General features: G+C 37.4%; 10 protein-coding genes and 3 pseudogenes across 12 annotated transcripts in view; 11 read left to right on the forward strand and 2 right to left on the reverse strand.

Moving 5' to 3' along the window:
- Positions 1-16,397, forward strand: part of LOC114499916 (olfactory receptor 4A5-like) — a 203,310-nt gene extending 186,913 nt beyond the window's left edge. For both annotated transcript variants that reach the window (XM_036029426.1, XM_028516441.2), the window contains one exon: positions 14,905-16,397. In XM_036029426.1, coding sequence (XP_035885319.1) covers positions 14,955-15,902 — 948 coding nt within the window. In that variant the 5' untranslated portion in view covers positions 14,905-14,954 and the 3' untranslated portion in view covers positions 15,903-16,397. The remainder of the gene's footprint in view (positions 1-14,904) is intronic.
- LOC114500217 (olfactory receptor 4C15-like) lies at positions 2,946-3,908 on the forward strand. Its single transcript, XM_028516852.1, has one exon. It carries the CDS (start codon positions 2,973-2,975, stop codon positions 3,906-3,908), a length of 936 nt encoding a protein of 311 aa, XP_028372653.1. The 5' UTR covers positions 2,946-2,972.
- A 13,406-nt stretch (positions 16,398-29,803) lies between the features above and the next one.
- On the forward strand, positions 29,804-32,137 carry LOC114500090 (olfactory receptor 4C15-like). Its single transcript, XM_028516679.2, has one exon. The coding sequence runs from the start codon at positions 30,589-30,591 to the stop codon at positions 31,633-31,635; it is 1,047 nt and encodes a 348-aa protein (XP_028372480.2). The 5' UTR covers positions 29,804-30,588; the 3' UTR covers positions 31,636-32,137.
- Positions 32,138-32,380: 243 nt separating this feature from the next.
- Positions 32,381-34,746, forward strand: LOC114499016 (annotated as a pseudogene).
- Positions 34,747-43,260: 8,514 nt separating this feature from the next.
- LOC114499017 (olfactory receptor 4C16-like) lies at positions 43,261-45,659 on the forward strand. Its single transcript, XM_028514979.2, has 2 exons — positions 43,261-43,578; positions 44,575-45,659. Exon 2 carries the CDS (start codon positions 44,618-44,620, stop codon positions 45,548-45,550), a length of 933 nt encoding a protein of 310 aa, XP_028370780.1. The 5' UTR covers positions 43,261-43,578; positions 44,575-44,617; the 3' UTR covers positions 45,551-45,659.
- A 12,020-nt stretch (positions 45,660-57,679) lies between these two features.
- On the forward strand, positions 57,680-58,878 carry LOC114500028 (olfactory receptor 4C15-like). The gene has a single exon (XM_028516607.2). The coding sequence runs from the start codon at positions 57,848-57,850 to the stop codon at positions 58,820-58,822; it is 975 nt and encodes a 324-aa protein (XP_028372408.1). The 5' UTR covers positions 57,680-57,847; the 3' UTR covers positions 58,823-58,878.
- A 1,531-nt stretch (positions 58,879-60,409) lies between these two features.
- Positions 60,410-62,049, forward strand: LOC114499018 (annotated as a pseudogene).
- A 6,896-nt stretch (positions 62,050-68,945) lies between these two features.
- On the forward strand, positions 68,946-72,318 carry LOC114499019 (olfactory receptor 4C16-like). Of its 2 annotated transcripts, none has more exons than XR_004903990.1 (2): positions 68,946-69,726; positions 70,052-70,155. XR_004903990.1 is itself a non-coding variant. In XM_028514981.2 (2 exons), the coding sequence occupies exon 2, from the start codon at positions 71,188-71,190 to the stop codon at positions 72,118-72,120; it is 933 nt and encodes a 310-aa protein (XP_028370782.1). In that variant the 5' UTR covers positions 68,961-69,726; positions 71,145-71,187; the 3' UTR covers positions 72,121-72,318. The 2 variants fall into 2 exon arrangements, 1 of the variants encoding a protein (XP_028370782.1); XM_028514981.2 differs by lacking the exon at positions 70,052-70,155 and adding an exon at positions 71,145-72,318 and having other exon boundaries at positions 68,961-69,726.
- A 7,261-nt stretch (positions 72,319-79,579) lies between these two features.
- On the reverse strand, positions 79,580-86,037 carry LOC114500497 (olfactory receptor 4S2). The gene is made up of 2 exons (XM_028517207.2): positions 85,833-86,037; positions 79,580-80,629 (listed from the first exon to the last, which is right to left on the reverse strand). The coding sequence occupies exon 2, from the start codon at positions 80,589-80,591 to the stop codon at positions 79,656-79,658; it is 936 nt and encodes a 311-aa protein (XP_028373008.1). The 5' UTR covers positions 80,592-80,629; positions 85,833-86,037; the 3' UTR covers positions 79,580-79,655.
- Positions 86,038-90,681: 4,644 nt separating this feature from the next.
- Positions 90,682-92,119, reverse strand: LOC114499020 (annotated as a pseudogene).
- Positions 92,120-96,438: 4,319 nt separating this feature from the next.
- LOC114499021 (olfactory receptor 4P4) lies at positions 96,439-98,031 on the forward strand. Its single transcript, XM_028514982.2, has one exon. It carries the CDS (start codon positions 96,442-96,444, stop codon positions 97,453-97,455), a length of 1,014 nt encoding a protein of 337 aa, XP_028370783.2. The 5' UTR covers positions 96,439-96,441; the 3' UTR covers positions 97,456-98,031.
- Positions 98,032-115,259: 17,228 nt separating this feature from the next.
- Positions 115,260-120,189, forward strand: LOC114499022 (olfactory receptor 5D13-like). Its single transcript, XM_028514983.2, has 2 exons — positions 115,260-115,471; positions 118,648-120,189. The coding sequence occupies exons 1-2, from the start codon at positions 115,443-115,445 to the stop codon at positions 119,591-119,593; spliced, it is 975 nt and encodes a 324-aa protein (XP_028370784.2). The 5' UTR covers positions 115,260-115,442; the 3' UTR covers positions 119,594-120,189.
- A 4,943-nt stretch (positions 120,190-125,132) lies between these two features.
- On the forward strand, positions 125,133-128,780 carry LOC114499023 (olfactory receptor 5D13-like). Its single transcript, XM_028514984.1, has 2 exons — positions 125,133-125,197; positions 127,835-128,780. The coding sequence occupies exons 1-2, from the start codon at positions 125,133-125,135 to the stop codon at positions 128,778-128,780; spliced, it is 1,011 nt and encodes a 336-aa protein (XP_028370785.1).
- The last annotated feature ends 5,563 nt before the right edge of the window (positions 128,781-134,343 follow it).

The following is a 134,343-nucleotide window of genomic DNA, read 5'->3' on the forward strand; positions in this document are numbered from 1 at the left end:
GCATGAGTGTTCTGTCTTTTATTTTTCTTTTTTGCTCTGTCCCCTCACCTCTCCCACTTAGCAGCCCTCAGCCTCAACAGCTGTCAGCATGTTCTCCCTATCTATGAGTCTGTCTCTGTTTTGTTTGTTCATTTATTTTGTTCATTAGATTCCACATTTGAGTGAGATCATATGGTATTTGTCTTTGTCTGACTGGATTACTTCACTCAGCATAATGCTCTTCAGGTCCATCCATATTGTCACAGAGGGTAAGATTTTCTTCTTTTTTACAGCCCAGTAGTATTCTATTGTGTAAATATACCTTTAGGGAGGCTGAGGATGTGGGGAAAAGGGAACCCTGGTGCACTGTTGGTGGGAATGCAGATTGGCAAAACCACTGTGGAAAACACTATGGAGTTACCTCATCAAATTAATAATGTAATTGTTTTATGACCCAGTAATTGTATTTCTTTGAATTTATCTAAAAAAAAAACCCCACAACACTGATTTGAAAGAATATATGCCCACTATGTTCATTGCTGACAAGCTGATAACTGCTGGATCATACACTGGTATTCTTTACTTTTAACAAATGGTACTTGACTGATTCAGTGACCTTCCAAGGTTTGCTTTGTACTCTTGTTTCTTGGTGACAATTTGTAGCTGAATATGGTGTTCATCGTGCAGCTTTTTTATTTATTTTTTATTTATTTTTTTTAAGATTTTATTTATTTATTTTTAGAGAGGGGAGGGAGGGAGGGAGGGAGGGAGGGAGAGGGAGAGGGAGAGAGAGAGAGAAACATCAATGTGCGGTTGCTGGGGGTTATGGCCTGCAACCCAGGAATGTACCCTGGCTGGGAATCGAACCTGGGACACTTCGGTTCCCAGCCCGCGCTCAATCCACTGAGCTACGCCAGCCAGGGCTCATCGTGCAGCTTTTTTAAAGTACGTCTAGTGCCTTGGGAATGTAGTGGAAATGGTTATTTCAAAGTAAGCATGAAGACATATATTATGACAAACAATCATATCTTTATTGTAAATTCTCTTTGTTAGCTCTTAATGGTATTGACAAAGATCAGGTTATTTTTAATTCTCACATTAAGCCTCATTAGTATTTTATTTCCTGATTTAACAAGTTATATGTATATGTACACACATATTTCAGACATATATTTCTCTTATTTGTACAGGAGAGGACACAGCCATTCTCAAAAACTGATGTCTAGGTATGGAAAATAGTCAATAGTTGGAGTACTTCTCTGGACAGCTCATGGGTAAGGTGGCGGTCTTGCTGAGTGAGAGAATAGTGACTAAAATTGGCACTGATCATAGCAAGTTTTGCATTTTCTCAATTTGACACTCACCATAATCCTGTGAGATGAGCTCATAGGTTATATGTGAACATACCTAGTTTGCAGTAAAGTCATATAAATGACAAGTTGTACATTATCAGATTGGGCCACATAGTATAAGTAATTAGTAAATATTTTAAAAAATCTCAAGACTCTAGCTATACTCAGCATACTCTTTCCATTCCTTACCTACATGGTTGTTGCCAATTTGTATCTGTAGTAATTGGACTATTACTTTCTGAATGTACATCCCTTGCTCTGTGTCATCAAGGGGCCTCCTTGAAGCATAAGCAAAAGAATTAGAAGACTTTGATTTCCACAGGCATATGAAGACAGTAGCAGGGCCAGGTCTGCTCCTTTCTGTCTTCATCCATTAGGAATACTTAAGTGTTGGAGCTGGGATTCTGTGTTTAAATTCCAGACCCAGCATATTATTTGATGTTGTCTCCTTAATCATGGATTGTCTTCTAGGAAAATAGGGATAATAACATATAACATGGACTGTTTCCTAGGACTATATGTTGAACAGCTGCTTTCTTTACATTAGTTAACTTGGTCATGCTGACAATACCCTTTAGTAGGTATTATTGTTTTTCATAAACAACTGTTCTTTTTTTAAATGATGAATGAAGAAAGAACTCAACTCATCATGTGCATACTTGTTAAGTGTTAGTGTAGAGCTAGGCACTTTCCCATAGAGCTTTCTTTTCTAGAGGGAATGAATTAATACATCTTTTTTTGTTTTGTTTTTTAATGAATTTATTGTGGTGACATTGGTAACAAAATTATATAGACATCAAGTGTCCAATTCTATAATACATCACCTGTATATTGTAATGTGTGTTCACCATCAAAAGTTGAGCCTCCTTCTATCACCAGTTATTCGCCCTTTAACCTCTTCTACATACCCCCTGTGTCCACCTCTCCTTCCCTCTGGTAATCACCATACTATTGTCTGTCCATGAATTGTTTTTCTTAATCTTTTCACCTTTTCATCCAGTCCCCTAACCCACCTCCCCTGTGATAGCTGTCAGTCTGCTTTCGGTATTCATCTTAAAGGCCCAATTCAGCTCAGAATTAAAAACAATTGGATAAGTAGTGATGATTTTCAAATGACTCTTAAACTAGGGGATATTTCTTCTTCTCTTTGTAGATAAGGTCATCTCCTGGTCAGTGATGGCATGTGAGTCACCCTATTCCCACTCCATACTAATGTTGGGAATGACCAATAAATTACACGTTCTCTGGCTCAGTGTGGAAATGGCTTCAGAATTCTCTTCAACAATTCACTCCAGGAAACTATAGCTAAGTGATCTGCTTTGGCAGTGGAGATTAAAAGTATGTCACTTCCCTACTATATACGAATACTTCTATAAATAAGCTCTGTCCACTTTAAAGTATTGAATAATTTATCTCCTCCTTATATCTGCCTGACCTCCCACCAGAACCTTCAGCAAATTCCTAGTTTTCGTGTCTCATTTACAACAGAAGCATGTAATCAGTCTTTCACATGGATGCACTAACTGGTGGATGACAGTGGTACAATGGTATTATAAACTGGTCCCAGGTGAATTTTTCTTTTTCTCATTATTGCAGATTTTATATGCTACTCTAGTAGCATTTAGCTTTTCCTTAGAAATCATGGAAAACCAAAGCTTTGTAACTGAGTTCATCCTCTTGGGGCTTTCACAGAATCCAAATGTTCAGAAAATAGTATTTGTTATATTTTTGTTCAGCTACATGGCAACTCTCGGGGGCAACTTGCTAATTGTGGTGACCATCAGCAGCAGCCCAGCACTCCTGGGCTCCCCCATGTACTTCTTCTTGGCTTTCTTGTCCTTCCTGGATGTCTGCTACTCCACTGTCATCTCCCCGAAGATGATTGTGGACTCTCTCTCTGAGAGGAAGACCATCTCCTTTGAGGGCTGCATGACTCAGCTCTTTGCTGGACACTTCTTTGCTGGAGTGGAGGTGATTGTCCTCACAGTCATGGCCTATGACCGCTATGTGGCCATCTGCAAGCCCTTGCATTACTCTTCTATCATGAACTGGAGGCTCTGTGGCACTCTGATGGGGGTGGCCTGGACAGGGGGCTTCCTGCATTCCATAATACAAATTCTCTTTGCTTTACAGCTACCCTTCTGTGGCCCCAATGTCATTGATAATTTTATATGTGACTTGTACCTGCTAGTACAGCTGGCCTGCACTGACACTCATGTGTTTTGCCTTTTGGTGGTGGCCAACAGTGGGTTTATGTGCATAATAATCTTCTCCTTGTTGCTTGTCTCCTATGGTATCATCCTGTGCTCTCTGAGAACTCACAGTACTGAAGGGCGGTTGAAGGCTTTCTCCACATGTGGATCTCACATTGCTGTTGTGGTTTTGTTTTTTGTTCCCTGCATATACACATATACCCGACCTCCATCCACTTTCTCCTTTGACAAAATAGTGACAATAGTTTACACCATCCTAACCCCCTTGCTCAATCCTTTGATTTACACTATCAGGAACAAAGAAGTGAAAGATGCCATGAGGAATGTGTGGAACAGAGTAATGGTAGTTCCTACTGAAAGGTGAGACTGACTCAATGGAATCTACACTCAGTGTGTGTTCCAAGACATGATGGAGATGCTGAATGTTTCTGCAATGAAGAGTTAGAGTGGTCCAGGGTCCCTAAGTCTTCCCTGGCTTCAGTACTCTCAAAACTATCTCTGCTCCTCGAGGTGCTATTGAACTGTAGACAGCATTGAGGCCAGATTGGCAGAAGATTAAGTCTTGGGGGACCCATCACTTGAAGAGATTTAGGATGAGAATAGGAAGGGCTCTACTTTCTCCACACCTGAGTTTCAAGACCGTTGGGAACCCTTGCCCATGACCCAGAACTGTACCCACTTTCTGGTTTTGGGGCAGTGGTATTGCACTATGTCATAGAGGCAGAAGTTGGCTTCTTCAATGAAATCTTGCATCAAAGTATCTTCCCTAATATTTTCTTTTGCTTCTTCCCCTCTTTGTGTTTCTGTATGCTGCCCTCTGACTCTTCTTTCTTTGGGTCAGCTCACTCTCCTCTCTCCTGTACTCACTTCACCCATTCTCTACTCTTGCCTCTTCAGCAGTCTTATTAATTTAGGTATTTATTTTCTGCTTTGATGTTTGCTTCACCATGCAGCATACAGAACTTGATTCTGGAGTTAGACCAGAAAATTAAGGTATCATTTCATGTCTTTCTTGGAGGGCTCAGGTTGTTTTCTCTTTCCTAGGATCTACATGATCCTAGAAAATCTACATGAAGTCTACATGAAATGGGTTTGAAGTTTTATGTGACACAGATGGTGAATGTTAGAGACAGAGGCTATTTAGCAGTACCCCACTCTAATTTTAACTTAGCTATACTTCGGAAAACTTCCTTCTCTCCTTCGTTCCTTCATTCCTTCCTCCCTTTCCTCCTCCCATCCTTCCTTTATTATTTGTTTTATGTTCTTCAAGTACTGGTGTCTCCATTCCCCCCCACTACTCCCCCTCATCCCAACCACCCCACTCCCCACCCTTGATCTTACCCTTCTTTGGTTTTGTCCACATGTCCTTTGTACATGTTCCTGACAACCCTTCCCCCTTTTCACCCCACATTATTCCTTCCCACCTCCCCTCTGGTTTCTGTCAGTTTGTTCTTAATCAATGTCTCTGGCTATATTTTGCTTGTTTGTTTGTGTTGTTGGTTAGATTCCCCAGTAAATGAATGGATTAAAAAACGATGATACATTTACATGATGGAATACTATGTAGGAGAATAAAAGAAAGAGTCTTACCCTTTGTGACAGCATGGATGGAACCGGAGAGTATTATGCTAAGTGAAATAATCCAGGCAGTGAAAGAGAAATGCCATATGATTTTACCTCTAAGAGGAAAAACTTTCTGTATCTCAGGTCAAATTTTCCACATTGAAAGGACCAGGAAAATGGGCACACTTACCTTACAAAAAATGTGTAGGTCAAATGAAATAATGAAAGTGAAAAGTGATTGAATAGTAAGGTTATACAACAAGAATAATATGTAATCTAAGATTGTGTCATTTGATTTAATATACAGTTAATAATGCACAGCTATACAGGTGAATAAATGATAGAGGCCTCCATCCACCTTGGAAAAATGTTGAGAGTTGTAGTATCAATTATATCTGAAGTGGTTTAAAATTTCAGGAGGTAAAAGTAAGAATTAAAGATGGGAAAATTGCATTCTCCACTACTGTGATGTTCCCCCAGGCCAGAGAGTTAGGAAAGTTCAGGAGTGTTAGGAAACATTAATGAGTTCAATGATAAAACCTCCAAAAGTGTTGGTCTGATCTAACGTGTACATTTTGTCAGGAGCTAAGTTCGTGTCTTATGTACCCAAAACTTCTCTTTGCTTATTGAAAATAAAATGAAGTAGAATTATATGACCTGGCTTTCATGGTTGTCCAACATCTGTCCATAATTTGATCTCTTACAACATTTTGATTAATGACAGCAGTTTTTAGGGAGATCATGTGTATGTTTACCTGAACCAAAGCATGTTTATCCCTTGTGATATTTTGCTCACTAGTGTCCCCTAATTCCTCCTGTCTTCAGAGTCAGAAGCTCCCTCCATTTGGTGTTTACTTTCTGTAGGAACCAATATATTGAAATAAGTAGTAATCAATTAATTATTTCTTTTATAGTCATCAGAAATTATTGAAACTGCCAATCAGAGCTTGTAATTATTATAACATCTCCAGTTTACCACACTCAACTAATACTATTTTAATTGGACTGCAAGCAAACAAAGTTTTAATTAGATGTGTAACTTCATTAGAGGTACATGGGAAATTTTATTTACTAGTATTTAAATATTTTACTTAGGCCAAGTCAGTATCAGTTTACTGAATATTGAGTTTCAGAGAGCCTTGTTGGGAATTTTAACACATAAAGCCATAACTTCACTTCTTTCTTTGAACTTTGATTGACCAATCAATTCATTCTCCAGGAATATTTCTATTTTTTGAACCAATATTCATTTTAGGAGTACTGCATTCAGTTGGGTGTAATTCTTATGTAGTTAATGTTCTTATCTAAAGGTATGTTATTTTACCAACATTATTGTAAAGAGGTTGAGGACTTCTTTGATTTATTTTTCTGACCAACAATAAAAATAAATGAATAAAGAAATGATTTTAAAGGATTTCTTCTGTTATCTTGACTGCAGGTATATATTGGTTCTTAGTACATATACTAAGATGAAAGATTAAAAAATATTATTTTGTTTTATTTTCACAGAGAGGAGAAGGGAGGGAGAAAGACAGGGAGAGAAACATCGATGTGTGGTTGCCTTTTGCATAACCCCTACTGGGGACCTGGCCCAAAACCCAGGCATATGTTCTGACTGGGAATTCAACTAGAAATCCCTTGGTTCACAGGTCAGCAGTCAATCCACTGAGCCACACCAGCCAGGGTGATTTGAAAGTGCAGTTGATTCATTGAAGGACTGATGATTAATTAGAAAGAAGACAAGTATCTCAAAACTCATACTGACATAAATTCTGGGTAATTTGACATTAACAGTAGAAGGCATAGAAATATTATGAGAGAGAATAAAGATGATAACTCACAAACTGAAGCAACAGATTAAACTAGAAAGGGGAAACATTGATAAATTTAACTGTATAAAATGAAAAAAAGCTAGAGTTTAAAACAAAGATATTACAAAACAAAATGACAAAAGATATACATAATTCAAATAGGTGAAATGTAAGAAGAAAAAGTATACAAAAATACTGTCCCAAATTAGTAATAAATATCTATCATAATTCTAACCAAATAAACCAGACAATACTCCAGTTTAAAATTTTATTAGAAATCTCTGCTGTATTGCTGTAATTTTAGAAATGATGGAACATGATCCAGGTTTTGACATAAAAAGGGATATATATATAACCCTGAAAAATCTGGAACAATATGCAAGGAATTAACAGTTACTTTTGGAGTGTGGGGTTGGAAAATTATGAATTTTTGAAGGGTACTTTTTTTCACCTTGTAATCTATGTAAACTTTGATGGAGATTTTATTATAAATATATTCTTTCTGTAATAAAAGTATTTCTATTAAATAATGAAAAAATCCAAGTGGAAGGCTCTTTGACAATAGTTAATAATTTTGAAAATATTCTTATTTTATGTTCTTTAATCACCTGGAAATGTTTTTTATGATACTTCAGTCACTAATGGAAGTTTCTAATGATCAAGCCATTTGTACTAGATAAGAAATTACCCTTTGACATTTCTCATGGTCTGAAAAGCCCTCTGTCTTTCTCTCTTTGATCAATAACTAAGGAAAAATGGATTGCTGAGAATCAGGCCACTTTAATATACTTGGAGTATTTAAATAGTATTCTCTCTGAACATAGGTAATATGCTAATTTTCTGACTTTTTGAAGCCTTTTTAAACTTTCTTTCTTTTTGTATTGTTGTTTAAGTACAGTTGTGTCCATTCTCCCCCAATTAATTTCCCCCAACCCAGAAATCTCCACCTCCCACCACTGATCCCACCAAACCATGGAAATTTGTTTTGATGAAATTATTAAAAATAAGCAAAAGACTATACATAAGAAGACATATTCAAAAGTATGTTGTTAGGGTAAAACTTTGAAAGCAATTTAAAGTAAATGTTTGAATTTATAGTATGAAATTTTGATATGTCAATTTATAACCAACTTGTCCCTTAATCTGTCTCAGCTGCTCCCCCCATGATTGTACCCTAGACCTGGTCATTACCTATGATTCAAATCCTTTCAAAATCTCTCAGTTTCATATCCATGAATTTTTGACTACACGTCAATCATTTCCAGCTGATGTCTACTGCTGCTCCATTCTAACAATTGTTTGACCCAATATGACATACAAAACATTGTCCCTGACAACCTTTTACATGACATCAGGCATGCTCCTGCCTGAGGAGCTTCACACAGGTTGTTTTCTGTGTCTTCATTATCTGTCCTCTGGAATATGCATGGCTTACCTCCTCATAGTCTTTGGTTTATTGTTAAAATATGTTTTCTCAATAATGAGTTTTCTGACTAACTCATAGATGAGCAACTCTCACCTACTAACATTCTGTATGTCCTATTCTTCCATCTCTGCTTAATTTTTCTCCTTAGGGAGTATCATCCCTTAACATGCCAAATAGTTTTGAATTCATTTTTTGTGTATATACTAGAATACCATTCATATGAAGGTAGGGATTTGTGTCTTTTTAGAAAAGATTTACCATTAGACCCACAATGCCTAAAATAGCATCTGGCCCATAGTGTGTGGTTAATAACTACTCATTGAATAATAATAAAATATGTAAGTGAACTTCTGCTCCTGGGTGAGGTTAAATAACTTGTGGCCAAAAATGCTCTTGTCATGAACACCTAGAAAGCCAGATACAATAGACAGATCACCTGTATGTGCTGCTGGAGACAACCTAAGTGAAAGGCATAGGCTCCAGAGAGAAGATGTTCAAAAAGTCGAATTGTGTGACTGCTTTTCCCCTGGGAGCATTAGTTGAATCTGGGCATTGGTAGGACATGGGAATCTGGGCTTCACAGGTGAAGGGTGCTGAGGGAGGGCAGAGGCAACAGCAAGTCTTTTGGAGGAAATTTGGAGAGCTTCGATCATGCAGTATGTTTCCCCCCAGAAGATTTCTGTAATCCTAGGGTTTGCTGTGGGTTGAATTGCATCCTCCCAAAAGATGTTGAAGTCCTAACCTTAGTGGCTGTGAATGTTACCATCATATTAAGGTAAGTCATTGGGGAGGGCCTAATCCAATATGACTTGTGTCTTCATAAAAAGGGGAAATTTGGTTAGGGACACACAAGCCCATATGCCACGTGAAGATGGAAGCAGAGACAGGGGTGATGCATCTACAAGCCTTGGAACTACAAAGATTGCTATGAAGCCACTAGGAGCTTGGGTGAGGCTAGGAACAGACTGTCCTCATATCCCCAGGAGGAAGTGTATAATAAAGCCAAATGAAAAGGTGAAATACAGCCATTTGTGACTACATGAATGGGCCTTGAGAATACCAGGCTAAGTGAAATAAGTCAGAGAGAAGAAGTTAAGAATCATATGATTTCACTCATATGTGGGATACACAATGCAATATGTAGGTGATGTATCATAGAAATGGACTCTTGTCACTTACATAATTTTATTATCCAATGTTACCTCAATATATTTAAGTAAGAAAATAGAAAGTTAGCAACTACAAGCATTCTGCTAAAGAAAAACTTTGGTTAATAAAAAATAAAAATAAAACCAAGTAATGAAGAGTAGACACAAAATATATGAATATGAAGAGAAGACAAAAAATTAAAATCTTATTCTCGAGACAGAAGAATAAAGTTGATAAACTCCTACCACGTGGATACATTATGTGTGTGTATCCATTTGCCAAAACCCATTTGCTATACACTTAAAATTGGTGTATCTCATTGTATATAAGTGATACTTTGTTTAATTACAAATTTACTGACTTCACATTATTTTAGAAATTATAGAAACATTAATTAGTAGCTTTCATTGTAATTATGTTGTGTTTTATCAATATTATTGTGATTTGGAATAATGATTATATCTAATGATCACATTTTCTAGAACAGGAAACTAGGAGAAAAAGCTTGCCTTAGGCCATAGAAAGAAAAGGATGGAGCTCGAATTCAATGGTATCCCATCTGTCTGAACCTTCACCTGGGCTCTGAGCTTTGTCTGCCATTAGAAAAGATTTCACTTAAAAGACAGAGCCTTTGGTAAATTTTAGAAGTCTAGGCCTAAGTATGACTTAGAAAACATGATTTTCCCTCAGAGTAGGGTACTGGGTGGAGCACATGGTAACTGAAAGGGAAGGTGTCCCTTAGGGCAGACTGGGAGGGGAGGAGGACTCTGAGGGCAGACTCTGCCTATTGACAGCCTTGTTTGGGGTAAATTGGCCCCATGGTTTGCTGTGATCCTGTATTAACTGCTAAGTAGCAGGCTGAAAAAATTGTTCAGGCTTGGGTGGGTTGGGTGGAGTGCTTGTCTCTCCTGAAGCTGGCATTTCTGAACTTTTATGATATTGCTATAAATATCTGATGAAGGAAACCAGAATTCTTTAATTTGCGTGCCCTGCAGGGGAATGTTTGGTGTAACAGGACTGGCCTTAGAGAAGTTTTTACCACAGAATAGTCGGGATACTAGTGGGGACATTTTCTTTTTACTCTAGAAAATTCTAAGAAACTTTCTGCTGGTATTCCAGACCCTTTTGGTGAGTCTTGTGGACACATTGTGGACAGGTTGATCATCCACAGAGTTTCTCCCCTCCCCATAGATCCTGCAACAGACAGCCAAGTGGATCCCTGTACATTGTGCAGTTTACATGTTGCACACACATGTGAAGGAAAATCAGAGCTACCAGAGTGAGAACTGTGAGCTCCCTTTTGGATATTGCCTCCTTATTTCAATGACAAAGGTCTTCAAGCCACACTGAACTGTTTTCTTTTTCTTGCCTCCCACTCAGGATTGGCTTCAGAAAGTTGGCTTTATCCGGGTCTGTCTCCTGAAAGCCTTGAGGTTCCAGGACAATATTCGCACAGTGCTGAGAGATTCTGATGCATCAGAGCCCCCAGCTGCCACAGGCCTCTGCTTTATGGAGTGCTGTCTGAGGTCTGATTCTTACTGGAAAAGGGGGTACACTGAAGGGAACTGTGGCACAGTATCATATACCTGCAGAACTTAGGGCCAGGAAAAGAATGGAGGTGGATATTAATAATATACAAATCAGTATGTATCAATACTGATGATCAATAATGTGATTCTATAATACTATGATGGTGATTGTTCTACTATTAATGATACCAACATCCTGCTGTACAAGACCCACCATGAGTCCTTCTTCCAGAGAAAAATCACATCTTCTTTCTTGGGATGGAGGATAGGACAATATGGGACATGGAAAAGATGGAAATGAAATTGTCTACTGAAACCCTAGGACTAAGTAATTGTGCTGTATCCCCAACATTGTTTGTGCTCACCTTGCACTGTGGGTTTCCCCTTGAATGAGCCCTTGATTCCTCTTCCTTCTTTTTCTCATATGTACATTTTCCTCCTTTGGCTTCGATTCCTGTCACCACTCTCTAACCTCTCTATCGTATCTTCCTCACTATTAGTTTCTGAATATACATATAAAATGCTGATTTTTTTTTGCCGCATCCTGAAGTTTGTGTCCTTGGGTCATCAGGATACGTACCACACACAGCAGTGATCTCTCCTCTACCTGTTTAAGGTTTGTGGGTTTGAACTGCTCTGCCTGGTGGTTGAAGTCTGTTGCTTTGCATAACAGGGTGGGGTAGACTGTTAGCAAATTGCCATGGAGCCCCAAGGCTCGAGTTCTGACCCTGGCTCCTCTCTCACTACTGTCTGCTAACCTCTGCCTCTCAGCTCAGCGTGAAGTACACAAAATAAGACAACATGAACTTGCCTTGTGGGATATGGTGATATCCAATGAACAAAAGATATGAACAAAAACATGAGGGAAGGGCTGCAATGAAGAATGCATGATTCCACACATACACACTTTAACATTGGAAAGCCATTAGCAAGAAAGTGATTTGTCTGGTAAAACCCTGAAGACTTTGCTGAGGAGATGGCATTTCAACTGGGTACTCTGTATTCAGGTAGCTATGGGGAGGGAGGTTGTATCTGAAGAAGGTCATCTAGCTGCTGTGAGATATGGGAAATTCTGAGGTCAGATGCTCTGGGCAGTGTCAGGCTTGGCTGGAACATGCACAAACAGAAGCACCAAGAAGAACTAGTAGAGAAGAGGGTGTTGGCGAGAGTTAGAGGGCTCTGACAGCCACAGTATTTCAGTCACTGCATTTGAAAACCATAGTAACCATTTCATTATATTTAGGATTCATTGTATTTTCAAAACTTTTTCTTTTCAAGAGATGACAAAGAAGTAAAAGGAGGGAGAGGACAGAAGGAGTGAGAAGAGCACATATCTGAAATTGTGTCTTTTCTTTCTGTTTAGAAATACGAAGGCCCATGTGAGGATTCATTTCAGAATTCTAGGATTGGCCGTTTGTAATACTGACATTTATGGAACATGCCTGGCTGTCTTGTATGTATGAGCTAATCATTCCCACATTAAAAACTCACATAGACATCTCACTCAAAGTGTTATTTTCTTCTAAATGGTGTGAGATATTATTTATTGAGTATTGGATGGTATGTGAAAAGAATTACATTCTCTGTGTTGTGAATATAAAAATAACTCTGTTTTAGGGCAGTGAAAATACTCTGTAGGTTTTTATAATGATGGAGCTGTATCCTTACACATTTATCCCAACTCATAACATCTATCACCATGTGTGAGCCATAACGGAAACTATGGATTTGGGGTAATTATGATGTGTCACTGCAGGTTCATCATTATCGCAGGTGCACCAGTCTGGTGGACGATGTGGATAGTGGTGTGTGGGGTGTCATGCATGTGTGGAGGCAGAGACTGTATGGATAATCTCTGTAGCTTCCTTTCAGTTTTTCTGTGAACCTAAAACTTCACTGAAATATAAAGTCTTAACAACGATATTGACATTAGATGGTTCTACTGAAGGTGAGAGGAGATTTTAATTTTGCTGTGCCCCACAGAAGGTGATTGAAAGGGAGTGCCTGATCCTTCTTTCAGAAAGAAAGTGACATGTCAGAGCCACTGTCCCATCACATTTCAGGTGCCTGCAAGCAGTCTGCATTTTGCTGGGGTCACTTGTATACTTCCTACTGACTTTCTAAGTGCAAGGAATAGAAAGGCAGATGTCTTCAGAGGAACTCGGACATCTTGAAGGAGGTAGGCACTTCATTACAGATCAGCTCAAATTGTAGTTGGACTAAATTTAGAAACAAATGATGATTAACTTTTGTTAAATAAATCCGAGTGGTAGTGTTCTCTTAGGTGCTGGATAAATCTTAATAAAATCTATTCTCATGTTTTGTATGCCTCCAAAATTTGCATTTCACCAATACCAATGTATTCAAACCTCATAACCTGGGCTTCTTGGCTTTTAGCTGGGAAGAAACTTACTTTTCCAAGATTTCTTCCTGTAGCTTGAGAACCTGGCTGTAATAGCAGTTTCTTATTGATCTTTTTGTATTTGCTGACAAAAAAAATTGCTTTATGCATATTAATAGGCATATGCCAAATGCAAAAGGTTTGGTCCAATGCAGTGAGTTTCTGAACAACAGATAGATCTGGGAGGGTCTTGGGCATCTGCAGATTTACAAAGATTCATAGGGAATTAAAGGCAGTAGGAGATAATAGGATGGGGCAGAAATAAAACATTTTAGAGTTTAGTCACTGATCTCAAGTTGACTCTTCTTCTATCTGCAGGTCAAACCTTGGTCAACTGCATCTTATCTATAGCCACCAGCATGGCAATGAATAACAGTGTGATTGAATTCATTTTGTTTGGGTTGACACAGGTTACAGCAAAGGAGAAAGCAATATTTGTGGTCTTCTTGATCTTTTATCTTGTCACACTGACTGGGAACTTTCTCATTGCAGTGACTATCAAAACAAGCAAGAACTTCAGGAGTCCTTTTGTAACCTGGGTACCAAACCTCCATTTCTGAGCACTCTTGGTACCTTGGAAGAATTAGAAATATAATCGTGTCTCATTGTCTTCTAGCTCTGTTTTCAGTGACTACATTGTCTTTCCTCAATACCTCAGCCTCACCAAGATTTTTGAAAAAAAAATAATACCCACTGGTAACATAAGAGTTCATGATAGTCACGAGTCAGTGAAGTTCAGAAATATTTGGTGAATATCTAGTGTCTCTGGTTTAAGAGTTGTAGGATAGACAAAGATTATATGGAGAGAATTGCAACTTCTTAAAAAGCTGATAGTAAAAAAAGGACAGAAAACTTGCTGACAGCCACAGAATCCAACTAAGTAGTTGCTTCAGGGAACAATGTATTAATTATGTCATTGTTGGATATAGTCCTGTCTGTGGAAATTTCATGAGAGATCCATGAAGACTGAACATCCTTTGAGGCATAAAGGACTGCATACCTGTAGCAAATCATCATAGTATTGAGTTATTCCAAAAGAGACATTATTTTTGGTGGTACATAAATTTTATTTTAATGGTTCTCACCACAAATATTACAAACTCAGAGGACTGACTTCATGACAATTTATTGAGAGAGTTTTTTTGCCACCACCAGAAAGTGTCATTGCTGACCTGTGTGTCCAGGACTGACAGTTTAAATAGGGCTCTATTAAAGACACAACTTGATTTGGGGCCTTTGATACTTTTCTCTGTCACCAATCCACTAAGTCTTAGAGGGAGAACCTCTGACTTGTGGTCTAAAAAATTCATCTGAGGACAAACAGAATTGTCAAGGGAAGGTGCAATAGGCTATTAGAAAGAAGAAATCATAGACCTTCACCAAATGTTTACTGTGTGTAACCCTCTGTATACGATACAAAAATGAAGATGTGCTCCAAAATTTAATGGATGTATTCATATTTGTTTATGGTTTCGTTACAGGTCCCTTCTTCTGACCTCTCATTCCAGAAACTGGCTTTAGAGAAGACTAAATGGGACATAGTAACAATGTGACAGAATTTGTCCTGCTGGGCCTCACTCAGGATCCTGGGGGCCAAAAAGCATTATTTGTCATATTTTTGCTCATTTATATTGTGACAATGGGGGGCAACCTGCTCATTGTGGTGACTGTTCTTGCCAGCCCCTCCCTGGACTCCCCCATGTACTTCTTCCTCATCTATCTGTCACTCATGGATGCAGTGTATTCCACTGTCATTTCACCCAAATTGATCATAGACTTACTTTGTGGTCAAAAGACAATTTCCTTCTCAGCTTGCATGGGACAGCTGTTTCTGGAACACCTTTTTGGAGGTGCTGAGGTGTTCCTTCTGGTGGCCATGGCCTATGATCGCTACATGGCCATCTGTAAGCCACTGCACTACATAACCATCATGAATAGACAGGTTTGCATCCTGCTGTTGGTGGTGTCCTGGGCTGGAGGTTTTGTGCATTCTGTGGTCCAGATTCTCTTTGTGTACAACCTTCCCTTTTGTGGCCCCAAGGTCATTGACCACTTTGTCTGTGACATGTACCCACTATTAGAACTTGCCTGCACTGACACCTACATCTTAGGCCTCACTGTGGTTGCCAATGGTGGAGCAATCTGTGTGGTCATCTTTATTTGTCTACTAATATCCTATGGCGTCATCCTAAGTTCCCTCAGAACTCACAGTCTGGAAGGCAGGCGCAAAGCCCTGTCTACCTGTGGTTCCCACATCACGGTGGTTGTTCTCTTTTTTGTTCCCTGCATTTTTATGTATGTGAGACCTGTTTCTAACTTCCCCGTTGATAAATTCATAACTGTGGCTTTTACTGTTATCACTCCCATGTTGAATCCTTTAATATACACTTTGAGAAATTCAGAAATGACAAATGCTATGAAAAAACTCTGGTATAAGAAGTTAGCTATAAATAGAATGAGACTGTGTCACTCATATTGAATGCACTTGGTACTAATTCTGAAGCAACAAACAGGCAGTGCATTCTAACAATGGGTGACTTAGTCAACTCAATGCATTCTCTTGGGATGCTTTTCTTTTTTTGTACAAAGGTATCGAAAAGTAGAACAAATTATCCTTTGAGGTTAAACTCAATCTAATACAGGAATTCTGAATGTTGAATAAAAAGGCACAGGTATTTTTCCTATTTTTAGGAAAAATAAACTAAGTTCCCCTTGTAACTTTTTTATGGTGCAGTTACAGTTGTCCTGATTTTTTCCCCATTGCTCTCCCCTGCCCCATACCACCCACCCCCACCTCCCACAGTCAATGCCTGCCACATATTCCATGCCCATGTGTCTCTTATTCTTATTTCTTGGCTTGCCTCTTCAGCTTTTCCCCGCTAACCCCATCTTCCTCCCCTGTGGTCACTGTTAACTTGTTCTCTATGGTTTATATTGAAATGAGGATTTAGAAGAGTTTTTTCCTTTGAATTGTGAAAAACAAGCTACTTTTAAAAATTTGCTTCTATCTTAAAGAATGAGAAAGCAATTTTGCTAATATTTAGAACAGATTTCTAAGTTTAAAACAGTGGTTTTTATTTACTTCTTTATTTTATTGTTATTCAAAGACAGTTGTCTCCATTTTCACCCCACCACACTTCCCTGCCCCACCCATCTCCACCTTCCACCCTTGAACTTACCCACTTTGGCTTTGTCCCTGTGTCCTTCATACATACTCTTTGATGGCCCTTCTCCTATTGCCCCCAGCATCCTTCTCTCCCATCCCCTCTGGTTATTGTCAGTTTGTTCTTTATTTCAAAATTTTAATGTTTGCTGTTGTGTGCATACAACAGGATTTTGCAGCTGCCTTGAATTAAGCATTTTGTCTTCAAGATTACTTCTGTTTCTCATTTTGATGTCTATGCATTTGAAGTTCAGGATGTTTAAATGGGAGATGATACCATATTAGACTGAATGCACAATCATGGAACAGTTCTGTTAGGCGGGATGTTGGATATATTCAGAGGTTGGGATCAACCCGAGTGGGATGGTCGACTATGAAAACAGATTGTAGCTGTTGGTGAGAGTACGGAATACCATACTAATCCAAGTGGTAAACATATTTTCATGCTTTTCCTCCTCAGTTATTATTTGCCTTTTTGCTATTCTTCAAAGAGTAGATGAAGCTTATTTTGTTTTCATGACACTGAAGTTTGGGTAAAGAGATGCATTATTTTGCACAGCAGTGTGTTCCCTAAAAGTTGAATTCAACTTCAATACTTCAAATTGTAGACCTAATAATGATGTGCTTTTATATAAACCAAATTGTGGTTTTCAATCTTACCTTAAAATTTTTTTTTTCTCATCATGTGGCCCCTCCAGAACATCACGAACTAGAAAGAAGATGGAATTGTTTTCACTGTATTGTAGCAACATCATCTATGTTTTCTAAGAGTTTTTACGCTAATTAAAAACTTTGAACATGTTTTATTTTAAAATTTTATTATTAGTTTTTCATTCATACCAATAATATATGCAATGTATTCCCAGATTACTATCAATATTGAAAGTGCCTATGTGTATGATTCCTCTCCCTCTTTCCAGAGGTAATCCTAATGTTGATTTTTTTATTAATCATAGTTAAAAATAGTTTAACTGTACATGTATGTATCCTTAAGTTATAGAGTATACAGTTACATATTCCTTATCTTTATTAAAATTATGTTACATAGTACATAGTTTTCTGAAATTTTGATCCACTCATTTTGTTTTGTTCAATTATTCTATCTATCTGTGAGCCAATACTACTATGTGTACATTACTGTGGTATTTCAGAATTATTGCGGTATAAAAAAAATCACTCCCAAATTTATTGGCTTCAAACACCAACAATCACTTTATTATTTCAGATGGTTTCAGTGGGTCAAGTACTTGAGCAGCTCAGCTGGGTATGTGTGGCTTAGCATCTCTCAAACTGTCAGAAATTGGCTGAGGCAAAATTCATCCAGAGTTTCTTTAACCCTATATCTGATCCTGGGGCTCGAAAGTCTTGGATCCTGGGGACTGGAATAGCTGGCACTACTCGAGATCCTAAGGGTGTAGTCCTAATCCAATAGAGCTGGCATCTTTATAAGGAACAGCAGAGCTCTTTCTCCCCATGTGCACAGAGGAAAGGCCATGTCAGGGCAGAGTGAGAAACTGGCCATCTGCAAGCCAGGAGGAGAGGCCTCACCAGAAACCAGCTCTGCTGGTACCTTGATCTTGAACTTTCAAAATCCAGAACTGTGAGAAAATAAGTGTCTCATGAACAAGCTACCCAGGCTATGGTATTCTGTGATGTGAACCTAAACAGACGAGTGTGATGTTGCTAAAAATGCATCTAGATTGGTTATTGAATCACCAGAATTCAATTCAAATAACAGCTCCTCTTCCAGCCACCAGATGGGAATAGTTGAAATCCAGAGCTTTTTGAATGAAGGAGCCCTCAGGTATCCTGGATTAAGAACTCAGTGATGTCATGACAAATAGTTGCTGTGAATCTGTATCCTAATCTTTTCTCTGAGTGACCTGAGACCCTTTAGCAAGGTATTGTGCTCTGAGCAAAGGTAAATACTCAAATCTTTCTGGAGATTACTGGAAATAGGTTCTAAGCTAAAACTCATTCTTGGGTGGCAGGACACCAGTGTAGTTCACTGGTCAGAAAGCAGATTGAAGGTGAAACAGTACGGGGCAGAGCTGTTACAGTGTGTCACTTCTGCACATGTAGTTAGATGAAATGTACTCTACAGGAGCATACATTTCCATAGTGGGTCTCTGATCACTGGAGTAAAGTTATCATGGTGCAAAGGACTGATGGAAATATTTGATGCTAATCTTTCATTCCAAGACAGTAAGCAAAAAGCTGCACCACATCCTTGGTCTACCAAAGAGATTGGACAAATGGAAGGTGTGAATCTCATTATATTCCCATTTAATTTACAGGCTTGGTTTGGGAATAAAATGGAGAGACAGGCTACATCTGTTTGAAAAATGAGAGCATAAAGAAATTTTGTATCATTAAACTTTACATTTGCCATTTTTCTCCATGTGAGAAAATCCTAATGGACAAAATAGAAGAATAGATTTGGTTATGATCTCTCAGCACCTATATTTCCTAAGGCAGGTCTCACTTGGAAAATAAGGAGGCTCATTGAAGTAATTACATCAATGAATTAGGCAAACAAAACAATATCTTTTATTTGAATTGCTCTGTCATAAGTGAGAATATCAGCTATTCCATGTAGGAAAAGGTAAACAGGTCAGGATTTAGGACATGTAATTTCTTCTTCTTTTTAAAATTTTTTGTTGATGATTGTGTTTTTATTTATTTTATTTTTATCATATTGTTCAATTACAATTGTCCTCATTTTGCCCCATTAATTTTCCTGGCCCTACCCACTCCCCACCTCCCACATTCAATCCTTCCCCTCCCATTGACTTTGTTCATAGGTCCTTTACACATATTCCTTGACTTGACCCTTCCCCTCCTGTTCCCATCATTCCCCTCTCCCCACTTCTGGTCACTGTTGGTTTGTTCTTCATTTCCATGTCTGGTTCTATTTTGCTCTCTTGTTTGTTGTGTTGATTAGGTTCCCCTTTTAGGTGAGATCAAGTGATACTTGTCTTTCACTGCCTGGCTTATTTTACTTAGCATAACACTCTCCAGTTCCACCCATGGTGTTGTGAAGGGTGGGGGCTCCTCCTTCCTTTCTGCTGCATAGTACTCCACTGTGTCATTCCTAAATCTGTAACCATTTGAATGTGCAATCTTGAAAATGTTTCTTCCCTTCCCTGGGTCTCAGTTTCTCTACATGCAAAATAAAAAGAATGAATTAGATAATCTCTAATTACCCATTCAATTATTTTTTCACTTTTATTGAGTTTCTCAGGATGACACTGGTTAACAAAATTATTCAGGTTTCAGGTGCACAATTCTGCAACTCATCATCTGTACACTGTGCTGTGTGCTCACCACCCCAAGTCTCTTTCCATACTATTTATCCCTCCTTACACTCCTCTACCTCCTTTTCTCCCTTTAACCCATTCAATTCTCAGTGCTTAAGATTTTATTGTTTATTTTTTAAGATCAAATTCTGGACTCCATGTACTTGAATTACCAGAGAACTCCTATTATATTATAATATGAAATACAGCATTATTATTCTGCATGAAGTGAAACAAGGCCCAACACTTCCAGAGACTTCAGGTTTTGGACAGCTCTTAAATTCATTAGAGACAACTGAAAAGGAAACTGGCCTCTAGTTCTATCATTTACTAGTTACATCATGCTGGACAAAGTGAAACTAACCACTCTAAGTCTCAACTTTTCTATATCCATGGGAAATAATGCTCTCATGGGGTTCTTTTCAGATTGAGTATGAAAGTGGATTGCAAATAATAAGCATTAAATATATGATACAATATGACTAATAGTGAATTTAGGGCAGGTTAGAAATGGACAAGGATACTAATGTTATTAACTGATTTAACAAAGTAAATGAATAAGTAGATTCACAATTCTAAATTCTCTTGAGAAGAGAGTTGGGAAATTCTCAGAGAGAAAAGTTGACATATTTCAAATCCCCAAGTGTCTTTGAATCTCTTTTTTACACCCCATGGGTTGGGATGAGAAAGTCTTCTTAAAGCCTTTGTTGAAAGGCTTATCTTGGCAACCAAGGTAAGCCTTTATGTGTCAGGTAATGCCGGGCCAAGGTTAAGATCAAGACTTAAGGCCAGACAGACTTGACTGTACCTACATGTCTGCTTGTCACTAACTCTGTGTCCTTGCTCCTCATTAACTCTGTGTCCAGAATACAAGGCCCAACCTATCCATGCTTCAACTTTTCTATCTGTAAAGAAAGAAGGAACTTTCAAACACATGTAAATTTGAACCCTATATAATTTTAAAAAATATTGAATGAGATAATTTATATAATGCTTTGCACAGTGCCCTAGAATACATGAAGTAGTCAACACTAATTTTTGATTATTACTTGTGATAATGACTAACCTCTACAGAGAACTTTATTCAGAATTTATCAAGTCATTCACATCTCTTAATAGGAAAATAGGCTTAACTTCCTTACTCCTTAAACTTCTCAGAGATTGTCATAATTCTAAGAGCGCAAAAATGAAAACCAAGATGAGAAAAGTGCTATTGGAACATTCAGAAGGGTATTAAAATTTTTCTGAAAGTAATATATTTTTAAAAGTTAGAATAATGTATGACCATCATAAAAAATAAAAAGTACAGATAAGTAAAAAGTGAAACATATGTTGTTTCAGCATTACCATAAACCTATAAAATTATAATGCTTTGCTCTACTTACTTTTTTGTTTGTTCATGTGTAATTTTACACTACTCTGCATATATTTTTCTAAAAAACATCACATTGTGGCCTCTCTACATGCTTTGAGTGCATCTCTCTGACACTGTTAAAATTTTCTCTCTTTTTCTTTAGAATGTTAGCTGTACATATAGTAGACAAGGGGGTGTTTGGGAGCAGGTCCATGTTTCTGCATCCTTCTTTGTAGAAGCCACTCCACACCAATCAGGGCCTTCATAAATTGTAATCAATTGGTGTGGGAACCAAGGAGTGTTTGGACAGTAAAGCAAATGAATGAATGGGGGAATGACTAAATAAAGCATTCTGAGAAATAAGGAAGTGATTTTCACAAAAGGAACAAATGGATTTTACCTGGTTGTGATAATACTGCAACTATATTTTTATCATAAATTCTCTATTAATTTTCCAAAATGTTTAAGAGATAATCATTGCAAGGGAAAGCCAGAGGCCAAAATACTGATGTCTGCAAGAGAGAAAACATTGGATTTTTAGAAAAACTACATTGCCTGATTTCATTTCTGGTGATACAGCATATCAATATATCCTTATTTTTCAGCCTAGGGGATGGAAGAGGTGGCTGCTTAGAGTTTGTGCAGTACAGCCACTCTAGAGTCTGTCTGATTTCCTGCATCCTTCATGAGCACAGACTATAGTCTTTACATTCCCTGGCCTTTTTGATAGCTTTGTCTCACCTAGAGGCTACTAAGGTAATTCTCACCAGCCTTCTTCAGAAGGGACTGAAGCAATATTTTCTGGAACCCATAGAGAAGAAATATTATCTGCTCTTCAAGTATATACTATTAAGAATTAAAGGATAAGTCTCGTGGGAAAATCTAGCAACATGAGAAGAAGGTGGTGAGTAGTTGACAAGTAGAGATCTTTTTTGTGTGTGTGGGAGAGGGATGTGCGGAGCAATAAAGTGGAAGTAAATTTGCTCAAAGGGAAAATATCATTGAATGACAACACTTGTAAGCATATCTATTTCTTTATCTCACAATATTATATTTAACATTTATGTTAAAATTGTAAGCCTGTGCAACAAACACTGTCTCTATTTGCCTAATGTCAAAACTAATAATTCTGATGTGTGTGGAGTGTGTTGTGTGTGTGTATCAAATAGGTCACAAATAGTCACCTTGGTAAGAAGAAAAAAATTTGTGCTGCATGGTTAAAATGAAAACATATTCTCATTCTTTTAAATAATTCATTGATTTGGGTGGCATAGGTACAGCCTCATAGAAATAACACAATTTTAACAGTCATGGTCAAGTGTCATCCATTTCACAGTCAGTGATGATAATCTGCACTAAACATCTGCTTTGTATCTACCTCGTGGCATTTACTGAGCTGGTAGTGTCTTCACAATCACAGTCATTTTTTTGAGCCAACTTATCTTCATTTTACAGCAAATAGTCAAGGTTTCAGACCTTGAATACATTTGAAGGAATTACATTTGCTCTTTGAGTCAATGTAAGGCAAAATCACAGCATACTGACTTAGATCAAACAGCTTCTTTAAGACTGTTAGTTATTTCACCTGTTGAATAAGGAGAATAATAGTATCTGAGTGAATGTTAATAAAAACATTAAATGTGTCTGGTGCTTGATAAGCACTCAAACAAATGTTGGCTTCTAGACTAGAAATTGTCTCAGTAAAGATAACTCAGTGTTCAGGTGATGTGGTCCAAACACTTTGGAGTAATTCAGGTCCACCAGAAAATTCAATTGAATCTGCCTTCATAATACATTAACAATATTTAAAAACCATGATCACCATGAGTGTTGGACTGATTTAAAACCAAACTATTATAATAAAAATTTTAAAGTCATAGAGTTAGTTACCCACCTAAATGTTTAGTTTATACAATACCAAACATACAAACTCCATATTAGGTTCATTTGTTATCAAATATCCAAATTCATAAATGGCCAACATTTTTTCCCCTTTTGCCATGATGGTTTATCTTCATGTAGACTTAAGGAGGGGATTAAACATTAAAGATGAATGGTATAAAAATTCTCAGAGTTCATTTCAGTTATATGAAATAATTGGCTTGTTGGCAAGATGTGCTAATGATGGTGAAATACCCCTGAGGCCTAATTAGCCACAGCTAGAAAGGTCATGGAATTTGCCTACAAAGGATATGCAGTAGCACTCTTGCAAGGCCTGGGAGAAGGGCCTTATCCAGAGGTGCCATTTTTGGGTCAATGAAAACACAGTAGCTGACCTAGTTGTCATTTTTAAACTTGCATCTTTTCTCCTTTCTTGGTGCACTGACAGCTGCCCTAGGCCCTGATCATGGAGCTATGTCAGAGCCTATGTCAGAGACAATTTCATAGGTGAGATTCCTAACCTTGCCCCCCAAAACTAAATCACATAATTATAGAACCCCAGGTTTAAGTGCATCTTAGAAATCATATAGTCACCCCTGCCTCCACCTATATTAGGTTTGAATCTCTTTTTCAGTATGTCAAGAATCAGGAAAGATATAATCAATTCAATATGAGAAATGTAGAAGTAAAAATATTTTGAGGTCTTTTTTACTGATAAATATTTAAGTTAGAGTCACATTATATATTCATATTTTTTTACACTGAAGTTTACAACCTCAGAATTTTTGTATGACATTGCACAATTTTAAAAATAATCTCTGTTAAAACCCACAGATTATTCAAGGAGATGTGAAATATTTTACCTCATCATGTCTTAGTGTAGGACATTCCATGCTGTTTCTGATTTTCCATAGCTCTTAATAATTATGTTGAACATATTTGCACGTAATGATTTTTCCTTTTTAAACATTCTTCTTTAGAGTTTACTTCTACAAAGAATATAGTAGAGTTAAAGAAAAAAGACAAGGTAACTTTTATTTTTTCATTGCTATTTCTAAACCATTTTTCTTATATCTTATTTTCATTACGTTCACTATGGTTTTTTTCTGCTCTGTTGGGGGAGTCCACCTCAGAATAAATAAGGGAATTCAATGAAGTTGCTGCACTTAGTTTTCACATGTGTATAACATTTTCATTTGGGGTGATTAAAAATACAGCTCTTTATCCATGTACCTTTAAAAGGAAAATAAATATGTATTTTTTCAGAATATATTTATCTTTTCTCCCCTGTTTCTTTTGGAAAATTTTTGTCCCCATCTTTCCTCATTCTGTTGGTGATGGTACATCTTCCTGCAAGCAGGCATGATGGGTGAAGGATGTGCTGGGAGCGTGGGAGAGGAAGGCACGAGAATGCCTATAGCAGAAACCTGCAGGAGTGGGGAGACTCATTCATACCATGGATGGATGAGCTGCTGCTGTTTGGTAATAACATGTTGGGGAGCGGTTACAAAAGGCATTTAACAAGGACACTTTTTATGATTTGTTTGGATAAACATACATTAATATATGCATAGTAATTTTCCAATAAATATTTGTTGAATGAGTGAGTGTGTATTAGGTACTTAAAGTAAGTACTTGACATATGTGATTGTATTTATATGTATGATACATTTTTTGTCTTACATAGCAGACAACTTCTATTCTCTATATTAAATTTCTATGTTTTTAAAACTTTGAAAATAAGGGCTGCCTTTGCTTGATAAGTCCTCATGTATTGAGCACCTACCTACCCAAGGGCTGTTTTTAATCCCAGTCTTCAGGCAGCAGGGAACATTCTCTTGTTTGTCTGCCAGAGATGGTCTTCCTCTCTCTCAGATGTAAAGGTAACACAGAAAAGATATTCACATTCTTACCCAGCCACTGAGTGAACTTTTGTTTATAGAGAATAGAGATGGCTATCATCAGCATTTTTAAGGAACTCACACATGATGAGATGTGTAATTCACAGTTTTTTCTTTTTAGAGAAAATGTGAAGTTGTGATGCTGTACTTAAAAGTAGGGTGTCATGGTCCAGGTATGAGGTTTAATGCAACATATGAGTCTATCATTTAACTGTGCACACTCAGACTAGTTATATAACCTTTCTGGCTCTCAGAATCTTTATATTTGATGGAGGTTATATCACCAAGTTCAGAGGGCTAAGAAACCAATAATACAAGTGGAGTCAATAGGAGAGTTCTTGACATATAGTACTGTCCATGCTCAATAAATAGCAGCTGTCAGAATGCAAACTGTTTTTGGAAGCTTAGGAGGTCCTATTAACTCAAATCTAATGAAATCAGACCTGTCTTCAGTTTCTCACATTTAGGTTAAATCCAAATACCTTAAAAATGCAACTAGTGCATATTTCTGTCTTGGCTTTGTAACAGGATTTAATTTATTCTTTCTAGTTGTATTCTCAATTATTCATATGAGGTTGAAAGTCCTGGTGTAGTTTTGAATATTCCCATCCTGGTGTTTTCATTTAAAAAGTGGCATTTTCAGAGGATGCATAAAGAATCATGTTGTAGGAGCATCATAATTCAACTGCTGTTTGCCTTTCACAATTATCGATACAATATTGCACTAATATTCCCAATACTAAATCTCCAGCAAAGGCACAGAGCCATTCACTAAGGGTAGGAAAGGGTGTCTCACTTAAGTCACAGAGCAGAATCTTCCAATTTATGTTTACTTAATTTCCCCTAGTGCATTTGATGTCATAAGTAGCCTCAGATTTCTGCATCAGAACTCTTCAGGAATAGTTCAGGAATATGGCTGAACTTAAAATGCTTTAGTGCTAGTGGTTGTGGCTTTGCCTCTTTCTTAAAGTGAACTGAATCACTAGGGCAATAGGAAAAAAAATATATTTCAGGCATCTGTCAGGAAGGACATAGGAGAACACAGAGAAAGCTTATTTTTTTTAAATTCCAGAATCAGTAAGGGTGTACAAGTTGAGACATTTAGGGACATCAGCAGATTATTACGGAGAGGAGAGAGAGGGCTCTGAAATCTGAAGAAAACATTTCCCAGATAGTCAAAAAAGAACAGGATTAGCTAGATAGAGAATAAATTTTTTATTGCTAAAGTAAAGAATACACTGGATTTGGGGAACTTAAGTAAGACAATGGTTTCAATAAGGCTTTAATCTATTCTTTTAATTTTTAATAATTATATTTACTTAGAAAATTACATGCAAATATAACTGATATGCACATACAGGTACGTATAAATGCATCTAAAATTCACTACTTGAAATATAATTACAAAGTACTACTTATGAGAACCTTACTACTAATTTTTCATGTACTTTCAAGTATTATATGTACTTTGCAGTTGAAACAGGAATTTCTATTGTTTTTAGAACAACGGATGCTAGCATCAGTTTGCTGACAAAATACATGAGAAAGAAATAGTGGGCACTGGGGAGAATGGGGGGGGCACATTCCCAAGGCCACAGCCCCATGAGGTGGACTAAAGCCCACAGTCCATGGCTGGGAGGGGCCCTGCACAATCTGGTGCAGCTCCAGTATATTAAAATACATGGCTATGAAGAAAGGAAGGACCTTGGAATCTTCTAGGGAAAATATGAACAGAATCAGCTGCTTCCTACAGGAGTATATGAACTTCAAATTGATTTCAAAGTGAGTATAGAGATTGGGAAGGGTTGGGCCAATGATATGGCTATTTATGGAAGATTTCCACTAGTTTATGATTTTTAGTGTAAGATTCTATGTATGTTAGCATGTTAGTTCTACTTGTGCAAATTAACTATACTGGAGATAATAACATTATACTCAAAAACCATCTCCTTTGTTTTTAACTGTTTAGATCGAGGATGATATGGTGTTGTGGGTTTTAAACTTGATTTGTTTTTTTGTTTTCGTGACAACACGCAACCCACTGAGCTACACTAGTCAGGGCTTAAGCTTGACCCTTAATGTTAAATGTACATAACAAAAGTAAGTCTACCATATGTTCTCTTCTAAATTTTAAAATTATATTAAAATGTCTGTGCAAAGAAGCAGAATTATTACAATTTTAATTTTCTCATTTGACATATTGTAAACATGCCTCACAATTTATGTCCTTGTATTATTTAGTATTCATAGCATCTTAATTTGTAGTACTCTGATTTGCAGAAACATCTTCCCATTATTGAACATTTTATATATTTCTAAAGTTTTACTGTTATAAAAGACATTTATCATCTACAATTAAAGAACTTACACTACCTCATTTCACCTTTAGAAAATTTTTTAAGATTGGGTTCTAATAAATGGAATAGAAACAAGGTAACAATCCTGGAAGTATTTGTTAAAACATTTGCAGAAGGATTACATGATATCAAGTAATTTGATTGCAATTTTAGAATTCATATAATTTTCCCCCTTTTTATTGAATTGATAGGGGTGACACTGGTTAACAAATTTATACAATTTTCAGGCACACAATTCAACAACACATCACCTGTACACTGTACTGTGTTCAGCACCCCGAGTCTAGTTTCTGCCTGTTGCCATTTATCCCCCTATATCCTCTTCCACCACACCCCCCCTTTCCTCTCCCTGAAAATCACCACATTGTTGTCTGTGGCCATAAATGTTCTGTCTTTTCTTTTTCTTTTTTGCTCAGTCCCCTCACTTCTCCCGCCTAGCAGCCCTCACCCTCAATAGCAGTCAGCCTGTTCTTTCTATCTATGAGTCTGTCTCTATTTTGTTTGTTCATTCATTTTGTTCATTAGATTCCACATATGACTGAGATCATATGGTAATTGTCTTTCTCTGACTGGCTTACTTCACTCAGCATAATGCTCTTCAGGTCCATCCATACTGTCGCAGAGGGTAAGATTTTCTTCTTTTTTACAGCCCAGTAGTATTCTGTTGTGTAAATGTACCTTTAGTGAGGGTGAGGATGTGGAGAAAAGGGAACCCTGATGCACTGTTGGTGGGAATGCAGATTGGCGCAACCACTGTGGAAAACACTATGGAGTTACCTCAAAAAATTAATACTGTAATTGTCTTATGACCCAGTGATTCTGTTTCTGGGAATTTATCTGATAAAAACTGAAACACTAATTTGAAAGAATATATGCCCAATGTGTTCATTGCTGACAAGCTGTTATCTGCTGGATCATACATTGGTATCCTTTACTTTTTAACAAATGGTCATTGACTGATCCAGAGACCTTCCAGGATTTGCTTTGTACTCTTGTTTTTTGGGTGACAATTTGTAGCTCAATATGGTGTTCACAGTGCATCTTTGTATAAGAATGTCTAGTACCTTGGAAATGTAGTGGAAATGGTTATTTTAAAGTAAGCATGAAGACATATATTAACAAACAATCGTATCTTCATTGTAAATTGTGTTTTTTTAGCTTTGAATGGTTTTCCCAAAGACCAGCTTATATTTATTTGTCAAGGAAGTCTCGTTATTATTTTATTTACTGATTTAACACACAGATTGTAGGTATATGCACACACACATTTGAGAAATAAGTTTCTGTTTTATGTACAGATGTGGACACAACCATTCTTGAAAACTGATGTCTATCTATGGAAAATAGTCAATAGTTGGAGTAACTTATCTGGAAGACTTATGGATGAGGTAGCTGCCTTGCTAAGTGAGAGAATAGTGATGAAAATTGGTGAGGGCACTTGTCATAAGCAAGTTTTGCATTTTGCCAATTTGACACTCACCATAATCCTATGGGATGAACTTGTAGGTTATACATGAACATACTTAGTTTACAATAAAGTCATATAAATGTCAAGTTGTACAATATCAGGTTAGGCCACATAGTATAAATAATTAGTAAATAATTTAAAAAGTCTGAAGACTCTAGCTATACTCAACATATTGTTTCTATTCCTCACCTATGTGGTTGTTCCCATTTTGTAGTAATTGGACTATTACTTTCTGAATGTACATCACTTGCTCTGTGTCATCAAGGGGCCTCCTTCAGGAATGAACAAAAGAATCAGAAGACTTTGATTTCCACAGGTGTATGAAGACAGCAGAAAGGCCAGCTTTGCTCCTTTCTGTCTTGATCCATTAGGAATACTTAAGTGTTGGAGCTGGCATTCTGTGTTTAAATTCCAGACCCAGCATGTTAGTTGACGTTTTCTCTCTAAGCATGGTTTGTCTTTCAGGAAAATAGGGATATAACATAAATTGTTTCCTAGGACTATTTCTTAAACAGCTACTTTCTTTACATTAGTTAACTTGGTCATGCTGACAATAAGCTTAAGTAGGTATTTTCTTTCTAAACAGCTGTTCTTATTTTTTTTAAATATGTAGTTGGGAAAATGGGAGTATATTTTTTTAAGATTTTATTTTTATTTTTGGAGAGGGAAGGGATGGAGACAGAGAGAGAGACACATCAATGTGCGGTTGTCAGGGGTCATGGCCTGCAACTCAGGCATGTACCCTGACTGGGAATTGAACCTGCGACACTTTGGTTCACAGCCCACGCTCAGTCCACTGAGCTCTGCCAGCCAGGCACAACCCTTCTTATTTTAAATGATGAATGAAGAAAGAACCCAACTCAGCATGTGCATACTTGTTACATGTTAGTGTAGAGCTAGGCACATTTCCATAGAGTTTTTCCTTTTTATATAGAATAAATTAATTCATCTTTTATTTTTTTAATGAATTTATTGGGGTGACAGTGGTTAACAAAATTATATAGACATCAAGTGTACAATTCTATAATACATCACCTGTATATTGTGTTGTGTGTTCATCATCAAAAGTCAAGCCTCCTTCTTATCACCATTTATTCACCCTTTAACCTCTTCTACATAACCCCTGTGCCCACCTATCCTCCCCTCTGGTAATCACTATACTATTGTCTGTCCATGAGTTGTTTTTCTTAAGCCTTTCACCTTTTCATCCAGTCCCCTAACCCACCTCCCCTGTGATAGCTGTCAGTCTGCTTTCTGTATTCATCTTAAAGGCCCAATTCAGTTCAGAGTTAAAAACAATTGGATAAGTAGTGATGATTTTCAAATGACTCTTAAACTAGGGGTTATTTCCTCTTCTCTTTGTAGATAAGGTCATTTCCTGGTGATGACATGTGAGTCACCCCATTCCCTTTCCATACCAATGGCAGGAATGACCAATAAATTACAAGTTCTTTGTCTTCAATGTGGATGTGACTTCAGAACCCTCCTCAGCAATTCACTCCAGGAAACCATTGCTAAGTGATCTGCTTTGGCAGTGGAGATTAAAAATATGTCTTTTCCCTACTGTATATGAATACTTTTCCTATACATAAGCTCTGGCCAATTTAAAGTATTGAAGGATTTATCTCCTCCTGACTTCTGCCTGACCTCCTACTACAACTTTCAGCAAATTTCTAATTTTCTGTTTTCATTTACAACAGAAGCATGTAATCAGCTTTTCACATGGATGCACCAACTGGTCAATGACTTTGTTAAATGGTATCACAAACTGGTCCAAGGTGAATTTTTCTTTGTATCATTATTGCAGATTTTGTATGCTTAGTCTGGCAGCATTTAGCTTTTCCTTGGTAATCATGCAAAACCAAAGCTTTGTAACTGAGTTCGTCCTCTTGGGGCTTTCACAGAATCCAAACGTTCAGAAAATAGTATTTGTTATATTTTTGTTCAGCTACATGGCAACTCTTGGGGGCAACTTACTAATTGTGGTGACCATCAGCAGCAGCCCAACACTCCTCAGCTACCCCATGTACTTCTTCTTGGCTTTCTTATCCTTCTTGGATGCCTGCTTCTCCACCACCATTGCCCCGAAGATGATTGTGGACACTCTCTCTGAGAGGAAGACCATCTCCTTTGAGGGCTGCATGATCCAGCTGTTTGCTGGACACTTCTTTTCTGGAGCGGAGGTGATTGTCCTCACAGTCATGGCCTATGACCGCTATGTGGCCATCTGCAAGCCCTTGCATTACTCTTCTATCATGAACTGGAGGCTCTGTGGCACTCTGATGGGGGTGGCCTGGACAGGGGGCTTCCTGCATTCCACAATACAAATTCTCTTTGCATTGCAGCTGCCCTTCTGTGGCCCCAATGTCATTGATCATTTTGTGTGTGATTTGTACCCTTTACTAGAGCTGGCCTGCACTGACACTCATGTGTTTGGCCTTTTGGTGGTGGCCAACAGTGGGTTTATGTGCATCCTAATCTTCTCCTTGTTGCTTGTCTCCTATGGCATCATCTTGTGCTCTCTGAGAACCCACAGTACTGAAGTGCAGTTGAAGGCTCTCTCCACTTGTGGATCTCACATTACTGTTGTGGTTTTGTTCTTTGTCCCTTGCATATTCACGTATGCCCGACCTCCATCCACTTTCTCCTTTGACAAAATGGTGACAATAGTTTACACCATCCTAGCCCCTTTGCTTAATCCTTTGATTTACACCATCAGGAATAAGGAAGTGAAAAATGCCATGAGGAATGTGTGGAACAGAGTAATGGTAGTTTGTAATGAAAGATGAGACTGACTTGATGGAATCTACACCCAGTGTGTGTTCTAAGACATGATGGAGTTGCTCAGCATAGTTTCTACAATAAAGAGTTAGAGTGGTCCAGGATCCCTAAGTCTTTCCTTGCTTCAGCACTCTCAATAGCATCTCTGCTCCCCGAGAGGCCAGTAACTGTAGATGGCATTGAGGCCATATTCGCAGAAATTTCTGTCTTGGGGGACCTATCCCTTGAAGAGATTTAGAATGAAAACAGAATCGGGCTGTTCTTTCTCCATACCTGGGTTTTCAAGAATCCTTGCCCATGATTCATAACTGCACTCTCTTTCTGGTTTTGGGGCAGTGATATTACAGTAGGTCATAGAGACAGAAACGAAGTTCTGTGATGAAATCTTGCATGAAAATATCCTCCCTGATATTTTCTTTTGCTCCCTCCCATCTGTCTTTCTGTATGTTACTCTCTTACTCATTTTGCCTTGGTTCTGTTCACTCCCAATCTCTCCTCTCTCCCGTACTCACTTCACTCCTTCTCTACTCTTGCCTCTTCAACACTCACTCATTTAGATATCTATTTTCTGCTTCGATATTTTCTTTCTGACGCAGCATACAGAACTTGATTCTGGAGTTAGACCAGATAATTAAGTTATCAATTCATGTCTTTCTTGGAGAGCTCAGGATTTCTTTTTTCTAGGATCTACATGATCCTAGAAGGTATACATGAAATCTACATGAAATAAGTTTGAAGTTTTATGTGACATGGATGGTGAATGTTAGAGACAGAGGGTATTTAGCAGTACCCCACTCTAATGTTAACTTAGCTGTACTTCAAAAAACTTCCTTCTCTCCTTTGTTCATTCCTTCCTTCCTCCCGTCATTCCTCCCATCCTTCCTTTATTTTTTTATTGTTGTTTAAGTACAGTTGTCTCCATTTCTCCCCCAACTACTCCCCCTCATCCCAGCCACCCTGCTCCCTACCCTTGATCATACCCCTCTTTGGTTTTTTCCATGAGTCCTTTGTACATGTTCCTGACAACCCTATCCCCCTTATGCCCATTAACTCCTCCCCCCTCCCCGCTGGTTACTGTGAGTTTGTTCTTAATTTCAATGTCTCTGATTATATTTTGCTTGCTTGTTTGTTTTGTTGGTTCCTCAGTAAATGAGTGGATGGAAAAACTATGATACCTTACATGATGGAATACTATGCAGCAGAAGGAAAGAAAGAGTCCTACCCTTTGCAACAGCATGGATGGAACCAGAGAGCATTATGCTAGTGAAATAAGCCAAGTGATGAAAGAGAAATGTCATATAATCTCACCTATAAGTGGAAAAATTTTCTGTATCTCAGGTCAAAGTTTCCACATTGAAAGGACCAAGAAAATAAGCACATTTACCTTATAAAAGAATGTGCAGGTCAAATGAAATAATGTTAGTGAAAATTGTTTGAGTAATAAGATTATACAACAAGAATAATATATAATCTAGGATTGTGTAATTTAATTAAATATATAGTTAATAACACACAGCAATACAGATGGAAAGGTGATAGAGGCATTTGTCCATGTTGGAAAAAAGAGGAGACTTGTAGTATCAAATATATTTGAACTGGTTTAAAATTTCAAGAGGTAAAAGTAAGAATTAAAGAAGGGAAAATTACATTCTCCACTACTGTGATGTCCCCCCAGATCAGGGAGTTAGGAAAGTGCAGGAGTGTTAGGCAACATGAATGAGTTAGTTCAGTGATAAAATCTCTGAAACTGTTGGTCTGATCTAATGTGTACATCTTTTCAGTAGCTAAGTTCATGTCTTATGTCCCCAAAACTTCTCTTTGTTTATTGAAAATAAAATAAAGGAGAATTATATGACCTGGCTTTCATGGTTGTACAACATCTGTCCATAATTTTATCTCTTACAAGTTTTTGATTAACAACAGCAGTTTTTAGGGAGATTATCTCTATATTTGATCTTTATTATTGATCAAGGCAGTATTTGTGGTCTTTTTGATTCTTTACCTTACAGCACTGTCAGTGAACTTTCTCATTGTAGTGACTATTAAAACAAACCAGACCCTTGGGAGTTCTATGTACTTCTTTCTGTTCTATCTGTCCTTTGCTGATGCCTGCCTCTGTACAACCACAGCCCTCAGATTGATTGTGAATGTCCTTTTTCAGAAGAAGGCCATTTCCTACAGTGAGTGCATGACTCAGGCCTTCACAGTCCATTTCTTTGGGCACATGGAGATCTTTGTGCTCATCCTCATGACCTTTGATTGCTGCGTTGCCATTTGCAAGCCCTTGCAATACTGAATCATCATGAGCCAGCCAGTCTCTGGTGTGTTGGTGATTCTGGCCTGGGTGGGATCTTGTATCCACTCTTCAGCACAGATTTCCCTGGCTTTGCAATTGCTCTTTTGTGGGTCAACCCCGATGTGGTTCACCACAATTTTTGTGACTTGCAGCCCTTGTTGAAACTTGCCTGCATGGACACATATGTGATCAATTTGCTAGTTGTCTCTAATAGTGGGGCCATTTGCATGGTGAGTTTTATAATTCTGCTTATCTCCTATGTTGTCATCTTGTACTCTCTGAGAAACCCCAGCATAGAAGGAAGGTGAAAAGCCCTTTCCACATGCACATCCCACTTCATTGTTGTTGTCATATTTTTCTGTCCATGTGTATTCATATATACAGGCCCACCAACCACGTTTCCAGTAGACAAGATGGTGGCTGTATTTTACACAATTGGGACACCCTTGCTCAACCCTCTGACCTATACACTGAGGAATGCCGAGGTGAAAAATGCCATGACAAATTTATGGTGTAACAAAGTATGACTTCAGTTAATAAATACTATACAGGGACTCCAATATACTTCCTTAATATCTTATTTTTGTTTCATGGACAGGAAAGGTAAAATATTCTTTGGGGGAAATAAACAAGAAATCTGAGAGGATTGCATTAGAATATGGTATTACTTAAAGTCCATAATCATTTTGAACAACCTAGGATGACCCTTGCTTAAATTCTATCAACATTTGGTCAAACTCATTAGGTAATTTAGCTTCCTATGCAAATTTTCCTTTGGAAAAAAAAGTACTGACAAATGACAGAATAAGTGCATGTGCTTGCATGTGTGTATAAGTACCATTCCCCCCCCCCCCCCACATTTCGTTTTTATGAATATAGTCATCAGAGCTAATCCCTAGGGCCTGGACACTTACAGACTCAAGGGTGCCATATAGATAAGCTGATGATTAGAAAAGATGTTCTGAGAAATTACTCCTCTGGAAATCTGTGCCTGAGCCTCCTTCACTGGGGGTGTCTACACTGATGAACCCTCCAACTCCAATAAAAACTGGAAACAGAAGTGAAAACCTACACTGTCCCTGGAAAACCTCTCAAAATTAATTCTGTGCATGGTGAGGGAGGGAGGAGTGTGATATTTGGACAAGACAGTGCTGTCAGTGAGTCAATTGCTCTTTGGGGTCTTTCCACTGCTCCTCACAAAGGAAAGCAAGAGGCAGTAGAGGGTTTGGCAGCAGAAATTAGTGAAGGTCAGGAAAGAAGGGAGGACAGAGAACCATGCATGATGAAGAGAGAGAAAGGGAGAAAGGAAAGCAGAAATCTTGTGCAATTGGGAGAGAAGGTGCTTTATCTTTCTTATTTCCTGAGCATTACTTTGGGGTGTATGAAAATTTGCAGGCAAATAATTTTCCTTGGCTCTTATGTTTATTTGGGTATCAGGAAAGAAGTTTTGTTTTTGTTGTTTGTTTCTATAGTATCTCAAAAGTCAAAATTCAGATTTTTGGAGAAGAATCTGGTATTAAAAGTGAAGCCTAGTACTTCTCAAATTTGGTCTTTTAGTTTTACAAGAAAATATTTTAAAATGTGTTTTTTCATATGGAAGACAACCTAACCCATGTGTATAATTCACACCCCTCGCCAACTCCACTTCAACTTCATAATCTCATAATCAAGTACTGTCATGCCATTTCAGTACCGAAGTTTATAATTACCATCAAATTAGCACCAGAAAGTATTACTCCTAGTCATATGGACTATTGAGAAAGGGAAGACAAAATGTTATGTTGCACCAAAGAGTCCCAATAGTTCTTGTTCAGGTAAGTCGTGGCATAATAAATATTTTAGTCCCAATGGGACATTTGTCAAAGCTCTCAATGCCATATTCAGAAATACCTATTTAGTTTCATACATCTTTCAAATGAACAATTTTCCTAATTTCTTACAGTCTGTTTTGAGAGCATTTGCATCTGGCATTATGAAGATTATACTTAAGTGCAGTTCATTCTCAAGTAAGCAAGACACTCAAAATAAAACCTAAATTCCTATCTCTTGTTATTCCTTCAAATTTATTATAGTGTGAGAAAAATGTTTATTTGTGACTAAATGATAACTCAGAAAGCTTCAGGAATTTCCTTTACCATTATTAAGTAATAGAGAACCCTGGTCTTATACTTTAGATAAGGGCTTGATTAGAAAAGATAAGAGAAACATAATGGAATAAATAGACTGGAATCACAGGATGAAGCACAGCTTGGTTAAAAACATATACAACACATTAATATTTCCTGAAGAGAAGAAAATCTACAATATCTTCTATGATGAGGTGAAACTCAGAGCTGTGACTAATTTGTTATTTGACTCAAGCAACACCCTGTGGGAAGATCGCATAAAGGCCAAAATAATAAAAGGGTTGGAGAGCTACAGAAATGACCGTGAACCAGGATGCCCCAACCTGGGGAGGGATGAGATTGTGTAGCTGTTCCTCTACTTGATTTAGAAATTGTAGAAGAATAGAATGAATGGGAGGAAAGACAGCAAAAAATACTAAAAGAAATATCAGCCAATTTCCCCCCATTAATTAATTAACTAATTAATTACAAATTTTATTAATTTATTTTTAGAGGGTAAGGGAGGAAGAAGAACTGGGAGAGAAATATCAATGTGTCGTTACCTCTCACGTGGTCCCCACTGGGGACCCAGCCTGCAACCCAGGTATGTGCCCTGACTGGGAATGGAAACAGTGGCCCTTTGGTTTGCCCCCCATGCTCAATCCACTAAGCTACAACAGCCAGGGCAAGTTTCCCCCAAGTTTAATAAAAGCTGTAAATGCATAAACCCAAGAATCTAACAAATCCCAAGCATAAAAATCATGGAGGAAATTATAATAAATTGGTCAAAAGCAGCATCAAATTGTTAAGAGGAGCTAAAGAGAAGAGGCACTGTGCATAGAGAAATAAAGATAAAAATTACAGCAGATTTCTCACCAGAAACAGTGTAAACTAGGAGACAGTTGAGTGACATCTTTAAAATACTTAAGTTTACATCCATACAGCTGGTTGGTTTTGTCACTTTTCACAACTGGGATGGAAGCAGAAGTGCCCAAATAACTGATAAAAAGCATTTGCTTCTGTCCCAAGAACCCATAGACCCCCAGATTAGAGTTTGCCAATGCCAATTCCAAAGTGACAAAGAGCAAACTCATGATGACTTGAAATGCAGCCAAAGTCCATTCCAATCTGACAGTACATTTCATCATGGATCCTAGACCTCAGGGGGAGCTTTAATGCCATTTTTCCGGATCTTCTCTGCAACCTGATTCCCAATATCACCCAGGATGAGTTAACTTTCCATACCTCACTGATATGACAGTGACCTTCCTACATACTCAGTGTGCTAGCACCTTTCTCTGATGCCACTCAGCAAGAATAGAAATCTTGGCAGTTGTTAGTTCTTCCGTCTTACCCCGTAGCTGCAAACACTAGGTTATTTCTGCTGTAGCATGGTCTGCTGGGAAGTAATCAAAAAGAGAATTTTGAAAATCTTTGTGGGTAATGGAAGTGGTACCTAGAGCATCCACCATACTCAGGTGGTTTCAGGAAGAGCTTATTTTCCTTCTGTTCAAAGGCTGTATATTTTTTAACTTGGTCCAGTATCCTGTACTTAACTTTGTTTTCTCTTCTCACCCTTCCTGCCCTATCCTGGAAACTTTCTTCAACATCTTACTGGAAGAATTCACCAAAACCCCTTCCAATGGCCATTATTTTCTACAACTGTCCAAAACAAACAAAAAGTGAAATATTAAAATTTGAAAACACACCTTAAGACAAATACTATATGATCTCACCTAGAAGTGGAACCTAATTAATAAAACAAAGAAGCAAGCAAAATATTACCAGAGACATTGAAATTAAGAACAAGTAGACAGTAAACAGAGGGGAGATGGGAGGGGATAATGAGAGAAAAGGGTGAAGGGTTTTCAGGAACAATTATAAAGGACAAATGGACAAACCCAAGGGGTGGTGAAATCAGTGGAGTGAGGTGGGGATGGCTGGGGTGAGGGGGAGAGGTGGGGAGAAAATGCAGACCACTGTACTTGAAAAACAATAAAATAAAAAATAAAAACAAATATAAACATGAGTTCACATTTTGGAAAAGAAGTTAGTATTACCATTATTGATATAAGAGTGTCCATCTGCTTCATGTTTCATATGCAAAAGGAACCAAAGTGAAAATAATAAAACAAACAAGGAGACATTCTCTCTAAGTCGTGACTAAATTGTTCACTAATATTTGAGAGTAAATATTCATATGTTAACAATGAATCTGAATGCATGACTGATTTGTAAACAGAAACATTATACTGATTGGGTGTGACACTAACCTAAGCTGTCATATCGCTGATGGGCAGAAATATCAGAAATGACCGTGAAATGGCATTGAGCTCTTCAGCCTTTCAAACACTGATGTTTACGCTGATAAATCATTTGGGCTGAATATCAAGCTGAAGCTGAACTTCTCAGAATGCTTTTTAAAAATCTTCTACAAGATATTCATATTTGAGAAACAGTTGTTCACACACTAAAAGGGTGACCTTAAATGCCATGTATGTAAACAGCGATGCTGGGCCAGTGCTCTGAATGACAGGAAGGTGAGTAGAGGAATCTGAGGAAGATATTATGTGTAAAGGCAGAGAGCTGGCATGAACTCAATAACCTGGAGAAAGGAAAGAGTGCTCAGACATAGTTCATGCCAGGGCAGGGCACTGGACCCAGAGATGCCATTCAAGGTGGCTGATGTAGTATCTTCAGTCAATTCACTATGTTGGGGGAATTGTGTCTGCAAGTAGGAGCCATTTTCAGTAGTTCAATAGGAGGATTCAGCACCAAGCTTCTTGCAAAAAATCTTGGGTTGCTATAAGAAGGTATCACTGGAGAGTTGATAAAAAAATAAGTCCCTGTTAGTGTTGAAGTAGTTTTGGCACCAAGCATTCTAAATAATTAAAGCATTGTATCATCCTTGGAGACCATGAGTCCATGTTGGAAGGAGATAGTGACTACAGTTGGCCATGTACAACAGGGAATATACTTTTCCTTCCCTGCTTTCTGAATCAAAGGCAGGGCTACAGTCCAGCTGTCTGTAACTAAGGATGATCTGAACAATACATCATCATCATTGCCTCAATATAGCTCATGAACCCAAGGAGTTACACCTCAGAGAGACACTTGGAACATGTGTGTAAATGTCTATACATCAGCTAACAAATCACATTGGATTTTTTTAAAATTAAAGACTTATAGCCCTGGCTGGCGTAGCTCAGTGGATTGAGCACGGACTGGGAACCAAAGTGTCCCAGGTTTGATTCCCAGCCAGGGTACATGCCTGGGTTGCAGGCCATACCCCCAACAACCGCACATTGATGCATTGATGTCTCTCTCTCTCTCTCTCTCTCTCTCTCTCTCTCCCTCCCTTCCCTCTCTAAAATAAATAAATAAAATATATATTTTTTAAAATTAAAGACATTATTTAGAGCATTTTTTTTGTTTCATAGCAACAGTGAGTGGAAGGTACAGAGAATTCCCATATACCTTGTGTATACGTAGCCTCATATACACATGCACAGCCTCCCCCCATTATCAATGTCCTCTACCAGAGCACTACATTTGTTACCCTTGGTGAACCTACGTTGGCACATGGTAATCACCCAAGTCCACAGTTTACCTTAGGGTTCTCTCTTGGTGGTGTGCATTGTGTGAGTTTGAACAGATGTATAATGACATGAATCCATCATTATAGTATTCTACAGAGTAGTTTCACTGCCCTAATAATCCTCTGTGCTCACTTATTCCTCTACTCACCCTATCCTGCCAATCTTCATATTGAATTATTAAATTACAAAACAAGATTAAGGTAATTCTATCTTTTTTTTGTTTGTTTGATTTTTTCTTTTTTTTTATTATATTTTAATCATTGTTCAAATACAGTTTTCTCCTTTTTAATCCCAATCCTTTTCCCCCTCCCACCCTCCCCACTTCCCTCCCATTACCACCCTCCCCTTAGTTTATGACCATGTGCCCTTTAAGTTTGTTCCTGTGAGCCCTTCCCACTGACCCCTTAAATTCCCTCTTCTCTCCCCTCCCATCACCATGAGCCTGTCCTCTATTTCAGTGTCTTTGGTTATATTTTGCTTGTTTCTTTGTTTTGTTATTTAGGTTCCTGTTAAAGGTGAGATCATATGGTATTTGTCTTTCACTGCCTGGCTTGTTTCGCTAAGCATAATGTTTTCCGGCTCCATCCACGCTGTTGCAAAGGGTAGGAGCTCCTTCTTTCTTTCTGCTGCATAGAATTCCATTGTGTTAAAGTACCATAGTTTTTTGATCCATTCATTTACTGATGCGCATCTAGGTTGCTTCCAGCACTTAGCTATTGTAAATTGTGCTGCTATGAACATTGGGATGTATAGGTTCTTTTGAATTGGTGTTTTAGTTTTCTTAGGATAGAGTCCCAGCAGTGGAATTGCTGGGTCAAAAGGCAGATCCATTTTTATTTTCCTGAGGAAGTTCCATACTGCTGTCCATAGTGGTTGTACCAGTCTGCAGTCCCACCAGCAGTGCACTAGGGTCCCCTTTTCTCCACAACCTCTCCAACACTTGTTATTTGTTGCTTTGTTTATGATGGCCATTCTGACTGGTATGAAGTGGTATCTCATTGTGGTTTTAATTTGCATCTCTCTGATAGCTAACGATATTGAACATCGTTTCATGTGTCTTTGGATTTTCTGTATGTCCTCCTTGGCAAAGGCATTTCTGTACACCAACAATGAAACAGCAGAAACAGAGATCAAGGAAAACATCCCATTCGAAATAGCAAAAAGAAAAATAAAATATCTAGGAATAAACCTAACCAAAGAGGTAAAAGACCTGTATTCAGAAAACTACACAACACTGAAGAAAGAAATCAAGGAAGACACAAACAAATGGAAACATATACCGTGTTCATGGATTGGAAGAATTAATATCATTAAAATGTCCATACTACCCAAAGCAATTTACACATTCAATGCAATTCCTATTAAAGTACCAATGGCATATTTCACAGACATAGAACAAACACTTCAAAAATTTATGTGGAATTATAAACGACCCCGAATAGCTGGGGTAATTCTATCTTTAATCAAGACATCTGTTTGAGCTCTTCAGTTTTAAGAAATTTCTTGTCTGCTGAAGGACATGCAGACTCAAGATTCTGAAGGTTCATCTATTTACAGAGCTCTTCAACAAATCAGTAAGAGAGTAGAGATGATACATCTCATGATTATTTTCCGAACAGAAGATCTTGTTTTACTTGGTAGGCTTTTGAGCCCAGTCTAAATTCTGGGGAGCACAGAACTTTATGATATCAAGCAATATTCTAAGGCCTTTTACTGTCCTGCCTCTCTGAACATCCACAAGTCACCTTTAATTAATATAGGTATGTGGACTTAGATGGAAACATTTTTATAAATATGTTTCTTATTAATAGGAGCATAATCACATAACTCAGATTTAGATTTCTAGATCAAATATTTTAATAATATTTAATATATAAGGGAAAGTCTGCTTCAAAGACATTCTTCCTTTCACAGAACACCTGCCTATTTTAGTGTTCAATTTTTTTTCTCCAAATGTGATAGAGATAAACTGGTAAGAATTGAACCTCAGATTTCAGGCACCACACTGCCTTCCTTGGATTGTACTTGCAAATAAATGAGAAGAAATAGAAACGTTTTTTTCTCCAAATGCTGGAAGGTCATTTTAGGGCCCTGGACTGGAGCAAAGTAGTTTCTTGCTGATGTACTTCCTCTTCTACCAAAGACACTTCTATTTCTCCTTCCTGTTTTTTCTTTATCACCTTCAGTCATCCTTTGTATTGTACTCCTATCACCTGATATCTTTGGTCATCCTGAGGCACCTAATACCTCCAAAACATTGTTTGCATTTGGTTACTGAGGTTGAGGAGGGTTAACTTACTCTTCTGTTGTCTAAATACATAAACCCAAGTTAAGTTTACTACAACATGTGGGATGTTTCTGATCAGTGAAGGAAGGGGACTCTAGGGAATGCCACTCTCCAGGATGCTAATATTGTATGTCATTATGTCTTAAAATTTTCCCTTGAGAATGCAGAAAGGGAATTTACCCCTTGTATATCATGGAAGGCTGCTTCTGAACAGGGCTAAAAACACTTGACACCAATTTAGAATGTTCTTACAGGTAAGTGACAGATTTATATCTTTGAACTCAGAAATGTATCATTACAAACTAATCCAACATGGTTTAAAAGTACATTCCTGTATGTCTTATGCTGTACCTACTTTCTCTGAGAAATGAACAGAAAAAATAATGTTTTTAGAAGTTTACTGTTTATGTAGTAAATAGGTAGAATGAAAATCAGCTTTGGAATAAAACAATCTTTTGAATTCAACAAATATTTTATGAGCCCAGATAAGTGATAAGCCATCCTTGTGTAGGGAGAGAAAAATGAATTTTATGTCCTAAAGTTTCTTGAGGTGGCAGAGTGCAGAAAAATTCTCAAATGCTTTTGATGTGTGATAGCTGAGCAAGATACATCCTCATTATGTGTGTTAAAAGTTAGAAGAGAATATATCTAGTTAGAAGTTGGAGAAACTGTTAATAAAGAAGTGACAGGTTTAAGTGAAATGTTGTATAGCACAGTTTCAAATGATTAATGTTTGCATGTTGCTTGAATAATATAATAAGAACACAATTTGCAGTCAATACACATCTGAGATGAAGTCTGAAAGGCTGAATAACTACTTCTCATGGAAAGTTTAGAGAAACCATGACAATGTGAAGGTGAAAGAAAAACTACAATGAAAGGGAAAGGTAATGTGTCATGTGCATGAGAGGGAGTTTTTATGTTTCTTTTTTTTTTCAGATTTTTTTATTATATTTTAATCATTGTTCAAATACAGTTTTCTCCTTTTTAATCCCAAACCTTTCCCCCCTCCCACCCTCCCCACTTCCCTCCCATTACCACCCTCCCCTTAGTTTATGACCATGTGCCCTTTAAGTTTGTTCCTGTGAGCCCTTCCCACTGACCCCTTAAATTCCCTCTTCTCTCCCCTCCGGTCACCGTGAGCCTGTCCTCTATTTCAGTGTCTTTGGTTATATTTTGCTTGCTTCTTTGTTTTGTTATTTAGGTTCCTGTTAAAGGTGAGATCATATGGTATTTGTCTTTCACTGCCTGGCTTGTTTCACTAAGCATAATGTTTCTTTAATTTGGGCTTTTGAGGGATGAAGAATTGTGATACAATCTATTAGCTTTCCAGCAGAGAGTGGTAGATTTTGCATAGACATGAAATGAGTATAAGGAGTTTCCCAGAGGTAGAAGTGTAGTAGAACTGAGTCAGTGAGGGTTGGGTAGTTGAAGAAGAAAATGCTGATTCTCACAGTGGCCTGTGCAATAAAACGGACTTTTAGGATGGGAAGGCATGCCTACCACCTGTATTCCACCCTCATCTATTCTCTCACCTATTCCCCACTGTCTACTTTCCTTTCCGCTCATTCCTGTTACCTCCCAATCCAACATGTCATCTGTTTGCTATAGTTGTGAGAAATCCAGCTATTCTAAAGTTGGCCAAACTTGCTGTGGAAGTTGAGGTATGTTATTAGAAGAAGCACTATTTTACTAATGTTGTTTCATATCTGATCATTGTTACCCATTTTTGGGACAAATTGCTTTGAGAACCCCATGACAAAAGGTGTTAATGCACCTCTGGGAAAAGTGAATATGATCATCCACAAAGACATGCACTAAACCCTGCATCAGGATCAGAGGACGTAAACACTGTCAAAGCTCTCCTTGCATTCTTTAAAGGCCAAGGATTCATGTAAAAAGTGTCAAATGCTTGAGGTAATCATTTGTCTGGGTGGCAGAGTCCCCAGTCTTCGTGGCCATACAGAGTGCAACACCTGCTCCAGCCTGTGAAGCTGATTAACTCACTTATTTAAAAATTGATCTCAGAATATTTTTTCCTAGATTTATACTTTGGGATCATGTTTATCTCTTTAGCATACATAATAGATGGAATTATGATCACAGTAGATTAATGATCTGAATGTGTTCAGTAATCAGAATAGTACTGACATATCATATAAATGTGGTATTGTAAAAGGTGCTAAGAGAATGTTCACTTTAAAAACACTTGAAGTGCCTACAGTATATAAGGCATTGGGTTTGGAATTATGGAGAAGCAAATCCCAGGAATGTAGTTTCTAAAGATTCTTATTTTTAGAAAGGAAGTCAGAGGGATCACACATATAACTAAATTTTAGTATGTAATATTATAAGAAAAGCTACAAAAGGAGCTTTTAGAGAACAGGAGAGAGAATTTCCTTTATCACAAAGTGGTCACCAAAGGCTCCCAGAGAAGAGTTGTATTTGAGGAGCACTGTAGAAAAGTATAAACTTCACAAGCTTATTTGAGACTCATAGGGCCCTATGAAGTGGTCATTACAAGTTCAAAGACAAAATGCTGAGATGACACATTAAGAAACCACAACCAAAATGCCTATGTTGAGGAATATTTATTTTTCTTAAGATATGTCATAAAATCATGCATTGCACCATGAATTACTTCCTTTATTTTTTTGCAGATAAACAACTTCACACGCACCCTTCATCCTCATTCATGAAATTATGCAGCTGAATAACAATGTGACTGAGTTCATTCTGCTTGGGTTGACCCAGGATCCTGTTAGGAAGAAAATAGTGTTTGTCACTTTCTTGCTTTTCTATTTGGGGACATTGCTGGGTAACTTTCTGATTCTGGCTACTATAAAGACCAGCCAGGCACTTGGGAGTCCAATGTATTTCTTCCTTTTCCACTTGTCTTTATCAGAGACCTGCTTCTCTACTTCCATAGCCCCAAGAATGATAGTGGACACCCTTTTGAAGAATGCCACAATCTCTTTCAGTGAGTGCCTAATCCAAGCCTTTTCATTCCATTTCTTTGGCTGTCTGGAGATCTTCATCCTGATACTCATGGCTGTTGACCGCTACGTGGCCATCTGTAAGCCCCTGAACTACATGACCATCATGAGTCGACAGGTCTGTGGTGTGTTGGTGGCTATGGCCTGGGTGGGGTCCTGTGTGCATTCTTTAGCTCAGATTTTTCTGGTCTTGAGTTTACCTTTCTGTGGTCCCAATGTGATCGATCACTATTTCTGTGACTTGCAGCCCTTGTTGCAGCTTGCTTGTACAGACACCTACATGGTCAATCTGCTCCTGGTGTCCAACAGTGGGGCCATTTGTACAGTGAGTTTTGTCATGCTGATGTTCTCCTACATTTTCATCTTGCATTCTCTGAGAAACCACAGTGCTGAAGGGAGGAGAAAAGCTCTTTCTACCTGCTTCTCCCATATCATTGTGGTAGTCTTGTTATTTGGTCCTTGCATATTTATATACACCCGCCCTGCAACCACCTTCTCTGTAGATAAGTTGGTGGCTATATTTTATACACTTGGAACACCTTTGCTTAACCCTTTGATTTATACACTGCGAAACGCAGAAGTGCAAAATGCCATGAGGAAGTTCTGGAGCAAGGCACTGGTCTCTGATGACAGGCTATGAATGGATCTTTCAAATTGTTCTTCACAGTTTGGACTGATCTAGAAGAAGACCACGGAGGATATTATCTTCTTATTGTGCAGTAAATTAATCCTAACTCGGAAAATGAGAATTAGTTTCTTTAGAAAAATAGGCAATGCAAACACACATATGGATTGATACTGAGTCAATTTTAACATACCCTTTTTTATATATTGATTTTGTGAGAGGGAGGGGGGGGAGAGAGAGAGAGAGAGAGAGAGACAGAGAGAGAGAGACAGAGACAGAGAGAGAGAGAGAGGACTGGGGATAGAAACTACAGTCTTGGCATACTAGACAATCCTCTAAGCAATTGAACTGTACAGCCAGGCCCAGAGTCAATTTAAAATAGAAGATACAGCCTAGGTACAAACAGCCATCGATGTTCACTGCTGTGTATCAGCCGTTCTTGCCTGACTACTAGCATTGTGACCTTGATCTGGTGCTTTCTTTGACTCCTTCATGTTGACTTGCAGTGTTCTCTGTTTATACTTATACTTTATATATGTATATCAACATTCTGGCAAGTTTCTCTTCCTAGCAGCTTATTTATTCGACACAGTTCTTTTAGTATCTGAACATGGACTTTCAATTTGATTGTTCGTTTTCCTGACTCACAAGGAAGTGCCAGATTAAAATAATAGTAGGATGTTTATGTTTTAAGGGACAATGTATATAATCTAGATACTATCCCTTCTGTTACTTGGGATTATATTTTGAATTTTTCTCATGTTTACCTAGATTCTTCTAGAATAATGACAGAATACAATGAGAAAATTCACATTTCTGAAGGAGTCTTTAAAAATTTTTTTTTAGAGAGAGAGGGGAATGAGAAAGAGAGAGAGAGAGACCAGATTTTTGTTCCATTTATTTATTCATTCATTGATAAATTCCTTATGTACCCGGAACAGGGATTTAACCTAAAACCTTAGTGTATTGGAGGGATGCTTTAACCAAGCAAGCTACCAAGCCAGGGCTGAAGGAGACTTTTTATCTTAGAAAACTTTTGGCTATTGAGATTGTACTCATTATTCTTTTTGTAAAAACTACTTTCTTTCTTCTAAAGAAATCCCCCTTACAATTTTGGGGAAATGGTAAGTTTTCTCTTGAATCATAGCAATAATAATAATTTATTTATAGCATTGAGTTCTTACAATTGTCACATAGATGGCCCAAACTAAGGTAGATGTATTCATGTGGGCTACAAGTAAAGGTACAGTTGTTAATGATAGGGGGTTTAAAAACAATAACCAATTAATGTAAAAATATTTACCCTCTGATAATCACCACCATACTGTTGTGTCTATGAGTTGTTCTTTTCTTTGCTTACTTCATTCATTTGGAAAAAGGTGAAAATGTTCTAAAGGTACTTTCAGAAATTTTCACCCAGATGTCCAATATTTAAAATTATGAGCTCATTGAACTCTAATGATGTGACTGAACTTTTGGAATTTAGCACAGAATTAGTCACTGGGAAGATCTGAAAATTATAGTGACTTCACTGCTTTTGAAGAAGAAATGACTATCTCAATGATTTAAAAATCAACCTTAATGTATAATTCTGAAGTTGCATGCCAAAATTTTCCTGAAAAAGGATGTTTCATCTTTTAAGAATTTCTTCTGTTGTTCATGGTACATGTGAGACTTCGGCATTTACCATGATTGCAACTGATTGATTATTTGTGCTATTACTGTTACAGTCTGTTTGTCCTAATGAACAGTCCCCTACTTATGGATAGAGATTGTATGTATTTTGTAACTGCTTGTCCTTAGCACTGATTATTGTTATTGTATTAATATCATAACAAGCAATGCAAATTTATTCAATAAATCAGAGACTTTCAAAATAAATTACTAATTTCAACAAGTTGAGTTTTTCAGGTATATTAATTTCCCCCTGCCAATGATTAAACCAACAGCAACCACGAGGCATGACAACCAGCACAGGATTTCTCCTCCTGAAAGCATTTAGTCATGAGGATGTGAAGGTCACCTGCTTTGTGCTCCTCTTGCTGTGCTAGATTATAACTCTTTCAGGAATCCTGCTCATTCCTTCCACTATCAGGGGCAGTTGCTTCAGTGAAAAGCCCCTTGTACAACACAGTTTGCTCAGCTACCTGTCCTTGATGGATATCTGCTTCACCTCTACATTGCCCCCAAACTGATCACAGACTTACTGTCCCCATGGAAGACTATCCCCCATGACAGCTGCATGGCCCAGATGTTTTATGTGTACTTCTTTGGTGCCACTGAGACCTTCATTTGGTGGTCATGACATATGACTACTATGCAGCCATCTGCAGACCCCTTCACTCTATGGTCATCACGATCAGACAGGTGTGGTATGTCCTCGCGATGGCCTTAATTTTTGAGGCATTTATCCATCAACCCTCCATGTTCTGATTATTAGCCAGCTTCCCTTAGTGGCTCTAAACAGATAGACCACCATTTCTGTAACATGTTCTCCCTGCTGAAGCTGGCTTGCACCAGCACAAGCCTGTTGGTTATTGAGATCACCACCACCACCTGGGTGCTGTCCATTCTGACCTTTGCTATCTTGGTAATTTCTTACATCATCATCCTGTCCACCCCCAGAACATGCTCCTCTGAGGGCTGCTGCAAAGCCCTCTCCACCTGTGGCTCACACATCACTCTTGTGTTCATGTTCTTGACTCTCATCTTCACTTAGGTCCCCATGGTCTGTTCTCTCAGTATCAACAAGGCCTTTCCCCTGTTTTATACCATGATTTCCCCCCATGTTTAACTCTTTCATCTGCATGCTGAGAAACACAGACATGAAGAATGCCATGAGGAAAGGTGATGTTTGATATGGATTATATGAAGGAAAGTGAAGCCTCTGGTATGTGGCCCTTTGTAGGTCTCCTTCTACATACAGAATTGTTAGTGTTGACAGGTATAACAGCAGGGACAGAGAGCTGGTGTGTTGTCAGCAAAGGCTGCAAGTGTGAAGAGAGAAGGCCTTCAGTCACTTACTTCCTCTCCTTTTACCTGCTTACGTCTCTATACCATGGGAGTTGGCTAAACAATCTCCAGGTCCCATCAAGCTCTGACATTCAGTAACTTATGCCTGACATTCTGGAATACTCTGCACATTATAATCCCAGACATAGGTGAGCCCTATAAGCACTTTTGTCAGGGAAAATCATAAAGACAGCATGGTCTGGCAGTTGTGCCCTGCTTTAGGAAACAGATATCTTGACTGACATGCCTCTCAGATAGACAAAAAGGTCCTAAGCACTTCCGTTTGTCTGAGGTTTCCATTGCAATAAAAAATAAAGCAATGCCAAAATGTATACTAATATTTTATATTTGAACTCTTTACATTAACAAATCATACTTCTAAAACATTGCAATGGTGGTGTAATTATACTATTTGCACTCTACTTATGCAAGTTATTGTAATTAATTCTTAGTACCCTAGCAATAGTATATCCTGTCATTGGAAGTTTCAAATGGGATGATGAACACCTTTTTATTCAAAGACATATATTTAATTCTATGACTGTATTTATAATCCAATCTTTAAATTGTCCAAGAGTGAACAAACTGATGCTTTTTATAAATGTGCAACATAGGAGATGTCCCTTCCTGTCTAAGGCCCTGATTTAAGAAGTGATAATGAAAAAGAGATGGATGTTCCCAGGTTCATTTTGCTAATCTTCAGTGCTCCTTATGCAAATGGAATATGTTGAGATTTGTTTAAAACTGTGAAGATCTGTCTAATTTCCACTCAGGTAGGCTCTGACATTAGGGAGAAATAAAGAAGATTGAACTAAGAAGCAGAGATAAGCAATTGAAAACAGGTCTAGGCCAAGGTCATCTTTGGTACATTGATGTGTTTCCTTAATTTATACCAGAATCCTATAGCTGTGAATTACAAGGGACTTCTGACATTCTCTAGGGTAATTCATTAGCATAATGTACACCTGAGGAACTGAGGCTGAGAGGGTGGGAAAGCCAATATATCAAATATGAGAGACATGGACCTGATATTTTCTGGTGCTCGTTCTGTTTATCTCAGTTTCCATGACGAAATTGTATTGTAAATACCTTTCTAAAAAAGATTTTACTTACTCATTTTTAGAGATAGGGGAAGGGAAGGAGAAAGAGAGAAAGAGAGAAAGAGAAATATCAATGTGTCATTGCCTGTCACACTCCCTCTACTAGGGACCTGGCTTGCAACCAAGGCATATGCTCTGATGGGCATTTGAACTGGTGACCCTTTGGTTTGCAGGCTGGCACTTAACCCATTGAGGCATACCAGGCAGGGCAAAATTGTATTGTATATACTTAATGCATCATTGTGCCTTGTGTAACTGAAGTCCAAGTTTTCAGGTGAGAATTACATTTGCAGAGATTAGCCCTAGGTTGAGGAAGATTTTTAACAATAGTTTATCTGTTGCAAAGAAACATAGGTACTACCAGAAAAAGTAGAGAGCTTAGAGCAAGGGGAGGCAGAAAAATAATGAAGTATATTGAAAGGGTGGTGAAGACAAAGGCTGATCAAATCAAGGGTTAGTTTTGATGTTGACCTTAGTCAGTTTCCTCCTGGGGAGATCACCCAACCCTGGAAGGTGAAGATGAACAGAAATGTCTGTAGCTGCATGGGCAGTATCTAGTTCTGGTGTTTATTTTAACAAACCTGTCTTTGTAACAAGGCCCTGTGATCATTTTTATGCAGTCCATGGCACACTGGGCACTTAGATTTGGAAACATTGAGACTGGATAATACTGGATGTTCTTAGAGCACAAGAGGTCTATGAGTCAATGAAATGCAAAGAGCTGTACCTTTGGATAAACAAGTTCTGTCCAGGTGGCATCCAGCCACGTAATATGCCAAATGGAGACATTTATTGAAGAAGATACAAGATACAGGCAACATTGTACATGGGACAATGATACCTCAGTCCCCTTCGAAGTAGGCACCTTGGGATCTCACACACTTCTCCCAATTGCCATCAGCTGTCCTGTGGTAGTTTCCTGAACTCATTGATGGTCTGAACTCTTTTCCCTTTCAAAGGTGATTTTAGGTTTGGGAAAAGCCAGAAGTTGCAGGCTGTCAAATCTGGGCTGTAGTGGAGCTGAGTCACCTGGGTGATTTGATGGTATGCCAAAAAACTCTACAGGAGACATGATGCATGAACAGGCGTGTTATTGTGATGAAGCTGACAATCACCAGTTGCCCAGAGTTGCAGGCTCACGATTCATCCAAATAGTTTCCACAGAGGAATGTTCAAGCTTAAAGCCAAATTTGATGCAGATTCTTTGCTCTAATTGCTCATTCATTTTGAATGTGATGGCTACACAGTACACATGCTCACTCAACAGTGTCCATCACCCCCACTGACCAGTACAGTGAAGTCATCATTGTTCACACATGTGCATTCCAGTCCACTCTTCTTTGCTGCCAGGTTATATCAATGTTGTGCAAACAACATTCTCATTATGTTAACATATAATTATGATTCTCATTATATTAAGTTCCGGGATTTTTTCTGGACAGACCTTGTCAGATGTCCCTACCTGTTAGGCCAATCAACACAAAGAGAGCTAAACTTGAACTGAGTTTAGAAAACTATGGAAAAAGAAATGTTATTCATCTGATAACTTTTCTACACTATGCTCTTGCTTTTATGTTTTTGTATGAAGGTGTTGACCATCAAGGCATATTAGTGATGTTGAGGGTATGAAGTTCCTAAGAAGGGAAAAACTGAGAGCCTCATCACTCTCAAAAACCAGGAAGTGAAACATATGAAATAGTACTCAAGTTTCCACTAATGACTTTATAAACTTGTTCTTGTTCACAAAAGTTCCTCAGAGGGAATACCAAACAGAGGAGTTCATAGAGTCTCTTCTTGGTTCCCTGGAAAGATATAAGCAAGATATTCATATCCAGGCTTACTGGATTGGAAACTCTTTGATTACATGCCATCATCTGCTCAAAAATCCCTCACGATGATTCCAATGGTCAGCTGAGGTTGAGAAGTGCTGATCTCGTCATCATTGTAAAACTGAACAAATGGAGTCCCATGGAGGCCCCATGAGTATATGACCAAACTGGGGCAATAAACAAGGATTTATAATCAAGAAACAAGAGTTTCTTAATTATAACTTCTTTTTAAAATTAAAGATTACGTTTGTTTATTTTTAGAGAGAAGGGAAGGGAAGGAGAAAGACGGGGAAAGAAACATCAGTGTGTGGTTGTCTCTGGTGTGCCCCAGACTGGGGACTTGGCCTACAACCCAGGCATGTGCCCTGACTGGGAATCGAACTGTTGATCCTTTGGGTCATAGGCCATCTCTCAATCCACTGAGGCACCCCAGCCAGTACTTAATTATAATTTTTAATACAGATGTCTTTCTGCCTTGGATCTTTCCTTTCTTTAATTTTATGAATGCATCAACATCAGAGATAATTTTTAAACCCCTATGCACAGTCCTTTACCTAAAGCTCATGCATGCACACACTCCACAACACACTTGCAGGTATAGGCAGTTACTTAAACAATCAGATTTGTATGAAGGACTGGGAAACAATTGCAGAGGCAATTAATGAGGCATTCATTTGCTATAGAAAAATAATGTTTTGATTGTGTGAATGAGAAATATAGCACCACAGCAGGTATCAGTTCCTATAAAAAAGATGTGTGTGTTTGTCCAGAATGAGTCCTTCTGGAATGTGTAGGTAAAGCGGGTGACAGCAGAACTGCCCAGTTCAGACCATAGAGAAAATACAGTTCCCAGCCACGCATTTCAGCTAATTCTGTTTACACTGCCAGATGTTCTTCCTCTCTCTCAGATGTAAAAGTAAGACTTGGAAAATACCTTCACATTTTTTTTCCAGCCACTGAATGGACTTTTATTTATAGAGAATAGAGATGGCCATCACCAGCACTTTCAAGGAACTCACCCATGGTGATATCTATAATTCACAGTTTTTCCTTTTTAGAGAAAATGTGAAGTTGTGATGCTGTACTTAAAAGTAGGGTGTCATGGTCCAGGTATGAAGTTTGATGCAACATGTCAGTCTATCATTTAACTGTGCACACTTGGACTAGTTACATAACCTTTCTGGCTCGCAGAATCTTTATTTTTGATGGGGGTTATATTACCAAGTTCACAGGGTTTAGAAACCAATAATACGTGTGGAGTCAATAGGAGAATGCTTGACACATAATACTGTCCATGCTTAATAAATAGCAGCTGTTAGAATGCAAACTGTTTTTGGAAGGTTAGGAGGTCCTATTAATTCATCTAATGAAATCAGACCTGTCTTTAGTTTTCCATCCTTAGGTTAAATCCAAATACCTTAGAAATGCAAAAAGTGCATATTTCTGCCTTGATTTTCTAACAGCATTTAATTTATTTTTTCTAGTTGTATTCTCAATTATCCTTCATATGTGGATGAATGTCCTCATGTAGTTTTGAATATTACTATCCTGGTGTTTTAGATTAAAAAGTGGAATTTTCAGAGGCTGTATAAAGAATACTGTTGTTGAGCAGGATAATTCAACTGCTGTTTATCATTCACATTTCTAGATACGAGATTGCACTAATATTTCCATACTAATATTTCCATACTAAAGGCACACAGCCGTTCATTAAGGTAGGAAAGAGTGTCTCACTGAAGTCACAGAGAAGAATCTTCTAATTTTAATTATGTACACTTAATCTTCCCCAGTGCATTTGATGTCATAAGTAGCCTCAGATTTATGCATCAGAACTGTTCAGAAATAGTTCAGGAATATGGCTGAACTTAAAATGGTTTAGTGCTAGTGGTTGTGGCTTTGCCTCTTTCTTAAAGTGAACCAAATCGCTAGAGCAATAGAAGAAAGACAGTTCAGGCGTCTGTCAGGAAGGACATAGGAGGGCACAGAGAAAGTTATTTTCTTTCAAATTCCAGAATCAGTAAGGGTGTACAAGTTGAGACACTTAAGGACATCAGCAGATTATTATGGAGAGGAGAGACAGGGCTCTGAAATCGGAAGAAAACATTTCCCAGATAGCCAAAAAAGAACAGAATTAGCTAGATAGAGAATAAATCTTTTATTGCTAAAGTAAAGAATACACTGGATTTAGGGAACTTAAGTAGGGGAGTAGTTTTAATGTGGCTTAGATCTATTTTTTAAATTTTTAATAATTATATTTCCTTAGAAAAATGCATGCAAATGTGACTGATATGTACATATAGGTACGCATAAATGAATCTAAAATTCACTGCTTTAAATAGAATTACAAAGTACTACTTATGACAATCTTACTACTAATTTTTTATATACTTTCAATTATTACATGTACTTTGCAGTTGAAATAGGAATTTCTATTGTTTTTTGGACAAACAGATGCTAGCATCAGTTTGCTGCCAGAATGGATGAGAAAGAAATAGTGGGCACTGGGGAGAGAGGGGAGGCCGAATTCCCAAGGCCACAGCCCTATGAGGTGGCCTAAAGCCCACAGTCCATGGCTGGGAGGGGCCCTGTACAATCTGGTGCAGCTCCAGTATATTAAAATACATGGCTATGAAGAAAGGAAGGACCTTGGAATCTTCTAGGGAAAATACGAACAGAATCAGCTGCTTCCTACAGGAGTGTATGAACTTCAAATTGATTTTAAAGTGAGTATAGAGATTGGGAAGGGCTGGGCCAATGATTGGCTATTTATAGAAGATTTCCAGTAGTTTACGATTTTTAGTGTAAGATTCTATGTATGTTAGCATGTTAGTTCCATTTACGCAAATTAACTATACTGGAGATAATAAAATTGTACTCAACACCCATCTGTTTTGTTTTTAACAGTAGAGACAGAGGATAGTGTGGTGTTCAGGGTTTTAAACTTGATTCTTTTTGGTTTTCGAGAAGACTCACAACCCACTGAGCTACACCAGTCAGGGCTTAAGCTTGACCCTTAATGTTAACTCTACATACCAAAAGTAGGTCTACCATATGTTCTCTTCTAAATTTTAAAATTATATTAAAATGTCTGTGCAAGGAAGCAGAATTATTACAATTTTTTATTTTCTCAATTAACATATTGTAAACATGCCTCACCATCTATGTCCTCATATTATTTAGTATTCACAGCATCTTAATTTGTAGTATCCTGAGTTGCAGAAACATCTTCCCATTATTGAACATTTTATATATTTCTAAAGTTTTACTGTTATGAAAAGCATGCATCATCTTCAATTACAGAACTTACAGTACCTCATTTCACCTTTAGAAAATTTTTCAGGATTGGGTTCTAAAAAAAGGAATAGAAACAGGTTTACAATCCTGGAAATATTTGTTAAAATGTTTCTGAAAGGATTACATGAAATCAAGTAGCTCGATTGCAGTTTTAGAATTAATATAATTTTTCCCCTTTTTATTAAATTGATTGGGGTGACACTGGTTAACAAAATTATACAATTTTCAGGCAAACAATTCAACAACACATCATCTGTACACTGTAGTGTGTGTTTAGCACTACAAGTGTAGTTTCTGTCTGTCACTATTTATTTATCCCCCCATTCCCTCTTCCTCCACACCCCCCCTTTCCTCTCCCTGACAATCACCACATTGTTGTCCATGACCATGAGTGTTCTGTCTTTCCTTTTTCTTTTTTGCTCAGTCCCCTCACTTATCCCATCTAGCAGCCCCCTCCCTCAACAGCTGTCAGCCTGTTCTTTCTATCTATGAGTCTGTCTCTATTTTGTTTGTTCATTCATTTTGTTCATTAGATTCCACATATGACTGAGATCATATGGTATTTGTCTTTCTCTGACTGGCTTACTTCACTCAGCATGATGCTCTTCGGATCCATCCATATTGTCTCGAAGGGTAAGCTTTTCTTTTTTTTTTACAGCCCAGAAGTATTCTGTTGTGTGAATGTACCTTTAGTGAGGGTGAGGATGTGGAGAATAGGAACCCTGGTGCACTGTTGTTGGGAATCAGATTGGCACAACCACTGTGGAAAACACAATGGAGTTACCTCAGAAATTAATAATGTAATTGTCTTATGACCCAGTGATTCTATTTCTGTGAATTTATCTGAAAAATCCCACAACATTGATCTGAAAGAATATATGCCCACTGTGTTCATTGCTGACAAGCTGATAACTGCTGGATCATACATATACTGGTATCCTTTACTTTTTAACAAATGGTCCTTGACTGATCCAGTGACCTTCCAGGGTTTACTTTATACTCTTGTTTTCTTGCTGACAATTTGTAGTTGAATATGGTGTTCACAGTGCAGCTTTTTAAAAGAATACCTAGTACCTTGGGAACATAATGGAAATGGTTATTTTAAAGTAAGCATGAAAACATATATTACCATAAACAATCATATCTTTATTGTAAAATCTTTTTGTTAGCTCTGAATGGTTTTCATAAAGATCAGGTTATTTTTCATTGTCACAGTAAGCCTCATTATTATTTTATTTACTGATTTAACAGACAAATTATATGTATATATACACACACATTTGAGAAATAAATTTCTGTTATATATACAAGTGAGGAACAACCATTCTTGGAAACTGATGTCTGGCTATGGAAAATAGTCAGTAGTTGGAGAAACTATCTGGAGGACTTATGGATGAGGTGGCTGTCTTGCTAAGTGAGAGAATAGTGACTAAAATTGGTGAGGGCACTTGTCATAAGCAAGTTTTGCATTTTGCCAATTTGATACTCACCATAATCCTGTGGGATGAGCTCATAGGTTATACATGAACGTACTTAGTTTGCAATAAAGTTATACAAATGATAAGTTGTATAATATTAGATTGGGCCACATAGTATAAGTAATTAATAAATATTTCAAAAAGTCTCAAGACTCTAGCTATTCTGAACATACTGTTTCTATTCCTCACCTATGTGGTTGTTGCCAATTTATATCTGTAATAATTGGACTATTACTTTCTGAATCTACATATCTTGCTCTGTGTCATTAGGGTGCCTCTGTCAAGCACAAGGAAAGGAATCAAAGACTTTGATTTCCACAGTGTATGAAGGCAGCAGAAAGGCCAGCTCTGCTCTTTTCTCTATAGATCCATTAGGAATACTTAAGTGTTGGAGCTGGGATTCTGTATTTCAGTTCCAGACCCAGCATGTTATTTGACATTTTCTTTTTAAGTATGGATTGTCTTTCAGGAAAATAGGGATAATAAGATATAACATGGATTGTTTCTTAGGACTATTTCTTAAACAGCTGCTTTCTTTACATTAGTTAACTTCATCATGCTTACAATACCCTTAAGTAGGTATTATTATTTTTCATAAGCAAATTGTTCTTTTTTTAACTGATGAATGAAGAAAGAACCCAACTCAGCATGTGCATACTTGTTATGTGTTAGTGTAGACAGCTACGCACTTTTCCATAGTGTTTTCCTTTTTTATAGGTAATGAATTAATTCATCTTTTTTTGTTTTGTTTTCTTAATGAATTTATTGGGGTGACAGTGGTTAATAAAATTATATAAACATCAAGTGTCCAATTCTATAATACATCACCTGTATATTGTATTGTGTGTTCACCATCAAAAGTCGAGACTCCTTTTATCACCATTTATTCACCCTTTAAGCTTTTCTACATACCTTCTGTGGGCACCCCTCCTTCCCTCTGGTAATCACCATACTATTGTCTGTCCATGAGTTGTTTTTTTAAATCCTTTCACCTTTTCATCCAGTCCCCTAACCACCTCCACTCTGATAGCTGTCAGTCTGCTTTCTGTATTTATTTTAAAGCCCTGCTTCAGTTCAGAGTTAAAAGCAATTGGATAAGTAGCGATGATTTTCAAATGACTCTTAAACTAGGGGTTATTTCTTCTTCTCTGTGTAGATAAGGTCATCTCCTGGTCAGTGATGACATGCGAGCTACCCCATTCCCATTCCATACTAATGACAGGAATGACTAATAAATTACAAGTTCTTTGTCTTCAGTGTGGATGTGACTTCAGAACCCTCCTCAGCAATTCAGTCCAGGAAACCACTGCTAAACGATCTACTTTGGCAGTGGAGATTAAAACTATGTCTCCTCCCTATTGTATATGAATACTTCTCCTACAGATAAGCTCTGGTCACTTTAAAGTATTGAAGAATTTATCTCCTCCTGACCTCCCACTACAGCCTTCAATAAATTTCTAATTTTCTGTTTTCCTTTACAACAGAAACATGTAATCAGCTTTTCACGTGGATGCACCAACTGGTGGATAACTGTGATACAATGGTATCATAAACTGGTCCCAGGTGAATTTTTCTTTTTCTCATTATTGCAAATTTTACATGCTTACACTGGCAGCATTTAGCTTTTCCTTGGAAATCATGCAAAACCAAAGCTTTGTAACTGAGTTCGTCCTCTTGGGGCTTTCACAGGATCCAAACATTCAGAAAATAGTATTTGTTATATTTTTGTTCAGCTACATGGCTACTCTCGGAGGCAACTTACTAATTATGGTGACCATCAGCAGCAGCCCAGCACTCCTCAGCTACCCCATGTACTTCTTCTTGGTTTTCTTGTCCTTCCTGGATGCCTGCTTTTCCACCGCCATTGCCCCGAAGATGATTGTGGACTCTCTCTCTGAGAGGAAGACCATCTCCTTTGAGGGCTGCATGGTCCAGCTGTTTGCTGAACACTTCTTTGCTGGAGCAGAGATGATTGTCCTCACAGTCATGGCCTATGACCGCTATGTGGCCATCTGCAAGCCCTTGCATTACTCTTCTATCATGAACTGGAGGCTCTGTGGCATTCTGATGGGGGTGGCCTGGACAGGGGGCTTCCTGCATTCCACAATACAAATTCTCTTTGCTTTACAGCTGCCCTTCTGTGGCCCCAATGTCATTGATCATTTTGTGTGTGACTTGTACCCTTTACTAGAGCTGGCCTGCACTGACACTCATGTGTTTGGCCTTTTCGTGGTGGCCAATAGTGGGTTTATCTGCATCATAACCTTCTCTTTGTTGCTTGTCTCCTATGGTGTCATCCTGTGCTCTCTGAGAACCCACAGTACTGAAGGGCGGTTGAAGGCTCTCTCCACTTGTGGATCTCACATTACTGTTGTGGTTTTGTTCTTTGTCCCTTGCATATTCACGTATGCCCGACCTCCATCCACTTTCTCCTTTGACAAAATGGTGACAATATTTTACACCATCCTAACCCCCTTGCTCAATCCTTTGATTTATACCATCAGGAATAAGGAAGTGAAAAATGCCATGAAGAATGTGTGGAACAGAGTAATGGTAGTTTGTAATGAAAGGTGAGACTGGTTCAATGGAATCTACACTCAGTGTATGTTCTAAGACATGATGGAGCTGCTGAATGTAGTTCCTCCAACGACCTAAAATAGGGCTGATCTTTCTCCATACCTGGGTTTTCAAGAATCCTTGTCCATGATTCATAACTGCACTTTGTTTCTGCTTTTGGGGCAGTGATATTGCAGTAGGTCATAGACACAGAAACTGAGTTTTGTGATGAAATCTTGCATGAAACTATCCTTCGTAATATTTTCATTTGCTCCCTCCCCTGTCTGTCTTTCTGTATGCTACCCTCTGAGTCTTCTGTCGTTAGATCTGCTCACTCTCACTCTCTCCTGTACTCAGTTCACTCATTCTCTACTCTTGCCTCTTAAATACACTTATTTATTTAGGTATCTATTTTCTGCTTTGATATTTGCTTCACTTTGCAATATACAGAACTTGATTCTGGAGTTAAACCAGAAAATTAAGGTATCAATTCGTGTAATTCTTGGAGGGCTCAGAATTTTTCTTTTCTAGGATCTACATGATCCTAGAAAGTCTACATGAAATGTACATAAAATGGGCTTGAAGTTTTATGTGTATGGATGGTGAATGCTGGCGAGAGAGGCCATCTAGTAGTACTCCACTCTAATTTTAACCTAACTGTACTTGGAAACATTTCCTTCCTTCCTTCCTTTATCCTTTCCTCCCTTCCTTCCTTCCTTCCTTCCTTCCTTCCTTCCTTCCTTCCTTCCTTCCTTCCTTCCCTCATTATTAATTTATTTTTCATTTTCATTCAAGTACAGTTGTCTCCATTTCCCCACAACCACTTCTCCTCACCCAGCCACCCCACTCCCCACCCTTGATCATACCCCTCTTTGGTTTTGTCCCTGAGTCCTTTGTACGTGTTCCTGACAACCCTTTCCCCCTCCCCCTATTATCTCCTCCCATCTCCCCTCCAGTACTGTCAGTATTGTCTTAACTTCAATGTCTCTGATTATATTTTGCTGTCTTGTTTGTTTTGTTGTTTCCCCAGTAAATGAGTGGATGAAATAACTATGATACATTTATACAATGGAATAGTATGTAGCTGAAGGAAAGAAAGAGTCCTACCCTTTCTGACAGCATGAATTGAACTGGAGGGCATTATGCTAAGTGAAATAAGCCAAGTGGTGAAAGAGAAATATCATATGATCTCACCTATATGTGGAAAAAGTTTCTGTATCTCAGGTCAAAGTTTCCACATTGAAAGGACCAGGAAAATGGGCACATTTACCTCATGAAGGAATGTGCAGGTCAAATGAAATAATGTTAGTGAAAATTGAGTAATAAGATTATACAACAAGAAAAATATATAATCTAAGATTGTGTTATTCAATTAAATATATAGTTAATAACACACAGTAATACAGATGAAAAGGTGATAGAGGCCATCTTGCATCTTTTTGTCTATCTTGAAAAAAAAGGGAGACTTGTGATATCAAATACATTTGAACTGGTTTAAAATTTCAACAAGTATAAGTAAGAATGAAAGAAGAGAAAATTACATTCTCCACTACTGTGTTCTGTCCTGGATCAGGGAGTTAGGAAAGTGCAGGAGTGTTAGGCAACATGCATGAGTTCAGTGATAAAACCTCCGAAACTGTTGGTCTGATCTAATGTGTACATCTTCTCAGGAGCTAAGTTCATGTCTTATGTCCCCAAAACTTCTCTTTGCTTATTGAAAATAAAATAAAGGAGAATCATATGCCCTGGCTTTCATGGTTGTCCAACATCTGTCCATAATTTTATCTCTTACAAGTTTTTGATTAACAACAGCAGTTTTTAGGGAGATCATCTCTATATTTGATGTCTATTATTGATCAAAGCAATATTTGTTGTCTGTTTGATTCTTTTCCTTACAACATTGTCAGTGAACTTTCTCATTGTAGTGACTATTAAAACAAACCAGACCCTTGGGAGTCCCGTGCACTTCTTCCTGTTCTATCTGTCCTTTGCTGATGCCTGCCTCTGTACAACCACAGCCCTCAGATTGATTGTGAATGCCCTTTTTCAGAAGAAGACCATTTCCTACAGTGGGTGCATGACTCAGGTCTTCACAGTCCACATCTTTGGGCACATGGAGATCTTTGTGCTCATCCTCATGACCTTTGATTGCTGCATTGCCATTTGCAAGCCCTTGCAATAGTGAATCATCATGAGCTAGCCAGTCTCTGGTGTGTTGGTGATTCTGGCCTGGGTGGGATCTTGTATCCACTCTTCAGCACAGATTTCCCTGGCCTTGCAATTGCCCTTTTGTGGGTCAACCCCTATGTGGTTGACCACTATTTTTGTGACTTGCAGCCCTTGTTGAGACTTGCCTACATGGACACATATGTGATCAATTTCCTAGTTGTCCCTAATAGTGGGGCCATTTGCATGGTGAGTTTTATAATTCTGCTTATCTCCTATGTTGTCATCTTGTACTCTCTGAGAAACCCCAGCATAGAAGGAAGGTGAAAAGCCCTTTCCACATGCACATCCCACTTTATTGTGGTTGTTATATTTTTCTGTCCGTGTGTATTCATATATACATGCCCACCAACCACGTTTCCAGTAGACAAGATGGTGGCTGTATTTTACACAATTGGGACACCCTTGCTCAACCCTCTGACCTATACACTGAGGAATGCCGAGGTGAAAAATGCCATGAAAAACTTATGGTGTATCAAAGTATGACTTCAATTAATAAATACTATACAGAGACTCCAATGTATACTTCCTTAATATCTTATTTTTGTTTCATGGTCAGGAAAGGTAAAATATTCTTTGGGGGAAATAAACAAGAAATCTGAGAGGATTGCATTAGAATATGGTATTACTTAAAGTCCATAATCATTTTGAACAACCTAGGATGACCCTTGCTTAAATTCTATCAACATTTGGTCATACTCATTAGGTAATTTAGCTTCCTATACAAATTTTCCTTTGGAAAGAAAAGGACTGACAAATGACAGAATAAGTGCATGTGCTTGCATGTGTCTATACGCACCATTTTCTTTTCTACATTTCGTTCTTATGAATGCAGTCATCAGAGCTAATCCCTAGGGCCTGGACACTTGCAGACTCAAGGGTGCCATATAGACAAGCTGATGATTAGAAAAGATGTTCTGAGAAATTACTCCTCTGGAAATCTGTGCCTGAGCCTCCTTCACAGGGGGTGTCTACACTGATGAACCCTCCAACTCCAATAAAAACTGGAAACAGAAGTGAAAACCTACACTGTTCCTGGAAAACCTCTCAAAATTAATCCTGTGCATGGTGAGGGAGGGAGGAGTGTGATATTTGGACAAGACAGTGCTGTCAGTGAGTCAATTGCTCTTTGGGGTCTTTCCACTGCTCCTCACAAAGGAAAGCAAGAGGCAGTAGAGGGTTTGGCAGCAGAAATAAGTGAAGGTCAGGAAAGAAGGGAGGACAGAGAACCATGCATGATGAAGAGAGAGAAAGGGAGAAAGGAAAGCAGAAATCTTGTCCAATTGGGAGAGAAGGAGTTTTATCTTTCTTATTTCCTGAGCATTACTTTGGGGTGTATGAAAATTTGCAGGCAAATAATTTTCCTTGGCTCTTATGTTTATTTGGGTATCAGGAAAGAAGTTTTGTTTTTGTTGTTTGTTTCTATAGTATCTCAAAAGTCAAAATTCAGATTTTTGGAGAGGAATCTGGTATTAAAAGCGAGGCCTGGTACTTCCCAAATTTGGTCTTTTAGTTTTACAGGAGAATATTTTAAAACGTGTTTTTTCATATGGAAGACAACCTAAACCATGTGCATAACTCACATCCCCCACCAACTCTACTTCAACTTCATAATATCATAATCAAGTACTGTCATGCCATTTCAGTACTGAAGTTTATAATTACCATCAAGTTGGCACCAGAATGTATTACTCCTAGTCATATGGACTAATGAGAAAGGGAAACAATAAACTCATAAGTATGTGAAGCATTTCCATCAGCTGAAGACAAAATGTTATGTTGTACCAAAGATTCCCAGTAGTTCTGGTTCAGTGTTGGGAACTGCCCTGACTGGTATCAGAAGCTGAAACCCCCGCCTAGGCTAAGGCTAAGGGAACACCCTTGGAACCGTGAGCCAGCAAGGGGACAAAAGCTTATCTCCCTGGCAGGAATGCTGCTTCTGCTGCTTTATTCATAACTGAACCCCAAAAAGCTTGGTCGGTTAGCCAAAGACGGGTAAGATTCCCCAAGGGGGGAACGACCTAAGCCAGGCACGATCACTTTGGGAGGCCCCCCAAAAGAAGGATTTGGGGGACTGCAGCAAAAGGGGGTGATGGACCCTCACTCCTCGGCTTTGACTTAGCCTGAGTTCTCATCGTCTGGGAGAAAATCTCCTTATTGCCTTAGTTCCCTTGCTAAGCCTGAAACAATGACAGGGTGGTGCAGCTCTGTGCTGAAAAGAGCAGATTCCCCAGGTGATCAGGCCTAAGAAAGGACATGTAAATTACTGTGAAACCTTCTTTGTTTAGAATGCTCTCAGTTGAATGAGAGGGACCCAAGGAGGAAGTTAGTTTGTTCCTCAAAGTCTTACAGCTCTTTGACCCCGACTCAATAGACCAGCAGAGTTCCTTGTTTTCTATAGTTCCTTACTTCCCCCTGATAAGTACTGTACTTTACCTGGATTATTATGCAAAATGAGCCCAATAAAAGCAGGTATGGATGGTAAATCAGGGCACTCCCCACTAGAGGGAGTGGCCATTTCGTCCCTTCTTCCCCACAGAAACTAGTCTGTCTCTGTGCATGTTTGTTTGTTTCTCGCGTGTTTTTCGGCGAGCCATCCACAGCGTTCCGTGGTCACTGCTAGCTGGTGACCCACACATCAGTTCAGGTAAGTGGTGGCATAATAAATATTTTAGTCCCAAATGGGACATTTTTCAGAGCTCTCAATATCATATTCACAAGCAGCTATTTAGTTTCACACTTTTTTCAAATGAAGAATTTTCCTAATTTCTTACAGTTCCGTTTTGAGAGCATTTGAATCTGGTCTTATGAAGATTATACTTAAGTGCAGTTCATTCTCAAGTAAGCAAGACACTCAAAATAAAACCTCCATTCTCATCTTTTGTTATTCCTTCAAATTTATTCTAGTGTGAGAAAAATGTTTATTTGTGACTAAATGATAACTCAGAAAGCTTCAGAAATTTCCTTTCTCATTATTAAATAATAGAGAGCCCAGATCTTATATTTTAGATAAGGGCTCGATTAGAAATGATAAGAGAAATGTAATGGAATAAATAGACTGGCATCACAGGATGAAGCACAGCTTGGTTAAAAATGTATACAACACATTAATATTTCCTGAAGACAATCTACAATATCTACAATATCTTCTATGATGAGGTGAAACTCAGAGCTGTGACTAGTTTGTTATTTGACTCAAGCAACACCTTATGGGAAGAATAATAATGAAGATTAAAATAATAAAAGGGTTGGAGAGCTACAGAAATGACCGTGAACCAGGATGCCCCAACCTGCGCAGGGATGAGATTGTGTGGCTGTTCCTCTACTTGATTTGGAAATTGTCAAAGAATAGAATGAATGGGAGGAAAGACAGCAAAAAATACTAAAAGAAATATTAGCCAATTTCCCCCCATTAATTAATTAATTAATTATGAATTTTATTGATTTATTTTTAGAGGGGAAGGGAGGGAGAAAGACAGGGAGAGAAAAATCAATGTGTCGTTACCTCTCACGTGGTCCCCACCAGGGACCCAGCTTGCAACCAAGGCATGTGCCCTGACTGGGAATGGAAACAGTGGCCTTTTGGTTTGGCCCCCTTGCTCAATCCACTGAGCTACAACAGCCAGGGCAAGTTTCCCTCAAGTTTAATAAAAGCTGTATATGCATAATCCCAAGAACCTAACAAATCCTAAGCATAAAAATCATGGAAATGACAATAAAAGGTAAATTATAATAAATTGGTCAAAAGCAGCAGCATATTGTTAAAAGGAGCTAAAGAGAAAAGGCACTGGTGCACAGGGAAATAAAGATAAAAATTACAGCAGAATTCTCACCAGAAACAGTGTAAACTAGGAGACAGTAAAGTGACATCTTTAAAATACTTGAGTTTACATCCATATAGCTAGTTGGTTTTGCCACTTTTCACAACTGGGATGGAAGCAGAAGTGCCCAAATAACTGATAAAAGCATTTGATTCTGTTCCAAGAACCCATAGACCCCCAGATTAGAGTTTGCCAATGCCAATTCCAAAGTGACAAAGAGCTACTCATGATGACATGAAATGCAGCCAAAGTCCATTCCAATCTGACAGTACATTTCATCATGGATTCCTAGACCTCAGGGGGAGCTTTAATGCCATTTTTCTGGATCTTCTCTGCAACCTGATTCCCAATATCACCCAGGATGAGTTAACTTTCCATACCCCACTGATATGACAGTGACCTTCCTACATACTCAGTGTGCTAGCACCTTTCTCTGATGCCACTCAGCAAGAATAGAAATCTTGGCAGTTGTTAGTTCTTCAGTCTTACCCAGTAGCTGCGAACACTAGGTTATTTCTGCTCTAGCATGGTCTGCTGGGAAGTAGTCAAAAAGAGAATTTTGAAAATCTTTGTGGGTAACGGAAGTGGTACCTAGAGCATCCACCATACTCAGGTGGTTTCAGGAAGAGCTTATTTTCCTTCTGTTCAAAGACTGTATATTTTTTAACTGCATCCAGTATCCTGCACTTAACTTTGTTTTCTCTTCTCACCCTTCCTGCCCTATCCTGGAAACTTTCTTCAACATCTTACTGGAAGAATTCACCAAAACCCCTTCCAATGGCCATTATTTTCTACAACTGTCCAAAACAAACAAAAAGTGAAATATTAAAATTTGAAAACACACCTTAAGACAAATACCATATGATCTCACCTTGAAGTGGAACCTAATCAACAAAACAAAGAAGCAAACAAAATAGTACCAGAGACATTGAAATTAAGAACAAGTAGACAGTAAACAGAGGGGAGATGGGAGGGGATAATGAGAGAAAAGGGTGAAGGGTTTTCAGGAACAATTATAAAGGACAAATGGACAAACCCAAGGGGTGGTGAAATCAGTGGAGTGAGGTGGGGATGGCTGGGGTGAGGGGGAGAGGTGGGGAGAAAATGCAGACCACTGTACTTGAAAAACAATAAAATAAAAATTAAAAACAAATATAAAAAGGGATTATATGTGTATGTGCATTCATACCCACAATTACTAGTACAGAACTGTGCAAACCCTATTCATATAATTAATTAGTTTGAGGCAAGCAAAAGAGATAGGGTTCCATTCTTTATCAATAATGTGTGTCAGTTTAAAGAAATGAAAGAAGAAAAAGTGGTGCAATTTCATTTTTCTTTGTGACTATTTGTGGTGTTCTTGAGGTGATTTGCTGTTATTTGCAACGGAGTTGTGGTTCTTGTGTCTGAGTTCACATTTTGGAAAAGAAGTTAGTATTACCATTATTGATATAAGAGTGTCCATCTGCTTCATGTTTCGTATGCAAAAGGAACCAAAGTGAAAATAATAAAACAAACAAGGAGACATTCTCTCTAAGTCATGACTAAATTGTTCACTAATATTTGAGAGTAAATATTCAAATGTTAACAATGAATCTGAATGCATGACTGATTTGTAAACAGAAACATTATACTGATTGGTTGTGACACTAACCTAAGCTGTCATATCCCTGATGGGCAGAAATATCAGAAATGACCGTGAAATGGCATTGAGCTCTTCAGCCTTTCAAACACTGATGTTTACGCTGATAAATCATTTGGGCTGAATATCAAGCTGAAGCTGAACTTCTCAGAATGCTTTTTAAAAATCTTCTACAAGATATTCATATTTGAGAAATAGTTGTTCACACACTAAAAGGGTGACCTTAAATGCCATGTATGTAAACAGCGATGCCGGACCAGTGCTCTGAATGACAGGAAGGTGAGGAGAGGAATCTCAGGAAGATATTTTGTGTAAAGGCAGAGAGCTGGCATGAACTCAATAACTCGGAGAAAGGAAAGAGTGCTCAGACATAGTTCATGCCAGGGCAGGGCACTGGACCCAGAGATGCCATTCAAGGTGGCTGATGTAGTATCTTCAGTCAATTCATTATGTTGGGGGAATTGTGTCTGCAAGTAGGAGCCATTTTCAGTAGTTCAATAGGCAGATTCAGCACCAAGCTTCTTGCAAAAAATCTTGGGTTGCTATAAGAAGGTATCACTGGAGAGTTGATTAAAAAAAAGCCCCTGTTAGTGTTGAAGTAGTTTTGGCACCAAGCATTCTAAATAATTAAAGCATTGCATCATCCTTGGAGACCATGAGTCCATGCTGGAAGGAGATAGTGACTAGAGTTGGCCATATACAACAGGGAATATTTTCCTTCCCTGCTTTCTGAATCAAAGGCAGGGCTACAGTAGCTGTCTGTAACTAAGGATGATCTGAACAATACATCATCATCATTGCCTCAATATAGCTCATGAACCCAAGGAGTTACATCTCAGAGAGACACTTGGCACATGTGTGTAAAAGTCTATACATCAGCTAACAAGTCACATTGGATTTTTTTAAAATTAAAGACTTATAGCCCTGGCTGGCGTAGCTCAGTGGATTGAGCACGGGCTGGGAACCAAAGTGTCCCAGGTTTGATTCCCAGCCAGGGTACATGCCTGGGTTGCAGGCCATAACCCCCAGCAACCGCACATTGATGTTTCTCTCTCTCTCTCTCTCTCTCTCTCCCTCCCTTCCCTCTCTAAAATAAATAAATAAAATATTAAAAAAAATTAAAGACATTATTTAGAGCATTTTTTTGTTTCATAGCAACACTGAGTGGAAGGTACAGAGAATTCCCATATACCTTGTGTGTACATAGCCTTATATACACATGCACAGCCTCCCCCCATTATCAATGTCCTCTACCAGAGCACTACATTTGTTACCCTTGCTGAACCTACATTGCCACATGGTAATCACCCAAGTCCACAGTTTACCTTAGGGTTCTCTCTTGGTGGTGTGCATTGTGTGAGTTTGAACAGATGTATAATGACATGAATCCATCATTATAGTATTCCACAGAGTAGTTTCACTGCCCTAATAATCCTCTGTGCTCACTTATTCCTCTACTCACCCTATCCTGCCAATCTTCATATTGAATTATTAAATTACAAAACAAGATTAAGGTACTTCTATCTTTAATCGAGACATCTGTTTGAGCTCTTCACTTTTAAGGAATTTCTTGTCTGCTGAAGGACATGCAGACTCAAGATTCTAGAGGTTCATCTATTTACAGAGCCCTGCAACAAATCAGTAAGAGAGTAGAGATGGTACATCTCATGATTATTTTCCAAACAGAAGATCTTGTTTTACTTGGTAGGCTTTTGAGCCCAGGCTAAATTCTGGGGAGCACAGAACTTTATATCAAGCAATATTCTAAGGTGCTTTACTGTCCTGCCTCTCTGAACATCCACAAATCACCTTTAATTAATATAGGTATGTGGACTTAGATGGAAACATTTTTATAAATATGTTTCTTATTAATAGGAGCATAATCACATAACTCAGATTTAGATTTCTAGATCAAATATTTTAATAATATTTAATATATAAGGGAAAGTCTGCTTCAAATACATTCTTCCTTTCACAGAACACCTGCCTATTTTAGTGTTCAATTTTTTTCTCCAAAGGTGATACTGATAAACTGGTAAGAATTGAACCTCAGATTTCAGGCACCACACTGCCTTTCTTGGATTGTACTTGCAAATAAATGAGAGGAAATAGAAACGTTTTTTCTCCAAATGCTGGAAGGTTGTTTTAAGGTCCTGTATGGGAGCAAAGTAGTTTCTTGCTGATGTACTTCCTCTTCTACCAAAGACACTTCTATCTCTTCTTCCTGTTTTTTCTTTATCACCTTCAATCATCCTTTGTATTGGGCTCCTATTGCCTGATATGTTTGGTCATCCTGAGGCACCTAATACCTCACAAACATTGTTTGCATTTGGTTACTGAGGTTGAGGAGGGTTAACTTACTCTTCTGTTGTCTAAATACATAAATCCAAGTTAAGTTTACTACAACATGTGGGATGTTTCTGATCAGTGAAGGAAGGGGACTCTAGGGAATGCCACTCTCCAGGATGCTAATATTGTATGTCATTATGTCTTAAAATTTTCCCTTGAGAATGCAGAAAGGGAATTTACCCCTTGTATATCATGGAAGGCTGCTTCTGAACAGGGCTAAAAACACTTGACACCAATTTAGAATGTTCTTACAGGTAAGTGACAGATTTATATCTTTGAACTCAGAAATGTATCATTACAAACTAATCCAACATGGTTTAAAAGTACATTTCTGTATGTCTTATGCTATTCCTACTTTCTCTGAGAGATGAACAGAAAAAATAATGTTTTTAGAAGTGTACTATTAATGTAGTAAATAGGTAGAATGAAAATCAGCTTTGGAATAAAACAATCTTTTGAATTCAACAAATATTTTATGAGCTCCAGATAAGTGATAAGCCATCCTTGTGTAGGGAGAGAAAAATGAATTTTATGTCCTAAAGTTTCTTGAGGTGGCAGAGTGCAGAAAAATTCTCAAATGCTTTTGATGTGTGATAACTGAGCAAGATGCATCCTCATTATGTGTGTTAAAAGTTAGAAGAGAATATATCTAGTTAGAAGTTGGAGAAACTGTTAATAAAGGAGTGACAGGTTTAAGTGGAATGTTGTATAGCACAGTTTCAAATGGTTACTGTTTGCATGTTGCTAGAATGATATAATAAGAACACAATTTGCAGTCGAAACACATCTGAGATGAAGTCTGAAAGGCTGAATAACTACTTCTCATGGAAAGTTTAGAGAAACCATGACAATGTGAAGGTGAAAAACTCCAATGAAAGGGAAAGGTAATGTGTCATGTGCATGAGAGGGAGTTTTTATGTTTCTTTAATTTGGGCTTTTGAGGGATGAAGAATTGTGATACAATCTATTAGCTTTCCAGCAGAGAGTGGTAGATTTTGCATAGACATGAAATGAGTATAAGGAGTTTCCCAGAGGTGGAAGTGTGGTAGAACTGAGTCAGTGAGGGTTGGGTAGTTGAAGAGGAAAATGCTGATTCTTACTGGCCTGTGCAACAAAAGCAACTTTTAGGATGGGAAGGCATGCCTACCACTCCGTATTCCACCCTCATCTATTCTCTCACCTGTTCTCCACTGTCTGCTTTCCTTTCAGCTCATTCCTGTTAACATCCCAACCCAACATGTCATCTGTTTGCTATAGTTTTGACAAATCCAGCTACTCTAAAGTTGGCGAAACTTGTTGGGGAAGTTGAGGTATGTTATTAGAAGAAGCACTATTTTACTAATGTTTTTTCATATCTGATCATTGTTACCCATTTTTGGGACAAATTGCTTTGAGAACCCCATGACAAAAGGTGTTAATGCACCTCTGGGAAAAGTGAATATGATCATGCACAAAGACATGCACTAAACCCTGCATCAGGATCAGAGGACATGAACACTGTCAAAGCTCTCCTTGCATTCTTTAAAGGCCAAGGATTCATGTAAAAAGTGTCAAATGCTTGAGGTAATCATTTCTCTGGGTGGCAGAGTCCCCCAGTCTTCCATGGCCATACAGAGTGCAACACCTGCTCCAGCCTGTGAAGCTGATTAACTCACTTATTTAAAAATTGATCTCAGAATATTTTTTCCTAGATTTATACTTTGGGATCATGTTTATCTCTTTAGCATACATAATAGATGGAAGGTCACAGTAGATTAATGATCTGAATGTGTTCAGTAATCAGAATAGTACTGACGTATCATATAAATGTGGTATTGTAAAATTTGCTAGAGAATGTTCACTTTAAAAACACTTGAAGTGCCTACAGTATATAAGGCATTGGGTTTGGAACTATGGAGAAGCAAATCCCAGGAATGTAGTTTCTAAAGATTCTTATTTTTAGAAAGGAAGCTAAAGGAATCACACATATAACTAAATTTTAGTATGTAATATTATAAGAAAAGCTACAAAAGGAGTTTTAGAGAACAGGAGAGAGAATTTCCTTTATCACAAAGTGGTCACCAAAGGCTCCCAGAGAAGAGTTGTATTTGAAGAGCACTGTAGAAAAGTATAAATTTCACAAGCTTATTTGAGACTCATAGGGCCCTATGAAGTGGTCATTACAAGTTCAAAGACAAAATGCTGAGATGACACATTAAGAAACCACAACCAAAATGCCTATGTTGAGGAATATTTATTTTTCTTTAGATATGTCATAAAATCACATATTGCACCATGAATTACTTCCTTTATTTTTTTGCAGATAAACAACCTCACACTCATCCCTCATCCTCATTCACGAAATTATGCAGCTGAATAACAACGTGACTGAATTCATTCTGCTTGGGTTGACCCAGGATCCTGTTAGGAAGAAAATAGTGTTTGTCACTTTCTTGCTTTTCTATTTGGGGACATTGCTGGGTAACTTTCTGATTCTGACTACTATAAAGACCAGCCAGGCACTTGGGAGTCCAATGTATTTCTTCCTTTTCCACTTGTCTTTATCAGAGACCTGCTTCTCTACTTCCATAGCCCCAAGAATGATAGTGGACACCCTTTTGAAGAATGCCACAATCTCTTTCAGTGAGTGCCTAATCCAAGCCTTTTCATTCCATTTCTTTGGCTGTCTGGAGATCTTCATCCTGGTACTCATGGCTGTTGACCGCTACGTGGCCATCTGTAAGCCCCTGAACTACATGACCATCATGAGTCGACAGGTCTGTGGTGTGTTGGTGGCTATGGCCTGGGTGGGGTCCTGTGTGCATTCTTTAGCTCAGATTTTTCTGGTCTTGAGTTTACCTTTCTGTGGTCCCAATGTGATCGATCACTATTTATGTGACTTGCAGCCCTTGTTGCAGCTTGCTTGTACAGACACCTACATGATCAATCTGCTCCTGGTGTCCAATAGTGGGGCCATTTGTACAGTGAGTTTTGTCATGCTGATGTTCTCCTACATTTTCATCTTGCATTCTCTGAGAAACCACAGTGCTGAAGGGAGGAGAAAAGCTCTCTCCACCTGCATCTCCCATATCATTGTGGTAGTCTTGTTATTTGGTCCTTGCATATTTATATACACCCGCCCTGCAACCACCTTCTCTGTGGATAAGTTGGTGACTATATTTTATACACTTGGAACACCTTTGCTTAACCCTTTGATTTATACACTGCGAAACGCAGAAGTGAAAAGTGCCATGAGGAAGTTCTGGAGCAAGGCACTGGTCTCTGATGACAGACTATGAATGGATCTTTCAAATTTTTCTTCACAGTTTGGAGTGATCTAGAAGAAGACCATAGAGGATATTATCTGCTTATTGTGCAGTTAATTTAGTCCTAACTCGGGAAATGAGAATTAGTTTCTTCAGGAAAATAGGCAATGCAACACACATATGGAGTGATATTGAGTCAATTTTAACATACCTTTTTTATATATTGATTTTGTGAGAGGGAGGTGGGGGAGAGAGAGAGAGAGAGAGAGAGGGAGAGAGAGAGAGAGAGAGAGAGAGAGAGGGAGGACTGGGGATAGAAACTGCAGTCCTGGCATATTAGACAATCCTCTAAGCAATTGAACTCTACAGCCAGGCCCAGAGTCAATTTAAAATAGAAGATCCAGCCTAGGTACAAACAGCCATCGATGTTCACTGCTGTGTATCAGCCGTTCTTGCCTGACTACTAGCATTGTGACTTTGATCTGGTGCTTTCTTTGACTCCTTCATGTTGACTTGCAGTGTTCTCTGTTTATACTTATACTTTATATATGTATATCAACATTCTGGCAAGTTTCTCTTCCTAGCAGCTTATTTATTCGACACTGTTCTTTTAGTATCTGAACATGGACTTTCAACTTGATTGTTCATTCTTCCTGACTCACAAGGAAGTGCCAGATTAAAATAATAGTAGGATGTTTATGTTTTAAGGGACAATGTATATAATCTAGATACTATCCCTTCTGTTACTTGGGATTATATTTTGAATTTTTCTCATGTTTACCTAGATTCTTCTAGAATAATGACAGAATACAATGAGAAAATTCACATTTCTGAAGGAGTCTTTAAAAATTTTTTTTTAGAGAGAGAGGGGAATGAGAAAGAGAGAGACCAGATTTTTGTTCCATTTATTTATGCATTCATTGATTGATTCCTTTATGTACCCGGAACAGGGATTTAACCTAAAACCTTGGTGTATTGGAGGGATGCTCTAACTAACCAAGCCACCAAGCCAGGGCTGAAGGAGACTTTATCTTAGAAAACTTTTGGCTATTGAGATTGTACTCATTATTCTTTTTGTAAAAACTACTTTTTTTCTTCTAAAGAAACCCCCCTTACAATTTTGGGGAAATATTAAGTTTTCTCTTGAATCATAGCAATAATAATAATTTATTTATAGCATTGAGTTCTTACAATTGTCACATACATGGCCCAAACTAAGGTAGATGTATTCATGTGGGCTACAAGTAAAGGTACAGTTGTTAATGATAGGGGGTTTAAAAACAATAACCAATTAATGTAAAAATATTTACCCTCTGATAATCACCACCATACTGTTGTGTCTATGAGTTGTTTTTTTTTCTTTGCTGACTTCATTGATTTGGAAAAAATTCTAAAGGTACTTTCTGAAATTGTCACCCAGAAGTCCAATATTTAAAATTATGAGCTTGTTAAAGTCTAATGACGTTACTGAACTTTTGGGATTTAGCACAGAATTAGTCACTGGGAAGATCTGAAAATTATAGTGACTTCACTGCTTTTGAAGAAGAAATGACTATCTCAAAGATTTAACAATCACTCTTATGTATAATTCTGAAATTGCATGCCAAAATTTTCCTGAAAAAGGATGTTTCATCTTTTAAGAATTTCTTCTGTTGTTCATGGTACATGTGAGACTTTGGGATTTACCATGATTGAAACTGATTGATTATTTGTACTATTACTGTTACAGTCTGTTTATCCTAATGAACAGTTCCCTACTTATGGATAGAGATTGTATGTATTTTGTAACTGCTTATCCTTAGCACTGATTATTGTTATTGTATTAATATCATAACAGTGTAAATTTATTCAATAAATCAGAGACTTTCAAAATAAATTACTAATTTCAACAAGTTGAGTTTTTCAGGTATATTAATTTCCCCCTGCCAATGATCAAACCAACAGCAACCATGGGATATGACAACCAGCACAGGATTTCTCCTCCTGAAAGCATTTAGTCATGAGGATGTGAAGGTCACCTGCTTTGTGCTCCTCTTGCTGTGCTAGATTATAATTCTCTCAGGAATCCTGCTCATTCTTTTAACCACCAGGGGCAGTTGCTTCAGTGAAAAGCCCCTTGTACAACACAGTTTGCTCAGCTACCTCTCTTTTATGGATATGTGCTTCACCTCTACATTGTCCCCCAAACTGATCACAGACTTACTGGCCCCATGGAAGACTATCCCCCATGACAGCTGCATGGCCCAGATGTTTTATGTGTACTTCTTTGGTGCCACTGAGACCTTCATTTGGTGGTCATGACATATGACTACTATGCAGCCATCTGCAGACCCCTTCACTCTCTGGTCATCAGGAGCAGACAGGTGTGGCATGTCCTTGTGATGGCCTTAATTTTTGAGGCATTTATCCATCAACCCTCCATGTTCTGATTATTAGCCAGCTTCCCTTAGTGGCTCTAAACAGATAGACCACCATTTCTGTGACATGTTCTCCCTGCTGAAGCTGGCTTGCACCAGCACAAGCCTGTTGGTTATTGAGATCACCACCACCACCTGGGTGCTGTCCATTCTGACCTTTGCTATCTTGGTAATTTCTTACATCATCATCCTGTCCACCCCCAGGACATGCTCCTCTGAGGGCTGCTGCAAAGCCCTCTCCACCTGTGGCTCACACATCACTCTTGTGTTCATGTTCTTGACTCTCATCTTCACTTAGGTCCCCATGGTCTGTTCTCTCAGTATCAACAAGGCCTTTCCCCTGTTTTACACCATGATTTCCCCCCATGTTTAACTCTCTCTTCTGCATGCTGAGAAACACAGACATGAAGAATGCCATGAGGAAAGGTGATGTTTGATATGGATTATATGAAGGAAAGTGAAGCCTCTGGTGTGTGGCCCTTTGTAGGTCTCCTTCTACATACAGAATTGTTAATGTTGACAGGTATAACAGCAGGGACAGAGAGCTGGTATGTTGTCAGCAAAGGCTACAAGTGTGAAGAGAGAAGGCCTTCAGTCACTCACTTCCTCTCCCTTTACCTGCCTAGGTCTCTATACAATGGGAGTTGGCCAAACAATCTCCAGGTCCCATCAAGCTCTGACATTCAGTAACTTATGCCTGACATTCTGGAATACTCTGCACATTATAATCCCAGACATAGGTGAGCCCTATAAGCACTTTTGTCAGGGAAAATCATAAAGACAGCATGGTCTGGCAGTTGTGCCCTGCTTTAGGAAACAGATATCGTGACTGACATGCCTCTCAGATAGACAAAAAGGTCCTAAGCACTTCCGTTTGTCTGAGGTTTCCATTGCAATAAAAAATAAAGCTATGCCAAAATGTATACTAATATTTTATATTCGAACTCTTTACATTAACAAAACATACTTCTAAAACACTGCAATGGTGGTGTAATTATACTATTTGCACTCTACTTATGCAAGTTATTGTAATTAATTCTTAGTACCCTAGCAATAGTATATCCTGTCATTGGAAGTTTCAAATGGGATGATGAACACCTTTTTATTCAATGACATATATTTAATTCTATGACTGTATTTATAATCCAATCTTTAAATTGTCCAAGAGTGAACAAACTGATGCTTTTTATAAATGTGCAACATAGGAGATGTCCCTTCCTGTCTAAGGCCCTGATTTAAGAAGTGATAATGAAAAAGAGATGGATGTTCCCAGGTTCATTTTGCTAATCTTCAGTGCTCCTTATGCAAATGGCATATGCTGCGATTTCTTTAAAACTGTGAACATCTGTCTAATTTCCACTCAGGTAGGCTCTGACATTAGGGAGAAATAAAGAAGATTGAACTAAGAAGCAGAGATAAGCAATTGAAAACAGGTCTAGGACAAGGTCATCTTTGGTACATTGATGTGTTTCCTTAATTTATACCAGAATCCTATAGCTGTGAATTAGAAGGGACTTCTGACATTCTCTAGGGTAATTCATTAGCATAATGTACACCTGAGGAACTGAGGCTGAGAGGGTGGGAAAGCCAATATATCAAATATGAGAGACATGGACCTGATATTTTCTGGTGCTCATTCTGTTTATCTCAGTTTCCATGACGAAATTGTATTGTATATACCTAAAGATTTTTTACTTATTCATTTTTAGAGATAGGGGAAGGGAAGGAGAAAGAGAGAGAGAAATATCAATGTGTCATTGCCTGTCACACTCCCTCTACTAGGGACCTGGCTTGCAACCCAGGCATATGCTCTGATGGGCATTTGAACTGGTGACCCTTTGGTTTGCAGGCTGGCACTTAACCCATTGAGGCACACCAGGCAGGGCAAAATTGTATTGCATATACTTAATGCATCATTGTGCCTTGTGTAACTGAAATCCAAGTTTTCAGGTGAGAATTACATTTGCAGAGATAAGCCCTAGGTTGAGGAAGATTTTTAACAATAGTTTATCTGTTGCAAAGAAACATAGGTACTACCAGAAAAAGTAGAGAGCTTAGAGCAAGGGGAGGCAGAAAAGTAATGAAGTATATTGAAAGGGTGGTGAAGACAAAGGCTGATCAAATCAAGGGTTAGTTTTGATGTTGACCTTAGTCAGTTTCCTCCTGGGGAGATCACCCAACCCTGGAAGGTGAAGATGAACAGAAATGTCTACATTTCTGGTGTTTATTTGAATAAGCCTGTCTTTGTAACAAGGCCCTGTGATCATTTTTATGCAGTCCATGGCACATTGGGCACTTAGATTTGGAAACATTGAGACTAGATAATACTGGATGTTCTTAGAGCACAAGAGGTCTATGAGTCAATGAAATGCAAAGAGCTGTACCTTTGGATAAACAAGTTCTGTCCAGGTGGCATCCAGCCATGTAATATGCCAAATGGAGACATTTATTGAAGAAGATACAAGATACAGGCAACATTGTACATGGGACAATGATACCTCAGTCCCCTTCGAAGTAGGCACCTTGGGATCTCACACAGTTCTCCCAATTGCCATCAGCTGTCCTGTGGTAGTTTCCTGAACTCATTGGTGGTCTGAACTGTCTTCTCTTTCAAAGGTGATTTTAGTTTTGGGAAAAGCCAGAAGTTGCAAGCTGTCAAATCTGGGCTGTAGTGGAGCTGAGTCACCTGGGTGATTTGATATTTTGCCAAAAACCTCTACAGGAGACATGATGCATGAACAGGCATGATGTTATGATGAAGCTGACAATTACCAGTTGCCCAGAGCTGCTGCCTTCTGAATCATCCAAATAGTTTCCACAGAGGAATGTTCAAGCTTAAAGCCAAATTTGATGCAGATTCTTTGCTCTAATTGCTCATTCATTTTGAATGTGATGGCTACACAGTATACATGCTCACTCAACAGTGTCCATCACCCCCACTGACCAGTACAGTGAAGTCATCATTGTTCACACATGTGCATTCCAGTCCACTCTTCTTTGCTGCCAGGTTATATCAATGTTGTGCAAACAACATTCTCATTATGTTAACATATAATTATGATTCTCATTATATTAACAGTTCTGGGATTTTTTCTGGACAGACCTTGTCAGATGTCCCTACCTGTTAGGCCAATCAACACAAAGAGAGCTAAACTTGAACTGAGTTTAGAAAACTATGGAAAAAGAAATGTTATTCATCTGATAACTTTTCTACACTATGCTCTTGCTTTTATGTTTTTGTATGAAGGTGTTGACCATCAAGGCATATTAGTGATGTTGAGGGTATGAAGTTCCTAAGAAGGGAAAAACTGAGAGCCTCATCACTCTCAAAAACCAGGAAGTGAAACATATGAAATAGTACTCAAGTTTCCACTAATGACTTTATAAACTTGTTCTTGTTCACAAAAGTTCCTCAGAGGGAATACCAAACAGAGGAGTTCATAGAGTCTCCTCTTGGTTCCCTGGAAAGATATAAGCAAGATATTCATATCCAGGCTTACTGGATTGGAAACTCTTTGATTACATACCATTATCTGCTCAAAAATCCCTCACGATGATTCCAATGGTCAGCTGAGGTTGAGAAGTGCTGATCTCGTCATCATTTTAAAACTGAGCAAATGGAGTCCCATGGAGGCCCCATGAGTATATGACCAAACTGGAGCAATAAACAAGGATTTATAATCAATAAATAAGAGTTTCTTAATTATAACTTCTTTTTAAAATTAAAGATTATATTTGTTTATTTTTAGAGAGAAGGGAAGGAGTAAGATGGGGAAAGAAACATCAATGTGTAGTTGTCTCTGGTGTGCCCCAGACTGGGCACCTGGCTTACAACCCAGGCATGTGCCCTGACTGGGAATTGATCTGTTGACCCTTTTTCACTGGCCAGTGCTCAATCCATTGAGCCACCCCAGCCAGTACTTAATTATAATTTTTAATACAGATGTCTTTCTGCCTTGGATCTTACCTTTCTTTAATTTTGTGAATCCGTCAACATCACAGATAATTTTTAAAGCACTATGCACAGTCCTTTACCTAAAGCTCATGCATGCACACACTCCACAACACACTTGCAAGTGTAGGCAGTTACTTAAACAATCAGATTTGTATCTAGGACAAGGAAACAATTGCAGAGGTAATTAGTGATGCATTCATTTGCTATAGGAAAATAACGCTTCGATTGTGTGAATAAGAAATGTTGTACCACAGCAGGTATCAGTTCCTATAAAAAAGATGTGTGTGTTTGTCCAGAATGAGTCCTTCTGGAATGTGTAGCTGGAAGAGGGTGACAGCAGAATTGCTCAGTTCAGACCATGGAGAAAATACAGTTCCCAGCCATGCATTTCAGCAAATTCTGTTTACCCTGCCAACTGATTCACAGTCATCTATTTGTCACCAATGGCTTACTTTTTATTATTTTCTTAATTTTTCCTGTTAGTCACTTTTTGTTAATAGGGATGGCAGCCTCTAGACTATAATATCAGGGTTAGTGGAAACATATTGGGATGTTACAATTAAAAGAAAGATCTTAGAGGTAATTTCTTCCAATTTCCTTATTGTTTGGGTAAAGAAAATGAGTCCTAGACAAAGGAAAAATTTTTTTCCCAAGACCAGAAGATGAAATCAAGTCCTTTATTTTTTATACCTATGTTTTATCTCTTTTACATTTTGCAGACATGCTTCCTCCCACTGCAGCCTTACTAGGTTTTATTTTCATTCTGTTTTGAAGGGCTTATATAAACAAGCTTTAGTCAGATCTGTGTTATTTTTTCATGTATCACTTCTTTCATAAAGATATACATAGCAAATAATTAGTATGTGCAATCACAGTTCTAAGCACTAGAAAAGAGTCTTAAGAACTTCACAATTAACTCATTCTTTAAAGAAAGTAGCAAAAAGGCAAAAATGGAGAGAAAATAATGATGCTAAGAATGATCTGGGTGAGTTTCTGAGTTTAAATACGATGTTTCTGGTCGAAATATTTCAGAAAATGATCTGATTATAGCATACTAGAACAAATAACATAATAATGATAAATAATTTACTTTTGTATAATGTGTCAATTTCCCCCATAAAACCCATGGATTGTTATTTTCTTTACTGTACAGATGAGGAAATTTAAGATTATTCAGCTTAAATTGCTACTTCCACCTATTTATGGTTAGCTTCCCAGGAACCCTTCCTGCCCCATAGTTTCTTCATTACATTCTTTACTTCAGCATTTCTCATTGTATAAATCAGTGGATTTAACATGGGGGTGATAATGGTGTAAAATACAGCCACCATCTTATCTTCAGAAAAGGTAGTATCAGGGCGCATATACATGAAAGTACAGGGACCAAAAAAGATGATGACCACAGCGATGTGAGAGCCACAGGTGGAGAGGGCTTTGCGCCTGCCCTCTGCTGACTGCTTTCTCAGGGACACCAGGATGACAGTGTAGGAGATTAGCAAAATAACAAAGCTTCCGAGAGCAATGGTCCCACTGTTGGCTGTCACAACAACACCAACAACGTACGTATCTGTACAGGCAAGGCTCAGCAGGGGGTGGACATCACAAAAGTAGTGATCAATCTCATTGGGCCCACAAAAGGGCAGTTGGACTACCAGAGCCACCTGGATGATGGAGTGGAGGAACCCACCTAACCAGGTCCCCAGTAACATTTTATTGCAGCTGTCCTGGTCCATGATGGCCACATAATACAGAGGTTTACAGATAGCCACATAACGATCATAGGCCATTACAGTGAGGATGAAGATCTCTGTGCAACCAAAGAAATGTACCTCGAAGAGTTGTATCATGCACCCTTCATAGGAGATGGTTTTGTTCTTGGCTAACAGGTCAACTATCATCTTAGGAGCTGTGACTGAAGAGTAGCAAATGTCCACAAAAGACAGGTAGTTGAGAAAGAAGTACATAGGAGACTTGAAAAGGTTGCCCATGTAAACTGTCAGCATGATGAGGAGGTTTCCCAGGAGAATGACTGTGTAGAAGACAGAAAACAGCACGAAACAAATTTCTTCGACCTCTGGGTTTTGAGAAAGACCCCAGAAAACAAATTCAGTTACATTGTTTATTTTTTCCATGGAATTAGTCTAGCAGGCCAAGTTCCCAATTCAGTTATCTGAAAGAAAAATGTAACAGAGACCAATAACATTTATTTTTAACTCAAAATAAAAAGAATAATCACAGTAGTTGCAAACAGAAAAATGGGTACTTCCTGCTGCTTGGCAAGTATACATAAAGGACTTGGAGTGTGCACATTCTGATCATTGTACATGAGTATGACAGTCCTTTCCTTCACTTGAGACTAGTAAATAAATTCAAGGAGATAATGCAGACCCTTTAAGTCACACATCTGGCCAAGGGTCTTACCTCCCTCACCTTTTATTAAGGGTTTTTAAAAATCTGTTTATTTTTTAAAATTTACTTACTCCTTATTCTGTAGAAGGCATGCAACCTTATTTTGAAAACAACTTTTGTATTTAGGGATATGGTAACATTTATCTATCAGGAAAAATTTGTCTGATTTTTGACACAGAAACACATGCTCACATTTTTCCCTCTGAGTACTACCATGAATGTTTCAAGTAGTTGAGAAAGTTTGACCTCTGCTGGTTGGTCTTCTTATGAAACTCTGATCTCTGGCTATATGAATGTATGCCTCTACTTGATACTAAGTTCTTCGAGCCAGAATGATGGTATGATGTAGTGGAAAGAGGACCAAAATTATGCAACCTGATACTGAGATAATGTTGCTGTATCTTGAGACAAATTGTGTAGCTTCACAGAGCTTCTGTTATCCCATTTATGAAATGAGAATGTTTTAACTTCACTATCATCTATCATATTCAGTTATTTCTACCATGAAATTAAGTGTATTGTGTCAGTCTAGAATAACCTGGAATCCCTGATAAGGCTGCAGAGATAAGAGAAGATAAAGCAATAAAAGAAACTGCTTGCAGACACAACAGGCCCTGTCTGATTTGAGAGGAATGAAAGTGAAGTTTCAGGTGCTTTCTCTAGGAATTACTTTGACTTTGTATTTTTCTTTATACTTTTACAAAAAGTATAATGCTATTATACTTTTAATAGCACTAAAAGGAAGAAAACTGTACTTAAACAATGATTAAAATTAAACAAAAAGAGGAAAGAGATTTGAAAAAAAAGGGAGAAAACTATTTTGTTTGCTGGAAGGCTAGAATTAAACACTATTACAGTAGATTTTCATTTATGAACAAGGGAGAGTTTAAAAGAAAAATGGAATACTTTGAAAGGCACCATTCACCCACAATGATATTTAAAATATTTTATAATTATAAAAAATGAGATAAAACAATGAAAATGGAAATAATAAAAGTCATATTCATCTTTCATCTTCACTTCAAAAGACAAGCAAATGCTCCAGAAAACGAGCACTGATTGAAGACTACAGGAATAAATTAGATGGTACACTGATAGGAGCCCAAAAGTTTTATTTTAAGAAATACCTTTTCTTTAATTCAATTAACAAAAGACTTCAATATGATGGTTCTTCAGTTTCCCTTTTATATTAGGGGAGTAAATATGGTCATGCTTAAAAGAGGCATACAAACAGGGAGAGAAGCCATTCAAATATTTGAGAAAAATAAGGGTGTGACAATTCAAACAGAAATAAAGACTTAGTGTGTAAAGGCTTTTTATATATGTTGTTTTTTCACTGTTTATATAAACAACTTATAAGGAAAAGTAGCTTTTTAAAAGTGCACTAAAATTTGGTAGAAATATTTGGCAATTTTTGTTCTTAATTATTAGGCAATGCTTCCATAATAGAAAAAAACAAGTTCCTCTTATAGCTCTAACTTGATCATCACAATTTATTTAATAACTATTTCACATTATGGATTTGAATATTGCATTTTATCTTAGCAGACTATAATACACAAATAGTGTAAAATTGGATATTCATGTAAGCAGGAAGTACAGATGATGTAATAACCACTGTTATGATTTTAGCTTTTAAAAATTCATTTTAAAGGAATACATTTCTGTCAAACTTAAGTGGGCTCCTTCAAAGACCAAATAAATGTAATTTAACTCAAGTTTTTAGCAAGTCATTAAAAGACAATACATGATATGAATTAAAATGCATCTTAATAAGTTCCAAATATACTTATTAAACATGAAGTAGTTAGTTCTGGTACATAAGAAAATATTCACAGCTAATGAAGAGCAGACTGTAGGATATACATGTTCTATGTATAAAAATAAGTAAAACATGCATAGTCCAGACCCAGGGATCTTTTCTAAACAAAGTTTTGTCTATGCAACTGCATTGCAATGTCATCTTACTAGTGTTACTGGAGCACATATATGCATGGAAGAAATCTGATTGTAATCATGACTTAAAGCTTCGTTAACTGGAAAAAAGCCCAAAAAGACAAAACAGAAGAAGAAAGGAAAGACTCTGCTTTTAATTTCAGCATTCCTTCATGCACCTTTTTTTAATTACCATTTTTTAAAAATTAAATTTACCCAGGTGACATTGGTTAATAAGATTATACAGATTTCAAAAGTACATTTCAATGATACATCATCTATATATTGCATCGTGTGCCCACCACCCAAAGTCAAATCTTCCATCACCATATATTTGACCCCCTTTACCCTTTACTATCTTCCCCACTTCTTCCCTCTGGTAACCACCATACTGATGTTGGTGTCTCTTTCTATTTAATCATTCTATTAATCATTCTATGCATTCTATTTAATTTTTCAATTTTATGCTAGTTTAGTTTAAGTATAATTATATACTTATACATAATTATAAATTATGTATCATCATTACAAATATTAATTAAGTATTTTTGGAAGAGGTCATCACTAAAAGATACTTTGAAGGGGTTTAGGAGGAGGAGATATTTAATTTAAATAGATGAACCTTCAGTGGTGGAATTTCAGGCACTCTAGTAAGGTCACAGGAGTGTAGCTTTGGAAGAGAATATGTGGAAGAGTTTTGATTAAAGGGGCTTGCAAGGTATTCATCAAAGGAGCTACAGATGTACATGATTCCTTTACTTATATCTTAGGATTGGGTTACACAGCGCCTGAGGTACTCATGAGAAGTTTGGTCCATCTGAGGCCACATCCTCCCAAGGTCTGTCAAGTTCAGTGCTCTCAGCTCTCCCTTTGGAGCACTATTGCACTGGCATGTCCAGCTTTCAGGAAACTACAGGGCTGGTTCTCCTCAGGTCTGTATATCAGAGTTGGTAGAGTAGTCATTATAGGTGTGCCCTCTATTATACAACAGAAAGTAATAATAATAATAATAGTAATAATAATAATAATAACCATTCCAATTCAGACTCAAACAGATCCTGCTGGTTTTACCTGGTCATTCTTCTTTGAACTTTCCTCATGAATTAAAAAAAATGACCATTTTCTTGAATTTTTGGGAATAGTCTGTGAAGAATAGGGGTTAGCTCCTCCTTAAATGCTTGGCAATATTCTCCTGTGAAACTGTCCAGTCCAGGGCTTTTGTGTGCCAGGAGTTTTCTGATTCCTGCTTCAATTTCATCAGCTGTTATTGGTCTACTCAGGCTTTTTGTCTCTTCTTCATTGAGTTTTGGAAAATTATATTTTTCTAGAAATCTGTCCACTTTACCTAGGTTTTCAAATTTCTTGGCATATAGTTCTTTGTGGTCATTTCTTACAATCCTTTGTATTTCTGTGGTATCAGTTGTAATCTGTCCTCTTTCATTTCTGATTGTGCTTATTTGGGTCCTCTCTCTTTTTTCTTGATGAGTCTGCTTAAAGGCTTGTATGGGAAAATATATTTGCCAATCATATCTTGGACAAGGGTTTGGTCTCCAAAATGTATAAAGAACTCACACAACTCCATTTCAGGAAAACAAAATAAAAACAATTTAAAAATGGGCAAGAGATCTGAACACACACTTCTCTAAGGAGGACATACTGAGGGTCCACAGTCATATGACAAAATGCTCAGCATCACTGCCTATCAGAGAGATGCAAATTAAAACCACAGTGAGATACCACTTCACATCAGTGAGAATGGCTATCATACACAAAGCAACAAACAACAAGTGTTGGAGAGGATGTGGAGAAAAGGGAACCCTAGTGCACTGTTGGTGGGAATACAGATTGGTGCAGCCACTGTGGAAAACAGTATGAAATTTCCTCAGAAAACTAAAACTGGAACTGCCTTTTGACAAGGCAATTCCACTGCTGGGATTATATCCTAAGAACCCTGAAACACCAATCCATAAGAACCTGTGCATCCCAATGTTCACAGGGGCACAACTGACAATAGCCAAGTGCTGGAAGCAACCTAAATGTCCATCAGTAAATGAATGGATCAGAAAATCTATGGTGCATTTACACAATGGAATACTGCACAGCAGAAAGAAAGAAGGAATTCCTACTCTTTCCAACAGCATGGATGGAACTGGAGAGCATTATGCTAAGTGAAATAAGCCAGGCAATGAAAGACAAATATCATATGATCTCACCTTTAAGTGGAACCTAATCAATAAAATGAACAAGTGAGCAAAATATAACCAGAAACACTGAAATCAAGAACAAACTTTTTATTTCCCCCAGAGACTTCAAGCATCCAAGTACATCCTGACAGTAATCAGAGGGGAGGTGGGAGGGGATAATGGGGGGGGGGAAAGGGGCAAGGGTTTTCAGGAACACAGGGACAAAACCAAGGGGAGGTAGAACCAGGGGAGGGAGGTGGGGATGGCTGGGGTGGGGTGAAAAGACAGACCACTGTACCTGAACAACAAGAAAATAAAATAAAAAAGATTTGGTATGCTGCTGCACACCAAACTTTCATTCATCTAAAAAATACATCATTTTCTCACTGAACATCCTTCAGTTTAACAGTGTTCAAATAGCAGCTTTTGAAAACTGTTAATTGTGTTGTTCATCTAAAACAAACTGGGTATTTAAACACAAGCCTGGGAATTCTGCCTCCATTGTTCTTACCTGAAGGTCCTAGAAGAATTCTTCTTTCTTCTGGAATCAAGACTCATCACAAAAAATCCCTTCCTCCACTTTCTGAGCATTTCAAACATGATGATGCCTCAAGTTCCTTTGAAATTGTTGTCACTTTCTTATTTGCAATCATGCTACCCTATCTCATAGACATGTCTAGATGTATTTTATTAACTTGTCATTATCTTATAACTTTATCCTCCCCCCTTGTCTCTGAGAATAAGGGTCTTGCAATTACATTACAAGTTTTCAAAATAAAATAATTAGATTGAATCCTCCCTTTCACAAATCTTTTATATTAGTTTCAGAAGAAAAAAAAATCTCACCAGTATTGTCTAGAGGTAGAGTTTTGCCTTATTTCCTCTGTCTTCTAAGGTAATATTTGTGTAGCCATCCAAAATAAAGAGTGGGATCTTAGAACTTGCTTTCTGAATAATTACTACCAGAGAAGTCCTGACCCCCAAAAGGCAAAGGCTGATAGGAATTGTTTCTTGGTTATTCAGGTTCTGTCTTTCACCTACTGAAATCTGCCATTTCACAGAATCTTTGGCAACAAATGGCCTTTCCTTTCCTTTTATAAGATCTATTTAAAAGGAATGATGCAAAATGTTAATGACTTTGGGGAAAGCCTTTCCCCTAGCCTCCCTTCATAAGCAGAACCAGAGCAGACAGCTAACAATGAACTTTAATTTCTAGATACTGTTTTGATTTGTTAAAAATATTTAAAACTATTTTCTATTTGCTAAATTTAAAACCCAATCAATTCTTGCACTTAGGCCTATAGTACTAATTGAAAGCATAACAAAAGTAAAAAACAACAAAATGTAAAGTCAACCTATCAAATGGGAAAAAATATTTGATAACCATCTGTCTGATAAAGGATTAATATCCAAAGTATATGAAGAACACACATGATTCAATACCAAAAAGCAAATAACATTTTCCTGAAGATATACCAATTGGCCAACAGGTACATGGAAATGTGTTCAAAATCACTAATCATTAGGGGAAAGCAAATCAAAGATGTAATGAGATTTCACCTCATACCTGTTAGAATGACTATTACAAAAAAAGACAAGAGATAAGAAGTGTTTGGTGAGGCTGTGGGGAAAAAGGGACCCTTGTGCAGTGTTGATGGGGGTATAAATTAGTACAGCCCCAAGGAAAGCAGTGTGGAAGTTTCTCAAAAAATTAAAAATAGAATCACCATATGATCCAACAATTCCATTTCTGGGTATTTATCCACAAGAAATAAAAACAGAATCTCAAAGAGATTTTTGCACTTTCAAGTTTATTGGAACGTTATTCAAAAGAGCCAGAAAATCCCAGAAACTAAGTATCTCTCAAAAGATGACTGGATAAAGAAACAGAATGGCCCTGGCTGGCGTAGCTCAGTGGATTGAGCACGGGCTGGGAACCAAAGTGTCCTAGGTTCGATTCCCAGCCAGGGTACATTCCTGGGTTGCAGGCCATAACCGCCAGCAACCACACATTGATGTTTCTCTCTCTCTCTCTCTATCTCTATTTAGCTCCCTCCCTTCCCTCCCTAAAAATAAATAAATAAAATCTTAAAAAAGAAACAATGTATCTACAACAGTGGAATATTATTAAGCCATGTAAAAGAAGAAAATTCCGTTACTTGTGAAAACATGGATAGACCTTGAGGGGATAATGGCAAGTGAAATAAATCAGAGAAAAACATAACTGCATAATATTGCTTACATGTGAAATCTAAAATACTAAATGTAAAATAGAGAAATAAAGTGGCTTCCTGTTACACTATGTGGGTTCTTTTTCACCCTATTCACCAGAGACAAGCGTAGTGAGTAGTTTCTAAAATGCTTGTGGTACTTTCTTTTGTTTTCATTGACACAATATAGCTTTAAATAAGATAGCATGCCTTTTTTTTCAAAAAAGGTTTTGCTATTCTGTATTTCAATCTGAGAAAATATGTGGTATCCCTGGCATATTTTTACTTTTCATTTAGTCTTAATAACACTATTTTACTTTCTTACCTTTACACTTAGAGTTACAGAATTCTATTGTTGTGGTTTCTATACACCAATCACACAAATAGCTGCCTATCTAATGGCCTTTGTAACACTACATTTAAAAAATCCCTTACATAATGTCTCCATTATCTTAAGAAAAATTATTTTAGAATGGCATTACATAAAAAGCCTTTGATTCAATAGTATGAATAGTACTTTTCAAAAATAAACTAATGATATGTTGAAATGAACATCTTGATACACAAAGTTACTTCCTTTCCACTGGAAGTGATCAAGAAGAGAAAGTGGGATATCCTATTTGAACTGTGCTATAGGGAATTACAAATCATAGACCTAGCTACCCTTTATTTGTGGGTACTCATATGTTTGAACAGTTGTGACTGTGTGAATGTCTTTCTCCTTATCAAACCAGAGTGTATTCAGGTGTGTTTTACAGTCAGTGATGCTAGAATTGAGCCCTCGGGATTATGTAAACCATATGTTTATGCAATCTATTTATCATATTGCATAAAAACTATGAAATATATAAATAATGAAAAATTAAATAATTCTTTTTTAGGCATAATAAACATAGTTAAGAAATTTAGTATGTTCTGAAGTAAATGTGTTTCTTTAGTGTTCAACTAGTACCTATTAGGGTAGCATGTTGCAAAAATACAGAAAACTTATGCACAAATTAGCATAATATGCTTTCAATTACTTGAACATAGTACTCAGTGATAATATATCTCCTGGTAGGTATCTTGAACATTCAAGAAATGATAGAGAAACATTTGATAGTGTCTTCCTTAGCAAAATCCAAACACACACACACACACACACAGTCAGAGACAGAGCGGGAAAGGGGCAGGCAAGGGGGAGAGAAAATGCAATCCTACAGAGGTTATTGTGGCTTGATTACTATTTATAATTCAGATCCTATTCTAGCAGCAGCAGGTCTTATGACTTGGATCTAAAGGAAGTCCACCTGGTGAGCTTTTGATTTGGGAAGGTAAGTCTAAAAAGCTTTCAAGGACTAATTAATGCTCCAGAATAAAAGAAATTCTGTTTTAGAATATATTTTCTATGAAGCATTTAGTTAATCATGTGAGCCTGGACATCTCTAAGAATAATTTTAGTGCTGAAACTATAGATTGTGATTTGACTTGTTCAGGCATTAAAATCATTTCACTTGTCTTTAAACTCTTTCTCTGAGCACATGACCACTCATTGCTCATGTGAAAATTGATTAGGTAACAGGTGTCAGTTGTTTCTGAAATGGTACAAGGTTTTTTCTTCCCTTTGAATGGCTGATGGACTGTTCTGAGTGAAATATGAATTCAAGAAGCTGAAATGATAGACTCTGAACAGCAGTTACATGACCAGAATTGTGATGAGGAGAGAGTACACTGAAAACAAGGAACAGGAATCAACTGATAACAACTGAAATGTAAGAGCACGTTTGGTGAATTGTTTCTCCTTCTTTTCCATGATCCTGCCTGAATGCGTGATGGCAGTTGATATATATTTGTCTTTATTGTATAGACAGCAGATTGGCTGCAGTTAAAGTTAAATACAGGCATCTTCTCTGAACTTAATAGACCATGTTTTGAGATTATGGCAGTGATAAATTCAAGAATTTTCCCACTGAGGGTGTGATAGAATGTTTTCAAAGGACAGGAGGACAAGTGACAGGTAATTGACGCTTAGCTGCATAGTAAATTTCAAATAAGAAGAAATCATTATCCAAACTTTGGATAAAAGATCGCCAAAGCATTGATTACGAATAAAAGTGATTCACTGGTAGCCAAGAAAGTGAGAAAACCCAAAATGAAAGGGAAAATAAGCTCCCTGCTGTAACCACTACCATAACCACTATTCCCTTCTCCTCCAAGACAAAAGTTGCCCCAAGGATTAACCAAAGACTCTCTGCAGGTCACTATAAAATCAAATAGAAGTATCTAAAAACTTGAGTCTCTATTTATCCTGTCTCTGTTTACTATGTTGCCTGCCCTTGTTGCTTGTAAAAACTGTGATGATTTTATTAAATATTTTACTTATATACTCTTTAAATCACTGAACATATTTATTCTAATAACTTACACATTTACTGATTATTGGCTAACTGAATGGCAGCCTACTCATCATTAGTTAAATGAATGAGAGTCTGTATTTGACAAGAAATAGAACAAAGATAAAATAATTGAAAATATTTATCAGCCCCCTACCATGTACTGGGTGACACATACTTTATCTAGTTAATTCTCACAAAAATGTTGGGAGATAGATGGACTCATCAGCAATGTGATGATCTAAGAGAAAACAATACTTGCTAAAACTCACATAGGTAAGGCACAGGTGGCCAGAATTCAAAATTAAATTTGTGTAAATGCTTCTTATTATTTCAAAGCAGAATGTAAGAAAGCCTCTCTGTCATTGAGGAATTTAGGATCATGCAACATAATAATGGACGTAATTTACTTTGGTTAAAGATTGCATTATTGGCGTCACTGAGACCCTCTGTTTTAAATCCTAATAGTATCATATATTTATTGAATACACCCTATGCATCAGGAACTGTGCTAAGTGTATAACATTTTACTAAGTATATTGCCAAGTGGGATTATGTGGTTTTAGATCTTGACACTATTACTTCTTAGGTCAATGGTCCTGTCCTAATGAATATCTCTATGATTCATTTTTCTCTTCTATGAAATGTTTACTATTAACATTTACTTCTTAGTGTTGTGAGGATTTAAAAAGTTTATGCCTATAAAGTGTTTAGAAAAGTGTTAGGTACACAAGAATTATGAAATTGTAAGCTAATATGAGAATTATTAGACCTGCTGATAGTGTAGTTAAATAATGTACTGAGGCCATACAGTCATTCATAACAAAGTTGGAACATAAAACTAATAAATTTCATTTCATTATGTTCAAGGTTTTTCCAATTTTTAAACAATTGTAGAGTCTAAGGGTTATGCAAAATCTTAACTGAAACCTGTCTTATAAAACTTCTAGACTGATCATTTTTTCAAGTCAGTATCACGTTCATAAAATGAGTAGAACCCATGATAACAACAGCTCTTTATTGCATAGATTCAAATACACAGCAGACCAGTCTTGTTCCCTGACATGGAATAATCACATTCAGTAAAAGCCTGTCAGTGCATTCCTCAACACTCTAGTCCTGAGGGGCTACCTTCCAGTCCTCTTTGCAGTGCCTTGCACAAAGAAGGTTAAGCACCAGTTAGAAAAACTTGTTAATAGTAGTTTTATTTCATCGTCATCACCGATAAACATGCAGTTTCTTCCTTCTATGTGCACTGCACTGTCAAATGGTGCTACACTCTGCCTAGGGACAAAGTCTACCAAAGCAATATGCCACTACAAAGTTGAAGCCATTAAAAAGAGTTTAATAACAACTAGAAGATAATTAAATCTGGAGTGTTGAGGGAATCTATGAAAGATTTAGAAACAACACATACACTTAAATATTTTATTAGGGAAGGGGTGAAAGAGGAACTTTTCATGTGAAGCTGAAAGGTTTTCTAAGATGTTCCAAATTTACTCTCTTTCTGCTATTATCTTTATTTATTTTAAATTTTATCTTCTTAATGTTGTTCAAGTACAGTTGTCTCCATTTTCACTCCACCTTGACCCCACCCCACCCACCCACCCTCACCACCCACCCTCTATCCTACCCGCTTTGGCTTTGTCCATGTGCTCTTTATACATGTTCCCTGATGGATCTTCCGCTGCTGTCTTTAAATACTGCAAAGCATTGTGAGCGGCATCACTCTGTGCATTGCTGCAGCAGCTCCCTGGGCCATGACAAATTATAATGCCACTGGTGGACATTTCAATGAGATGCCAATACTGTCCGTTGGGGCTCAGTTCTTCTATGTCCAAATATGTTCTATTAAAACCTTGCTCCTTGGCAATTTCACTAAGCAGTTGGATGTAACCTGTATTTGGAATACTGGGGAGGCTTCTTTTCAGTAGGTTGGGCTTTTCACCAGAATTCCTTATGGAATGCCAAGTATATCCTAAAGAACGTCCCACCACATTTGCTAAAGAAATGTGGTTCTCTGGAGAAGTGTTACTGAATTTGTTAAGAAACTTCCCAGCAGCATTTCTCTTGGCTTGTTTTTTGATGCCTCCTTTCCCGTTTCAATAAATGACTCTAGCCTGCAAATTGTGGTTTATTCTCGCTTACGTGCAGGTCCTCTCTCCTGGGAAAGGGTAGATTCAGGAAGTCTTCAATCATGATAAGTAGCCAATTCCTGTAATGAACCAATAGGATTAAGCTGGTTCTTTGGTTGCTCAGAAGGGCCCGGCATTAAGGGGTCAGGAACTGCAAAGCAAATACTTCCACTGGCTTTCCAAATGTTTATGGCAGCCTCTGCAGCCCCATGTTTCGCTTACTGGTACAGGTTATGTCACCAACAGTTACTCTGAAGGTAGAAGTGGGAGTGTGTAATTTGCACATCGGATCTTTCACAGTCATAAACCAGGATGTCCTTGATCTTCCTGTTGTAATCATTTGTTGTCCCTGGTTTAGCTGAAATTCTCTTCCCCAGACTCAAGGTCCTGCTGTCTTTGCACTCCAATGGGGGCATGACCAGGATGGGAGGCTGGGTCTGGCATGTGGTGAGAAGAGAGGACTTGGGGACCGAGGAAGAGCTTAATGGATCAATGTCCTCTTGACCCAGGTCTGCCAGTGTTTAAGAACAGCGCTCCAGTTATGTCCCCTGGTCCCCTTCCCTCCAGTGTCCCTCCTGCAAAAGGACAGATGGGGGGGTTAGGGTTAGGGTTAGGGTTAGGGTTAGCCTTGGTGCCCTAGTTTCATCATTTAAATGATACATACCCGCCCTGGCTGGCGTAGCTCAGTGGATTGAGCGCGGACTGCGAACCAGGCATTGCAGGTTCGATTCCCAGTCAGGGCACATGCCTAGGTTGCAGGCCATGACCCCCAGCAACCACACATTGATGACTCTCTCTCTCTCTCTCTCTGTCTCTCTCTCTCCCCTTCCCTTCCCTTCCCTCTCTAAAAATAAATAAGTAAAAATCTTTAAAAAAAGATAGATACCCTAGAATAAGTGCATACAGGCCCCCAAAATGAACTAAAGAGCTGCCTATACCAGAGAATAAATCCCAGTCTCTCTCTCTCTCTTTTTTCTAGCTGTTGTTCTCCCAGAGGGACTCTTTGTGGCCGAAGTGCATCCCTCATGTCTGTGAGCAGGAGGATTTTCAGGGCACTTTATTCACCTATGTGAGCATAATGGTTTTACTGTTTATAAATGAGCTACATCGGTAGAGGAGAGGAACAGATTGAGTGTGTAGTTTTGTCTGAGTATTTGCCTTTTTTTTTGTAGAGTTAGAGAGTTTGGCTTAATTTACTATCTCATTTTATCATCTGTGTGTCAAAATAAGAATACCTGAAATGGTTCAAGGACCATAACTTTGGAAGTCATCTGGTTTTACATGAAATAATTAGGGTAAAAAAGCAGATAATAATTAAGTGAAAAAGTGGGATTGTTAACATAAATTTGTTGGTTTGAGTACATTTTTTTTTAATGTAAGAACTCAGGCTCTAGACTCAGAATTCTGGTGTCAAGTTCTGATTTGCTAAATACCAGTTAGGTATTCTCTAAATACTTTATTAGAAGAGCCTCAGCTAAATTTTATCTCTCTAAGCCTTAGAGTCTAAGGTGCTATAACTCTTGTCTGTGCTTCTAAATGAACTTAATACCATATGAGCTTGCATAATGTTTTAATTTTTTAAATTCTTCATCCAATTTTAAATTTGAAACTCATAAATTTGATTATTTAGGGGAAGAATTATTTCTCTATATTTTAGGTAAAGAAGAGTGTTGAAGCATATAAACTTGAGAGTTCACACTTAAAATTGATGACTGCATCAAGAATAGAAACTAGAGATCTTCTCAGAGTCTAAGATTGAGAAGCCAGGAACATAGGTGGTAGTTTACACATGGTGGAGCATGTGGGTGTGGGCAAGTGGAAATGAAAAGAGATTGTCATGAAGTGGAAAAGGCATTATCTGTGGCCTTGAAAATGGAAAACATGAAAGATTTAACAAATAATTAGCAAAGTTGTTTGGTTAGGAGACCAAACCATGTTTAACTAGCAGGAAAATCAATTTTGTTTCAAGTGAAGATAGAATGAATGGCTTTGCCTGAATATTCTAACAACCTTATTTTCTTCAGGAGCCTAATTTTATATATGAACCAATGTTTTTTTGTTTAGTTTCAGGGGAGGAAAAGGGGAAAGCAATTCAAGTCATTGTTATTTCCATGCACATAATTAAAATAATGGTTTCTATTTCTGTCCATTCCAATGAACAAACAATTACTTTAAGAGTAAATTTTAAACCAAGATTTTAAATATTATTTTTTATTTTATTTTTATTTTTTTCTTTATGTCTTTTTTTAAATTTTAATCATTGTTCAAGTACAGTTTTCTCCCTTTTACTCCCATTCCAGCCCACCCACCTGACCCTCCACACTTCCCTCCCATTAGCACCCTCCCCTTAGTTTTTGTCCAGGTGTCCTTTAAATTTGTTCTTGTAAACCCTTATCATTCTCCCCTGAAATTCCCTATTCTCTCCCCTCTGGTCACTGTGAGCCTGTCCTCTATTTCAGTGTCTTTGGTTATATTTTGCTTGTTTCTTTGTTTTGTTGGTTAGGTTCCTGTTAAAGGTGAGATCATATGGTATTTGTCTTTCACTGCCTGGCTTGTTTCGCTTAGCATAATGTTTTCCAGCTCCATGCAAGCTATTGCAAAGGGTAGGAGCTCCTTCTTTCTTTCTGCTGCATAGAATTCCATTGTGTTAAAGTACCATAGTTTTTTGATCCATTCATTTACTGATGCGCATCTAGGTTGCTTCCAGCACTTAGCTATTGTAAATTGTGCTGCTATGAACATCGGGGTGCAAATGTTCTTTTGTATTGGTATTTTAGTGTTAGGATATAGTCCCAGCAGTGGAATTGCTGGGTCAAAAGGCGGATTCATGAATATTATTTGAAAAATAATATTTATTTATTTATAAGTAAGGAAATCTTTACATGGTATATTTGGAGTCATGAAAACTTACTTTTGAATGACTCTTCTGTAAACTAATTCTAAATCTTAAAATTGTACCATAGAAATAATGTCATTTGTTTTAAAGCTCCATGGCAAAATAATTTTTAATTGGAAGGTGACACTATTAACTGAATCCATAAAAAGTGATGAGAATTAAAAAATTAATTAATAAGAAAACATAGCTACAAGTTAAGACAGAAGGTATAGCATAAATTATAAGAGACAGTGATATATATTAATGACACAGTTTGGGGTCAAAATTTATAGTGAAGAGCATTGCACCATGTGGTTACCAGTTCTATGTTATTTTTTTCATCAGCATTGACTGAAAGTAAGTTAGCAGAAGGTATGCTCAACCCCTACTGAACTGCCTACATTTCCATGTATGAAATCATGTTGGTTTAATATAATTGCTAAATAATGAAGAAATTCAAACTACCCTTATTATCCTATATATTTTCTATATACCTTTAATGAATTAAAATTAATGATCACTTAATGGTTTATTTGAGTTTCATTGTGTAACAAATTTCCTCCTTTCACAAGTGGGATAACTTAAATCCAAAGAAATAAAGTAATTGATGCCCAATTAAAATATCTCCTATTTAGAACTAGTAGATCTCAAAGTTTCCTTCCTGTTCAAAATAATTTTATGATTTTGAAATATCATAAAATTAAAGCTTTGTCTCCCCCCATGTCTCTATGGGGGTCGTATTCACTGGACTTTATTATTGACAACTTTAGATTACTGATTTGGTAACACTAACACCAAGATAATAAAATCAGCAATGAATACTTCTATGGTGAGAAAAATTAATGATCACTTAATGGTTTGTTTCATTGTGTAACAAATTTCCTCCTTTCACAAGTAGGATAACTTAAATTCAAAGAAATAAAGTAATTGATGCCCAAATTCATGCACTGGTATAATTAGTAATAGAACTTATAGGTCCCAACTGTTTGTCTGCATATGAACCTTTCCCACAAATTTTCCATAAACTTTTTAAAACATGAATTATGTAGTGTCAAGATTCTTTATGGGTTTTGGCAAACACATCAATTGGACAAATATAGACTGGAAATTCATACTTCGATCCAAACCACTAAGAACAAATTGACTTTCAAAATTTGGTATACCTCGTCAAGAGCAAAACCGTGCAATAACTGCTGCCTGCTCCTTTTTAACAATTTTAACTGTTGCTTTGTTCTGTGGTTCTTTTACATATATGGTTATTTGATGTCTGTAAAAGTAAGTATACTTCCATTATGAAATATCAGCATTTTATCTTCACAAATCACTAAGAAAAAAGCAAACAAACAATCAAAAATTATTTGAACTAATTGCATAGGCCTCTTGCAGAGAGGTTTTATCTTCTGCCATGTAAATATAGCTATATCAGTACATAAAGCTTTAATTTTGTTTTCTACATTGTGCTAAATTACTTTGTGGAGCATGTATTCCACTAGTGACCACTGCTAAGCTTTGCATTTCCTTCTGTACCATTAAACAAAAGCTTTGTATGACTCGGACTTGCAACTTCAACAAATCTGAGTTGGAAAGGATTTAGAGTAATGTCTTTTCTAAGGACTTAGATGTATATTACTTTAGAATTGGAAAATATCTGGCAAGTAATGATAGCTTTGCAATATTTTGATTGACTGAATGCATTCATTTTTATTAATATGAAGATTGAACATAATGTTCTGAAAGGCTGACCTATAGAAATCATCACAAGACTAATTAGGAAAAATACTATTGGATTTTTATTTTCTGGAACACCAGTTCATGTCCATTAAACATAGTTTCATGATATTAGTGTTAGCACAAATCTTGTCCATGAACATTTCTGTCATTGACTTATGCATCATGTCTTTCCAGGGCCCTGTTAATGCATTTTTACTGCACTGGACCATGGAAAGTGGAAGTAATGTCACTGTGTTTATTCTCTTAGGACTATCTCAAAACAGGAACATTGAAATCCTCTGCTTTGTGTTGTTTTTATTTTGCTATGTTGCTATTTGGATAGGAAATTTGCTCATAATGATTTCTATCACATTCAGTCTGCTAGTTGACCAACCCATGTATTTCTTCCTTAATTACCTCTCCCTCTCCGACCTTTGCTATACATCAACAGTGATGCCCAAACTAATGACTGATTTACTGGCAGAAAGGAAGACCATTTCCTGTAATAACTGCATGGCACAGCTTTTTATCCTTCACTTCCTTGGAGGCATCGAAATCTTCATCCTCACAGGGATGGCCTACGACCGTTATGTGGCCATCTGCAAGCCCCTGCACTACACCATCATCATGAACAGGCAAAGGTGTAACACGATCATTGTAGCTTGTTGCACTGGGGGATTTCTACACTCTGCCAGTCAGTTTCTTCTCACCATCTTTCTGCCATTCTGTGGCCCCAACGAGATAGATCACTACTTCTGTGATGTGTATCCTTTGCTGAAACTGGCTTGCACTGACACCTCCAGAATCGGTCTCTTGGTAATTGTCAATTCAGGTCTGATTGCTTTGGTGACATTTGTGATTTTGATGGTGTCTTATTTTCTCATACTACATACCATCAGGGCTTTCCCTGCAGAGAGCCGTGCCAAAGCTCTTTCCACTTGCAGTTCTCACATTACAGTTGTGGTCCTGTTTTTTGGGCCTGCCCTTTTCATTTACATTAGACCAGCCACAACTTTTCCAGAAGATAAAGTGCTTGCCCTTTTCTACACCATCATTGCACCCATGTTCAATCCTCTGATCTACACACTCAGAAACATGGAGATGAAGACTGCTCTGAGGAAAGTGTGGTGCCAGAAAGCATTTTTGATTGGAAGGCAAATCATCTGAAAGCATGATCTGAAAGCATGATTTCCCTCCTCACCACAGACCCTATTCAAGTGATACTTGTTTCACTTCAGTTTATTAAACCAGGAACTTTGCTGTAAGAAAAATAACCATGACACCAGTGTCATTTCATTAACATTAAAATTTGCTATATCATACTTTCTTCTTTATTTCTTGATCTGTTCCTTATTTATATCTTTGCTTAATAATTTGAGTCATCATTTCCTTGTTCAAGTTCTGTTATGCTTTGCTTTGATTTTTTTTCCTTTAGATTTCCATTAGTTGCTAACTGGGATCACCATTTTAATTTCTCTGAACTTTGGTCCCATGAGTGAATATCCAAATGTATGCAAGCAATATCATACTGACCATCCTAGACCCAGAGAGTCCATATGACCTTGTTGTCCTCCCTGCATTCTCATCAAAAAGAAGTCTCAGAAATTTAGAACCATTCTTCCTCCTCTTCTTCCCCCTTCTTCTTTTTCATAGCCCAGTAGTTTTCCATTATGCAAATGTACAGTAGTTGTTTTATCCACTCCTATACTAATGGACACTTGGGCTGTTTTCAAATCTTGGATATTGTAATTGATGCTGCAATGAATATAGGGATGCATGTATCATTATGCTAAGTGAAATAAGCCACTCAGAGAAAGACAAGTACCATATGATTTCACTCATGTGAATGTAATGAACAAAATGAACTAAAAAGCAAAGTAGAGACAGACTTATGGATAGAAAGCAGGCAGACAACTCTGGGGAGGTTTGGAGGTGGGTGGAGGGATTGAGCAGAAAAAGGAAAAAAAAACCATGGACAACAATGTGGTAATTGGAGGGGCTGGGGGATGGGTTGAGGTGGAAGAGGGTATAGAGCCAAATAAAATGTGATGAAAACAATAGAAAACAGTTCTAGAAAAGTATAATTTATGTATAAATATGGTTATATAAAAACTGGAAGAGTTTTTCTAAAGTGATTTTAATAAAATCATTTTAAAAATCACAAAATTTTAATAATTATATAAAAATTTGCTATAAAATTCTCATTTATATGGTAATGAAATCGTGGTATTGATTATAGATAAAGTAGCCATATAATTTATTGTCCAAACTAAGCCACAATATCACTGCCAGTAGCATTTCCCTATGCTGTCCATTCTTCTCAGACATTTAAAAATAGCCAGACATCCCACTCCTCTGGCACAATCCCATTCATGCCTAGTATCTCAGTGTCATTCTAAGTAGACCCCCACTTTTGTACTCAAATGTAGCTTAGTTTGGACATAGTGTCTAATGAAAAATTATAAAGAAGTTCAAATAGAGAGATAAAATTGGAGACATCCTTAACAGTGCATGTTTGTTGGTATATTAGAAATTTAAGAGAATTGTTATTAGAGCAGTTTGTAACTGAATTTCTAGTGAAACTATTATGCAATCTACACCATGATACTGGTAAGTTTTCAAAGATAATTTTGAAGCAATGAATAAATTATTAACAAATGTTTTAGTTTTTAAAACACTTTACTTTGGTAGAGCCTTAAATTTATCACCCAATAAAATAATTGTCTTTTATAAATTATTATAAAGTAATAACAAAGATGACAATTGTAGTGAAAAGATTACTCGTTTTGCTCAAAATAAAAAGTACAAAGTGGGTACAGTTGAACACTAAACACGTAGATGAATGAAAATGCTAGCTGAGGGGCCCTAGAAAGGCAATTTTGCTTTCTCTTCTTTTTCTTCCTCTATAAAAAAGGCATAACAGTAGCTATCCCATAAGGGGATTTTGAGGGTAAATGGAAAAGAGTATTGTTCTTCAAATAGAAACTGCTGAAAATAAATTTATTGTTCTGAAACAGTTGAATAAAATTTTTAACATGAATGTTTCATTTTGTACTCTAAATATTTTCATATTAGACATATAAGCATAAGGTTTTGTGACATATCCATCATGTTTAAGTAACATTATAATAAAATATGATTTTAATCAACACTTGGCATTTGTGTGAATATTTTCCTTAAAAAGCTCTATAAGAAGGGTTTACAGGAACATGTATAAAGGACACATGGACAAAAACTGGGGGTATGGAAATGGGAGGAAGGTATGGAGGGCTGGGGTGTGGGCTCAGATGGGAGTAAAAGACAGAAAACTGTACTTGAACAACAATTAAAATAAAATAAAAAGGTGTATACACTGTAGCTCTGAATTAATGATCTAATTATCTGCTTCATTTTACAAGTGGATAAACTGAAACTCTCAAAATTAAAATTTGTCTAATCATCGAACTCCAATCTAGAGGAGAAGTTGAATAATTAAGCAAAAATAAATCTTAAATAAATTGGTGATAGCTGTCGAAGTTTTATTTCAAGCTTGCCAGCAAGGGACAAGTCTTCATACAAATTAGATTAAAGATTTTACTTTTGATAGTGACATATATAGAAGAAAAAGTAGAAGGAAGAATTGGATGATATTTTCAGACTAGATACAATGGAGGAATATCTGGTTAAAATTTCTAGGCAAAACATGTATTTGGGTGAGTGAATTCCATTCCCCAAAAATGTTCTTCATTGCACTAAATTCCATCAAAGGATTGCTTCCCCCACCCCCCAGGAAAATCTTTAAAGACTGTCCACTATCTTTCCTTGAACACGAGGAACTTTTCCTTCTCAGGAAAATTCTTTGTTGAAATCCTTGAAGGTACTTCACCAATAAAATCTTTTTTCCTGTACTCTGATTTTGTGTTAAATCATTATTTAAATGTTACTTAGTTAAAGTTTTTACATCTAGAGTTGGATTTTTAAATACACAATTGAGCTTATATATAGTTCAAATGCAATTCCCTCCACTTATCCTCTCTCTTATTATGTACCTTCCAATGCATGTTATTAGAGATGACACTTACAGACAGATCCCAAAGCCACTTCTTTTCCAGAGCAAAACGTGGTATGGGCTCTGGAAGCGGGCCTCACACTGTGACATTCTGCTTAGATCTGTGTGTTCTCTCTACTTAGGTACAACAGTAGCAGTTCTCAATCACACTAAGACTCTCTGATGATTTGGTAAAGAAATCTAGAACTATGGGATGCAAGGCCAGGAAATCCATTTCTGAATGGCGTTTGCATTATTATGTTTTATACCTTGAGGGTAAGTCCTGAAGGCTGGCTCAGGTCATTAGGTTAGCCTTTGGTACCTGTGGGATTACACTTCCTTCAAGATCTTTTGGTGTGCTAACGTTTTTCTTTCGCCTGCCCTTAAATAAGTAAAAGTTTTATTGCTTCCTAGGCTGGGACTTAGCGAACTCTAATTTTTCTGAGAGGGTGTGTAAGCATTCTTCTACATATGAAGTGAAATATTTATTCTTCCACAATGGGTTTGTCATAACTAATTAAGTGGAATTTACCTTTAAATGAGGTAGCTCTGACATAGTCAAGATAAAAGTTTGGTTTACCCAATTATGTTCTGACAGGAAGGATATGGACTGATATTAAACCTATACAAAGAACTATTTGCCATCCAAACTATGTAGACTCATCATATCACTTACAGAATCAAGATACATTCAACTAGTAATACTAGTACCCTCAAAGATGTTTTTATTGCTTAGAAATGTATTGTTTTTAAAATAGAAAATTTAACATAAAATCTCTTATTAGAGGATAACTGTGATTTTTTAAAAAGTTTAACCCATTATAAAAATATTCTTCCTAATTTTCATAGTTAAGGAATATTTGTAAGTTTCCCCTAATGATTCACAAATTGGCTTGGATTCACTGGAAAACACAACCTAAGGCAACATTTGTGTGCTAATACTTCCTTCAGAAACATACTTCCAGGGAAACAGGTGTGAGGGAAAAGGAGTCAGAGAAGGAAGGAGATCCAGTCCAGAGGGAGGCACAAGACAGCCAGCTTCAGCTTCACACCCAACACTGCCTTTTGACTGTGTCTCAAAGGCCAGGTAAGAAAATCCTGCACATTGAAGCCATCTGTGGAAGGATTAAAATGAAAAGAAATGTACAACATCTGCCTGGGTCTATCAGTAGGAAATTAGCAGTGAAACAAAAAATGGCATGACACTTACTTTTATGAAATTTAACATTGAGTGAAGAATGAATTACATCAATGTAGAAAGATGAAACTGGAACAGCATGGAGGACAGGCGGCTGTTTAAGGCTTGGCTTTTACACCTTCTGACTGGTTTTCCCACTGGCTGGAGGTTGAATAAAGAAAGGGGATGTGAGAAGCAGATACTCATTTGCATCAAAAGATGAATAACCCTCAAATCATTGGCTTCCCTTCCCCAAATCTTTCAGGGCACCAAACTTTCCTGATTGTGTTTTTCATCTCCATGTTTGTTGAGTGTGTAGATAAGAGGGTCAGGCATGGCAACAATAATTGTGAACAAGAGTGTAAACACTTTGCAAAAGCTGTGGCTGGTCTCATGTAAACAAAGGTGGTGAGTGTGAAGAACAGAATCACAATTGTGACTTGAGAACTGCTCATGGAAAGTGCTTTGTGGTGGCCTTCTGCTGAATAGACTGTCAAAACCAGGACGATATCTGGACCCATGAGACTGGAGTTGACAATGACCAAGAAACCCATTGTGTGTGCATCAGGGCAGGCCAGTTTCAACAAAGGGGACATGACACAGAAACAGTGATCTATTCCACTGGGTCCACAGAAAGATAAGACAATTGTAATAAGAAACAGGCCCAGGGAATGCACACCCCCCAGCCCCAGCACAATGCTATGAGGATGGACTTACATCTTTGCTGGCTCATGATGATGGCATAGTGGGGGTGGGGGGTTAGATGGCCACATAGTGGTCCTAGGTCATTTCAGTGAGAATGGAGACCTCGATCCCCTCAGAGGAGTGTGTGGTGAAACGCTATGCCATGCAGTCTCATGGGAAATGACTTTTCTCTCTTGATGTGTGGGTCATCGGCCAGCAGTGACCACGGAACACTGTGGATGGCTCAACGATAACACGTGAGACAGAAAACATGCACAGGGACAAGACTAGTTTCTGTGGGGAAGTAGGGACGAAATGGCCACCCCCCCCAGTGGGGAGCACCCCGCTTTACAGTCCATACCTACTTTTATTGGGCTCATTTTGCATAATAATTCAGGTAAAGTACAGTACTCATTAAGGGGAAGTAAGGAACCGTAGAAAACAAGGAACTCTGCTGGTCTATTTTGAGTCGGGGTCAAAGAGCTGTAAGACTTTGAGGAACATAACTTCCTCCTTGGACCCCTCTCATTCAACTGAGAGCATTCTAAACAAAGAAGGTTTCACAGTAATTTACATATTCTTTCTTAGGCCTGATCACCCGGGGAATCCGCCCTTTTCAGCACAGAGCTGCACCACCCTGTCATTGTTTCAGGCTAGGGTGGAGCATGGGAACTAAGGAAACCAAGAGATAAGGAGATTTTCTCCCAGACGAGGAGAACTCGGGCTATGTCAACGCCGGAGGAGCGAGGGTCCATCACCCCCTTTTGCTGTAGCCCCCAAAGTCCTTCTTTTGGGGGGCCTCCCAAAGTGATCGTGCCTGTCTTAGGTCATTCCCCCCTTGGGGAATCTTACCCGTCTTTGGCTAACCGACCAAGCTTTTTTGGGGTTCAGTTATGAATAAAGCAGCAGAAGCAGCATTCGTGCCAGGGAGATAAGCTTTTGTCTCCTTGCTGGCTTACGGTTCCAAGGGCGTTCCCTTAGCCTTAGCCTAGGTGGGGGTTTCAGCTTCTGATACCAGCGAGGGGGGTTCCCAACACTCTCTGTTGATAAGTTGGTCATTAGTTTGCACGTCACAGTGGAGGTGTGAAAGAGGTCTGAGAGTGCAAGGTAATTAAGGGGGAAGTGTATAGGCTGGTTCATTAGCTGACTGCATGTAATAGGAATCATGATAATCAACTTCTTCAACTAAACAGCTAGGTAACAGAATAAGAAAAATAAAAAGCAGAGGATCTGAACTTTTTTTGGTCCTAGTCCCAAGAGAATAAATTCAGTAACATTTTTCTATTCTCCATGCTCAGAGACTCCAGCAAGTTTCCTGAAATGAAAAAAGTAAAACAACAAATAATGGGAATCTAATATCTAATTAAAATGGCTGAAATGCATTTTTAAAAGGCTTAAGCTATTCTGAGGTCCACAGGAACCACTCACTCATCTAGTGCCATCCTTCTGAATGTCCAGTGCTAATGCTCCTCCATGAGCCAAGGGTGCGATGCTGAGTTAGACAAAACCCCAGCTTTCGTGTAACTTAAATTCTTTGGTGCAGAAGCAAGAAATGATACCAGTCAAGAATGAAGAAATTATTTCAAAGTTTTAAGTATGGTGAATGTATAATGTGCCATCTAAATGGGAGAAGTTGGAGGGAGAGTGAGCACCATTAGTGATCACACCAGAGCAGGTGCAAACCAGGACCTCCTAGGGAGAACTGAGATGGGGGTTCACTTTGATGAGGGGTCCTCCTTGCCCCCCTGTGGCTCATGGAAACCGCTTTGTGTCTCTGGCAAGAACATTTAGGACAACTAATCAGATCAATGAATTTGAAGTAACTTCACAAATGAGAAAGAATTATTTGAATACAAGTTATTTTGATTATCTGACTACATGTGTGTGTCAAACAACTTCTTCCTATACCACCAGTTTACAGCAGAATCTTGTAATCCTTACTTTTATAAAAGAAACTTAAAATTTCTTAGTCATTGGCATTTTATCTTTCATTAAAATTTTTTTCAATTACTGTTGACATTCAATGTTACATTACTTCCAGGTGCAAGCATGGTGGTGAGACATTTATATAATGCACAAAGTGATGCCCTGGGTAAGTCTCATACCCACCTGACCCCACACACAGTTGTTACAATATTACTGAGCATGTTCCCTGTGCTGTGCTTTATAGGCCCATGACTGTTGTATAAATGCCAGTGTAATCCCTTCACCCTTTTCACCCAGCTCCCCAAACCCTCTCCTGTCCCAGTAACCATCAGTTTTTTTCTGTATATAAGAAAACTCAAGTTTAAAGTCATGGAAGATATATGTTAAAAATCCAGCTCAGTGTTAAAAAGTACATGACAGTGTAATCATCATCATCATCATCATCATCATCATCAATAAATAACAACGATTACATTCTTATTTTGGAGGCACTATTATAATTTTTATATTTATTAATTTATTATATGCTCAGTTAAGCCCATTAAATTTATATTATTTTCCCTATTTTTACATGAGGAGAGTAAAGCACAGGGTGGATAGGCAATGAATTTGAGCTCACACCTCCAGAAGCAAACTACAGTGTTTAACACCTCATAAACTGGATTTTGAACCTGTGCTTGCATATACTCTTCTATGTTAATTTTTGGAATTATGGAATTCTTCAGGGTATTTTACTTAAAAAAACTATTTGTGGGAATTCTTGGGAAACTGTTTACTAAGTGAATGTTTGTGGCATTTATACCCAGCAGAAAAACAGAAGAAATGATTTTAGATCATCCTTCATTCAATCAGTTTAAATGAATTAAAATGTTTAAACATCATTGATGCTTCTGCCTTTTGTATTAAACTGCATGCAGTTTACTATAAGCAAAATTAATCTTAATGCTAATTAAGAAGCACCCAGTGTAAGTTTTTAAATGTTGGCCTCAAGCTTGATGGCATCAATACAATGTCTAAGGATATAGAAGTTCTAAGTGGCTTATCTGACTTATTTGACCTCCTCAACGCTTACAGAATAGGACTCCCAAGAAAACCAGCATATACTTGTTTTTCAGTGCACACAGCAAATTTGCCACCATCGATCAATTGCTGGATTATAAAACAAGCCACAACAAATTTCAATGGGCTCAAATCATTCAGAATATATTCTGTGACAACAATGCAATTAATTTAGAAATTACTAACTTATTCTTTAATTTTAACTTTACTGACTCTCTTTGCTGAGTTACTCATATATATAGGACAGTGTTGGATTTAACTTTGTCATTAAATTTATTAATGTAATTAATATGTTCTGCTTTAATCCTGTAATATGTTACATGTATGATATTTTATGTGTATATGTATACATGGCCCTTAAATATGTATCACATAAATAAATGGCTTCTCACTATTTAGTTTGTTTTGTTTGTGCTTTGCTTTTAGAAAGATTTGTATTTTTGAGAAGATTTTTACTTTTATTCTTATACCTGTAACACCTTTATATAGTTATTCCCATTTTATTTGTGCATTTATTTATTATAAGTGAATTGAAATAAACTGTTAATACTATTTTAAAGATTTTATTTATTTATTTTTAGACAGAGGGAATGGAGGCCAAAAGAGAGGGAGAGAAACATCAACATGAGGTTGCCTCTTGAGTGCCTCCCACAGGGACCTGGCCTGCAATTCAGGCATGTGCTCTGGCTGGGAATTGAACCAGTAACCTTTTGATTCATAGGCTAGCACGCAACCACTGAGCCACACCAGCCAGAGCTAAACTGTTAATAGTCTTAATTCCCCAAAGTGCGTGATTGACTAAGTGACCAATAGCCAACACAACCACACATTACTCCTAGCTTAAAATTAATAAATGAAAAAAGAAAGATAAAAATTAAAGGTGACTTGGTGCTTGAATGTGGTCAGAAATGTATTGCCTTTGAAAATTGGTTTCATTACCCTAGAGAGAAAGGGATGTGGAATGAGTATATTCAAAATACGGACAGGTTATTTTTCTTTTGTTTGTTACTCTCTCTAAGGAATTGAGATTTTAGTGTATTATTTTAAATTATGGTATCATCCTGCCATCTAGTGGATATGTGTTTGTATTGCTTGTAAGGGAAAGAAATTCACACTGCTACATTTTGTACAGAGGGATTTTGTACTGGACTGTATGAGAAAATCTACCTATTACCATGCAGTTCAGTTGAGAATAAGACCACAAATAGATGAGAGTCTAAGTTGAAATGTTATGGAAATTAAAATTGACATTTTTTTCTCATTATGTCAAACTAAAATAAATTAAAAAGCCAACCAACAAAAAGTTGTCTCTTGTGTAATAAGAAATGATACTAGACTGGAAAATAAGAGATCCATATCAGATTTATCTTAACTCTTTAGTATTTTTTGAAATATGTGCCATATATGAGATCATTCTTAAATCAGAGAAAGAAAAAGAAAATTGTCTGTAATCACAGTAATTGAGAGTTATCCATAGAGTACTAGTCATGGGCACACACTTTATACTTTCCATTCTCAGAGGTATCACTATCTGTCTCTGTACTTGTTCCTCTCTGTTTCCTTCCTTCCTTCCTTCCTTCCTTCCTTCCATCCATCATCTATTTATCATCACACTAGATTTGGAAGGCAATTTTGAATTGCATTTTCTATTTTTTCATAGTATGCTATATTTGTATATTTGTATATGCTTCATGAATGGTCTACTCATTTACAGGCAAGAATTAATAAAGAGTGAATTAAACCAAATTCTTATTGGTTAGCAAGGTTAGAGCATGCCTATTTAATTACTATAATAATTACTTTTATTGGGTAGGAAATTCAATTAACCTGTTAGATATGAATATTTTCTGGGTTTTGAGAAGCATGGAGATAGTTCACAAACAACAGAGTACTTTGAGAAGACCAACAGTGAAGTGATCTTATTGAGAGCTCTACAGAAATACGAGGATTGGTCACAGGATATGGGAGATGCAGGGAGACATTGTGAAGTTTCATTGTTTCTGGATCCTTCCTTTTACTTCCACCAAAGTTTATATCTGTAGAGTCCTTTCTAATATCTTATTAGTAAGACTGAGCAACCAGGGGACCATAAGATTTATTTATACTATTTTTTGGATACTATGGAGAGAAAGTTCTTCTTTGTTCTGAAACTGGGTTTCCTGTGGTTTTTAAACTAATGGAATGAATTTTCTCTCTTGAAGACATAGAAAACAAGGCCAGTCTTTCACATTTTAACCTTGAAATATTTGAAGACATCATTTAGAGTTCCTTTTTGTTTGTTTTTTTTTGTGCATTACACACATGTTCAGTTCCTTGATTGGGCTATTTGATGCCAGATGCTGTAGTTCCCATATATAATATCACTATCAATTACTTAACATTACAAGGTACTCATGTAATTGTAATTAGTTACTGGAACCATCGGCCTATCTGCAGTGAAATGCTGTTAAGAATATAATGCTCCCTTTCAAATTAAAATGAGAATGGGAGTTACCACTTGCTGTCTACATAAACTATTAATGGAACAAAATTATTGATAAGTGCTGCATTAGAACTAAATGTATTTCATTCACAATACCTATGTCTTTTTACAATCACAACTTCATTATTCGACACTTGTCCTTTTGGCATGGAACCCCTAGTACAGGGCCCAGCATCCGACACAAATTCCAGCTGCATTCCATACACAGTTTGGCTCCTCTGACCCTCCAACCTTATCTTGTGCTGCTACCTGCACGAATCTTACTTTTAACTGGCAGAAACATGAAGGTCCAAATTCCTACCTTCGTTCACACTATCATAACTGCTTAAAAAGTCTTCTGTTTTTGTTTTTTGTTCTTATACTCTACTTAACATTATAGTTTGGTCCCAAGTTGAAAGTTGTGTTATGATTTTGCCAACCAGGAAAAACTTCAACATTAGTCAATAATTTCAAATTATGAAGAGTATCCCTAATAAGCATGATAAAAACTTAAAGTAAAAAACTGAACAAACCAAACAAAACAACTTATGCATGGTGACAATACAGAAAAGTGCAATATCTTTTAAAGCAAATTACTGTTTCTCCCACTACATTGAAATTAGATTATAATAATCACATTATTATAAGCCAGGTTCACATTATATTACCACTCCAAGGACATCTGCCTACTGATTTGGAAATAATTTTGGACCTTGAACAATCAAGAAATAAATTTGAATTGCATGAGTTGACAAATTATGATCAACTCATATGATCACAAATCAAAGCTTGTCACTGTCTTTTTATAAATAAAATGCTTTTTTTTAAAGATTTTATTTATTTATTTTTAGAGCGGGAAGGGAGGGAGAGAGAGGGAGAGGGAGAGAGAGAGAAACATTAATGTGTGGTTGCTGGGGGTTATGGCCTGCAACCCAGGAATATACCCTGGCTGGGAATTGAACCTGGGACACTTTGGTTCCCAGTCTGCACTCAATCCACTGAGCTATGCCAGCCAGGGCTAATAAAATGCTTTAGATACAACCATGCCCATTGATTTATGTATTACCTGGGACTGCATTCATGCTGCAACATGCAGAATTAAAGAGTTAAGATTGAGTCTATATGCCCCACAAATTAAAAAGTATTTACTATATGAATCTTTACAGTAAAATTTTTCTGACACCTTTCTATTAAGTCAGGTAACTGAGATTGAGATGTTTATATGTTAAGATATGATGGCTTTTTAAATAACATATTATTTCTCAATTTTAATAATAAATGTAAGCATTGAGTAACATTGTGCTCATATGTGGAAGAGTAATACAAACTGTGTTATTTTAAGAACATCAATTGTTTTCATAGAAAATGAAACTCATAGTATAATGTTAAATAAAAAAGGAAGTGAGGAATGTAATTATATGATACTTATTGTTAAGTTTTAAAGAAGATACACGATGATAAATATATATTTATATACAGAGGGTACACCAGAAATACAACCAGGATGAAGAGTAATTCTCTTTGAATTGTTTTCCAATAGCTGACTTTTTTTTTATACATCACTATATTTTACAGGAATTTAAAGACAAAATACTTTAAACCTTGTTCAATGCTTTTAAAATATTGATAGGTCAAAGGTAATGATGGGGAGATCCAAGATGGTGGAGGAGTAAGTAAAAGCTACACTAACCTCCTCCCAGGACCAATATGGAATTGCAACTAAATTGTAGAGAAATCATCTAGAATAAACAACTGAACACTAACTGGAGAGAAGCCTTACAATCATGGACAGAAAGAAGAAAGCACTTCAGCACAATGTGACTGGTAGGGAGTGTGGAGGAGACATGAGAGGGCTAGTTGTGCCCCCATGGAAGGCAGCTGAAGTGCAGGTGGGACATTTCAGTGGCCAGGGCATTCCCCTTGAAAACTGTGAGGTTTAAACCTACAGCACCAGAGCCTTCTAAATAGCATCCAGCTGTGAAAAGCAGCAGGGGTGTTATTTGGCCAGGGACAGACTACTAGAAAGGCCCAAACCACACAATTTCATTTGCAGCCACTTACTCTGGGTGCTAGCAAAGGTAGGGCAGAGTGGACTAGAGATGCCTGAGGGGATTCTGGAGTTGGTGGCTCGGGGAGAAAACTCAGGGAACAGCTTCCACCTTCCATGGACTACGTCATCCACCATACTGTAGGAGTCATCTTTCACAGGCAGAGCACTCCTCTCCAAGTGGCATCAGCCTGAGGGGGAACATAGCTCCACCCTCAGGAATAATTCTGCCCCACCTTGAAGTGCCTAAGCATGACTGCTGATTATAGAATGATTAGATTAACACCAAAAACAGTTTAATTGCTGATTAGTTAAATATCTAAGGTGAAAAATACAAAGAAGTAACCAAAATGGGAACACAAAAAAATAGAGCCCAGATGAAAGAAAAACAGAATTTTCCAGAACTAGATGAAATGAGAGTAAACAATTGATCAGATAGAAAGTTTAGAGTAAGGATTATTAGGATACTCAACAGCATGAAAAAAGGCATAGAAACCATAAAAAAGGATCAGTCAGAAATAAAGAATGCAATATCTGAGATAAATAATACATTGAAAGGAATAAATAGTAGGTTAGATGAAGCAGAAGATCAAATCACTGTTTTGGAAGATGAGGTAGAAAAAAACAATCATGTAGAGTAGCAAAAAGCAAAAAGAATTCAATAAAATGAGGAGAGCTTAAGAAACATCTTGGACAACCTGAAGCATAACAACATTTGCATCATGGGATTCCCAGAAGGAGAAGACAGTGAGCAAGAGGTTGAGAACCTATTTGAAGAAATAATACCAAAAGCCACCTGAATCTGGTGAAGGAAAAAGATGCACAAGTCCAGGAAATGCAGAGAGTGCCAAACAAGTTGGATCCAAAGAAGCCTACACACGGAGACACAACATAATGAAAATGACAAGGATTGAAGATAAGGAGAGACTCCTACAAGCTGCAAGAGAAAAGAAGATGGTTACCTACAAAGGAACACCAATTAGACTGTCATCTAATTACTCATCAAAAACATTTCAGGCCAAAGGGGAGTAGTGTGAAATATTCAAGGTGATGGAAAGCACCAATCTACAACCAAGGCTACTTTACCCAAAAAGGCTACATTCAAAACTAAAGGAGAAAGAGCTTCCTAGACAACAAAAAGCTAAAGGAGTTTGTTAAAACCAAACTAGTACTGCAACAAATGTTAAAGGGCTTGCTTGATGAAGAAGAAGAAGAAGAAGAAGAAGAAGAAGAAGAAGAAGAAGAAGAAGAAGAAGAAGAAGGAAATAAAGAGGGAAATAAAAACACCTTTTTAACAATAAAATGGCACTACATACATATCTATCAATAATCACCTTAAATGTAAATAGCTTCAATGCTCCAACCAAAAGACATGGATATGAAAGCAAGACCCATATATATGCTGCCTCCAAGAGACCCATCTCAGATCAAAAGATAAACACAGACAAAAAGTAAAGGGTTGGAAAAAGATATTTCATGCAAATGGAAAAGAAAGAAAAGCTGGGTAGCAGTACATATATCTGACAAAATTTACTTTAAAATCAAGGCTATAGTAATAGACAAAGAAGAACAGTACATAATGAAAAAAGGAACAACCTGACAAGTGGATACAACCCTAGCAAACATTTATGTACCCAACATAGGAGCACCCAAATAAGTAAAGCAAATCTTGATGGACATAAAAGGAGAGATAGACAGAAATACAGTCATAGTTGGGGATTTTAACACCGCATTGACTTCAATGGATAGATCTTCCAGACAGAAAATCAACAAGGAGACAGTGGCCTTAAACAGCACAGTAGATCAAATGGACTTAATGATGTCTTCAGAGCATTTCACCACAAAGCCGTAGAATATGCATACTTTTCAAGTGCATATGGAATGTTTTCTAGGATAGACCACATGCAAGGACACAAAACAAGTCTCAATAAATTTAAGAAGACTGAAACCATATTAAGCATCTTCTATGACCATAATGCTATGAAACTAGAAATCAATCACAAGAATAACACTGAAAAACATGCAAAGACCTGGAAGCTAAATAACATGCTATTAAACAATGAATGGGTCAACAACAATATCAAGGAAGAAATCAAGATACCTTAAAACAAATGAAAATGATCCAACAATCCAAACTGTGTAAAATATTGGGGAAACAATCCTAAGAGGGAAATTCACATCATTACAGGCCTATATAAAAAAAAAGAACTAGAAAAAGTTCAAATAAACAATATAACTTCACACTTAAAGGAACTTGAAAAAGAACAAAAAACAAAGCCAAATGTGAGTAGAAGAAAGGAAATAATTAAGATCAGAGCAGAAATTAATGAAATAGAGTCTAAAGAAATGATGCAGCATATTAATGAATCCAAGAGCTGGTTCTTTGAAAAGATAAGGAAGATTGACAGACTGTTAACCAGACTCATCAAGGAAAAATGAGAAAGAACCCCAATAAATAAGATCAGAAATGAAAGAGGAGAAATACCAAATGACACCAAAGAAATACAAAGAATTGTAAGAAAATACAATGAACAGCTATATGCCACCAAATTGCACAACCTAGATGAAATGGATAAATATCAAGAAACATAATCTTCCAAAATAAATCAGGAGGAATAAGAGAATCTGAAAAGACACTGATAAATTTGAAGCATAATTCTGAAACTGAAATTGAAATTGAGGCAGTAATCGAAAAACTCCCAACAAACAAAAGCCCTGGACCATATGTTCTCACAGGTGAATTTTACCACACATTCCCAAAGAACTAATAGCTCTACTTCTCCAAGTAGAAAAAATCCAAGAGGACGGAAGGCTCCCAAACTCATTTTATGAGGCCAGCACTATCCTAATTACAAAACCTGACAAAGATACTACAAAGAAAGAAAATTATAGGCTAAATCACTTATGAACATAGACACTAAACTCATCAATAAAATATTAGCAAACCAAATACAACAATGCATCAAAAAAATTACACACCATGATCAAGTGGGATTTATTCTTAGAATGCAGGGATGATGCAACATTAAAAAATCAATATGTGATTCACCACATAAACAAAATGAAAAATAAAAACCACATTATTATATCAGTAATGCAGACAAAAGCTTTTGATAAAATCCAGCACTCATTTATGATAGAAACTCAGCAAAGTGGGACTAGAGGGAACATATCTAAACATAATAAAGGCCATATATGACAAACCCACTGCCAGCATCATACTCAATAGGCAAAAATTACAAGCACTTCCCTTAAGATTGGGAACAAGTCAGGGATGTCCACTTTCACCTCTCTTATTCAACATAGTACTGGAAGTCTTAGCCACAGCAATCAGACAAGTAAAGAAATAAAAGGCATCTAAATTGGAAAGGAAGAAGTAAAACTGTCTTTATGTGAAGATAATATGATGCCATACATATAGAATCCCAAAGATTCCACCAAGAAACTATTAGAACTGATAAATGAATTCAGCAAAGTAGCAGTATACAAAATTAATATCCAGAAATCACCTGCATTCAATATGCCAAAAACAAACTAAGAGAAAGGGAAATTAAGAAAACAATTCCATTAACAATCGTTTCAAAAAGAATAAAATACCTAGGGACAAACCTAACCAAGGATGTAAAAGACATCTACTCAGAAGATAATAAGATGCTGAAAAAAGGAATTGAAGAAAATACAGATAAGTGGAAGCACATACTATGTTTATGGAGAGAAAGAACTAACATCATTAAAATGTCCACACTTCTCAAAGCAATCTATAGATACAACACAATTCGTATGAAGATTCCTATCAAGATGATGCATTTCACAGAAGCAGAACAAATACTTCAAAAACATATATGGAAGCACAAAAGGCCCAGCATAGCAACTGTGATCTTGAAAAAAGGAGAAGAAAGTTGGAGAAATCATTCTACCTAATATCAAACTATACTATAAGGTCATAGGCCATAGTAATCAACACAGCCTGGTACTGGCCTAAAAACAGATACATACAGATCAATGGAACAGAATAGAGACCCCAGAGATAAACCCACACCTTTATAGTCAACTACTATTTGACAGAGGAATCAGGCACATACAATGGGCTAAAGATAGTCTATTTAATAAATGATGTTGGGAAAATTGGGCAAATTGATGTAGAAAAATGAAACCAGACCACCTTCTTACACCACACACAAGAACAAATTCAAAACAGATCAAAGACTTAAATGATAAAACCTGAAGGCCTGAAGACCCGAAACCATAAAAATCCCAGAAGAAAACTCAGGCAATGAAATCTCAGATATTGCTTGTAGCAATTTTTTTATCTGATGTATCTCCCCAGGCAAGGAAAACAAAAGAAAAAATTAACAAATAGTACTTCATTAAACTAAAAAGGTTTTGCACAGCAAAGGAAATCATCTACAAAATAAAAAGACAACCCACAGAATGGGAGAACATATTCTCTGATATGTCTGATAAGGGGTTAATATCTAAAATTTATAAAGTACTTGTAAAACTCAACACTAAGAAACCCAATAATCCAGTTAAGAAATGGGCAAAGGACCTAAATAAGCACTTCTCCAAGGAGGACATACAGATGCCCAATGGACAAAAGAAAAGTTGCTCAACATCACTAATCATCAGAGAAATCCAAATAAAAATCACAATGAGATATCATCTCACACCTGTCAGAATGACTATCATCAATAAATCAGCAAACAAGTGCTGGTGAGGTTGTAGAGACAGGGGAATCCTTTGGCACTGCTGGTAGGAATGCAGCCTGGTGCAGCCACTGTGGAAAGCAATATGGAGATACCTCAAAAAGTTAAAAATGGAACTGCCTTTTGACCCAGCAATCTCACTTCAGGGAATATATCCAAAGGAATCCAAAACCCTATTTCAAAAGAGCATAAGCACCCCTGTGTTCATTGTAGTATTATTTACAATCACCAAGATATGGAAGCAGCCTGTGTGTTCATCAATAGATGTGTGGATAAAACAACTATGGGATGTTTACACAATGGAAATCTACTCAGCCACAAAAAAGAAGAAAATTTTACCCTTTTGCAACAGCATGGATGGACCTGGAGAACAATATGCAAGGTGAAATAATCCAGTCAGAGAAAGACAAATGCCATATGATTTCACTCCTATGTAGAATCTCATGAACAAACTGAACTAACAAGCAAAACAGGGATAGGCTCATAGATGGAGAGCACATGACAGCTAAGGGAGGGCAGAGGTTAAGGGGTGGAGGGATGAGTGGAAAGGAAAAAGGACTCATGGACATAGACAACAGCATGTGATTGCTGGGGTGGGAGGGGATTTTTAAGTACTAAATGGTAATGGAAAAATATAATAAAGATTTTATATTTAAAAAATGATGATAAAATTATTCCCTTATGTTTAGAAGAAATTACATACAACCAAAATATCACATTAGCCATTACTTCACCTAATTGCTCTACCCAGGCAATATTCCAATGGTATTCTCCTAGGCAATACTTCAATGATATTCTCCGGGGCTAACATCCCTAAGGTCTTGGTGGCATCTATATGTAACACAGTTTGGTGTTAAGATTCAGCTTTTTGATCTCCTTTTCTCTCTGTCATCTCCTAAATTTATTTATAATAGATTTGAGAAAAAAGTCATTTCCCTGAAATATTGCAATATACTGTAGACTCCTATTCATATTTTTCCAGGGTTGTTACTATATAATTTTCAAAGTTGAAATCTCAGCAGGAACTTTTTGGGAGTTCATTAATTTTAGCAAAGAAACTTTAGTAAATGAGTAAGTCAAATTCTTCTACACTCAGGTGAGTTGATTTACTCTTATTTTATTTCAATTTAGGAGGAAAGTAATGTATACCAGCAATCTTTGCAGGAGGCAAACACATGCCACTCTAACTGCCAGGATGCCTAGTTAGCTGATGGCAAGTATCTGAATATTCACTGACTTACATCACTAAGAAAGTTTCAGTTTTTGTTGATCACAATATTCTTATCTCTCTCTTTATACCTGCAAACTTCAATTTTTAATAATAAAAAATTCTATGTTGTAATATATCATTTGTCACTATATATATTATTCCTCAAATTAATTCTCAGAAGGGAAAACTATTGTGAAAAAATTTCACAGTTTCATAGTTTCATAATTTCATAGTTTCTACAATGCCTATGACAGTGCTGAGCAAAGAGTGGATGTGCAGTGAGAAAGCCACTCCAGGTTAGATATCACTGGAAAGAAGAGGAGTTGTGTGCACAGCACCTGGAGCTCTCAGTCAACTGGACTTGTTTGACACTTCGTGGGCCTAAATGGGGAACTGTGAACTTTGGCCCCACGTCTGATGCTATAAATACAGAGGGCAGGAGATGGAGTGAAAAGTCAGACACATGGACAAGATATGTGGGTAAGAATGAGATGAATACATATCAGAAATCATATTTATTTTCTTTAAGTTAAAGTTATTGGCCCTGGCTGGCATAGCTCAGTGGATTGAGTGTGGGCTGTGAACCAAAGTGTCACAGATTCAATTCCCAGTGAGGGTACATGCATGGGTTGCAGGCCATGACCCCCAGCAACCGCACATTGATGTTTCTCTCTCTCTCTATCTCCCTCCCTACCCTCTCTATAAATAAATAAAAATCATAAAAAAATAGTTATTGGGATGACATTGGTTAATAAAAGTATATAGTTTCAAGTGTACAATTCTCTGATACATCATCTGTACATTGCACTGTGTGCACATCACCCAAAGTCAAGACATCTTCCTTCATTATGTATTTGCACCACTTTATCCTTTATCGCCTCCCCACCCTCTTCTTCTTGGGTAATTACCATACTGCTGTCTGTGTCTATGAGTGTTATTTGTTTGATTTTCTTGTTTGTTCATTTGTTGCTTTCAGTTTATATCTCACACATGAGTGAAATCATGTGATCCTTTACTTTTTCTCTCTGAATTATTTTGCTTAACATGATATTCTAAGATCCATCCAGTTGTCACAAATGGAAGTATTTAATCTTATCTTATGTCTGAGTAGTATTCCATTGCCTATATGTGCCAAATCTTCTATATGTAATCATCTACTAAAGGGTATTTTGCTGTATTTATTTTTGATGGTGATAATTTCCCCTTCAACCTGGAATGCTCAGGCATTATTATAATGGCCATAAAAAACAAATACATATTTTGGAAAAAGTAAGAAAAAATGTGCTCAGTTATGAAATTTGTATTTGATGAGTTTTATGGGAAGCTGAAAAACACATTCGGGAATTATAATAAATGTGGTGGAAGATCAAACCATAAGTATAAAATCAAAGGAATTTGAAAGAACATTTGGAGAAGAAAAGGTACCGCAAGATGTGAATGATATTGTTATATATGCAGGAAACCTTTAAGTGCTATGTGTGATCATGCAGGATAAAGGCATAATAACCAAGTGAAAATGATAGAGTATTTTATTTCAGCTCATCACAAGACATAGAATTTTAAGTTGTACATGGAAAGATTTTCCCTTTATGCCTAGTGCCATTTCAGGTTTTAGTAAGTAGTCAGGAAGTGGCTCTGAGAATAATTGCTTAGCAGAAAAAAGTAGCTGAGACATTTTGGAGGAACACAAGACATTAAAAAATATTAAATGTATCCTTTCCCCTGCTATACATCCTTATTTTCCGATATTTTAGGAAGATTAGGTCCCAAGAGGTTTCGCTGTGACAACTTGTTTTGTACGACTGAAGATGTGCATCTCAGAGCATTGTGAGTTTACAGAATGGTCCTGATTGAATAGGCAATTCTAACTTTAGTATTTTTATGAGCTTTTACAGCAATACAAGTGTATTATGCTCCCAGAGTTTACTCACATAATACATGTTCATTTCTCCAGTAGATGTTACTGAGTACCTAGTCTGTCCAATGTCCCATCTTTGCTTTTGTGAATTTTATTTTGCTGTGGAATAGACATGATAAAATAGTAATTGATAAAAACCAGTAAAATATGTATTTTGTTGGAGATGTGAATAAATTTGATATTTCTGAGGCTTATAATTATAGGTAAAGGCATAGTTAATAGCATGACTATAGTTTTGAGGAATATGTCAAGTAGACATAAAATTATTGGGAGAGATAAAGCAACTTAGAGAAGAAGAAATTGTAAGGATTATCTTTATGTTTATCAAACCTCAATGCCTAACCAAATAGAAACCACACTGTAATACCTAAGGGCAGTGACCCATGTTTAAAGGGTTTGAATTGATGATCTAGTGATGATGTAGTAGAAAAGTCTCCAGCATAATAAAAATAAAATAAAGATAAAAATATATTTCTACACAAGTCCCTATAAATACCAGATATATTATACCAAGAAAGGGTAAAACATTTTTAAAATTTGAATGATTAGGTCAATATGACTGATCAAGGGTATTATTTTTCCTCAGGAGATATCTAAAATATGGGGAGAGAAATATGTGACCAACTATAAGAAAGTCTCTAGAAAGGGAAATTAAAACATAGCTATACCAACAACAGTAAAAAAGAAAAACAGAAAAATTTTAATGACAGTTTTGCTAGACCATGAATTTCCTTTTGAGTTTTAACTTCTCCTTGTAAAACTGGTTAGGTAGGGAAGAAATTATCGATACATATTTCCTCCAAGACAAGCTTTTTAACTAAACTCATGTTGAGGCAAAATCTAGACTAATCCTTCTCATGACGCTTACTGTCTCTGAGGATAATGAGTCTTATCTAGAATGTAACAGAGACAACACTATGTTGTTCCTCCTTCTTTTATTATTCCATCAGCACAGATTTTAAACTTACTTCAAATTTTGGTATTAGTAAATTCTAGCTTTTGAAATAAGAAACAAATAAATGAAAGCAAGTACTTTGCACAACACTATGTATATTCATGTCTTTCAACATTTGCTCATTTTAACCTGCCTTATCCAAACTTTGCTTCTCATTTTTCTGGGCCACCTTTCCCATGTTGTCCACAGGAACCTAGAAAACCAGAGTGATGAGGTCACCTTCATCCTCCTGGGCTTCTCAGAGTATCCAGAGCTCCAGGTGCCTCTGTTCCTGTTGTTCTTAGCAATCTACACAGTCACTGTGCTGGGGAACCTGGGCATGGTCATGATCATCAGGATCAACCCCAAACTCCACACCCCCATGTACTATTTTCTCAGCCACTTATCCTTTCTTGATTTCTGCTACTCTACAGTGGTTACACCCAAACTTCTGGAAAACTTGGTTGTGGGAGACAGGACCATCTCCTTCACAGGATGCATCATGCAGTTCTCCTTGGGCTGCATATCTGTGGTGACAGAGACATTCATGTTGGCAGTGATGGCCTATGACCGATTTGTGGCAGTGTGTAACCCTCTTCTGTACACAGCAGTCATGTCTCAGAAGCTTTGTTCCCTGTTGGTGGGTACATCATACTCTTGGGGTATAGCTTGTTCCCTGACCCTTACCTACTTTCTAGTGCACTTAACCTTCAGAGGAAATAATATCATACATAACTTTGTCTGTGAGCCTGCTGCTATTGTTTCTGAGTCTTGTTCTGACCCTTATATTATCCAGAAGATCCTATTAGTGTCTGCCACATTCAATGAAATAAGCAGCTTGGTGATCATTCTCACTTCCTACATTTTCATTTTCATCACTGTCATGAGGATGCCTTCAACTGGGGGGCGCCACAAGGCCTTCTCCACATGTGCATCCCACTTGACTGCCATCACTATCTTCCATGGGACCATTCTTTTTCTCTACTGTGTTCCTAACTCCAAAAGCTCCTGGCTCATGATCAAGGTGGCCTCTGTCTTTTACACAGTTGTCATCCCCATGCTGAACCCACTGATCTACAGCCTCAGGAACAAAGAAGTGAAGGAGACTGTCAGGAAGTTAATCAATACCAAATTAATGTCTTTTAATGTAAAATAGCTAAGGTATACTGATTGATTTCCAATTGCATTGTGGATTTCTGTCCAGTTTTCTAGTATCTAACACTTCAAAATCTTTTCCAAAAAGAGAAGTGGTGCATAGGTTTAACATTACTCCCCAGTTGATGGATATTTCAACCTCTGTTCATTTTAAACTTTAGTACATCAGCTACAAAATGGTAAATGACAATAATTAAAGCTCAGACCATTTACATTAAGTCTTTACACACAGAGATTGTCCTGTACAGATCTCTGCATTAGGACACAGTACCATTTAGCTTCCCAGAGGAATCTTCTATTCTTTTTTCAGTCTTTGATAAATGGGTTTAAAGAGTTACTTTCCATAGTTATAGCTTACCCTGATGGAGCATACATCAAAAGCAATGTAGTAAATTAAGAGTTGTTAACAGAGAGTGCATTTAAAAGAAAATTTTAATTCCACTCAGGAAGGATTCATACATTGTAAGTGCAAAGAAAGCATAAACTTGTCCCGTCCCTCCTAAATCCAGGTTACTGTTTGGTTACATTATACTTATTAATATAAATTTATTTGCTCTTTGTGTACAAAAGATAAAAATAACTAATAATTATACACTTCAGAAATACCTATGATAATATCTAGAATTGTCATTGATGCCAGTCTTGAGTTGGGCATATGTGTTGCTTCATAATAATAAAATAGCATACAATTTCAGTAATATGTATGGCATTTTTTTTTATTGGTGCATTGAATGGGAAGCCCTTCTGTAAATATCAGCTAGACCATCTTGGCTAGCCTGACAAATTCACCTCCACTCTGTAGAACTGTAAGGTAATTGAGTAGCTATGCTCTGTGTTGTTGGGTTAGTTATAGAATTTCTTGCATTGTTGGTGGTTGAGACACAGGAGAAAATACCTGCTATAACAAAAGGTAGATCAAGCTGCCTTTTTTCTTATGTCTGTTAACATTCTGTTAGCCAATGCAAATCACAGAACTGAGCACAAAGTATACCTGCCCCGTGTAGAACTGAAATGTTACCTGACAATGTGCATAGACATAGAGGAAAATGAGGGTTTCTCGATATTTCAATATATCTAAAGTTTATAGTCAGGTTTTCTTCATGAAAGTGTTCTTTTCCTATCTTCCAATAAATACAATATAACTGTTCTAGTTTGACAGACTTTTCCTAAATGGGCAGGCCACTGGAATGACTTCATTAAATGACTTTTGCTGGAGTGCTTGCTGGTCAGGTCGATGTCTCATAGGACAGAGAAAATCTGGGCAAATTTCTAAGTATCATGGTTCCAGTGTAACTGCAGGCTGTGAGTTATGTTACTGGTTTCACCCAAATCATGAATGTTTTAACTCCAGATAAAACAAATTCTGATTTTTATTACCATAAGAATTGCTATCAAACTTTGTAATGTAATCTCTTAATGGTCTTGGTTAGCAATACATACAATATTATCGATAATTCAAGATGTATAATTAGACATTTATGTGATGTATTTAACTTTCAATTTTCTGTCAACCAGATGTCATACATGTTCAATGAAATGTTCCTGTCAATAATACTTTAATAAACTGTGTATGTTAATTAACTATTTAATGACACAATATATGTATTTAAGGGTGGTGAACACAGTGTAGACTGGAGCATATTGATAGGTGCTATAAGTCCTTGAATTTAAGATCCTCATCTTTAAAAAACACATAAATGATAGAAAGTAGGTAAATTATGATTTTAAAACTCGAATTAGGTGTCTGTCTTAGAGGAGAAAACAAAACAAATGACGAAATAACACTCTGGAGAGCAGTAATTTTCTTTAGGAAAGATCATGGGTTATTCCAGAAATGTGTTTGAGTGAACATTTACACAAACATAATGCAGAAAATCTCCAAGAACTTCAAAATTATGAATTTGATCCGAATGTACACATTTTAAATGATGAAGGGAATGTATGTTAATATAAGTGATTTGAATGAGGGTTCTAATAAAGTGCTAGTGACAGGCTCTTCAGTGTGTATGATTTATACTGTTCTTACTTTCAGTTCTTGGTGGTGGCTTGGATGGGCCTGTTTCTGTGGAGCTGTGACAAGATTTTTGGTAAAGTTATTCACAAGATTAAAGGAAGACTGTGTAGACTTAATAGTCACTTAATGCAGCAAATGTGATAAGTCGATTGTAGACCACATTAGGTAGATACTCATGTTCACACCATGTTCAGTAATAAATGAGTCTTTAGGAATTTGCTAATGCTGGAAAACTGTCCTACAATATGAGTATCCATGGGTGGTAGGTGGTATTTTCTGTTGCATAACTGGTCTTTCCTAATCTTCATCCTGTTAGAAAAAGATGGCCCCTGAAAGAGACAGGAAATTCAGGTGGGCAGTGAGAAGAAGGGGCTGTGGAGCTCCTGCATCAGTGCTCTGTGCTTCCTGCATGTGGCTGCCTGGACGCAGAGTTTGGACAAGCTGAAGGGCAGTCTTGCTGATGAAAAAATCTGCATTCCAAATGCAAGGATGAAGCCCCATGGAACATACAGGAAAATCACCTTGTGCTTGTGTATTTGAAAGAAGAAATATCTAGGGGTAGTTTCCTACATTTGGTGTTTATTTCCCTACTGCTATCATTAAAATTTCTGGAAGGCCTTATGAATAATTATAGCCTTGTGCTTAATGCAGATGGCACATTAGAGAAGATATAATTCTTTTTTTTAAACTTTTTTTTATTTTAATCATTGTTCAAGTACAGTTTTCTCCCCCCTACTCCCATTCTAGCCCACCCACCCAACCCCCCCCTTCCCCCCCATTATCCCCCACACCTACTTTTTGTCCATGTGTCCTCCGAATTTGTTCCTGTAAACCCTACCCATTCCCTCCTGAAATTCCCTCTTCTCTCCCCTCTGGTCACTGTCAGACTATCCCCTATTTCAGTGTCTTTGGTTATATTTTGCTAGTTTGTTTGTTTTGTTTTGTTGTTTAGATTCCTGTTAAAGGTGATATCATGTGGTATTTGTCTTTCACTGCCTGGCTTGTTTCGCTTAGCATAATGCTTTCCAGCTCCATCCATGCTGTTGCAAAGGGTAGGACCTCCTTCTTTCTTTCTGGTGCATAGAATTCCATTGTGTAAATGTACCATAGTTTTTTGATCCATTCATTTACTGATGGGCATCTAGGTTGCTTCCAGCACCTAGTTATTGTAAATTGTGCTGCTATGAACATTGGGATACATAGGTTCTTTTGAATTGGTGTTTTAGTATTCTTAGGATAAAGTCCCAGCAGTGGAATTGCCGGGTCAAAAGGCAGATCCATTTTTAGTTTTCTGAGGAAGTTCCGAACTGCTTTCCATAGTGGTTGTACCAGTCTGCAGTCCCACCAACAGTGCACTAGGGACCCCCTTTCTCCACAGCCTCTCCAACACTTGTTGTTTGTTGCTTTGTTTATGATGGCCATTCTGACTGGTGTGAAGTGGTATCTCATTGTGGTTTTAATGTGCATCTCTCTGATGGCTAGCGATATTGAGCATCGTTTCATGTGTCTTTGGATCTTCTGTATGTCCTCCTTGGAGAAGTGTCTGTTCAAGTCCTTTGCCCATTTTTTAATTGATTCCTTGTCTTCTTAGAGTGGAGTCATGTAAGTTCTTTATATACATTGGAGATTAAACCGTTGTCTGAGGTATCATTGGCAAATATGTTTTCCCATACAGTTGGTTCTCTTTTTATTTTGATACTGTTTTCTTTAGCTGTGCAAAAGCTTTTAATTTTGATGAGGTCCCATATAGTTCTGGAAGTTCTAGCCACAGCAATCAGACAAGAAAAAGAAATAAAAGGCATCCAAATCGGAAAGGAGGAAACAAAACCGTCACTGTTCGCAGATGACATGATAGTGCACATAGAAAATCCTATAGACTCCACCAAAAAACTGCTTGACCTAATAAATGAATTTGGCAAAACAGCGGGATACAAAGTCAATATCCAGAAATCAAAGGCATTTATGTACACCAACAATGAAACAGCAGAAGCAGAAATCAAGAAAAAAATCCCATTTGAAATAGCAAAAAGAAAAATGAAATACCTAGGAATAAACCTAACCAAAGAGGTAAAAGACCTGTATTCAGAAAACTACATAACACTGAGGAGAGAAAGCAAGGAAGACACAAACAAATGGAAGCATATACCGTGTTCATGGATTGGAAGAATTAATATCATCAAAATGTCCATACTACCAAAAGCAATTTACACATTCAATGCAATACCTATTAAAGTACGAATGGCATATTTCACAGACATAGAACAAACACTTCAACAATTTATATGGAACCATAAACAACCCCGAATAGCTGCTGCAACTTTGAGAAAGAAGAGTAAAGTAGGAGGGATCACAATACCTGACACTAAACTATACTACAAGGCCACTGTAATCAAAACTGCCTGGTACTGGCATAAAAACAGGCACATGGACCAATGGAACAGAACAGAGAGCCCAGAAATAAACCCAAGCCTCTACGGTCAATTAATATTTGACAAAGGAAGCAACAACATAAAATGGAATAAAAATAGCCTCTTCAACAAATGGTGTTGGGAGAACTGGACAGCTACGTGCAAAAAAATGAAACTCGAACACCAACTTCCACCATACACAAAAATAGATTCAAGGTGGATAAAAGACTTAAATATAAATCGTGACACCATTAAAGTCCTAGAAGAGAATGTAGGTAGGAAAATCTCAGATATTTCATGCAGAAACTTTTTTACTGACTTGTCTCCTAGAGCAAGGGACATAAAGGAAAGAATAAACAAATGGGACCTCATCAAAATTAAAAGCTTTTGCACAGCTAAAGAAAACAGTATCAAAATAAAGAGAAGATATTATTCTAATCTTACATAAATTCACCCTAGCAGGAGCATAGAAGGCAATACTTTCAAATTCATTTTGTGAAGCCAACAACATCAGATAAAACATTACAGAACAATGTATCATAAGTGTACATAATTCATTGACATATAAATGAATATATATCACAAATATACTTAATTGATATATAAAATGATAATGCATCATATCCCAGAGCGGCTTAATACATGGGTTTAAGTTCAGTATATCATTTCTAATCCACCAATGTGATTCAACAAATTAACTAAATAAAGTAAAGAAATACATATCACCCCTTCAGCAGATGTAGAAAATAGTGCATGAAATTAAGCATGTATTCATGGTGAAAATTCTCAGCAAATAAGAATGGAAGAATAGAGTGCTAAAAGCAAGAACTCATTTACACCCCTCTTTGTGGATAATGAGTTACTAACAGTCTGGAAGACTGGTAAAGACCACCTTCTCTTTGTGCAAGGCCTTTTTTTGTTGTTATTCATTGGGACTAAGAGTGTTTCTATGTGTATATGAGGCACCACCAACTGATTTCCACAGTGTCTGAACCATTTTAGATTCCCACCAAGCATATGCATTTTACATCTCTGTATAATGAAAGCATAGGCAGTCTTGTTTATTTTTGTTAAGATTAATTGAGTTGATAATACAAATTCCCCAGGGTTTCAGAATCATGCACAAGCCAGATGTCACATGGGACAGTGTTAACATCCTGTTATTCCAATTGCAGCCTTCAAGGTAATCCTTAGTGATGTTCTCCAGCCCCCACATCTCTCAGATCTCAATGCTGTACATATATGTGACAGTTAGGTGTCAGATTTTAGAATAGTTTCAGGTGTGACCTTAACCTTTGGTACCTTTCAGTTTTCTCCATAGGTTGAAAGAATAACTTACATGAAACATTTAATAAAATATACTGTCCTCCTACAGCTGTTTCAGGTCTGTTTCTATTAAGGAAACTATAAGCAAGGGCATGCCTGAAGTTCATTAATCTTAGCAGAGGATTCCTCAGGAAATGAGTCATGCATGTGCTTCTGTGTTTAGGTGAGTTGATTCAGTCTTTTGTTTCACTTTGGAAGGAAATGATGGAGTTGCAGGAATCTTTGCTGAAGACAAACACGTGGGTGAAACAAAATGCCCACAAACCCACTTAGTGTGGCTAGGACAGGGCTTACAATATTATATTCTGATTCCTTCTTTCTTTGAAATGGTGTTCATCCTGGTTTTCCTCATGGAGTATCTACCATGTAACCAGAAATGAAAGAAACATTTTGGCCAATAGAGAATTATATTAAATTGGACCTTGCCTTCATACTTGCTACATTCTCTCAGGAAAAATTGATAATAATACCATACTTGTAAATGATTGATTATGGCATATACTAATTGTGAGATATAAGCATTAATACTTGTATGTATACAGTAAGACAGAACAATGAGCAATGTTGATAGTAATAGCCAGCAAAATGAAACATTATGAGAGCGAGAACAAAAAGAAGAAAAACTGTATGCAGATGACTAGGTGGAAGGTAACAGACCTTGCTAAATTCCCCATTCTGAAGAAGAAGGGAGGTTATAGAGAGGATGAATTTATAGATCCAAGTGGTTTTGGAAAAACCAGGCTGAACAATATAAATTGTATGCATTCACTAATAAAAAATATTTAAGGTCTTAAAATTCATTGACTGTCACCTTAAAATAGTTCCTAGGAAATTATTCTGCAATGTTGTGTAGAATATTTTTTATTTAATAGGTTGGGGTGACACTGGTTAATAAAAGTATATAGGTTTCAGGTGAGCAATTCTAAAATACATCATGTGTATTCGTGTTGTTGTTCACCACTGCAAGTCAAGTCTCCTTCCATAGGCATTGATCACCCTGCTTTACTCCCTCCTACTTCCTCCCATCCCTCTTCCCCTCTGGAAATCACTGTATTGCTCTTGGTGTCTATGAGCTGTGGCTGTGTGTGTGTGTGTGTGTGTGTGTGTGTGTGTGGCTGGGAAGTACAACCACAGGCTAGCTTTGCAGCACTAAGAGCATATAAAAAATTAGTATAGAGCATCTGTTGAGGGATTGGTTTTTGGAAGATATCTTTCCTACATGTGCAAGCATGTGGGAATCAGAGAAAGCTGTGATGTGATGAGAAAACCTGTAGGAGAATGAGGAAAATACAATTATGCATCTTAGACTAAGGGTACAAATGAAATCTTACATTGTTTCTATTGTGTGGGTTCTGCAGGAGAGAATTCCTACACTGTATTCCCAAATGATCTCACCTGTTGATAGCTGTCCATGCTTGGGCCAAATTTTCACACCCATATAAGTTTTTTGAAACCATACCAATTATTCTTGATTCCAATAAATAAGAATCAATGGAATATTCCAACTGAATATCTATATGTGTTATACCATGATGTAGAAACTTTGATTTCATTCTCAAAGTATCTCCTTCCATCCTCGGGATTTATACTTTATACTATTAATATTCTCACTTTCCCGTGAAGGGCATGCTTAGTGGCATCAATCAATATTCAAGAAATATTATGATGTCCTGTTTGAGATGCCTCTTTACCAGGACATATGTCCTTGGAAAGCTTTTAGCTCATGTCAGAATGACAGCATGTACTTTTGCTGTAGCCTGATAATTCTTATTGCCTGTCACTTACTCAATTTGCAAAGGTGCCACATTGGAAACAGAAGCACTTTTCATTTAATATTGTCTCAACTGTTATTCCTGCAGACACAGTGTATATTTTGTTGTGAACACCTCTTGATAAATGATGTAATGTGCTTGAAATGACATTTAAAATGTTCCAAAATTAGTGCAAGAAGAGTGAAAAGTGTAGTAAACTTGTACAGCACAGTTGCAGCATGTGCAGGCTGTGTTGAGAGTATAGGATTGCCAGGAAAAAAAGGGACACCATGAAAAACAATATTGACCAATTTTCAGGGATGCTAGCATTAATTTTTTAACACTTTCAAGTTAATTGTCTCTCATTTTAAAATATGAAGCAGATTAGATTCTGTTGAATCTCATGATTTCTATTTCCTCCAGTGCAACTATTTTTATTAATCTGAAATTCATGCAAAGAATTAGAGTAGGCCACTTAGGATAACTTGAAATAAAGCAGGGTCTACCCTGTTTTTTTCTTCCTACTTTGTTTTTGATCATCCCACCCCAACAAAATTCTTATTTACTGTGTAATTGTATCTGGGTGAACAGTGAGTTTTGATATAATGTACCAGTGGAATCTAGTATTTTCAGCAACATTCAACAGAAAACGTTTGAGTCTCTGAACACTTCTACTATTCCTTTATCTAGTTCAAATTTTTGCTTCTTACTTCTCTAGATCAACACTCCTATTTTGTCCACAGGAACCTAGAAAACCAGAGTGATGAGGTCACCTTCATCCTCTTGGGCTTCTCAGAGTATCCAGAGCTCCAGGTGCCTCTGTTCTTGTTGTTCTTAGCAATCTACACAGTCACTGTGCTGGGGAACCTGGGCATGGTCATGATCATCAGGATCAACCCCAAACTCCACACCCCCATGTACTATTTTCTCAGCCACTTATCCTTTCTTGATTTCTGCTACTCTACAGTGGTTACACCCAAACTTCTGGAAAACTTGGTTGTGGGAGACAGGACCATCTCCTTCACAGGATGCATCATGCAGTTCTCCTTGGCCTGCATATCTGTGGTGACAGAGACATTCATGTTGGCAGTGATGGCCTATGACCGATTTGTGGCAGTGTGTAACCCTCTTCTGTACACAGCAGTCATGTCTCAGAAGCTTTGTTCCCTGTTGGTGGGTGCATCATACTCTTGGGGTATAGCTTGTTCCCTGACCCTTACCTGCTTTCTACTGCAACTATCCTTCAGAAGAAATAATATCATACATAACTTTGTCTGTGAGTATGGTGCTGTTATTTCTGTGTCTTGTTCTGACCCTTACATTAGCCAGAAGATCCTATTTGTGTCTGCCACATTCAATGAAATAAGCAGCTTGGTGATCATTCTCACTTCCTACATTTTCATTTTCATCACTGTCATGAGGATGCCTTCAACTGGGGGGCGCCACAAGGCCTTCTCCACATGTGCATCCCACTTGACTGCCATCACTATCTTCCATGGGACCATTCTTTTTCTCTACTGTGTTCCTAACTCCAAAAGGTCCTGGCTCATGATCAGGGTGGCCTCTGTCTTTTACACAGTGGTCATCCCCATGTTGAATCCACTGATCTACAGCCTCAGGAACAAAGAAGTGAAGGAGATAGTCAAAACTTTAATCAATACTAAATTAATGTCTTTTAATGTAAAATAGCTAAGGTATACTGATTGATTTCCAATTGCATTGTGGATTTCTGTTCAGTGTTCTAGTATCTAACACTTCAAAATCTTTTCCAAAAAGAGAAGTGGTGCATAGGTTTAACATTACTCCCCAGTTGATGGATATTTCAACCTCTGTTCATTTTAAACTTTAGTACATTAGCTACCAAATGGTAAATGACAATAATTAAAGCTCAGACCATTTACATTAAGTCTTTACACACAGAGATTGTCCTGTACAGATCTCTGCATTAGGACACAGTACCATTCAGCTTCCCAGAGGAATCTTCTATTCTTTTTTCAGTCTTTGATAAATGGGTTTAAAGAGTTACTTTCAATAGTTATAGCTTACCCTGATGGAGCATACATCAAAAGCAATGTAGTAAATTAAGAGTTGTTAACAGAGAGTGCATTTAAAAGAAAATTTTAATTCCACTCAGGAAGGATTCATACATTGTAAGTGCAAAGAAAGCGTAAACTTGTCCTGTCCCTCCTAAATCCAGGTTACTGTTTGGTTACATTATACTTATTAATATAAATTTATTTGCTCTTTGTGTACAAAAGATAAAAATAACTGATAATTATACACTTCAGAAATACCTATGATAATATCTAGAATTGTCATTCATGCCAGTCTTGAGTTGTGCATATGTGTTGCTTCATAATAATAAAATAACATACAATTTCAGTAATATGTATGGCATTTTTTTTTATTGGTGCATTGAATGGGAAGCCCTTCTGTAAATATCAGCTAGACCATCTTGGCTAGCCTGACAAATTCACCTCCACTCTGTAGAACTGTAAGGTAATTGAGTAGCTATGCTCTGTGTTGTTGGGTTAGTTATAGAATTTCTTGCATTGTTGGTGGTTGAGACACAGGAGAAAATACCTGCTATAACAAAAGGTAGATCAAGCTGCCTTTTTTCTTATGTCTGTTAACATTCTGTTAGCCAATGCAAATCACAGAACTGAGCACAAAGTATACCTGCCCCGTGTAGAACTGAAATGTTACCTGACAATGTGCATAGACATAGAGGAAAATGAGGGTTTCTCGATATTTCAATATATCTAAAGTTTATAGTCAGGTTTTCTTCATGAAAGTGTTCTTTTCCTATCTTCCAATAAATACAATATAACCGTTCTAGTTTGACAGACTTTTCCTAAATGGGCAGGCCACTGGAATGACTTCATTAAATGACTTTTGCTGGAGTGCTTGCTGGTCAGGTCGATGTCTCATAGGACAGAGAAAATCTGGGCAAATTTCTAAGTATCATGGTTCCAGTGTAACTGCAGGCTGTGAGTTATGTTACTGGTTTCACCCAAATCATGAATGTTTTAACTCCAGATAAAACAAATTCTGATTTTTATTACCATAAGAATTGCTATCAAACTTTGTAATGTAATCTCTTAATGGTCTTGGTTAGCAATACATACAATATTTTCGATAATTCAAGATGTATAATTAGACATTTATGTGATGTATTTAACTTTCAATTTTCTGTCAACCAGATGTCATACATGTTCAATGAAATGTTGCTGTCAATAATACTTTAAGAAACTGTGTATGTTAATTAACTATTTAATGACACAATATATGTATTTAAGGGTGGTGAACACAGTGTAGACTGGAGCATATTGATAGGTGCTATAAGTCCTTGAATTTAAGATCCTCATCTTTAAAAAACACATAAATGATAGAAAGTAGGTAAATTATGATTTTAAAACTCGAATTAGGTGTCTGTCTTAGAGGAGAAAACAAAACAAATGACGAAATAACACTCTGGAGAGCAGTAATTTTCTTTAGGAAAGATCATGGGTTATTCCAGAAATGTGTTTGAGTGAACATTTACACAAACCTAATGCAGAAAATCTCCAAGAACTTCAAAATTATGAATTTGATCCGAATGTACACATTTTAAATGATGAAGGGAATGTATGTTAATATAAGTGATTTGAATGAGGGTTCTAATAAAGTGCTAGTGACAGGCTCTTCAGTGTGTATGATTTATACTGTTCTTACTTTCAGTTCTTGGTGGTGGCTTGGATGGGCCTGTTTCTGTGGAGCTGTGACAAGATTTTTGGTAAAGTTATTCACAAGATTAAAGGAAGACTGTGTAGACTTAATAGTCACTTAATGCAGCAAATGTGATAAGTCGATTGTAGACCACATTAGGTAGATACTCATGTTCACACCATGTTCAGTAATAAATGAGTCTTTAGGAATTTGCTAATGCTGGAAAACTGTCCTACAATATGAGTATCCATGGGTGGTAGGTGGTATTTTCTGTTGCATAACTGGTCTTTCCTAATCTTCATCCTGTTAGAAAAAGATGGCCCCTGAAAGAGACAGGAAATTCAGGTGGGCAGTGAGGAGAAGGGGCTGTGGAGCTCCTGCATCAGTGCTCTGTGCTTCCTGCATGTGGCTGCCTGGACGCAGAGTTTGGACAAGCTGAAGGGCAGCCTTGCTGATGAAAAAATCTGCATTCCAAATGCAAGGATGAAGCCCCATGGAACATACAGGAAAATCACCTTGTGCTTGTGTATTTGAAAGAAGAAATATCTAGGGGTAGTTTCCTACGTTTGGTGTTTATTTCCCTACTGCTATCATTAAAATTTCTGGAAGGCCTTATGAATAATTATAGCCTTGTGCTTAATGCAGATGGCACATTAGAGAAGATATAATTCTTTTTTTTTAAACTTTTTTTTATTTTAATCATTGTTCAAGTACAGTTTTCTCCCCCCTACTCCCATTCTAGCCCACCCACCCAACCCTCCCCCCTTCCCCCCCATTATCCCCCACACCTACTTTTTGTCCATGTGTCCTCCGAATTTGTTCCTGTAAACCCTACCCATTCCCTCCTGAAATTCCCTCTTCTCTCCCCTCTGGTCACTGTCAGGCCATCCCCTATTTCAGTATCTTTGGTTATATTTTGCTAGTTTTTTTGTTTTGTTTTGTTGTTTAGATTCCTGTTAAAGGTGATATCATGTGGTATTTGTCTTTCACTGCCTGGCTTGTTTCGCTTAGCATAATGCTTTCCAGCTCCATCCATGCTGTTGCAAAGGGTAGGACCTCCTTCTTTCTTTCTGGTGCATAGAATTCCATTGTGTAAATGGACCATAGTTTTTTGATCCATTCATTTACTGATGGGCATCTAGGTTGCTTCCAGCACCTAGTTATTGTAAATTGTGCTGCTATGAACATTGGGATACATAGGTTCTTTTGAATTGGTGTTTTAGTATTCTTAGGATAAAGTCCCAGCAGTGGAATTGCCGGGTCAAAAGGCAGATCCATTTTTAGTTTTCTGAGGAGGTTCCGAACTGCTTTCCATAGTGGTTGTACCAGTCTGCAGTCCCACCAACAGTGCACTAGGGACCCCCTTTCTCCACAGCCTCTCCAACACTTGTTGTTTGTTGCTTTGTTTATGATGGCCATTCTGACTGGTGTGAAGTGGTATCTCATTGTGGTTTTAATGTGCATCTCTCTGATGGCTAGCGATATTGAGCATGGTTTCATGTGTCTTTGGATCTTCTGTATGTCCTCCTTGGAGAAGTGTCTGTTCAAGTCCTTTGCCCATTTTTTAATTGATTCCTTGTCTTCTTAGAGTGGAGTCATGTAAGTTCTTTATATACATTGGAGATTAAACCGTTGTTTGAGGTATCATTGGCAAATATGTTTTCCCATACAGTTGGTTCTCTTTTTATTTTGATACTGTTTTCTTTAGCTGTGCAAAAGCTTTTAATTTTGATGAGGTCCCATATAGTTCTGGAAGTTCTAGCCACAGCAATCAGACAAGAAAAAGAAATAAAAGGCATCCAAATCGGAAAGGAAGAAACAAAACCGTCACTGTTCGCAGATGACATGATAGTGCACATAGAAAATCCTATAGACTCCACCAAAAAACTGCTTGACCTAATAAATGAATTTGGCAAAACAGCGGGATACAAAGTCAATATCCAGAAATCAAAGGCATTTATGTACACCAACAATGAAACAGCAGAAGCAGAAATCAAGAAAAAAATCCCATTTGAAATAGCAAAAAGAAAAATGAAATACCTAGGAATAAACCTAACCAAAGAGGTAAAAGACCTGTATTCAGAAAACTACATAACACTGAGGAGAGAAAGCAAGGAAGACACAAACAAATGGAATCATATACCGTGTTCATGGATTGGAAGAATTAATATCATCAAAATGTCCATACTACCAAAAGCAATTTACACATTCAATGCAATACCTATTAAAGTACGAATGGCATATTTCACAGACATAGAACAAACACTTCAACAATTTATATGGAACCATAAACAACCCGGAATAGCTGCTGCAACTTTGAGAAAGAAGAGTAAAGTAGGAGGGATCACAATACCTGACACTAAACTATACTACAAGGCCACTGTAATCAAAACTGCCTGGTACTGGCATAAAAACAGGCACATGGACCAATGGAACAGAACAGAGAGCCCAGAAATAAACCCAAGCCTCTACAGTCAATTAATATTTGACAAAGGAAGCAACAACATAAAATGGAATAAAAATAGCCTCTTCAACAAATGGTGTTGGGAGAACTGGACAGCTACGTGCAAAAAAATGAAACTCGAACACCAACTTCCACCATATACAAAAATAGATTCAAGGTGGATAAAAGACTTAAATATAAATCGTGACACCATTAAAGTCCTAGAAGAGAATGTAGGTAGGAAAATCTCAGATATTTCATGCAGAAACTTTTTTACTGACTTGTCTCCTAGAGCAAGGGACATAAAGGAAAGAATAAACAAATGGGACCTCATCAAAATTAAAAGCTTTTGCACAGCTAAAGAAAACAGTATCAAAATAAAGAGAAGATATTATTCTAATCTGACATAAATTCACCCTAGCAGGAGCATAGAAGGCAATACTTTCAAGTTCATTTTGTGAAGCCAACAACATCAGATAAAACATTACAGAACAATGTATCATAAGTGTACATAATTCATTGACATATAAATGAATACATATCACAAATATACTTAATTGATATATAAAATGATAATGCATCATATCCCAGAGCGGCTTAATACATGGGTTTAAGTTCAGTATATCATTTCTAATCCATCAATGTGATTCAACAAATTAACTAAATAAAGTAAAGAAATACATATCACCCCTTCAGCAGATGTAGAAAATAGTGCATGAAATTAAGCATGTATTCATGGTGAAAATTCTCAGCAAATAAGAATGGAAGAATAGAGTGCTAAAAGCAAGAACTCATTTACACCCCTCTTTGTGGATAATGAGTTACTAACAGTCTGGAAGACTGGTAAAGACCACCTTCTCTTTGTGCAAGGCCTTTTTTTGTTGTTATTCATTGGGATTAAGAGTGTTTCTATGTGTATATGAGGCACCACCAACTGATTTCCACAGTGGTCTGAACCCATTTTAGATTCCCACCAAGCATATGCATTTTACATCTCTGTATAATGAAAGCATAGGCAGTCTTGTTTATTTTTGTTAAGATTAATTGAGTTGATAATACAAATTCCCCAGGGTTTCAGAATCATGCACAAGCCAGATGTCA

This window comes from Phyllostomus discolor, chromosome 6 (assembly GCF_004126475.2).
Source record: "Phyllostomus discolor isolate MPI-MPIP mPhyDis1 chromosome 6, mPhyDis1.pri.v3, whole genome shotgun sequence".
NCBI classification, from domain to species: Eukaryota; Metazoa; Chordata; class Mammalia; order Chiroptera; family Phyllostomidae; genus Phyllostomus; species Phyllostomus discolor.

Bases quoted from the DNA above. Each gene is read 5' to 3' on its own strand.
- LOC114500217 (XM_028516852.1), top strand. From the start codon at position 2,973: ATGGAAAACCAAAGCTTTGTAACTGAGTTCATCCTCTTGGGGCTTTCA.
- LOC114500090 (XM_028516679.2), top strand. From the start codon at position 30,589: ATGACTTTGTTAAATGGTATCACAAACTGGTCCAAGGTGAATTTTTCT.
- LOC114499017 (XM_028514979.2), top strand. From the start codon at position 44,618: ATGCAGCTGAATAACAATGTGACTGAGTTCATTCTGCTTGGGTTGACC.
- LOC114500028 (XM_028516607.2), top strand. From the start codon at position 57,848: ATGCTTACACTGGCAGCATTTAGCTTTTCCTTGGAAATCATGCAAAAC.
- LOC114499019 (XM_028514981.2), top strand. From the start codon at position 71,188: ATGCAGCTGAATAACAACGTGACTGAATTCATTCTGCTTGGGTTGACC.
- LOC114500497 (XM_028517207.2), bottom strand. From the start codon at position 80,591: ATGGAAAAAATAAACAATGTAACTGAATTTGTTTTCTGGGGTCTTTCT.
- LOC114499021 (XM_028514982.2), top strand. From the start codon at position 96,442: ATGAACATTTCTGTCATTGACTTATGCATCATGTCTTTCCAGGGCCCT.
- LOC114499022 (XM_028514983.2), top strand. From the start codon at position 115,443: ATGAGTAAGTCAAATTCTTCTACACTCAG. The intron at 115,472-118,647 runs GTGAGTTGATTT...TGTTGTCCACAG, and splicing joins TCAAATTCTTCTACACTCAG to GAACCTAGAAAACCAGAGTG.
- LOC114499023 (XM_028514984.1), top strand. From the start codon at position 125,133: ATGCACAAGCCAGATGTCACATGGGACAGTGTTAACATCCTGTTATTC. The intron at 125,198-127,834 runs GTAATCCTTAGT...TTTTGTCCACAG, and splicing joins TTCCAATTGCAGCCTTCAAG to GAACCTAGAAAACCAGAGTG.